At 41.6% G+C, this 137,816-nt stretch overlaps 3 protein-coding genes across 8 annotated transcripts in view; 1 reads left to right on the top strand and 2 right to left on the bottom strand.

The window, feature by feature from the left end:
- LOC137628455 (charged multivesicular body protein 4b-like) overlaps positions 1 to 3,091 on the bottom strand; it is a 14,708-nt gene extending 11,617 nt beyond the window's left edge. For all 3 annotated transcript variants that reach the window (XM_068359607.1, XM_068359605.1, XM_068359606.1), the window contains exons 1-2: positions 2,959 to 3,091; positions 633 to 794 (exon numbers count right to left, since the gene is read on the bottom strand). In XM_068359607.1, coding sequence (XP_068215708.1) covers positions 633 to 794; positions 2,959 to 2,983 — 187 coding nt within the window. In that variant the 5' untranslated portion in view covers positions 2,984 to 3,091. The remainder of the gene's footprint in view (positions 1 to 632; positions 795 to 2,958) is intronic.
- A 20,803-nt stretch (positions 3,092 to 23,894) lies between these two features.
- On the bottom strand, positions 23,895 to 96,812 carry mRNA-cap (mRNA-capping-enzyme). 3 transcript variants are annotated; one of them, XM_068360143.1, is made up of 14 exons: positions 96,631 to 96,767; positions 78,138 to 78,263; positions 75,677 to 75,874; positions 66,149 to 66,341; positions 64,595 to 64,706; positions 60,370 to 60,476; positions 59,963 to 60,170; positions 52,067 to 52,185; positions 46,927 to 47,045; positions 46,596 to 46,724; positions 39,317 to 39,508; positions 37,598 to 37,698; positions 35,399 to 35,589; positions 23,895 to 24,240 (listed from the first exon to the last, which is right to left on the bottom strand). In XM_068360143.1, exons 3-14 carry the CDS (start codon positions 75,872 to 75,874, stop codon positions 24,110 to 24,112), a joined length of 1,800 nt encoding a protein of 599 aa, XP_068216244.1. In that variant the 5' UTR covers positions 78,138 to 78,263; positions 96,631 to 96,767; the 3' UTR covers positions 23,895 to 24,109. The 3 variants fall into 3 exon arrangements, 2 of the variants coding, with proteins under 2 accessions (XP_068216244.1, XP_068216242.1); XM_068360141.1 differs by lacking the exon at positions 78,138 to 78,263 and having other exon boundaries at positions 96,631 to 96,812; XR_011041407.1 differs by lacking the exon at positions 78,138 to 78,263 and having other exon boundaries at positions 24,102 to 24,240; positions 35,291 to 35,589; positions 96,631 to 96,812.
- An 11,553-nt stretch (positions 96,813 to 108,365) lies between these two features.
- On the top strand, positions 108,366 to 136,743 carry LOC137628885 (uncharacterized). Of its 2 annotated transcripts, none has more exons than XM_068360139.1 (10): positions 108,366 to 108,549; positions 113,803 to 113,973; positions 114,506 to 114,582; positions 114,902 to 115,024; positions 119,809 to 119,962; positions 121,519 to 121,627; positions 125,539 to 125,695; positions 130,928 to 131,143; positions 132,594 to 132,679; positions 133,682 to 136,743. In XM_068360139.1, exons 1-9 carry the CDS (start codon positions 108,513 to 108,515, stop codon positions 132,651 to 132,653), a joined length of 1,104 nt encoding a protein of 367 aa, XP_068216240.1. In that variant the 5' UTR covers positions 108,366 to 108,512; the 3' UTR covers positions 132,654 to 132,679; positions 133,682 to 136,743. The 2 variants fall into 2 exon arrangements, with proteins under 2 accessions (XP_068216240.1, XP_068216241.1); XM_068360140.1 differs by having other exon boundaries at positions 133,667 to 136,743.
- The last annotated feature ends 1,073 nt before the right edge of the window (positions 136,744 to 137,816 follow it).

The raw sequence follows: 137,816 nt of genomic DNA, 5'->3' as shown, positions 1-137,816 counted from the left end.
CACACGCATATATATATTTATATATATATATATATATATATATATATATATATATATATACATACCTGTATATATATATATATATATATATATATACATATTTTTATATATATTATTATTTTGCTAAGCTACAACCCAAATTGGAAAAGCAGGATGCCATAAGCCCAGGGATCTCCAACAGGGAAAATAGCCCAGTGAGGAAAGGAAACAAGGAAAAATAAAATATTTTAAGAACAGTAACATTAAAATAAATATTTCATATATAAACTTTCGATAACTTAACAAAACAAGAGGAAGAGAAATTAGATAGAATAGTGTGCCCGAGTGTACCCTCAAGTAAGAGAACTCTAACCCAGTATATATATATATATATATATATATATATATATATATATATATATATATATATATATTTACCCATGCCCTTAAAATCATATAAATTTGTCATTAATTTTTTTTTTCCATTTCAACCAAAATCAATCTTTAAAAAAGAACAAATAATAAATGATCTCTTCATTGCTTGTTTCTCAATACGCAAATAGGACGAGAGAGAGAGAGAGAGAGAGAGAGAGAGAGAGAGAGAGAGAGAGAGAGAGAGAGAGAGATAAAATAAAATCAAGTCTAAAACTCACCTCTCTTATTTTTGGTGGCATTTTGCTTAGCTGTGGCGACCTCCTTCTCAACTTTGCTTTCCAAATATTCCTGCTTTTTGATCAACAACTCTTCTGTGTCTCTGAGTTTGTTGATGGCATCGCCTGTCGTAGGAGCTCCATGTTTGTCCTTCTTCTTGTGTCCTGTGGACAAGAGAGAGAACATTTGTCATGAAAAGCTGACACTCTTACAGGCTATTTTGTGAACAGGATTTCGGGCCGTACAAAGCCAACTTAATATAGATACAGAGACAATGAATATTTTAAGATAAAAGTATACCCTTGCATCATTCAGTGGTAATAATCTAAAGTTTTAAAGGTTGCTCATGAATATCGTTGTTGCCAGATATGGGAATTTATCCCTAGATTTGGGGATTTTGGGTGTCTGATGGGGTATTCTGCACAAATTTCTATGAAGACGAAACTAAGATGAGTAAACCTTTATATTGTTGCAATTAGTTTACTTGCACTTACTTGAATTATAGTGAGTAATTTCTATATTAGTAAAGCCTTCCTCATCAGAAAATAATATATATTTGTGGAAATGAGGATTTTTGGGTTCTTTTGGGAATTTTTTATCATGAGTTTTGGGGATTTTTAGACTAACCCATCTGGCAACATTTCTCATGATTGTCACAGGCAATGGACAATGACAATGGCCTACCAGGACATTACCCTTGAGACTGGTCATCTATACATATGATCAGAGCCTAAGCCCACTCTCCACCCTAGCTAGGACCAGGTATTGTGTGATGACTGATCAGATAGACGTATAAGCTTCCCCTAACTGAAAAGAAACTATTAACATGAACAGATTTCGATTCCCAGTCCAGCAGATTGCTAGACAGAGAGATTTCCAATAGGCTATCATAACCCTAGGTTAGATTCAGTAAGTTAGGTTAGGGGAGAAAGTCAGGTTTTGATGTTTATTAACAATTGCATAGTTAAAGATTTGTGCATTTTGAAATAATTAAGCCAGTTGATGTGTGACCATAATGATTTTGAATGATGGTTTACAATCCTAAGTTGGAAATTCTCAAATAATTAAGTTTATAAATTCACATAATGCCACTGAGCTCTTAGTGTCTATATTTTTCTATTTTCCTAAATCAGTCCATATATTAATCTATTTCATTTAGATTGTATTCCTTTCAACTTTATTTTTATCTCTTTAAATACTGTATAAGATAAATTAAGAATGATTTATAAATTGATTCTTTCAGTGTCTTAGGATGGTACCGAATGACTACCGTTCGTAGTGTATGGTCTATACTGTATAATCTAATCTATTTAACATCACTAATTCGTAGTGATTACATCGCTCCTAGAACTGTTTTTTCTTCATTTTTTTTTCACTTCAAACCTAACTTATTTTCTCACTTTTACATGAACCCAGCACAACTACCCTTCTGCCATCCTGAAAGCCATGAAAGTTACTGAAGGACCACTTCTGTATGAGCATTTCCTTAACTTCTAAAGGTCTGATGAGTTCAGACTATTAACTTTTTTCCTTGATTAGGTTGTATGTTAGCGTCAACTGAGATGTTGGCACAAAATAATTCACCTGTAAATCATTATGTGAACTGGTTTCTCCTTTGCTATTGAATAAACCTATTTAGTGTAAAAATTTTAATCTTTAGAAGGGGTAAAAAAATTGGAAAATACTGTAGCTTTTGAATATAACATAACAAATATCTACTCTCATTACATGGGGTTCACACACCTTACATGTTAAGTAATTCCTCTTCATATTTACATATATTGCATCCATTTTTCTCAATATTACAATATCAAGTCTTTCTCTAAAGATATTTATTGCCCCATTTCTAGAACTTCTTAGTTACTAATAAAAGTATGGGTATTAATATCTCGCCCTTCATTTTTGTATTTTCCTGTGTTATATCTAACAAGACATAAGGTATCTAATCTCCTGGGTTATGGTCATGGACTACACCATTATTCAGTGGAATAAAAATGTCACGTCAATCTACTTTTACAGCATTTCCTATCAAAAGTATCAAGTCAAACTTGACCACTTATTTTTATAAGGAGATATATGCCTAGTGCATCTAAACTTTTGCAATTTACAGTACAAGTTGTTCTATCATGTGCTTATTAATTACAGTAATAATTTCTAATGAGACAATAGCATGGTGCATTCTGTAAATATTTTTAGTTCATCTTATCCACTTAATTTTGGGATCAAGTTTATCTTGTGACAATAATTTCAGTCACTTTTCCAAAACACGTATGAAAGAACTCAATCAAGTAATGAAGAGTTCAACAAATAAATAGAGATATATCGTACCTAACTTTTTCCGGAAGAGACTCATAATCCAACGAGTATTTTATGTGTATAAATCTTTGTTGAAGAAACGGATGACACAGCCTGTTAGTCTAGAGACGGTAGCGCCTCGTTCAGAGCCGATTTTATCTCTTGCATCTACTTACTGATACTCTAGATAAGGCATGATAAGATAGTTATTATCACAAGACTTAATTTCTCATAATTTTCTTTTTTCATATTTCATGAACAGATTTGTTCACTTTTGTTTTGCAAGATGCGAAGCCTTTGAAGTCCCTTCACGAATTTATATTAGTTTAATCGTGACCTACCAGTCAGCAAGTTGTACATGAAAAATTTAGATTTCTTGGCATTTTGTGGTCAAAGTGTTATGGGATCCCCAAGGACTCTACTGTTAGAGCTAGAACAAGGAACTTAGTATGTCAGTGTTTTTGGTAAATTCATAAAGTCAGGTAAAGGATTCAATTATTGTGCTTTTGTTTCCCTTATCTCATTGCAATCTGCCTGTTATATTTAAACAACAATCTAAGTTGATGCTACCTTGTCCTTTAGGTACACATTAACAAACATTATCTCACATAATCCATATGGATGTAAATCTTAACATGTGTAATATATATATATATATATATATATATATATATATATATATATATATATATATATATATATATATATATAATTACATGTTTAAAACACATGACCTAAGAGGTCACTATGGAAGTAGGAGAGTGTGAGAAATGCCATAGTCATGTCATAAACAGGATGCGAATGCCAAACCTCAGCAATGTAACATTTTTCATGAAGAGTAAACACAACCAAGCCGTGAGAAAGAGTTGTCTCTCGAACTGAACCAAGTACCTTCCGGTATTAATGTTGTGTTTACAATAAATCATTAATTGCTGAAATAACTAATTAGACTTTAACATCAATATGGATATTTGTAGTAGTTCTTACTTAGATGTCATACGAAATGGTCATCCGACCAAACCATCTATACTCCTGTGATGGAGATGTTAATAACTGTTTTTAAAGAATAAACTATTTTAAAGTTAACTTACCTAGACTTACTTGAAGATGTAACATACCAAGTCTAATATACAACACATTGAAGATGACATTTGATGGGAACCCGAATGTGTGTTAATAACAGTATCACACCAATACATGTACCATAAGTAGTAGGTTAGCCAATGCACTAGCCACCCATCGAAATACTACCACTAAAGTGTTATTAGGTCCTTTGACTGTCTAGGTAGCACTACATTGGATCCTTCTCTGGTTACAGCTAATTATTCTTTTGCTTATACATACAATAAATAGTCTGGCCTATTCTGTACACAATCTCCTCTTTCCTCATACACCTGACAAGACTAAGATAATTGAAAAAATGTTCTTCACTCAAGGGGTTAACTACTGCATTGTAATTGTTCAATGGCTGCTTTCCACTTGGTAAAGGTAGATGAGACTCTTTACCAATGGTAAGCAGTTCTTCTAGGAGGACAATACAAAATCAAACTATTGTTCTCTGGTCTTGGGTAGTGCCATAGCCTCTGTACCATGGTGTCACGGACAAATATGTTATTTGAAACAAAAGCCAAACATGTAAAGTAAATGCACAGGAAGTAGGGCGGATATTGCCGAGCTATCACCGTGTCTCCCTGATCCATGGGTTTTGTGGGAAGCAGTTCGAGCCACTTTCATTATTGCTTGGTTTGTGATGACCCAAGCACACGTGTACTGAATCTGTTTCCATGTCAAAAGGTACACCGGAGAGAGGGGATGCAGTGAGAACCAGTATGGTGCGGTTATATCACCTGCCACTGCTACCCTTAGGTGAGACAAGCCTCAAAACCCCCCAGCAATATAGGGGAAATAAGAACACCCAAATCAAGTCAGTCAAAGGCCAGTTACGTTTGAGTCTTATTTGTGAGTGGGCAACCCTCACTAGGCCACCGGCTATGGTAAACCTACCTCAACCATGGCAGATGTCCATACGCCATAAGACGTCCAATAGTTTCTTTTAGTTGTAATGATTCGTAGTCATATAAATGTCTCCCCGAGTGTCTGCTCTCCCCATGAGTAATTATTGTATTAGTTAAAAGTTAGTTCCATTGTATTTGACTGATGAAATCCTTTAAGAGCCACCGAGAAACTTATAATTCTTCTGTTATGTAATATCAAGATTTAAAGTTCTATTTCACTCGCTTTGAAGAAGATTTATGCTCATTTTTTTTGTCAAAAATTAACTTAGACAATAAATCCTCTTACAACGTAACAATCGTCTAATTCACCACCTCCAATCATGTATTATTATATAGTACCCATGCTATGTGACAATGGTCTTCCACAGTGTTGTAGAATTCTCTTGCTTGAAGGTACACTCAGGCAAACTATTCTATGTTTCCTTATTTCCTATCCTCACTGGGCTATTTTCCCTGTTGGAGCCCTTGCGCTTCTAGCATCCTGCTTTTCCAACTAGGGTTGTAGTTTAGTTAGTACATACATACATATACCAAGGCACTTCCCCCAATTTTGGGGGGTAGCCGACATCAAACAAATTAAACAAAAAAGGGGACCTCTCCTCTCTACGTTCCTCCCAGCCTGACAAGGGACTCAACCGAGTTCGGCTGGTACTGCTAGGGTGCCACAGCCCACCCTCCCCCGTTATCCACCACAGATGAAGCTTCATAACGCTGAATCCCCTACTGCTGCTACCTCCACGGTCATCCAAGGCACCGGAGGAAGCAGCAGGGCCTACCGAAACTGCGTCACAATCACTCACCATTCATTCCTATTTCTAGCACGCTCTCTTGCCTCTCACATCTATCCTCCTATCATCCAGAACTTCCTTCACTCCATCTATCCACCCAAACCTTGGCCTTCCGCTTGTACTTCTCCCATCAACTCTTGCATTTATCACCTTCTTTAGCCGACAGCTATTTTCCATTCTCTCAACATGGCCAAACCACCTCAACACATTCATATCCACTCTAGCTGCTAACTCATTTCTTACACCCGTTCTCACCCTCACTACTTCGTTCCTAACCCTATCTACTCGAGATACACCAGCCATACTCCTTTATCTCAATCACATTCACTTTCTGTCTCTCCGTCACTTTCATTCCTCACAACTCGGATCCACACATCACAGTTGGTACAATCACTTTCTCATACAGAACTCTCTTTATATTCATGCCTAACCCTCTATTCTTTACCACTCCCTTCACTGCCCCCAACACTTTGCATCCTTCATTCACTCTCTGATGTACGTCTGCTTCCACTCCACCATTTGCTGCAACAACAGTCTCCAAGTACTTAAACTGATCCACCTCCTCAAGTAACTCTCCATTCAACGTGATATTCAACCTCACACCACCTTCCCTTCTCGTACATCTCATAACCTTACTCTTACCCACATTAACTCTCAACTTCCTTCTCTCACACACCCTTCCAAATTCTGTCACTACAGTGAAGCCTCGCTACTTCGCGGTTCGACCATCGCGGATTCACCACTTCGCGGGTTTTTTCCATAACCCATATATATATATACATATCGCGGATTTTCCGGAAATTTCGAAAATACCGCGAAATCTGAAGACCCCCAAATACGATATTTCGTTACCTGTAATTCCATTAATACTGTAATTAGTAATATCTGCTCTTACTGATTGTTCATTGCATTACATATGATATATAATTCAGCACAGAAAGAAATAAAACACGAAAAGAGAATGTGATCATACGATAATACAGTACTGTATACAGTACGTAGTAAAATTAAATCGAACATGAAACGCAAATCAGATGCAGTCATACCATATTAGAATGGTGTAAGGCTGCTGATGGCTACTATACTACAAATGTAATGGATGTGCATCTTTTCCATGATTCTTTTGTATGTATACGTACGTAGTACTGCATCCAATAATATTCTTTGTTGCAAAAATCACATTTCGAATAAGCGTACGAGAGAGAGAGAGAGAGAGAGAGAGAGAGAGAGAGAGAGAGAGAGAGAGAGAGAGAGAGAGACATCCTACAAAAGAATAAAATAGCATACGTAAAGTTATTACGTGTATTATTATTGTTATTATTATTATTGTTGTTGTTGTTAATAAAATTATTATTGTTATTATTATTATCATTATTATTATTATTATTACTGTATTATTATCATACGATAATTCAGTACTGTATACAGTACGTAGTAAAATTAAATCGAACATGAAACGCAAATCAGATGCAGTCATACAATATTAGAATGGTGTAAGGCTGCTGATGGCTACTACTGTACTACAAATGTAATGGATGTGCTTCTTTTCCATGAATCTTTTGTATGTATACGTACGTAGTACTGCATCCAATAATATTCTTTGTTGCAAAAATCACATTTCGAATAAGCGTACGAGAGAGAGAGAGAGAGAGAGAGAGAGAGAGAGAGAGAGAGAGAGAGAGAGAGAGACACACACATCCTACAAAAAAATAAAATAGCATACGTAAAGCTATTATTATTATTGTTATTATTATTATTATTGTTGTTGTTGTTAATAAAATTATGATTGTTATTATTATTATCATTATTATTATTATTATTATTACAGTACTGTACTGTATTATTATCATTATTTATTATTATTATTATTAATACTGTACGTACGGTATGCGCGGGGTAGCTTGTACTTTGAGTTGGTAACCTACGCATCATATACTGTAAGACGGGTTGTGATTGGTTCAAGCGCTGATAGATGACGAATCAGAACTCAAGTTTTGTTATCTAGCCTGTGATTGGTGTTTTGCCCGCATCTCCAGCTTCCAGCATCTAGGTTCTCGCGGGCCCGGGTCGTCCACATTCTCTTACCGCGTATCGCTGAGTAGACGTTCTTAAGTTTGTGAAGTTTAATCTGTGCTGTGTGCGACCTTTTTAAGTTGAACTTTTTGTCAAATCCTACTGTACAATGCCTCCCAAGCGTTCTGCTTCTACTAAGGCTGGTAGTGAGCCTAAACGCCACCGAAGGATGATGACGATTGCTGAGAAGGTTACGCTTCTCGATATGTTAAAAGACGGTAGAAGTTACGCGGCCACGGCGCGCCATTTTGGAATCAACGAATCTACTGTTCGCTATATCAAGAAGGACGAGGCGAACATTAGAAAGACGGCTGCAATCACCTTTAGCAGATCAGCGAAGCGAGTCGTTACAACGCGTAATAAAACGATCGTACGCATGGAAGGTGCTTTAGCTGTGTGGATTGCCGACTGCCGGAAGAAGAACATAGCCTTGGATACGAACACCATCCGAACAAAGGCTTTGAGCTTGTATCAGAATTTTGCTGCAAAGGAACCTCAAGACGACGACGGCAACCATGCTGAAGAAGATGATGATGCAGATGATCCTCAACCAGGGACATCCACTGATTCCCAGCCTCAGAAACAACGTTTTTCCGCCAGCAAAGGATGGTTCGCGAAGTTTCAGAAACGCTTCGCCCTGAAAAGCGTTTCCCTACATGGCGAGACTGCTTCAGGTGACACTGCCGCTGCTGAAACTTACGCGAACCAGACATTCAAGAATATTATCGCCGAAGGTGGATACAAGCCGGAACAAGTGTTTAATATGGATGAGACCGGCTTGTTTTGGAAGAGAATGCCGTCGCGAACTTTCCTGTTCAAAGAGGAAGCCAAAGCCTCTGGCTTTAAAGCATTCAAGGATTGCGTTACCCTCGTGATGTGTGGCAATGCTGCTGGATTTTTGCTAAAGCCGGGGCTTATTTATAAGTCGAAAAATCCTCGAGCTTTGAAAAATAAAAATAAGAATCTCCTTCCCGTGTACTGGATGCATAATTAAAAAGCATGGATTACGAAGATGCTGACCTCCAACTGGTTCCATCAGTGTTTTATCCCGCAAGTCAGCAAATATCTCTTAGAGAAGGGCTTGCCATTCAAGATCCTTCTCCTTATGGATAACGCTGGTGGACACGCAACTGACCTGTCGCATGAGGGCATTCAGGTTGAGTTCCTGCCACCCAACACCACGTCATTAATTCAACCGATGGACCAGGGGGTTATCAGGGCGTTCAAGGCCCTCTACACGAAGAATACCTTGGCGGACCTCGTTGCGTGTGTGGATGCTGCCCAAGATGATGAGGATGAAAATTTTAACTTGAAGGCGTACTGGCGGCAGTACACCATAGCCACGTGCCTGGATGAAACTCGCAACCGTGAATGCGAGCTGGAAGAAGTTGTGGCCCCAGATTGTTTACGACGACGAGGGATTTACACCTGCTGAAATCCAACACTCAGCAATACGCAAATCTGTGCAGTTGGCTGCCATAATTGGAGGTGACGGGTTTGGCGACATGACGACTGAAGACGTCGACGAGTTGTTGGACTGCCATTCCCAGCCCCTAACTGACGCAGACCTCGAAGACCTGACGAAATCGGCAAGCGAAGAAGAGAGTGAAACCCAGGAAGAGACCCAAGAAAATGTCGAAGAAACGGGCTTAACATTAGAACGGCTTGCCAAGGCCTGCAACCATGCGAAGGAGTTGAAAGAAATGTTGCAAGAGTGGGACGAGGATATGGTTCGGTCGATGCAATTCTGCAACAAGGTTGATGACATAATGACTCCCTATAAGATGCTCTTAGATCGAAAAAAGAAGCAGCGGCAACAACTTCCGATCACAATGTTCTTCCAGCCTCGCAAAAAAGGGCCAGTTCCTCCTGCTAGTATGCCTTCGGAAGAAATTGAAGAAGTTTCCCAGGAAGAAGTTGAAGAGGTGTCCCAGGAAAAGACACCTCCGTCTGAAGAGACGTAAAATACTACCTGGCTGCACAGTAGAACACATCATCAGCTTCATCATCATCATTTCTACTGTGCAGCAAATTCATCGCCATCATCATTCAAGTTTTTCTTGAACTTCTTTCGTGGTGAGTACAGTAACAATCTTTATTTTTTACTTTAATATTCTCACATTCTAATATTTGTGCCTGTTTTATAGTTTAGTACTGTATGCATTAAGTTAAAGGGAAGGTTTTAAAAGTCTACATGTTGTAACCTATCATATATTTTTTGTTTAAAATTTATATTTGTACTTACGTAAAACAATCTCTCTCTCTCTCTCTCTCTCTCTCTCTCTCTCTCTCTCTCTCTCTCTCTCTCTCTCTCTCGTAAATTGTTTTCCTGCTTTGCTACGTACAGTATGTACTGTATGATTTTATAAAGATACGGTAAATTATATTTGTACTAATAACATATTTTGTAAATGCTTTTACTGTAAATATCATTATTTATCACTTTCATCATGCGCGTTAAATGCCTTCTTTGTTCTGAGCGTGGTTGTTTATTGAGCGTACAGTACTTTATGACGCCGTCGTTTCAGGCGGCGTCATAAAGAAAAACATTTCATTTGGAAGTCCTAATAAAAATTAAGTACGTAAAACATTGGTAATAAAAAAATCAACATACTGTATAATCAATATAATCGATGCAAAAACTAACCTATACATATATGTGTACACTAAATGAGTTTGTTTCTTCATTATGATCAGAGATGAACGTAAACAAAACATTGGTTGCCATTTTTTATCGTGCTTTTTAGGTGTTTAGGAAACGCATGATATAAAATCGCCTTTAATATTTGTGCCTGTTTTAGTTTAGGGTGCTGTAGTACATGCATTAAGTGTTCTGTACATTAAAGGGTGGTTTGTTAACAGTACTACGTACAAGGGAAGGTTTTAAAAGTCCGAATATACATGTTAAATAAATAGGTAAATATGATGTCACTACTTCGCGGATTTTCACCTATCGCGGCCGGGTCTGGAACCTATCTACCGCGATAAACGAGGGTTCACTGTAATCGGAAAAGCTTCTCTTCCGCGTCTGCAACCAGTACAGTATCATCCGCAAACAACAACTGATTTACCTCCCATTCATGGTCATTCTCGTCTACCAGTTTCAATCCACGTCCAAGCACTCGAGCATTCACCTCTCTCACCACGCCGTACTTGCACAAGTTTGTATTGTGTAGGATTCATTTACCATGTGACGCCCTTCTTACAATCACCAATGCTGTACAGAAATCTCTTGGTTGTGGTCAGAAAATTTGTATGATTTTTAATCTTTACTTTAATGGCTGCTTTTCCAGTCCCATACAGCAGGGGAACCCCGCTCTCTACAGAACCTCCACTGTCGTTTTACCTTGTTCGTTCAGAGTATTTAAAGTTTCATATCGCGTATTGTTCATTTACTGTTAAATCGTCACTGTCAAAGAACTCATGAAATAAGAAAGTCTTTAGTTTCCTCTTGAAAGCCTTAATGTCTTCAATCATTTGAATGTTTAGTGGGAGCTTGTTATACAGTCTCGGGGCCGCATATTTAAAGGCTCTGGAGCCTAAAGTAGACATAAATCTAGGTTCCAACAGTTTGAAGCCATTGGTAACTATTCTCGTGACGACACAATTTGTTGGCTGCGCAATATGTAACAGTTCTCTTAAGTATTTTGGACGCCCGGTTCTGATTGGCCTTGATTTTATTGCTGTCTTTAACTTTGTTAATCATGTGAATTTTGCTTTCCAACTCTAGTAGTTGGGAGTAGGTGGGTCTTTACTTAGCATTATTATTAAATTTTTGAGTAATAGATTGTAAAGAATTATTGTTGATGTGGACCTCAGGGTAGTGTTCTGAGCCTATTACTTTTCATACTTTTCTGGCGAACAGGAGCACGAGCCCTAGAGGAGCACAAACCTCCACCCTCCCAGGAGAAGTAGATTCACTAATTGCAAGCGAGCACGAGACATATGGCATTGTGAGAGCAGCCACAGGTGAGTGAGCCTGGCTTGTGTGTATTACCCCCAAAGGATAGAGTAAGCTCAGTTGTGCGAGGGCGAGCACGAGCCATGGGAAGGTTGAGCTGAGACCAGAAGCTTATGATGCTGTGACCTCTACCCAGCCAGGTGAGCTGACTGACGATCGCACCTGGAGTGCCTGCACAGATATTGTGAGCACTGAGTACTCACTGTGAGTGGACACGTTGAGAGATTGCTTGCTCCAAGCAACTCTCAGGTGAAAAGAATACTTTCACCTTTAGTGGATGCTGAGACAGCTTGCCAAGATCCCAAGGGAGCTCTGAAGAGCTAGAGTGCTCTGGCGTCGGAACGCACAGGAACTTCTGAGGCACCTGGTCAGATAGACTACCATCTTAGGACAACAACTCACTCTTGCGACTGCGTCGGCTGGAAAACCCTGAAGGATCGGCGAGCTTAGAGGGAAATTCTGGCTAAAGTATATCTCTCAATTGAAAGGCTAGCTTCCACTTGAGTGTGTGCTGAGGGCACTGAGAGGCAGTTTGTTAAGTAACATTTCAATTTTAGCAATTTGATTGCCAGACCAAATCGCTTAATTATGGTAGTAGGTTGGCCAGGGCACCAGCCATGTGTTGAGATAATACTGCTAGAGAGTTATGGTGTCTTTTGACTGGCCAAACAGTACTACCTGTACATTGGATCCTTCTCTCTGGTTACGGTTCATTTTCCCTTTGCTTACACACACACCAAATAGTCTGGCCTGTTCTTTAAATATTCTCCTCTGTCCTCATACACCTGACAACACTAAGATTAACCAACAATTCTTCTTCACCCAAAGGGTTACTGCATTGTAATTATTCAGTGGCCACTTTCCTCTTGGTAAGGGTAGAAGAGACTCTTTAGCTATGGTAAGCAGCTCTTCTAGAAGGACACTCCAAAACTAAACCATTGTTCTCTAGTCTTGGGTAGGGCAATAGCCTCTGTACCATGGTCTTTCACTGTCTCGGGTTAGAGTTCTCTTGATTGAGGGTAAACTCACGCACACTTCTATCTTATTTCTCTTCCTCTTGTTTTGTCAAAGTTTTTATAGTTTATATAGATATTTATTTTAATGCTGTTACACTTCTTAAAATATTTTGTTTTTCCTTGTTTCTTTTTCTCACTGGGCTATTTACTGTTGGAGTCCCTGGGTTTATAGCATTCTGCTTTTCCAACTAGGGTTGTAGCTTAGCAAGTACTGTAATAATAATAATAATAATAATAATAATAATAATAATAATAATAATCGTCGTCGCCGCCCACTCGTGTCCGAGTATTGGGTTCTGTCGTTAGCCATCAGCCTCCTATCTATGGGGTGGGTGCTTATGTCTGATGTGGCTGTTAAGTCCTAGTCTGTGGTGGAAGAGTCGCGGACAGTGTTCACAAGGGAGGGTAGGTGGTGGGCGGGGCTGTTCTAATCGCTCTCTCCTTCTTCTCCTCCTAGCCTCCTCATTTTGTCTCCTCCTCTCCTCGAAGTCCACGGTGCCATGGTGTACTGTACTCCTCCAGGTTTTCCTGTCCCTGGCTGTTTCTTCCCATGAGGAAGGATCGATGTCAGTTAGAGCCAGGGTGCGCTTTAGTTGATCTTTATAGCGCATTTTCGGGGCTCCTCGTGGACTGGTGCCCTGGGTCAGTTCTCCGTAGAATATTTTCTTTGGGAGCCTAGATGGATCCATCCTATGCACGTGTCCTATCCAGCGGAGGCGGTGGTGGATGATGGTGGCCTCCACGCTGGTCAGCGAGGCACGTTCTAAGACTTCAATGTTGGTGGTGTGGCTCTCCCAGGGGATTTTCAAGATCTGCCTCAGTTCCATTTGTTGGAAGCGTTCTAGGTTTTTAATATCGTTTCTATATAGCGTCTATGTTTCACATGCATACAGGAGCGTGGAGAGGACTACTGCCCTGAACACCATTATTTTGGTGGTCATTGTCAGTGCGTGGTTGTTAAATACGCGGCAGTTGAGTCGGCCAAAGGCGGAATGGGCTGCCCTGATCCTGTTCTCCACGTCCTTTTTGCTTGTGGGAGCTGATGTTAGGATGCTCCCTAGGTAGGAGAACTGGTCCACCTGTTCTAACGGTTGGTCATTCACTGTGGTATTGAAGTTTGGGAGCATCAGTCCTGGTGGAAGTTGGACGAGGGTCTTGGATTTATCTGTGTTGACTTGCATCCCAAAACGTTCGTAGGCAGAGTTGTATGCATCAGCTAACGACTGCAGGTCCTCTGCCGTCTGACCTGGGGTGGCATTGTCGTTAGCATACTGCAGTTCTCGCACTGCACACAAGGTGGTCTTGGTTCTGGCGCGGAGTCTGGCGAGGTTGAAAGCGCCTCCATCCATGCGGAAACGTAGGTCGACTGAGGGTGTGTCTGGGGGAATCTCGTTGAGCATTGCTGCGGTGTATAGCGAGAAACACGTTGGGGCCAGAACACAGCCCTGCTTCAGGCCGCCGGTGATGGGGAATGGGTCTGAAAGAGAGTTCTGGTGGCAGACTCTCCCAACCATTCCGTCAAGGAGGGCACGCACCAGCTTGACAAAATCGGGTGGGCAGCCATATCTTTTGAGGACAGCCCACATGGCAGGTCAAGGTACTTTGTCGAAGGCCTTTTTCAAATCCCAGAAGATGAACATTATGGGCTGTTGTTGTTCGAGGCTCTTCTCTTGTAGTTGTCGCGCACAGAAGATCATGTCTATGGTTCCGCGGGAAGGTCGAAAGCCGCACTGGGACTCTGGCAGGACGTCTTCTGCGAGAATAAGGAGGCGGTCAAGGAGAATCCGAGCGAAAATCTTACTCGCGATGCTTAGTAGTGATATTCCCCGGTAGTTGTTACAGTTCTCCCTGTCTCCCTTCTTGAAGATGGTAACGATGTTTGCATCGCGGAAGTCACTGGGGACGGTCTTGGTCTCCCATATTTTCAGTAGAAGGAGCATCAAACGGTTCCTCAAACCGGGGCCACCGTGAGTGAGGAGCTCCAACGGGATGTTGTCTGGCCCTGGGGCTTTGCCGGGCTTCATGCGCTGTAGGGCCTTGTTGAAGTCATGGATGGAGGGTGGTAGTGCCATCCAGGGACGGACGGGATGCTGCGGAGTCATTCGCAGGAGATCGTCTGGGGTGTCTGCTTGGTCATTGAGGAGGTTCTCAAAGTGAGACCTCCACCTGGCCAGGATGCCCTTGCTGTCGGTGATGGTCGTGGCCCCATCCGCGTCCTTCAGGCTGCCCACTGATGACCGTGTGGGACCGAATATTTCCTTTGTTGCTGCATAGAAGCTGCGCAGGTCACGTTGGTTAGCGAAACTCTGTATTTCTGAAGCTTTTCTTTGCCACCAGGTATTCTGGGCTTCACGGATCCCTCTTTAGCAACCAGCTTCAGCCACCTTGTGAGCACATTAGTTAGCTGCAGTGAGTTGGTTTTCCAAAGTCAGGCGTGCTTGTTGTTTGGTTTCAATGAGAAGAGAGATGGTAACATCATTCTCATCAAACCAATCCTGCCATTTCTTGGTGGTGTAGCCTAGTGTTTCCTCCGCAGCGCGGGCCATGGCATTTCTGAGGGTGGTCCAGTGGTGCTCAACAGTGGCCTGACCCACGGGGTCTGTGAGGTGTTGTTCGCAGGCCTCCTTGTAGTTCTGTGCCACCTGTGGGTTGCGGAGCTTACTGCAATCAAAGCGTTGGTGTGGTACGCTATCAGGTGCCCTTCTGGGTGGTCGTAGGGTCGTCACGGAGAGTCGGGAGATGAGGAGTCTGTGGTCCGTCCAGCAGTCGTCCGCTCCGGGCATGGACGTCTCCTTGGTCTCTGGCTCTGGTCAGGACATAGTCCAGGGGGGGCCAGTGTTTAGACCGTGGGTGTCTCCATGTGGTCTTTTGTCGTTTTGGTAACTGGAAGATGGTGTTGGTTACCACAAGTTGGTGTTCTGCACACAGACCCAGTAGGAGTTTGCCATTGGCATTGCAATTTCCAATGCCATGGCATTGCAATAATAATAATAATAATAATAATAATAATAATAACAATAGGATCTCGAAGCAAATCGCTTCCAATAAGCGAAGCTGAAAACGTTGAATCAACAGTACTCGCTAGGACGTGTGTCTGTATCAAAACCCCAAAGGGTTGACGAAAAGACACAGACGGCAACAGACATAGAGGAATCTGATCCTGAGACTTCATGGAACTCTAACTCCACGGAGGTGAAGATGACCTTTCATCCTTGGCCAACCTGAAAGTTAAAGGGAACACGATAGCATTAATCAAGTTCTCCACTTAAAGACACTATAACGTTATACTGGGAACAGAGGGTTTATTTTCGTGTCGGAACAAATTCTCCTTATAAATAAAGCAAGTGAATAAAATGACAAATTTGGAAATAATTTGTATTTTTCCTAATAAAACTTGTCATTTATTAGGGATTATCTTTTGGCGAAGCTGGAAGGATAGCCATTAGACATTCAATATGAGGTGGCAACCCTACCTAACCACTATAGTGGGTATGTAGGGTGTGACTTAGGGGTACCCAGCTACATATATCTACTTACTCATCGGTGAACTACGTCACTTCTTGATTGCAGGCAGGACTTATCGGGGGGACATGTTGGCGGTACAGTTTGTATGAATATCTACAGGTTTGTAGTAGTTAGGAAAAATACAAATTATTTCCAAATTTGTCATTTGTTCCTTCACTAACAAACCTTACGTTATTTATTAGGGATGGCCCTCCCTTAGGAGGGTGGTAAGTCCGACTACTGGCTTGGTCATTGACCCAGGTTCTCCGTGTACAGTATTAGATTGTAACTAGAGGAAAACCTTGACACCTTGCAAATCAATACATAAAGTGAGTATGACAGCGGCCTGGGCAGACTGTGTAGTTGTGAGAGATTGAATATGAACATCTAGGTAAGCATATTCGGAGTTAAAAATAGGAATATTAATTACATATATAAACGTTTCCAAATCCTTAACTCGCGAGAAGCATTGGGGACGTGTACAAGTATAAAATAATAAACTATATTAGGTTTCACAAGGGAAATGGTTATTAGCAGAGGATAAGGCCAGCTTGCAGAGGGACCCATGGCGCTGTTCCTCAAGAGAGGGGAAGAGGAAGAAAAGAAAAAGAGCCAGTCATTCTTATTAATTCATCCCAGACTTAACACAGGTAACCAATGCCCTCAACCATCTGGTATTTGTCTAACAAGGAGCCCAAGGTATTTTTAAGCCACTTGTTGTGCAGCCACCACAGGACCGATAGAAAATGTATCGAGTGTCTTGTGGGTCACGTCTTGCAAATAATGGGCGGTGAAGGTTGTTTGACACTTCCACACGCCCACTTGTAACACTTGCAATACCAAAAAGTTGCGTTTAAAGGCCAAGGACGTACTGATTCCCCTGATATCGTGAGCTCTAGATTGTCGAACTGGAGGAGGGTCAGGATTGAGAGTAGAGTCTATGATTTTACAAATACAGGATGAAATGGTGTTCTTGGTGATCCTCCTCTTAATTTTACCCATGCTAACATACAGGGCTGACAGCTGGGGCCCAAGTTGCTGCAGTGCGTTTAAGATGATATCTCAAACTTCTCACTGGGCATAGTAACAGCTGATCAGGGTCACTGGTTACAGAACGTAGACTCTTAATCTGAAGGGGCCCTAATCTAGGGTCCAATAACTCCGGATTTTGAGTCTGCAATAAACTCAAGGACGAAGCCGAGTTTCAACCCCCCTATCCCCTTGAATGGGCGATTTCGTATGAGAGACCATGAAGTTCACTAACTCTCTTTGCAGAGACTAATGAGAGCAGGAATGCCGTCTTCAAAGTGAGATTACAGTCTGTTGCATGGCTTAATGGTTTGTAGGGAGGGCCCTTTAAGGACCTCAGGACGCGAACCACATTCCAAGGAGGAGGTCTTATCTCCGACTTGGGGCAAGTGATCGTTCTCAAAACTCCGTATAAGGAGAGAAAGCTCCAACAAAGAGGAAAGGTCTACTCCATTCAGTCTAAAAACTAGGCTTAAGGCTGAGCGATAGCCTTTCACCGCCGAGACCGACAGGAGTTTTTCCTGCCAAAGATAAATAAGAAACTCTGCTATTACTGGAATAGTTGCATCGAGGGGAGAGATACCCCTTCCACAACACCAATCACAGAAAACTGTCCACTTTGCCTGGTAAACTAAAGCTGAAGATATTCGAAAGTATTCAGACATCATTCTCACGACTTGTGGCGAAAAGCCTCACGGATAGAGGAGATGCTGGATAGTCTCAGGGGGTAAAGCCGCAGACAAGTCGGCCTTGTGAAAGATGCCCACGTGTGGTTGTTTGTGTAGATCTTGTCGTGGAGGGAGTTCTCTTGGAATATCTATCAAGAGTTGCAGAAGGTCCGGGAACCATTCTGCATGATGCCATAGTGGGGCTATTAGTGTCATTAGGTTATTCGATGCTCTGGTCTTGTTGAGCATCTTCCTCATCAGACGGGGGGAAAGTCTTATACATAGATGTTTGCCCCACTGTTGCTGGAATGCATCATGTCATAGAGCCTGAGGGTCCCTGACTGGAGAGCAGTATAGCGAGAGTCTGAAGTTCAGGGACGTCGCAAACAGATCCACTGTCAGGACTTTGTTAGCTATCAGAGGATTCAAAGACCATTCAGAGCCCACTATCTGAGTCGGACTGCTCAAGTTGTCTGCGAGCACATTCCTTTTGCCGGGAATGAAGCAAGCTGATAGGGTCATTGAATGTTCTTCTGTCCATCTTAGTATCTCTACTGCTAGATGATGTAGGAGGTGCGAAAAGGTACCGCCTTGTTTGTTTATGTAAGCCACCACCATAGTGTTGTTACTCATCAGCACTACGGAGTGACCCGCCATAAACCGATGGAACTGCTGTAGAGCTAGGAAGGCTGCTCTCATCTTCTTTTGACGCATCTGTGTAGAGCATAAAGTCCAGAGGAGGGAAAAGCAGATCTAGTCCTTTGAGAAGGTTCTCCTCTGCCACCCACCATTGAAGATCCGTTACTTGATCCTGTCCTATGGGGACTAAGATGTCCGGGGAGCCAAAGTGTTGATTCCATTCAGACTTTAGCTGCCATTCCAGGGATCTTGTCTTGAGGCGGCCATTGGGAGCAAGACGAATCAGGGAAGTTAGGTGGCCTAGGAGGCACAACCACTGCCAGGGTGGAAGATCTTCCTGTCTGAGGAATGGTCTTGTCACTTCTCTACACCTGTGTACTCTGCCATCTGATGGAAGACTTTCTGGAGGCTGGTGTCTATAATCATACCAAGATAGACCAGTCTCTGAGATTGTAGCAGTGATGAATTTTTGAGATTTATCATGATCCCCAGCTCCTGACAAAACTCGAGAAGCATGTCTCAGTGAAGAAGGGTCAATCGTCGAGGTATCTTGACGAATGCCATTCTTGTGAGCCCAAGATGACACTAGGGCAAACACCCTGGTGAAGACCTGGGGTGTTGTTGCAAGACCAAAGCAGAGAACTTTTAACTGGTAACGTCTGTTTTCGTGTATGAATCCGAGATACTTCCTTGAAGACAGATGGATTGGGATCTGGAGATCCAGTGTCCATGAAGTCCCTTGGTCTAACTGCCTGGATGACAGTGTCTACCATCTCCATCCTGAACGGAATTTGTAGGACAAACTTGTTCAGGGGCGAGAGATTAATGACTGGTCTCCAGCCTCCAAACGCCTTTTTCACAAGAAAGTCAACTGCAGAAGCCTGGAGACCCATCGAGGACCTCTTGGAAAGTGCCCTTCTGCAGCATGGTCTGGCCCGTAGCTCCTTTACGGACCCTCTCATATAGGAGCTCAATAGAACTGAATCTCGGGTCTGAGGAGGGAGATATTGTATGAACAGGATGTGATACCCTACGCCAATCACTGCGATCCTCCTGGGACCTGCCCTTTAGAACTGGCCCCCTCTGCCAGAGGCATTGCAGGCATCCTCCCAGTGGTGGACTGGTGAGAGGATTGCTCTCACTAGTGAGACCGACCATCTCAGCCGCTCCCTCTACTACCTCTCTTTCCTCTGAAAGGTTTGTTTTCCTTCTGGTCTTTAGCCTAAAAGGCACGCTTAGACACCTTGACAGGTCTGGCGGAACTAGATGTCAAGGGATTTGATGATGTATTGGGCTGATCTCTGGGAGGTTGAGGAACCCTCCCATAAGGCCGGGAGGTCATGGCCCTATGGAGGAGAGAATCGTTAGAGGATTTCTCCACCTATTAGCTGTCCTCTGTACTTCCTCTGGGTTGAAGAGAATAGATCCCTCGAGGGTCGAGGTCCTAAGGCGCGCAACTTTAACTTTCGGCACCTGCCTGTGGAATCTCCCAATCACAGTATCCCTTCTCCTTAAGATTGCATTTGCCCACAGATTAACCGTGTGGTACGAAAGAAACTCCAGAGTACAGGTACCAGACAAGAGGAATGACTCCAAGGACCACCTTGTTGATTCCTTGGGCAAATACTAGAATCTTACAATGTGGCCCAACGACCCCAGCCATAGATCAAGCCAGGAAGCCGCCTGCATGGCTTACTTCGCACCTCTCTCTATGTTGAGGAGCTCAATTGCAAAAAGTAAGGCTCTCAAGGTCAAAAGTCTCTTCACAGAAAGACCCCTGGTAAAGGATTCTAATGAAGGATCAAGAGGGTCAGGGCAGGAAGGGGCTTATTTTTTATCTCGTAATATTTCCTTTGCAAAATTAAAGGAAGGGGAAGAGCCTTGGATAAGGAGCCTGCCCTCAGATAGTTAGATGCACCTGCTATCTGAGAGATAGCTTTCCTTTTGGCCACTGTCAATTCCTTCGACTAGGGCAAGACTGCACTGGTCTTTGGGGATCTCTGGGTGCCAAATAGATGGTCCAGGACCATGTCCTTGCCCTCATGAGATGTGGTACCAGGATCTGACAGCTTGTTAATCGATCTCACAAAGGCAAGGTCTTGCCAGAAAGCATATTCCCTCTGCTCGGCTTTGGAATGGAACTTTGGACTCGCTGCTCTGGGAGATATTCATCTTTAGAGTCCAAAAACTCGTCTACCTCCAAGCGCTCGTCCATTGGAGCCTGGGGTAGGTCGAAGTCGTCAATTAGTTCTTGGAAGGTCCTGCCACAGGGGATCTCCAATCTATCTTTGGCCTCAGAGGTTCCCTCGTTTTTGCATTCTTTGGAACAGTCTTTGAATCTTTCAACCCTCTATGAGGAGGAAAGTGCTCTTCCAGGATGGAATGTCTGGGAGGAGCGTGCGGTTCTGTAGGAGAGTGAGACTCGGCAATGGAAGATTGCTCGTCTCTGGTCTAGAGACCGGGCAAAGTTCTGGAGGAACAATCTCCAGGGGTTGAGCCCTGAAAGGTCGGAGGGAGATCTCCAGGGGTGAGCCTGTATCCCTCCTCAATCAAGGTTGGAGCCGATCCACGTGAGGTGGAGTACCACGCTGCATCCTCCTATTTTGTCTTGTCGTTAGCCTATCTCCTGAACGTATATGGGGATAAGAGGAAGTTGCCCAAAGGTCTGGCCCAACCCAAGATCAACCCTGTCCTCAGTTCTAGGACTAGGCGTGGGTGACCAGTGCACTGGAGGGTTGTTAGGCGACTAACGAGTGCAGGATTCTTCCTGGGGTCAGATGGGCTAACAGAGGAGGATGAAAAAGATACCGACCTCTTAAGTTGGATATTAGGAGTGGATTGGATCTAAGGCTGTTGAGGTTTTGGAGGGGCTGGGAGGCCCAAGCTGACTAGAGACTTCTGCAGGGTAGACACCAAGGTACCTTACCAAGACAGAAGTTCACCGACTGATGTCAGGCCTGGGGTCTCTTTCGGGAGTCATGGAGAAGGAGAACGCCTTTTGGTGGAATGACGATTTGGAGCTTAGCAAGCTCTAGGAGACAATCTTTTGGGCATGAGAAAGACCTCCTTCGTTGTCCGTAGCGGACGATCGGGAGATATTGGAACGCCTGCAAACTTGTTCGGGGGTTCCTTAAACCCTTTTGGGAAGGGGATCAGCCTACAGCTAGATGTAGTAGTTGCAGAAGCTGTTGCCAGAGGCTTTGGACTTGCGACACTCGTGAAATCGGGGTTGAAGCACATAAAATGCAAGTGAAATCAGGTGACTCATGCATCGAAGGGCATGATTCACGAGCAGATATATCCGTTTCACAAGTGATTGACAGCGAGCAATGAAGAGGAAGCCTTGGGGGCCTCTGGATAGGAGCAGCGTATTGCGCTGGCAAGCGTTGCGTCGACAGGTGACACGTAGGTGAGGGTCGCGTAGACGAACGCTTAGCTAGGATAGCCCAAGCTGCAAAGGGAACAGAGGGTAAACGATAAGGACGTGTCTCTAAGAGTTGTCGTTTGGGAGATCATTGTTTGTGCGTGTGTGATTCCTCTTGGAGAACAAGCAGCAGGAGATCGTCGAGTCGGAGAGCGTCGCGCCGATCGTGAGTGCAAGCACCTACGTCATCCTCGTGAAGAGGATCTTTTTGATCGTGATCATGAACGTTTGTCTCGCGATCATGAGCGTCTTGCTCGTGATCATGATTGCCCTGCTCGTGATCACGAGTGCCTCGCTCGTGATCGTGAGCGTCTAGCTCTTGATCGTGAGCGTCTAGCTTGTGATCGTGAACGAACAGATCGTGATCGTGAGCGTCTAGCTCGTGATTATGAGCATTCAGATTGTGATCGTGGAGGGGCAAGTAGAGGGCAAATGAGAAGTGAATGAGAGTTTTCTTAGAAGGGGGTGCAGACACTCCCAGGGATGGCCACACCTGCAGCATATCTGAAAGGGAGAAAGGCCCCTCGGCAGCTGGAGGTGAAGGTGCTTCTCTAGGGGAAGCAATAATCCCCCCAATACCCTGAGATTACTATGGAGTTAAGTGGTTTGCGCTCCTACTCGATTGTCCTCCGGAGGAACGCAAGCGAGAAGGAGCTTTAGAGAGAGATCTAGTTGTGCGGGAAGAAGAAGCCCAAGGTCTTTTCAGCCCTGAAGAGGACCCTTGGGGAGAGAGATCTCTCTTCGACCTCTTCTTCCTGCGACGCCTAAATTTCTCCCACTGGGAGGCAAGCCACTTCCTACACTTTTCACAGAGCAAACCCTGCTCGCAGCGATGCCCCCTGCAGGTCGGGCATAGCAAATGAGGGCTGTTCTCAGCCGACGACATGATTGATTGATTGATTTGAAGTTTTCTGGCATCCTGACACTGTAGGTCATTGACATCGTTATCATTTATTATAGGTAAAGAATAAAAGAATATTCAATTAAAACCATAAAACCAAATATGTCATCATAAAAGTTAAATAACTTTCAGGAGACCTGCTTCTGAAATAAATCTAAAAATGCTGCTAGCATTGTACAACACATCATGTCCAATAATCTTGGCAAGGATGAACCTCCCATCCTCACCTCGAGCCTTAAACATGATATAAGTGGGGCATTCAGTCAACAAATGCCTCACTGTAAGTGGTATCAAAGTCGTCGCAATATAGTTGGCGTTGGCGGCCAGTTAGCAGAAACTGATGTATCATCCGAGTGTGACCAATGCTGAGATGACAAAGAATAGTCTTCCACTTTCAGGGCATCACGTTATTTCTCTCATCTTTGCTGTTGCCAATTATTATAAATAAAATTTTTAATTGTAGGTAAAAAATCGTTACAGGGAATGGGATAACTTCGTAGCAACTCGGTTGCAGTATTCTTTGCCAATGAATCTGCCTCTTCATTTCCAGACACTCCTACGTGTGCCGGAACCCGACGACATGAAGGTGCCGCATAGCGCCCTTTGCGACCAGGGCAGGTATGCATGGGAGTGTCAAAGAGAGAACAGTCACACCTGAGAGAAAAAAAGGAATTTGGATAAAGCAATAGTCAGTATGGCCAAGCCTTGAGGAGGAGAGAGCAGACACATTCGGTCTCTACAAGCTAAAAGAAAAGTGATGTAGCTCAATGATGAGAGAGTAGATACAGGTGGCTGGGTACCGCCAGCCACCCCCTACCTACCCACTATAGTGGTTAGGTACAGTTGCCACCTCGCATTAAAAGTCTAATGGCTAATCTTCTAACTTTGCCGAAAGATAATCCCTCATAAATAATGTAAGGTTTGTTGGTGAAGGAACAAACAAAACTCCAATTCCTTATTAGATTCTTTATTGGCTTAATACATAAAAATAATATTTCAGAATGATGAAACTTATCACAAAAATACCACTTAACCAAACTGCAAAATCAGTTGCAACTTGTAGTTACAGTATGACTTTTCTTCATAACTGTATTTTGTTACGAAGAAAAGTCATAACTACAACATCCTACATGTGATGCATGATCTCTTGGGGGTAGAAATACTATCTAAGATGATTTGGGCCTCTTGGTTGGTGGTGGTGGCATCAGATCCCTGTCAGGCTTCCTGTACCCTTGCTCATGGATGAATTTGAAGAGGTAATCTTGTGTGACGGGGTTCTTGATGCTGTTACACACAGCTGCAAAGAGACGAGACGTCAAGCTTTACGTTTTATTTTATTCTTTTACGCCATACTAAATGTGAATATACTATCTTGTTATAATAATTTGCAATAATTTAATTTTGTAATAATGAAAATTAATTTCTTAGCTCATACCTGAAATATGACTTTAGGGTCTTAAGAAATTACTGTAAATGATCTTGATATGATTACAGCTAATTATAAAGCAGCTTACTTGAGCAATAACCCAAATTATTCCCCAATAATATTGGTTCTTTATCAAAATCAATATTCACTTATACCTAAATGTAAACCATACACCTGTAATTTCTCAATCATTTAATTGTTGGAGTAGTTGCAAATGTAAAATAATCACAAATGATTGCTTTATGGGGACTTGATTTCTTGGACTTGCCAATTGTCTCTGGTATACTTACAGCAGCCACAATACTTAAATACTCTTTCAAAGCTTCATTTTTAGATGCAAGTCAAAATTATTTGTTTACTGAAATTTCAAAGTCAAAATTATTTGTTTACTGAAATTTCCAAAGATGGCAACTTGGCAATATCATGTGCACCTTGCTCCTGACAACAAAGTACATCACATAAGCATACTCTAGGCAACAAACGGTACTTCACATTAAGCTTATATTAATTATGCTCCCAGGGCAGGTTAAACTTCTTGGGGCACCCTGGGCCTCCCCAGGGCAGGTATTTCTCTAATTTATCTTGCTTCATTTTCTACTCTTATAGAATAACAAACCCTTTGGGACATACTATGATGAGTCTATCAATATCAGCTGTCTTGTTTAATTAATTTCTAAGAAAATTACATCATACTTTTAGTTCGTGGTGCCACGTTCCAGGAAAAATATCACCAATCAATTCTAGCTAAGATATGTTCTGCCAATCATCAGTTATCTTCCAATGGACTGAGAGACAAAGCCATTTGGTTTGTGGGCTAGAAACATACTAAAATGATATCATTACAATGATTGATAAGGTTACTCAAAAACTAAATCTTCACAGTAATTGATTAATAATTCGCCCAAAAACTAAATTTATAAGAGAAAATGTAAAGCCCAAAATAAAATGACAAATTTGGAAGTAATTTGTATTTTTCTTAACGATACAAACTAGCCGCTATTTATAGGGGTATTACTTTCGGTGAAGCTGAAGGACGAGCCATTAGATTTTTAACAAGGGTTAACCACCCACCCGCTAGTTAGCCGGGGGTGAAGGGTAGTAACTACCCCTCTCACTCACATGGGTTTATCACCCACTTTGCTTGGTAGTAGGACTTCAAGGGGGACTGGTGCTGATGAACCAACCTGTATAAATAGCGACAGGGTTGTATACTAAGAAAAAATACAAATTACTACCAAATTTGCCATTTGTTCCATCACTATATACAAACCAATGCTATTTATAGGGGTTGCCTTACCCTTTAGGAGTGTGGAAGTCCTTGCCAATTTGGCTTTGACAAGGGGATCCCTATTTGTGTTTAGCACATAATAGGTGGAAACCCTACACCTTGCTAAAACTGTGCTGCGCATGATCGCAGCACATGATACTAGCAGTGTGACTGACTAGGTATGAGTTCTTCCGAGTCATAGGAGTCTTCAGGTCACCAAGACATACCCAATATCCCCCCTCCCCCCATAGGGTAAAGGGACATAATAGTATTGAAACAATACCAGGTTACACAAGGGAACATTGGTGTACCTGCATTTAGTTGAGGTCAGCTTTGCAGAGGACCCTGGGTGCTGATTTCCCCAAGAGAGGGGAATATGAAAAGAAGGAGCCAGTCATTCTTAATCATTCATTCAGACTAATCCCAGGTAACCTTTGCCCTCAACCTCCTGCTACTTGTCCATTAAGGAGCTTGAGGCATTAAACCAGTGGTTGTGTAACCACCACAGGACCAATGGAAAAGGGTACCATGTTCCTGTGGGTTAAGTCTTGTAGGTAGTGGGCGGTGAAGGTCGTCTGACACTTCCACACGCCCGCTTGTAGAAACTACGCTGCAGAGTAGTTTTGTTTGAATGCCAGGGACGTAACAATGCCCTCTGACGCCATGAGCTCTAGGTCGACATGTCAGAGGAGGATCGGGCTTCAATGCCAGGTCAATGACCGTGTGAATCAAGGCTGAGATGGTCTTCTTAGTGATCCTCCTCTTGACATTCCCGGGCTGATGAAGAGTGCTGGCACTCGGGGGCAAGCTGCAGATGTTCTTTTTAAGTACAAGTAATACCTAAAACTCCTTACTGAGCATAGTAACAGTTGATCTTGGTCATCCGTTACAGAACGGAGATTAGTTATTCGGAAGGAATCGAATCTAGAATCTGCTACACCCCGGATTTTGAGTCATTGCAATAAACTCAGGGACAAAGGTGAGGCTTACCTCTCCCCATCCCCTTGAATGGGCAATGTCATACGAGAGACCATGAAGTTCACTAACTCTTTTGGCTGAAGCCAGAGCGAGTAGGAACACCGTCTTCAGATTGAGGTGGCAATCTGTTGCCTGGCGTAATGGTCCGGAGGGAGTACCCTTCACTGACGTAAGGACCCGACCCACATTCCAAGGAGGAGGTCTCGCTTCTGACTGAGGACAGGTAAGTCCATAACTTCGTATGAGGAGAGATAGTTTCCAGGGGAAAGGAAATATCTACTCCTTTCAGCTTAAAGGCAAGACTTAAGGCTGACTCATAACCTTTTACTTCCAAAACCGAGAATAGTGGCATTAAGGGGAGTGATACCTTCCATGACACCAACCGCAGACATTCCACTTTGCCTGGTAGACTGATGTTGATGATCATCGCAGCTGTCCAGCTCCCCGCTTTGCAACGTACAGCAAAAATCCTCTCTGAATGAAGAGGTGCTGGATAGTCTTCAGGCGTGAAGTGGTAGCAAAGCTATGACTTTGTTAAAGATGTTCGCATGTGGCTGTCTGAGTAGATCGTGTTGTGGAGGGAGTTCTCTTGGAAGCTCAGTCAGGAACTGCAGAAGATCTGGGAACCATTCTGCATGATGCCATAGGGGAGCTGAAAGAATCATCGAGAGATTAACCTATGTTATGGCTTTGTTGAGTAATCTTCTCATCAGACAGAACAGGGGAAAGGCGTAAAAGTCAATGTTGTCTCACCGTTGTTGGAACGCATCTTGCCAGAGAGCCTTAGGGTCCTGGACTGAGGAGCAGTAAAGCAGGAGCCTGAAATTCAGGGACGTCGCGAAGAGGTCCACAGTCAGGGAACCTCATAAAATCAGGACTTTGTTGGCTACTAGATGATTCAAAGACCACTTGGAGCCCACTATCTGAGTTGCTCTGCTCAGTTAGTCTGCGAGCATATTCCTTTTGCCTGGAATGAAGTGGGCTGATAGGGTCACCGAGTTGTCTTCTGCCCATCTCCGAATTTCTACTACCAGATGGGATAGGGGCTGCAAAAAGGTATCGGCTTGTTTGTTGATTTAAGCCACTACTGTGGTATTGTCGCTCATCAAAACCACCGAGTGCCCTGCCTGGAACTGCTGAAGGGCCAGGAAGGGTGCCTTCATCGAGATTTATGTGCTGGTACCTATCGGACTGTGACTATACGCCTAAGGCCGTGTGGTGCAGCATGTACCCCCCCCACCCTCCTTCTTTTGATGCATCTGAAAAGATTATCAAGTCTGGGAGTTAGGACAAGAAGGTCAACGTCCTTGAGTAGATTCTCATCTGCCACCCACCACTCAAGGTCCGTCCGTTCTTCCAGTCCCATAGGAACTAAATCATCCGGGGAATCATTGGACTAATTCCAGCTGGACTTTAACTACCATTGGGAACTAGACGGACCAGGGATGATAGGTGCGCCCAAAAAGACAACCACCTCTGGGCTGGGAGTTCTTCTCGTCTGAGGGATGGTCTTGCAACCTTATTTAGCATCACTACCCTAACATCTAATGGGAAGACTTTCTGGAGATTGGTGTCTAATATCATACCAAAATATACCAGTCATTGAAAGGGAAGCAGAGAGGACTTCTCGAGGTTTACCATGATCCCCAGATCTTGGCTAGAATCAGCGAATCGTCTAGATAGCGTAGGAGAAGGATGCCGATTCCGTGAGCCCAAGATGACACAAGGGCAAACACTCATCAAGATCTGAGGTGCTGTTGAAAGACTGAAGCACAACTTGAAATGGTATTTCTTATTGTATTTTATGATTTTCAGATACAGTGATACCTCGGTAGTCGAACGACTCTATACTCGAACAATTCGGAGTTCGACCAAAATTTTCGAGAAATTTTTGCTGCGGTGCTCGACCAAAAATTCGGTACTCGACCAGCCGAACACGTGACGACCGCATGGGCTTTGTGATGATCGCGCCATCTCGGCCACTCTCGCTTGTTCGGGAAGCATCAGTTCTCTCGAGAGCGTCACTCAGACAACGCGCGATCAGCATTCGTTGTGATTTAGTGATTTTCAGTGCTTTTAATTGCTTTTTTAGCTTTCATAATGAGTCCCAAGAAAGTAATGAGTGTTAAGGGGAAGGAGAAGAGGAAAACAGTGCGAACAACGATCGAGTTGAAGAAGGAAATTATAGCGAAATATGAGAATGGTGTACGAGTGTCCGATTTAGCGGTAGAATACGGAATGGCGAAGTCGACCATTTCTACGTTTTTAAAGCATAAAGAAATGATTAAGAAGGCGAATGTTGCAACGGGAGTTACGGCGGTAACTAAGCAAAGGCCACAAGTGATTGAGGAGATGGAAAAGTTGCTTTTAATATTTATTAAAGAAAAACAGTTGGCCGGGGAAAGTGTTAGTGAAGCGTTCATTTGTGAAAAAGCGTTGCATATCTATGAAGAATTAGTGAAGAAAAGTCCGAGTACCAGTGAAAGTGATTCATTTACATTTAAAGCGAGCAGGGGTTGGTTTGAAAAGTTTCGTAATAGAACAGGTATTCATCGTGTTACTAGGCATGGGGAGGCAGCTAGTTCGGATCAAATTGCAGCCGATAAATACGTGGGGGAATTCGATCGGTACATAAATGAACAAAATTTGATCGCACAACAAGTCTTTAATTGTGATGAGACTGGGTTATTTTAGAAGAAAATGCCAGCCAATACGTACATTACCAAGGACGAGACGAAGATGCCAGGTCACAAGCCAATGAAAGATAGGCTAACATTGTTGCTGTGTGCAAATGCAAGTGGCGATTGCAAGATCAAACCCTTGTTAGTGTACCACTCGGACAACCCCCGGGTGTTCAAACGAAATAATATTTGTAAAAGTGCACTACCAGTTATGTGGCGCTCGAACACTAAATCTTGGGTCACAAGACAATTCTTTACTGAGTGGATAAACGAAGTGTTTGCCCCCCAGGTTAAGGCTTACCTCATTGAAAAGAGCTTGCCAATGAAATGTCTTCTGGTTATGGACAATGCTCCTGCACATCCTCCAGGTCTCGAGGATGACTTGAAAGAAGAATACAGCTTTATCAAAATCAAATTCTTGCCCCCCAATACTACTCCCATACTCCAGCCCATGGACCAACAGGTCATTTCAAACTTCAAAAAACTCTATACCAAGGCCCTTTTCAGAAAGTGTTTTGAAGTGACCAGTGACACGAAGTTGACCCTAAAGGAATTCTGGAAGGAACACTTCAGCATCCTCAACTCTGTTAACATGATTGACCAAGCTTGGCGAGGTGTGACCTATAGGACATTGAACTCTGCCTGGCGTAAGCTGTGGCCATCATGTGTCACAGAGAGGGAGTTTGAAGGTTTCCAACCAGAGGCGGGTCCAAGCACTGCTACCCCTGTAATTTCTGATGACACTGATGTCGTTGAGGAAATTGTTGTCATGGGCAGGAGTTTGGGGCTTGAGGTCGACAAGGATGATATTGATGAGCTTGTAGAAAGCCATTCTACCGAGTTGACTGTGGAGGAATTGTTGCACCTGCAACAACAACAGCAGCAGGATCTGATTGTGGAGCAGGAATCTTCAGAAGAGGATGAGGTAAGGGAGGATGTTCCAAGTTCTCTCATCAATGAAATTTGTTCCAAGTGGGCAGATGTGCAGGCTTTTGCTGAAAAATACCACCCAGAAATTGCAGTAGCAAACCGGGCAGTGCATATGTTTAATGATAGTGTCATGTATCATTTTCGAAGAATACTGCAGAGGAGGAAGAAACAATTAACAATAGACCAGTTTTTCACAAAAGAAAAGAAAGCTGCTACATCAAAGCCTGTTTCTCCTCCAAAGAAGAGACAAAGAAGAGAAGAAACCCCTGAAATAGATCTGCCCACCCTTTCATTGGAGAGAGAAACAACTCCTGAAGGAGAACTACCCCGCCACATCATGGAAGGGGACTCTCCTTCCAAGCAGTAACCTCCCCCTTCCATCCTCTCCACATCCATCCCTGTATGCCATCGAACCGCTGCTCAAAGGTATGTTCACTACAGTACAGAAAATGGTTTAAAATTGTTTTATTTTAGTACAGTAAATGGTTTAAAATTGTTTTATAGGATTTTCTGACCAATTTCATACACATTTAGATAATTATTGTTGTTTAGGTACACGTTTTATTAATATTTTGGGCCTGTTCGAGTGCTTGGGAACGGAATAGAATATATACCATTATTTCTTATGGGGAAAAAAAATTCGGTACTCGAACAAATCGGAGGTCGAACACGGATCTCGAACGGATTATGGTCGAGTACCGAGGTATCACTGTACTTCCTTTAAGATGGATTGGGATCTGGAAATATGCATCCTTTAGGTCCAGTGTACACATGAAGTCTAGTGGGCTTGCCGCTTGTCTGACCAAGTCTGCCGTCTTCATGCTGAACAGAGTTTGTTTGAAAAACTTGTTCAGAATTGAGAGGTCGATGACAGGTGTCCAGCCTCAAGGCACCCTTTTTACAAGAAAGAGTCGACTGAAGAAGCCTGGGGAGTCGTCGAGGACCTCTTGGAGGAAGCCTTTCTCCAACATGGTCTGGACTTCGGCCCTGAGGGCCAGCTCCTTTGCGGATCCCTTCGCATAGGAGCTCGATGGAACTGGAGCCTTTGTCAGTGAAGGGAGAGATTGTATGAACGGGACGCGATACCCTGAACGAATCATAAACTGCACAGGGTTCAGCCCCGAGCTGCATCCACCTCTGCCAGTAGTGATGCAGGCATCCCCCCCTCTGGTGGATAAGTGGGAGGAGTACCCATCCTAGCAGTTGCGGCCTTGGCCACCTCTCCTAGGATTCTTCCCTCCACGAGACAACTTAGAGCTTTTCTTGTCCTTAGTAGGAAAGGACTTCTTAAGACACCTTCGATGTCGCCGGGTTAGCTGCTGTCTTATTCGTTGACGGTTTCAGCTGATGTTTCTTCTGCAGAAGTGATGGTCTATAGGGGCAAGATGTCAAAGCCTTATAAAGGGTTGGACTTCTTCCATCTCTCCACAGCCCGCTCAACGTCTTCCGGGTTAAACAAGGAAGATACCTCCAGAGAGGAGTTCCTCAGTCTTGTCACTTCGTTGTGTGGGACTTGGCAGTGGAACCTTTCTACTATCGACTCCCTTCACTGGAGGATTGTGTTTGCCCACAAGTTCACAACTTGGTGAGCAAGGACCTCAATGGTTGGAGTTCCCGATAGCAGAAAGGTTTCCATCGCATTCCTGGAGCTCTCCTAGGACCAGTTTTCGGTCCACATCAGGTGTCCCACTGACCCTAACCAGAGGTCCAGCAATGAAGTAGTCTTCATGGCTTACTTCACTACCTTCTCCTGGCTAAGGATATCTGAGGCAGAATATGAGACCTGCAAAGCAAAGAGTCTCTCAAAAAGGATCCCCTTGATCACTTCCTCTGGAGAATGATGTAGAGGAAATGCCAGAAGAAGGTAATCGAAGACCTCATAGTACCTCCTCTGCTGCATAAATGATAGCAGAAGAAGTTTTGAGGATGAGCCTGGCCAGAGGGAGTTGGAGCAGCCGGTAATTTGTGAGATCTACTTCCGACAGCCCCCATTAGACCCTTAGAACAGGGCAAGGCTGCACTGGTCTTGGAGGGATTCTGATTGCCAGACATGGTCAAGGACTGTGTTTTTGCCCTCTTGAGGGGCCACTGATTGATCAGACAACCCATTGATGGACCTTATGCAGGCTAAGACCTGCCAGAAGGTGTGTTCAAACAACTTCTGCTCAGCCTCCAATAGCCTTAAACTAGCAAACTTTGGGAACATGGTCGTCGTTAAGATCTTGCACCCACGAGGCATCATCTCCAGGTGGGTCGCTGTCATACCTTGAGTGATGGGAATCACTAGTCTATGGTCCTGCAGGAGACGGTCTCTTGGGACTTTCTGGAGGCCTTGAAGCTCTAGCTGATAATTTTGTAAGTCTTTGAGTTTTCAGACTCCTTCCTAGGAGGAAAGAAAACTTCCTGGAGAGAAGGTCTCGAAGGATTTTCCCTTCGCTTCTCACCTGCAGGAGGCGAGACAACTTCTTGTAAGGGCTTGGATATCGGGTGAAGCTTCCGAGGTACCAACTCAATGGGAGAGGGGCGGAAAGTACCCATCCGAGACTCTTCTCGGAGAGAATACTCTTGGGAAGTTGGAGATGGGTGCAAGAAAACTTGGGGAAGAGTCAGTACGACTATGCTGAGCCTCCACTTAGAAGTTCGAACTGGAGTCTGCTTGACTCTGAGTGAGACTACCCGATCAAGAACTCTTCACTTCCTCTTCAGGGGGGAAGAGGAAGAAGCCGGAGCTTCCTGTGGGAGAGGAACTGTAGACTTCCACCTTGGATCCACTGGGGGAGAGAATGAATTCTCCTGAGGTATCCTGGGTGTTCTGGATGGTAAAATTGGAGGAACAACTGCTACAAAGGCCTGATGGACAGCCCTAACTAGGGCGTTAAACCACGGTTCCTGTTCTAAGGAGGATCGACGCTGAGGGTTTCTGAAAGGAAAAATACCTGAGACAATCGACGACTGGGCGGAAGGCTGTAACTTCGTAGATTCCTCCTTACGGGGGAAAGGAACAGGTCAGGTAGCTGGTTATTTACTGGCCTTGAAGGTAGGGCGGGAAGACCGTCGGGAGTCATCCTTGTCATGCACTGTTCTCCTGAGAGAACGCAAAGGTCTGCGTTTGCGGGAGGTCTGCGTTTGCGGGCTGGAGAGAGAGAAGAACCTCTGCAAGGGGCGGGCCAACGGCTAGATGGAGAGTGCCGATGCACCAGTTAGAGCTGAGAGACTCATGAAGGAGAGTGATTGGAAACATGTTTCCTCTCTTGTAAACGGCGCCGTTCCATAGAACAAAGAAGTTCTGGTAAACAACGATGTTCTGGCGAACGAGGGGAGGTTGGTGATCGACTACGAGTGTGCTGGTGAATGACGCGTGGTTGGCAAGCGCTGAGAGGTTGGCGAACGACGAGCAGCAGGAGAATGCCGATTACCTACCCATCGTTTAAGAGATTGACGAGTCATTGGCAAACAATGAGCAACAAGAGACCGTTGGCAAACGGCAAGAAGCCAGAGAATGGCGAACAGCTGGTCATTAACGAGCAGGTGAGTGACAACGAGCTGAAGGACTACGGATAGTCGGCGATTCGCGAGTTGCAAGAACTCGACGAGAAGGCTGGGAATCAAGAGATTCAATGGATGCTGGCGAGACCCGAACAGCTGTTCGATGGCAAGAGGTTGGAGAGAGTTGTTGGACGGGCAAACGGGGAGTCCAGGGAGAGTCCCATAGGAAGAGCAAGGGTCGGGAACCAACAGGCAGATGAGACTCGTAAGGCTGACGATCCCATGGCGAGAGCTGCAACTGAGGAGACAAGAGCTAAGGTGTGGGTGAGCGGCAAGGTCCTGACGAGGGACAATCTCCTTCCAGCAGATGAATGCGGCGAGCTGAAGAGCTGTCTTTTTGCCAAAGACGAAGGAGAGTGTCTGAAGCGACGAGGAGAGCCACGAATCAGCGCTGACAATGACGAACCTCCGAAGGGGAGGACTGCTCAGCAGAATGATCGCTAGAGAGTTTCCGGATGGGTGTCTCCCTTGGGAACGAGAGAATTGACTGCCAGCAGGAGAGACTTACTTTGGACTTAGCTCCACCCTCAACAGGAGAGTCGGCTCAGAAAGGGGGGAGGTAGTCGTCGGCAACGGTGACAGCAGCAGCAGAAGAGGCAGAGCAGAAATCATCGGCAGGCGCCGTAGACTACTCCTCAGGATCACGAAGGTCAACACTCAGCAAGGCCAAGGGATCCACCTCAGAGGAAGATGAACGCTGCCTCTCAGCACCAAGTTGAAGGCCCTGCAACAGCGCCGCCTTCGAAGGGGGCCAGTCAAGTGAAGGGACTGCCACATCTGAAAAACATCAGAAAAAGTTACGGTTTCCCGGGGAGGGGAGGAGGCGGGGAGTCGCATTGTCCCTCGAGAAACAGCATTGAGCTAGAGATTATTGGCCTACGCAACTATTCAACGGTTCCCCGAAGGAAACTGACCGAACAGGAGCTTCGGGGAGAGATGGGGGGGTGAGAAGAGGCCTTGGATTTCTTCAACTTCGAGGAAGACCCTGAAGGTGACGAATCCCTTTTAGCCTTCTTCCGGTGGTGCCCAAGCCAAACATCTCCCACTGGGAGGCAGACCACTCCCGGCATTCAGGGCAGGTGTTGTCCTTATCACACCACCTTCTTCTACAAGAGGGACATAACAGATTCAGGTCTGTGTCAACAGACGACATAAAAGTCTCGCAGGAGCAGTCCTCACGTCCTGGGAAAGGTCCGCATAATGACGGCCAAGAAAAAGAGCACACACATACACTGAAAAGAGAAAAGTTAACAAAAAAATTAGTAATGGCAAGTCAATAATTGGTGAAAGGGAAGAGCGGTAACGTCGGTTCTCCACCCGAGCTAAGAGCAAAGTGGGTGATATCCCCCACCCCCTCACCCCCGTTAACTAGCGGGTAGATGGTTAACCCTTTCTAAAAATCTAATAGCTCGTCTTTCAGCTTCGCCAAAAGTAATAACCCAATAGATAGCGTTGGTTTGTATTTAGTGATATAACAAATTAATCTTATTTTAGTCAACAAAAAAATGGTTATCCTCACTTCTTGTGAATAACAGATGGAATGCCAAAATTGAAAATCATCGTCCTTCGTCTATTCCATTTTAAATAAAGGCTATCTACCCGACAAAAGTACTAAACCCGTGCATACCAATTGCCGTCGTGTAGCTGTTAGGAAATGATTTGTCCGTTCTCTCTCGCATGAAGACCCACCGGTTATTCTCAAACTTGCACTCTACGATCTTATTATCGTACTGTTTGAGAGACTTATTTACTTTCATTTCACCGAACGGTGGATCAAAACCTCCAACGTACAGCTGTCCTACAGTTTGTGGAAGAATTCTGAAAAAATAAGAAAATGGATTAAAGATGATGCAAAGACAATGTTTTTAAAAAACTGAATGAAGCTTGATTTGATCCTAAATATGTCTTTCTTTGTCCTTGAAGAGTATTTAGATACTAATGATTATAGTTAGGGTTGTGATAGCCTACTGGAAATGTCCCAGCCTAGCCTTCTGTTAGAGGGGAGCTCAAGAGCCACTCTACCTCAATAGGATCTAGTATCATCTGCAACCTCACCATCCTTGTGAGGTAAGGATGGGGGTTTGGTGGAGCATGTAGGTCTACCTGCTGAGTCATCAGCAGCCATTACCTGGCACTCCCTGGTCGTAGCTAGATTGAGAGGTGCTTATTTGTTGATCCTATGTACATATAAAGTCTCTAGGCCATTGACCTGTCTCTTGCTTTTGCCATTTAAGAGTGACCTTTAAACCATACCATTAATTATTGTGGGTAGTATAATCCCATTAATCTAAGCAGCTCTTCTAGGAATTCACTCAAAAATTAACCCATTGTTCTCTAGTCTTGGGAAGTGCCATAGCCTCTGTACCATGGTGTTCCATTGTCTTGGGTTAGAGTTATCTTGCTTGAGGGTACATTTCGGCACATTATTCTATCTTATTACTCTTCCTCTTGTTTTGTCAAGTTTTTTATAGTTTATATGGGAGACATTTATTTTAATATTGTTACTGTTCTTAAAATATTTCATTTTTCCTTATTTCCTTTCCTCACTGGGCTATTTTCCCTGTTGGAGCCCTTAAGCTTATGGCATCCTGCTTTTCCAACTAGGATTGTAGCTTAGCAAGTAATAATAATAATAATAATAATAATAATAATAATAATAATACATATACCAAGGCACTTCCCCCAATTTTGGGGGGTAGCCGACATCAACAAATGAAACAAAACCAAAAAGGGGACCTCTACCCTCTACGTTCCTCCAGCCTAACAAGGGACTCAACCGAGTTCAGCTGGTACTGCTAGGATGCCACAGCCCACCCTCCCACATTATCCACCACAGATGAAGCTTCATAATGCTGAATCCCCCACTGCTCCTACCTCTGCGGTCTTCCAAGGCACTTGAGGAAGCAGCAGAGCCTACCGGAACTGCGCCACAATTGCTCGCCATTCATTCCTATTTCTAGCACGCTCTCTTGCCTCTCTCACATCTATCCTCCTATCACCCAGAGCTTCCTTCACTCCATCCATCCACCCAAACCTTGGCCTTCCTCTTGTACTTCTCCCATCAACTCTTGCATTCATCACCTTCTTTAGCAGACAGCCATTTTTCATTCTCTCAACATGGCCAAACCACCTCAACACATTCATATCCACGCTAGCTGCTAACTCATTTCTTGAACCCGTTCTCACCCTCACTACTTCGTTCCTAACCCTATCTACTCGAGATACACCAGCCATACTCCTTAGACATTTCATCTCAAACACATTCAATTTCTGTATCTCCGTCACTTTCATTCCCCACAACTCCGATCCATATATCACAGTTGGTATGGATCGGAGTTGTGGGGAAAGAAAGTGACGGAGAGACAGAAATAGGATACTAAAAGTTAATTAATTAATTAACTAAGTAATTAGTTAATTTTAACATTCATAACTTCTCAAACAGATAAGTCTCAATACTATATACTGTAGTATTCTAGCAGTTTTTTCCATCTGTGACCAGGTTGTGGAATTATCTTCTTAATCATGCAGTTGAATCAGTAGAACTTCAAAAGTTCAAACTTGCAGTGAATGTTTTTATGTTGAACAGGTTGACATAAGTCTCCCTTCAGAGTATATATATGTTACTGATCTTAAAATATTTTATATTAATCATTCAATGCTTCTCGGGCAGTTGATATATTTCCATTAAATATTGAAATCAGTTAAAGGGATTTCTAAATCATCTTTTTATTCTCTAATCTAATTTTATGGCAAAAATTAAACAATAGTTTAAACTCACGAATGTCTACTTCTGAAATACCAAAAACATAAAACAACATGGACATACCCTTCTCCTGTCTTTCTCACTACTTTTAACTTAAAATCAACGGAATTAAGACTAGGTGGTTTCCACTTTAAGACTTCATCACAGCGACCAACAGTGTAAGGCTGAAAAGAGAGACGCACTTGTTTATATTACAGTAATCGGCTTCAATCCTTATACAATTGACAATGCCACACAGACAGTTCATCAATATGGTCATTTAACCACAAAATATCTTTACTTCTTTCGTTATCACTTGTAAGTTGAATATATTCATAAATTATAGGACATGCTAAAAAAGGTAGACATAAATAGTGAGCAGAACAATAAAACGAAACAAAACAGAAATGCACAAATAAAAATATATGTCACATATCTTAAAGAATGGTGGGCACTTTTAATTCATAACTTGCAAGATTTTTTATCCATAATATTATCCAAGGAACTGTGCTCCATGATTAAATTTTAACAATTATTCGGGCAATATAAAGCAATCAGCCACCCGTTGAGATGCTACCACTAGAGAGTTAGGGGGTCTTTTGACTGGCCAGACAGTACTACATTGGATCCTTCTCTCAGGTTACGGTTCATTTTCCCTTTGCCTATATATTCACACACAGAATAGTCTGGCCTATTCGTTACATATTCTCCTCTGTCCTCATACACCTGACAACACTGAGATTACCAAACAATTCTTCTTACTGCACTGTAATTGTTCAGAGGCCACTTTCCTCTTTGTAAGGGTAGAAGAGACTCTTTAGTGGTGGTAAGCAGCTCTTCTAGGAGAAGGACACTCCAAAATCAAACCATTGTTCTCTAATCTTGGGTAGTGCCTTAGCCTCTGTACCTTGGTCTTCCACTGTCTTGGGTTAGAGTTCTCTTGCTTGAGGGTACACTCGGGCACACTGTTTTATCTTATATTTTATTTCTCTTCCACTTGATTTGTTAAAGTTTTTATAGTTTATAAAGTGATATTCATTTTAAAATTGTTGCTCTTCTTAAAATATTTTATTTTTTGTTGTTTCCTTTCCTCACTGAGCTATTTTCCCTGTTGGAGCCCCTGGGCTTATAGCATCCTGCTTTTCCAACTAGGGTTGTAGCTTAGCAAGTAATAATAATAATAATAATAATGCCAAATTTTTCAATTTCCTCTCTCTTTAATCCTTTTAGTCTCGTAATGCAGAAGTGAAAAAACTAAGTTTTTCTTTCTTTTCACCATATGCCTTCATCCTTTTTAGATGGGTTGGCATCAGAAAGAGAGTCTTCAGCTTTACCTCACTCTAATTTCCTGCCTGACTTTACGAATGGGTCCTTCAGGCAGGCCCTGAGGTAGCCTAGAAATGTGACCTCTATCAAAATATTCTTGCTTATTTTCCAGTAACTAAAACTCATCAAAACCATAAATAAACTTTGGAAACACTCATTACACAAAATTATGGTGTACTACTTTAAGAAACAGTACTCACTTCCATATAACTAAGAAACATTACTCACTTCCAAATAACTAATAAACATTATTCACTTCCAAATAACTAAGAAACATTATTCATTTCCAAATAACTAAGAAACATCACTCACTCCCATATAACTAAGAAACATTATTCACTTCCAAATAACTAAGAAACATTGACTTCCAAATATCTAAGAAACATTACTAACTTCCAATTAACTATGAAACAGTACTCATTTCCATATAACTAAGAAACATTATTCACTTCCAAATAACTAAGAAACATGACTCACTTCCATCTCTGGTTGGAATATTAAGCCATCAGGTTCATGGCTCAGCTGTGCCTGGAACGCCGGACTCAAAAGCTTGGAAGTGTTGTGGAAGTTCGCGTCCCAAAATTCTTTTCTTCGGACACTGAAGGGCTCCTTCTGTTTGTTGAGGAAGCCTTTTTCTATAGCTGCATTTCTCGGTAAAATAATGTCGGTCTGAAAGGGCAAAATGGATTGAATTGCTATGGCATATAGTCGCATCATGTTGGAGTCCCAGAGATTTTCCAAACAAAAATTGGGAGCAGAATGTCCAACTTTTTTACTACTCGACTAAAATTAAAAGATAAGTGAATGTAGTAATGTCACAGTCAGTCAAGTGTAATTAACATAAAATGTTATTTTCATTAGTAAAATAAATTTTTGAATATACTTACCCGGTGATCATATAGCTGTCAGCTCTGCTGCCCGACAGAAAAACCTAAGGACAAAATACGCCAGCGATCGCTATACAGGTGGGGGTGTACATCAACAGCGCCATCTGTCGAGCAGGTACTCAAGTACTCCATGTCAACACAGAACCAATTTTCTCCTCGGCCCACTGGGTCTCTATTGGGGAGGAAGGGAGGGTCATTTAATCTATGATCACTGGGTAAGTATATTCAAAAATTTATTTTACTAATGAAAATAACATTTTTCAATATTAAACTTAGCCGGTGATCATATAGCTGATTCACACCCAGGGGGGTGGGTAGAGACCAGCATTATATGTTAACATTAAGAGCTAAGTATTTTGTATTTCATTTTAGCAGTTATTCAAAATAACAAACATAAAATTAATAAGTACCTGGTAAGGAAGTCGACTTGAACAATTACTCTGCCTTTTTAAGTACGTCTTCCTTACTGAGCCTCGCGATCCTCATAGGATGCTGAGCGACTCCTAGGAGCTGAAGTATGAAGGGTTGCAACCCATACTAAAGGACCTCATCAAAACCTCTAATCTAGGCGCTTCTCAAGAAAAGAATTTGACCACCCGCCAAATCAACCAGGATGCGAAAGGCTTCTTAGCCTTCCGGACAACCCAAAAAACAACAATAAAAACATTTCAAGAGAAAGATTAAAAAGGTTATGGGATTAGGGGAATGTAGTGGTTGAGCCCTCACCCACTACTGCACTCGCTGCTACGAATGGTCCCAGGGTGTAGCAGTTCTCGTAAAGAGACTGGACATCTTTAAGGTAAAATGATGCGAACACTGACTTGCTTCTCCAATAGGTTGCATCCATTACACTCTGCAGAGATCTGTTTTGTTTGAAGGCTACTGAAGTTGCGACAGCTCTAACTTCATGTGTCCTTACCTTCAGCAAAGCATGGTCCTCCTCATTCAGATGGGAATGAGCTTCTCGAATCAAAAGTCTGATATAATAAGAAACTGCATTCTTCGACATAGGTAAAGAAGGTTTCTTAATAGCGCACCATAAAGCTTCTGACTGTCCTCGTAATGGTTTAGTACGTCTCAAATAGTACTTAAGAGCTCTTACAGGGCATAGTACTCTTTCTTGTTCGTTTCCAACCAAATTAGAAAGGCTTGGAATATCGAACGATTTGGGCCAAGGACAAGAAGGAAGTTCGTTTTTGGCTAAAAAACCAAGCTGTAAGGAACATGTAGCCGTTTCAGATGTAAATCCAATGTTCCTGCTGAAGGCGTGTATCTCACTGACTCTTTTAGCTGTTGCTAAGCAGACGAGGAAAAGGGTCTTCAAAGTGAGATCTTTAAAAGAGGCTGATTGAAGTGGTTCGAACCTTTCTGACATAAGGAATCTTAGTACCACGTCTAAGTTCCAACCTGGTGTGGCCAACCGACGCTCCTTCGAGGTCTCAAAAGACTTAAGGAGGTCCTGTAGATCTTTGTTGTTGGAAAGATCTAAGCCTCTGTGACGGAAGACTGCTGCCAACATGCTTCTGTAACCCTTGATCATGGGAGCTGAAAGAGATCTTTCCTTCCTTAGGTATAAAAGGAAGTCAGCTATCTGAGTTACAGAGGTACTGGTTGAGGATACTGATACCGACTTGCACCAGCTTCGGAAGACTTCCCACTTCGACTGGTAGACTTTAAGAGTGGACGTCCTCCTTGCTCTAGCAATCGCTCTGGCTGCCTCCTTCGAAAAGCCTCTAGCTCTCGAGAGTCTTTCGATAGTCTGAAGGCAGTCAGACGAAGAGCGTGGAGGCTTGGGTGTACCTTCTTTACGTGCGGCTGACGCAGAAGGTCCACTCTTAGAGGAAGTGTTCTGGGAACGTCTACTAGCCATTGCAGTACCTCGGTGAACCATTCTCTCGCGGGCCAGAGGGGAGCAACCAACGTCAACCTTGTCCCTACGTGAGAGGCGAACTTCTGCAGTACTCTGTTGACAATCTTGAACGGGGGGAATGCATAAAGGTCTAGATGGGACCAATCCAGAAGAAAGGCATCTATATGAACTGCTGCTGGGTCCGGAATCGGTGAGCAATAAATTGGGAGCCTCTTGGTCATCGAGGTTGCAAACAGATCTATGGTAGGCTGACCCCACAAGGCCCATAGTCTCTTGCATACATTCTTGTGAAGGGTCCACTCTGTTGGGATGATTTGACCCTTCCGGCTGAGGCGGTCTGCCATGACATTCATGTTGCCTTGAATGAACCTCGTTACTAGCGATATGTTTCGATCTCTTGACCAGGTGAGGAGGTCCCTTGCGATCTCGTACAACGTCATCGAATGAGTCCCTCCTTGCTTGGAGATGTACGCCAAGGCTGTGGTGTTGTCGGAGTTCACCTCCACCACCTTGCCTAGAAGGAGGGACTTGAAGCTTCTCAAGGCCAGATGAACTGCCAGTAGCTCCTTGCAGTTGATGTGTAACGTTCTTTGATCCGCATTCCACGTGCCCGAGCATTCCCGACCGTCCAATGTCGCACCCCAGCCCGTGTCCGATGCGTCCGAGAAGAGAATGTGGTTGGGGGTCTGAACAGCCAGTGGCAGACCCTCCCTGAGGAGAATGTTGTCCTTCCACCAAGTCAGTGAAGACTTCATCTTCTCGGAAACAGGAATCGAGACCGCTTCTAGCGTCTTGTCCTTTCTCCAGTGAACAGCTAGGTGAAATTGAAGGGGTCGGAGGTGGAGTCTCCCTAACGCGATGAACTGGTCCAGTGATGAAAGCGTCCCTATCAGACTCATCCACTGTCTGACTGAACATCGGTCCTTCTTCAGCATGTTCTGGATGCATTCTTGGGCTTGACTGATTCTGGGGGCCGACGGAAAAGCCCGAAAAGCTTGACTCTGAATCTCCATTCCTAGGTACACTATAGTTTGGGATGGGACGAGTTGGGACTTTTCCATATTGACCAGGAGACCCAATTCCTTGGTCAGATCCAGAGTCCATTTTAGATTCTCCAGACAGCGACGACTTGACGAAGCTCTTAGAAGCCAGTCGTCCAAATAGAGGGAGGCTCTGATGTCTGCTAAATGCAGGAATTTGGCAATATTCCTCATCAGTTTCGTAAAAACAAGAGGTGCCGTGCTTAGGCCAAAGCACAGGGCTTGAAACTGGTATACAACCTTCCCGAAAACGAACCTTAGAAAAGGTTGGGAATCTGGGTGGATGGGGACGTGAAAGTAAGCGTCCTTTAAGTCTAACGAGACCATCCAGTCTTCCTTCCTGACCGATGCTAGAACCGACTTTGTCGTCTCCATGGTGAACGTCTGCTTTGTGACAAAGACATTCAGAGCACTGACGTCTAGCACCGGCCTCCACCCTCCTGTCTTCTTCGCCACTAAGAAGAGACGGTTGTAGAAGCCCGGGGATTGATGGTCCCGGACTATGACTACCGCTCCCTTTTGTAGTAAGAGAGAAACCTCTTGCTGCAAAGCTAGTCTCTTGTCCTCCTCTCTGTACCTGGGAGAGAGGTCGATGGGAGTTGTTGCTAGAGGGGGCTTGCGCAAGAATGGAATCTTGTACCCCTCTCTGAGTAACTTCACAGACTGTGCGTCTGCGCCCCTGTTCTCCCAGGCCTGCCAGTAGTTCTTGAGCCTGGCTCCCACTGCTGTCTGAAGAAGGTGGCAGTCAGACTCTGCCTTTAAAGGACTTGGAACCCTTCTTCTTGCTCCCACGTTGACCTTCGGCACGAGCACCTCCTCTGCTGGAGGCTCTGCCACGAAAGGGCGGAATGAACCTTGACGCTGGAGTGTCCATCCTGGGTCTAGGCACGGAGGGCAAAGGGGTGGCTTTGCGTGCGGATGACGCAACCAAGTCATGAGTGTCTTTCTGGATCAAGGAGGCGGCAATCTCCTTGATCAACTCCTCAGGAAAGAGGCACTTCGAGAGAGGAGCAAACATAAGTTCCGACTTTTGACATGGGGTGACTCCAGCTGACAAGAAGGAGCAAAGGTGATCCCGCTTCTGAGGACCCCGGACACGAAAGAAGCCGCAAGCTCACTAGAACCATCCCGTATGGCTTTGTCCATGCAGGACATAATGAGCATGGAAGTTTCCTTGTCAGAAGGGGAGGTCTTCCTGCTCAACGCTCCCAAACACCAGTCCAAGAAGTTAAAGACTTCGAATGCTCGAAATACTCCTTTCATTAGATGGTCCATATCCGAAGGAGTCCAACAAATCTTGGAGCGTCTCATGGCCAGCCTGCGGAGAGAGTCTACCAGACTTGAGAAGTCGCCCTGGGCAGAGGCAGGAACTCCCAAGCCGAGAACTTCTCCCGTGGCATACCAGACGCTAGATCTGGAAGCAAGCTTGGCCGGGGGAAACATGAAGGCTGTCTTCCCAAGTTGCTTTTTGGACTGCAACCAGTCTCCCAGTACTCTTAAAGCTCTCTTGGACGAGCGAGCGAGTACGAGCTTCGTAAAAGCAGGTGCGGATGACTGCATGCCTAAAGCGAACTCAGAGGGAGGCGAGCGTGGTGCTGCAGACACAAACTGATCAGGATATAAATCCTTGAACAGCGCAAGCACTTTCCTAAAGTCTAAGGAGGGAGGCGTGGTCTTGGGTTCGTCGATGTCCGTGTGTTGGTCGTCAAGATGTGCAGCTTCGTCATCATCAGAGAGTCCATCGTCTGAATGTTGAGGAGGAAGCGGCAAAGGAGTAGGTAAAAGCTGGTCGGCTGAGTCCGGCAGCACGGGTGCATGCGTGGCTGCACTGGACCCAACGTCATGGAACTGTTGGTCAGTCTGTGAACTGGCAACAACCATAGCTGAGTGGGGACGCAAGGCGTCTACTCCTGACTGCGGTCGAGTAGCGGAAACCACAGTGGGTTGCGGAGGTTGACGCACAGCGTCAAAACACGGCAACTTAACTCCACCCTCCTGTTGTTGTGGTAACACGCGAACGTCAACGGAGGGTTCCGTGCGTCGGTGAACGTCAACATGCGTCTGGCAGGGTCGACTGCGCATGGGTGGTGGAACTCTCACAGCTGGAGTGCGGGAGCAGGCAGCCTCAGCGTCTACTGGGCGCACAACCGTGGTTGGTTGTAGGCTAACGGGTGCAGCGTCAACCTTCTCCGCACGATACTCCTGCATGAAAGAAGCTAACTGAGTCTGCATAGACTGTAGCAAAGACCACTTAGGGTCTACAGCAGCAGGTGCGGCAACAGACGGTGTTACTGCCTGTTGCGGTACCACTTTGCCTCTCTTAGGAGGTGTGCAGTCGTCGGAAGACTGCAGCGAGTCCGAACTGACCCAGTGGCTACACCTGGGCCGTTGGACTTGCGCGGAAGGGACCTTGCGTTTAAGAGGCCGTGAGACCTTGGTCCATGGTTTCTGGCGTGAAACCTCTTCCGCAGACGAAGAATGAACGGGCTCACTCGTCTTCTTGTGGGTGGGACGATCTAGGAAAGATACGTCCGAAACCACGGAGGGAACGTCTGTCCGCTGATTAAAGCCTGTCGAACCCTTTGGTCGTACGACATTGCTTCTCCCCTGGGCTTGGGAGCTTGCAAGAGGTCCCGGACTGGGAGGACGACAGGCACGAACAGACGCACCCTCATGCGTAACACTAACACTTTTCACTGCACTAACCACTTCACTTCCCACTGCACTTTTACCCTTCAACTCCCTGACGTCAGCCATGAGTTGGTTGCGGTCACTCGCCAATGACTCGACTCTCTCACCCAGAGCCTGGATGGCACGCATCATATCTGCCATTGAAGGTTGATGAGTGCTAGAAGGAGGGTTGGGAGTAACCACTACAGGGGAAGGAATAGGTTGTGGGGCATGGGGAGAGGAAAAATCAACTGAGCGAGACAAACTCCTCCTGACTCTATCTCTCTCTAGCCTACGTGAATATTTCAGGAATTCTTGAAAATCGAATTCCGAAAGCCCAACGCATTCCTCACATCGATCTTCCAATTGACAGGTTTTACCCCGACAATTGGAACAAATGGTGTGCGGATCGATAGAGGCCTTCGGAAGACGCCTTGAACAGTCCCTAGCACTACACTTCCTGTATTTGGGGACTTGAGAAGGGTCAGACATCTTGAATTAGCCAAAGGGGGAATTCAAAATCTATCCAAGTCGTCAACAAATAATCCAAAATTCAATAAAAGAATGCAAGGAAATATTGAAGATAACCTCTGCACAGCGAAAGCTAATAACCAGAAATGAATACTTCACCAAATAACGTGAAAATCAATCCAGAAAGCAACAGCGTATTTAGTAGGTCTTGCCAGTGGCACGACAGAGAGAAAATTGGTTCTGTGTTGACATGGAGTACTTGAGTACCTGCTCGACAGATGGCGCTGTTGATGTACACCCCCACCTGTATAGCGATCGCTGGCGTATTTTGTCCTTAGGTTTTTCTGTCGGGCAGCAGAGCTGACAGCTATATGATCACCGGCTAAGTTTAATATTGAAAAATATGATGCTACATAATGCATAATATAGCAAAAAGGAACTAGAAATAAAGTACTGTACAACAAAAGTATAAAATGGGAGCAGTGCATCATTGTTTTACCATTATAATAGGCAGAATAATCCAATACTGTACACACACATTAAATACAGTAAATGGTAAGGGCCAACTGTTTGCTAAAACATAGAGTTAATACAAACATGCAACTGAGATTATGGCAATGGCATTTTCCCCTTAGTAGGGTAAGGGAGTTTGTCAAATTCTCTCCTACCTCTTCTATCAAAGTTAGTTTTTATTGGGAGTAAATATATTTACTGTATTTTAGTTTATAGATTTTATTAGGGACAAATATATTTAAAGTACTTTAGTTAATTTCTAAGGAAATAGATTAAACGTTTCAGAACACAACGACGATACTCACGTTTATTCGTTCATATCTCATGTGAAAGGTATCGTTGATGATCTCCTTTCCCTGGATTCTTATGGCATCATAAATTAAGTACCGCGGGTATTTGACCTTAGTCTTTGGGTCAACATCTATCACCATTTCCTATAAAGAACAAATCTATGAAAACCATTAACAGTAAAGAGACCAACTGGTGGAATCGTGTCTCCATTTAAATAAAATCATCTGTATTAAAACCATTAATTCAACTCTACTATTGATTCAATCTAGACGTTACAGTCACGTTTACTCAACAAGGTTCTGTACTGAACATCGTAAGGCTCAACGCACTACTTGTTTCCCTTACCCCATCAAGCAAAGTGTCTGACAGATGAACCCGCAGGTCGTGTTTTTGCCTAAACTCGACTTCAGGCACTTGGAAGATACAGTGGTCTCTGTCGGCAAAAAACACCTCGCGGCGTCCATCTGAAAGATAAAAAAAAAAAATATTATGCATAACACTTCCTCTTCAGCAACTATAGCTCATTCCTTACACTTATCACTCTTGTACTTACTAACCAGGTTCATGCATCTCATTCCATCCACTTATCAGGTTTGTACTTACTTATCAACATGTCCACTGTTTACTTTTGAGTATTATGAATCTTGTTCCATACACTTATCAGGCTTGTAATCACTTATGAGCATCACAAATCTCGTTCCATCTGCAGTGGCCGCGGGGGCATATCAACAATTAAAGCATGTGATGCCCTTCTTACAATCTCCAATGCTGTACAGAAAGCCCTTGATTGTGGGCATTAAGTTCGTATGATTGGCCTTAATTTTAGTGCTGCCTTTGACCGTGTTAATCATGATTCCCTTGTTTTGAAACTTTAACAGTTGGGAGTGGGTGGGTAATTTTTTAGTATCATTATTGAATTTCTAAGTACTGTAATAGATCGCAAAGAATTGTTGTTGATGGGCACCATAGTGAGTATAGGAATGTAATATCTGGTATTCCTCAGGTTAGTGTTCTTGGTGCATTTTTATACTACAGTAATGTATATACAGTACACATGACATGTGGTTTGGTCTAGAAAACAAACTTATTGCATATGCAGATGATGCTACTCTCTTTGCATCAATTAAATCTCCTGAATGTAGATCTGGGGTTGCCGAATCCCTTAATAGAGATATAGCTAAAATTAGTGCATGGTGCAAATCAAGGGGTATGAAGTTTAATCCTAACAAAACTCAAAGTACTGTATGATTATAAGTAGGTCCAGGACCGAGGCTCCTCAACATCTGGATTTAAGCATTGATAATGTTTAACTTTGTTTGACTCTTTTTAAAATTTTAGGTGTTATTCTCGACAGTAAATTTACTTTTGAGAAACACATTAGGTGTGTGTCTTCTTCAATTGCACAAAAGATTAGCTTATTGAGAAAGTCTTTTAAGATTTTCGGTGATCAAACTACTCTGAGGAAGTGTTTTAATTCTTTCCTTTTACCTTGTTTTGAGTACTGTTCTCCTGTCTGGTCTTCAGCTGCTGATTCTCATCTTAATTTGTTGGTCTGGAACTTACGGTCTATTAAATTTCTTATTCCTGATCTAGATATTAATCTCTGGCACCGTCGCTTACTTAGTTCATTATGCTTGTTGCATAAGATTTTTTATAATTCTGATCATCCTTTACATTCAGATCTTACTGAAAAGTTCCATCCCGTTCGTAATACTACAGTAGGTATGCAGTTAATTCTAATAGTCAGGCCTTCTCCATCATGAGGATCAATACTACACAGTACACTAGAAGTTTTATTCCAGCTGTGACCAAGTTGTGGAATGATCTTCCTAATCGGGTAGTTGAATCAGTAAAACTTCAAAATTTCAAACTGGCAGCAAATGTTTTTATGTTGAACAGGTTTACATAAGTCCTTTTAAAGTTTATGTATCAAATATCTGTTTTAATATTGTTGTTTTTTTTTTTTTATTTCAGTACTTCTTATATAGTTTATTTATTTCCCTACTTCCTTTCCTCACTGGGCTATTTTTCCCTGTTGGAGCCCTTGGGCTCATAGCATCTTACTTTTCCAACTAAGGTTGAAGCTAAGCTAGTAGTAATAATAATAATTATAATAATAATAATAATACTAGCGCCAATGTATCCCTGCCTGTCGTAGAAGGCGACTAAAGGGGACAGGATGAGGGGACTAGGAACCCCCTCACCTGTAATTTTGTTCTGGGGAAATATCAAAGAAGATGAGGTGGGGGAGAGTGACTGCTCCCCCCCCACTCTAGTTTTGTTGTGTCTGAATGTGTGTTGATGTAGTATGATAGAGAGTAAAAGATGTGAGATTGGAAGTATGTTCAGGAATAGAAGGATGGATATATTGTGTGAGACAAAGATAAAAGGGAAGGGTGAAGTAATGTTTGGTAGAGTGTCTGGGATTGAAAGGAGAAGAGCAAAAGGAGGTGTGACTTTATTGCTGAGTGAATGGATGACAGGTAAAGTAGTGGAATGAAAGAAGGTATGATCTAGGTTAATGTGGGTAAGGGTTAGGTTGGATAGGGAATGTTGGGCTTTTGTCAGTGCGTATGGGCCAGGTTGTGAGAAAAGTGAAGAAGAGCGGAATGAGTTCTGGAATGAATTAACTAGGTGTGTAGAAGGACTGGGTGGAAGATATTATGTAGTTGTGATGGGTGACAAATGCTAGAGTGGGTGCTGGAGAGGTAGGTGTCATTGGGAAGTATGGCGTACCAGGCGAAAGTGAGAGTGGTGAGATACTGGTAGATATGTGTGTTGAGCAAGAGCTGGTAATATGTTGAAGTTTTTTCAAAAAGAAAGATAATAACCAGTATACATGGGTAAGAGTGGCAAATGGAATAGCGAAAGAAAGGGCATTAATGCATTATGTGTTGATAACTAGAAGGATGATTGGAAGATTGAAAGATGTGCACGTGTTTCAGAGTATGGCTAACGGTATGTCTGATCATTATTTGGTTGAAGGAAAATTAGTTGTAGTAAAAGTGGGGGATGTAAAAGGGAGGTAGTGAAGGTTGAAGAATTAATAAAACGTAAGAGGTAAAATGTTAATATCAAGAAACGCTGGAAGTGGCACATGGCAGAGTGAAAGTGAGAGAAACTGGTAATTTAGAGGAGTGGAAGATAGTAAATGAATATTTTGTTCGGATTGCAAGTGATGTGTGTGGCAAGGGGATTGTTGAAGGCAGCATGAGGAAGGGTTGAGGAAGGTGGAATGAAGGAGTGAAGATAAAAGTGGAAGAGAAAAAGAGGGCATTTGAAGATTGGCAGCAGAATAATAGTGTAAAGAAGTATGAAAGATAAAGAGAGAGAAATGCGGAAGTAAAACGTAAGGTAGGCCTGGCTGACTGGAGGTGGGGTTAGGGATTGAGTCGTTCATATGAAGAAGTTTTGGAAAAAAGTGAAGAGAGTAAGGAAGGTTGGTTCGAGAATTGAAGACAGTGAAAGATGAAAGGCTGTTAAAAGGAGAGGAGGCAAGAAAAAGGTGGGCGGAATATTTTGAAAGATTCCTTAATGTTGAGGATAATAGGGAGGTAGATATAATAGCAGTTGCAGGTGTTGAGGTGCCAGTGATGGGAGATGAGAATGAGAGAGAGATTACAAGAGAGGAAGTGAAGAGAGCACTAGATGAAATGAGAGTAGGAAAAGCAACTGGTATGGATGGTGTGAGGACTGAGGTGTTAAAGGAAGGGGGTGTGATTTTACTTGAATGGTTGGTGAGATTGTTTAATATGTGTTTTATGTAGTCAATGGTATTAGTGGACTGTGTGTGTGTATTGTACCACTATATAAAGGTAAGGGAGATGTGCATGAGCATTGAAATTCAAGGGATATTAGTTTGTTGAGTGTGGTTGGAAAAGTGTACAGTAGAGTACTAATTAATAGGATTAAGGATAAAACAGGATGCAATCTTAGAAGTACAGGGTGGTTTTAGAAGAGGTAGGGGTTGTATGAATCAGATTTTTACAGTTGGCAGATATGCAAGAAATATTTAGCAAAAGGCAAGGAGGTGTATGTTGAGTTTATGGATCTGGAGAAAGCTTCTGATAGGGTTGATAGGGAAGCAATGTGGAATGTGATGAGGTTATATGGAATTGGTGGAAGGTTGTTGCAAGCTGTGAACAGTTTCTGCAAAGGTGGTAAGGCATGTGTTTAGGATAGGAAATGAAGTGAGCGAGTGGTTTCCAGTGCGAGTGGGGCTGAGACAGGGATGTGTGATGTCGCCATGGTTGTTCAATTTGTTTGTTGATGGAGTGGTGAGAGGGGAATGCTCGAGTGCTTGGTTGAGGGTTGAAACTGATAGATGAGTGTGATCATGAGTGGGAGGTAAATCAGTTGTTGTTCGCAAATGATACTGTACTGGTTGCAGACTTGGAGAAGCTTGATTGATTATTGACAGAGTTTAGAAGGGTATGTGGGAGAAGGAAGTTGAGAGTTAATGTGGGTAAGAGTAAGGTTATGAGATGGACGAGAAGGGATGTTGAATGGAGGGTTACTTGAAGTAGATCAGTTTAAGTACTTGGGGTCTGTTGTTGCAGCAAATGGTGGAGTGGAAGCAGATGTATGTCAGTGAGTGAATGAAGGATGTAAAGTGTTGGGGGCAGTGAAGGAAGTAGTAAAGAATAGAGGGTTAGGCATGAATATAAAGAGAGTTCTGTATGAGTAAGTGATTGTACGAACTGTGATGTATGGATCAGAGTTGTGGGGAATAAAAATGACAGAGACACAGAAATTGAATGTGCTTGAGATGAAGTGTCTGAGGAGTATAGCTGGTGTATCTCGTTTAGATAGAGTTAATAACAAAGTAGTGAGGGTGAGAACAGGTGTAAGAAATGATTTAGCAGCTAGAGTGGATATGAATGTGTTGAGGTGGTTTGGCCATGTTGAGAGAATGAAAAGTTGCTGTCTGCTAAAGAGGGTAGTGAATGCAAGAGTTGGTGGGAGATGTACAAGAGGAAGGCCAAGGTTTGGGTATATGGATGGAGTGAAGAAAGCTCAGGGGGATAGGAGGATAGATGTGAGAGAGACAAGGGAGCATGCTAGAAATAGGAATGAATGGCGATCGATTGTGACGCAGATCCATTAGGCCCTGCTGCTTCCTCTGATCACCTTGGTGACTGCTGAGGTAGCAGCAGTAGGGGGATTTACCATATGAAACTTCATTTGTGGTGGATAACGGGGGAGGGTGGACCGTGGCACTCTAGCAGTACCAACAAAACTCGGCTGAATCCCTTGTCTGGCTGAGAGGAGCAAAGAGAGGAAAAGTCCTCTTTTGTTCCTTTATTTGATGTCGGCTACCCACCAAAATTGGGGGAAGTGCCTTGGTAAATAGATAGAATTACTCAATGGTATCATGAATCTTATTCCATCTTTTCTATCCACTTATCACTCTTGTACTTATCAACATCACATAGTACATCATGTACTGTATCTCATCCCATCCACTTATCAAACTTGTACTTACTTATGAGCATCATGTATCTTGTTCCATCCGCTTTCCAAGACACTTTGTAAGGCTTCTCGCGGAGGAATCCTACATTTTCTAGGTCCATGCTAACAGGCTGGCAACCAGGAAATCCAGTACTGTAAATAAATACACAAATATTTAAAAAAAACACACCAGACACTTTTATTAGTGAATGCTTTCAAATCTAATCAATACAAAGAAGACTACAGTATTCATACAACAGGGTAAGTTGTACCATTTTATTTTGGGTAAATACTTTCATAAGCTATGTCAATTTGAAAGTATTAAATGAAGTGGAAAAAATATAAAGATAAGTTTTAAATTGGATCTCTCTCTCTCTCTCTCTCTCTCTCTCTCTCTCTCTCTCTCTCTCTCTCTCTCTTTTTTTTTTACAATCCACTTTTTTTTACAATCCACTTTTTACAATTTGAATTGCAACTTGGCTTTTAATAACAAGAGTATAATAATAATAAAAGCAATACAATAATGCTAAAGAATAAAAAGACAAAGGAGACTTATCATACCATGTTGTGAGCAGGGCACAAGTTAGGCAGGACTTACTACCTCACCAAGAAGGTTATCCGCTTTAAGTGAGGTAATGACTAGCATAGCCATTTTCTAATTATGAAACATTTTTCTAATGAATGCTTAACCCTTTTACCCCCAAAGGACGTACAGGTACGTTTCACAAAAACATCCCTTTACCCCCATGGACGTACTGATACGTCCTTGCAAAAAAATGCTATTTAAAATTTTTTTTGCATATTTTTGATAATTTTTTGAAAAAAATCAGGCATTTTCCTAGAGAATGAGACCAACCTGACCTCTCTATGACAAAAATTAAGGCTGTTAGAGCAATTTTAAAATAATATACTGCAAAATGTGCTGGAAAAAAAATAAACCCTGGGGGTTAAGGGTTGGAAATTTCTAAATAACCTGGGGGTAAAAGGGTTAATTGCAAAAGCATTGTCGACATACCAAGGTTAGATCAAGTTCTTTATATAGATTCAATTCAGTACAAGTCATTACTATTCATCAACAATAACAAATGCAACCATTTCTAGTCCACTGCACGACAAAGGTCTAAGAAATGTCCGTTTATGTCTGGGTATGGCCAGTTTTCATAATCAGGCTGGCCAGTGCTTACAGTAAAGCAACCTAGTATGGGTGGACCTGACTAGTACAGCTTTGCTGGTCATGGCAATACGCAAACCCTTTCACCACGTTAATGTATCCCCACTCATGAAGGGATTACTGTTCATACATTCCATCAAATTCCAAAATTTCAAACATGTTTTGTACAGTAGTTCTGTACCGTAAAATGTTATTTTCCTTAGTAAAATAAATTTTTGAATATACTTACCCGATGATCATATAGCTGCATCCCTGCTGCCCGACAGAAAAAACCTACGGGCGGAATACGCCAGCGATCGCTATACAGGTGGGGGTGTACATCAACAGCGCCATCTGTCAAGTAGGTACTCAAGTACTCGATGTCAACAAAGAACCAATTTTCTCCTCTGTCCCACTGGTTCTCTATTGGGGAGGAAGGGTGGGTCCTTTAATTTATGATCATCGGGTAAGTATATTCAAAAATTTATTTTACTAAGGAAAATAACATTTTTCAAAATCAAACTTACCCGATGATCATATAGCTGATTCACACCCAGGGGGGTGGGTAGAGACCAGCATTACAAGTTGACATTATGAGCTAAGTATTCCGTATTTCATTTTAGCAGTTATTCAAAATAACAAGCATAAAATAAATAAGTACCTGGTAAGGAAGACGACTTGAACAATTACTCTGCCTTTTTAAGTACGTCTTCCTTACTGAGCCTCGCGATCCTCATAGGATGCTGAGCGACTCCTAGGAGCTGAAGTATGAAGGGTTGCAACCCATACTAAAGGTCCTCATCAAAACCTCTAATCTAGGCGCTTCTCAAGAAATGATTTTGACCACCCGCCAAATCAAGTAGGATGCGAAAGACTTCTTAGCCTTCCGGACAACCCAAAAATATTTCAAGAGAAAGATTAAAAAGGTTCTGGAATTAGGGAATTGTAGTGGTGGAGCCCCCACCACTACTGCACTCGTTGCTACGAATGGTCCCAGAGTGTAGCAGTTCTCGTAAAGAGACTGGACATTCTTAAGATAAAAGACGCGAACACTGATTTGCTTTTCCAATAGGTTGCGTCGAATATATTTTGCAGAGATCTATTTTGTTTAAAGGCCACGGAAGTTGTGACAGCTCTAACTTCGTGTGTCCTTACCTTCAGCCAAGCTTGTTCTTCCTCATTCAGAATGGAATGAGCTTCTCGTATTAACAGTCTGATAAAAATAGGATAAAGAATTCTCTGACATAGGCAAAGATGGATTCTTAACTGAACACCATAAAGCTTCAGACGGGCCTCGTAAAGGTTTTAAAATAGAACTTAAGAGCTCTTACAGGACATAATACTCTTTCTAGTTCATTTCCAACCATACGATAAGTTTGGAATATCGAACGATATTGGTCAAGGCCGAGAAGGCAGCTCGTGTTTGGCTAGAAAACCAAGATGTAGAACATGTAGCCGTTACGGATGAGAATCCGATGTTCTTGCTGAAGGCATGAATCTCACTGACTCTTTTAGCTGTGGTTAAGCATATCAGGAAAAGAGTCTTAAAGGTGAGATCTTTCAGGGAGGCTGATTGAAGTGGTTCGAACCTGTCTGACATAAGGAATCTTAGAACCACGTCTAAATTCCAACCAGGTGTAACCAAACGACGCTCCTTCGTGGTCTCAAAAGACTTAAGGAGGTCCTGTAGATCTTTATTGTTGGAAAGATCTAAGCCTCTGTGACGGAAGACTGATGCCAACATGCTTCTGTAACCCTTGATAGTGGGAGCTGAAAGAGATCGCTCTTTCCTCAGAAATAAGAGGAAGTCAGCTATTTGAGTTACAGAGGTACTGGTCGAGGATACGGATACTGACTTGCACCAGTTTCGGAAGATTTCCCATTTCGATTGGTAGACTCTAAGGGTGGATGTTCTCCTTGCTCTAGCAATCGCTCTGGTTGCCTCCTTCGAAAAACCTCTAGTTCTCGAGTCTTTCGATACTCTGAAGGCAGTGAGACGAAGAGCGTGGAGGCCTTGGAGTACCTTCTTTACGCGTGGCAGACGTAGCAGGTCCACCCTTAGGGGAAGAGTTCTGGGAACGTCTACTAGCCATCGAAGTACCTCGGTAAGTTATTCTCTCGCGGGCCAGAGGGAAGCAACTAGCGTCAACTTTGTCCCTTCGTGAGAGGCGAACTTCTGCAGTACCTTGTTGACAATCTAGAACGGAGGGAATGCATATAGATCTAGATGAGACCAATCTAGTAGAAAGGCATCTATAAGAACTACTGCTGGGTCCGGGATAGGTGAGCAAAGTATTGAGAGCCTCTTGGACATCGAGGTTGCGAAGAGATCTATGGTTGGCTGGCCCCAGGTGACCCAAAGTCTCTTGCATACATCCTAGTGGAGGGTCCAATATGTTGGAATTATTGTCCCTTCCTACTGAGACAATCTGCTAAGACTTTCAAGTTGCCTTGGATGAAACTCGCTACTAGTGAAAAGTCTAGACCTGTTGAACAGGAGAGGAGGTCACTTGCGAACTCGTACCATGTCAGAGAGTAGGTCCCTCCTTGCTAGGAGATGTACATCAAAGCAGGGAGTTGACCGTGTTCACCTCCACTACCTTGCCTTGAAGGAGAGACCTGAAGCTTTTCCAGGTCAGACGTACTGCCAGAAGCTTCTTGCAGTAGAAATGCATTGTCCTTTGACTCGAGTTCCATAATCCCGAGCATTCCCTACCGCCTAAGGTCGCACCCCAGCCTACGTCCGATGCGTCTGAGAAGAGAACGTGGTTGGGAGTCTGAACAGTCAGGGGAAGACCCTTTCAAAGGTTGATAAAGTCCTTTCATCAAGTCAGACCAGACTTATCTTCCGGAAACCGGGATCGAGACCGCTTCTAGCGTCTTGTCCTTTTCCAGTGAAGAGCTAGATGATACTGAAGAGGACGGAGGTGTAGTCTTCCAAGTGAAACCAATTGAACCACGGATGACAGTGTCCTAACCAGACTCATCCACAGCCTGACAGGGCCGTGTTCCTTCTTCAGCATCTTCTGGATGGATAGCAGGGCTGGGGGTTGATCGTCTTGTTCAGCCATGTCCTCATCAGAGGGTTCCTCATCCGAAACTGATGAGGAAACGGCAACGGAGTGGGCAACGTCTGACTCGCTGAATCCGGTCGCACTGGTGGATACGTGACGGAGCCGGACACAAGATCATGGAACTGCTGCACAGTCTGTGAACTGTCAACCATGGGGACGCGAGGAAGTACAGCGACAACCCGAAACTGTCTAGACTGTCTGGGTTGTGCAGACAATCCCTTATCGGGTTGCTGAGGTTGCCGCACTGCGTCACAACAAGTCACCTCTGCTGGTTGTTGAACGTCTTCCTAGTGACACACTGAACGTCCACAACCACCTCCGAGAGTCGTTTAACGTCAACGTGCGACTGGCAACCCACACTGGGTCGCACCGGTGGAGGAACCATCTTAACTGGCGGACGTGAGTAGGATACCTCAGCGTCAACAGGGCGTACAACCAACCGGTAGGAAGGTTGTTGGCTAGAAGGTTCTTCTCCGTAAAAAATCCTCTATCAAGGACTAAGCTTGGACTGCATGTCTTGCAACAAAGCCCAAGGTCTATGGGAGCAGGTGTGGCAACAGACGGGGTTAGCGACTGAAGCGGAACCATTTACCATCCCTGGAAGCATGTTATGCTTTAATTAAAGTCCATAGGAGGCTAAGCAGCTTAAGGCTCCTCTCCAAATGACAGAGTCCTCAAGGGAATATCAGAAGGAGGGAGAACAGCACTTTCTCATCTACAGGAACCATGTCCGAGAAAAGCTAGGTTATCTCAGTGAGGGTTTCACTGGTGCATAAGCAGCAGACCAGAAGGCAACGTTATGTAACTGCTTGACAGTCTGTGAACTGTCAAAAACTGAACTGTCAACCACAACAGGTGCGTGAGGACATACAGCACTGGTGCATTAGTAGCAGACCAGAAGGCAACGTCAAATAACTGCTTGACAGTCTGAGTTGGCAACAACCAAAGCTGTGTGGGGAAGCCTCAACTCCTGACTGACTAGTCTGCTGCGGGCGAGTGGCGGTAACCACAGTGTGTTGCGGAGGCTGACACACCGTGTCAAAACACGGCAGCTTGTGGTAGCTCACGCACGGCAACGGAGCGCTCCGTGTGTCTGTGGGAGTCAGCATGCGTCTGGCAGGGTCGACTGCGCATGGGTGGAGGAGCTCTCACAACAAGAGTGTGGGAGCAGGCAGCCATGCTGGGCGCACAACCGTGGCAGGCTGTAGGCCAACGGGTGCATCGTCAACCTTCTCCGCAGTCGGAGTGTGGGAGCTGGCAACAACAAAAGCGGAGTGCTGGTGCGTGGGAGGGACTGCCGTGGGTTGCGGAGCATGCCGCATTGCGTCAAAACACGGCAGCTTGACAGCACCTTCCCACTGCTGATGCGGTAGCTCACGCATGTCAACGGAGGGTGCAGCATGAACATGCGTCTGGCAGGGTCGACTGCGCATCGGTGGTGGAGCTCTCACAGGTGGAGTGTGGGAGCAGGCAGCCGCAGTATCTGCTGAGCGCACAACCGTGGCAGGTTGTAGGTTAACCGGTGCAGTGTCAACCTTCTCAGCACGATACTCCTGCATGAAGGAAGCAAGCTGAGACTGCATAGTCTGCAGCATGGACCACTAGGGTCTACAAAAGACGGCAACAAACGGAGCTACTGTCCGTTGTGACTGAGGGTCTAAAACAGCTGGTGCGGCAACAGACGGAGTTACTGCCTGTTGCGGTACCACCTTGCCTCTCTTGGGAGGTGTGCAGTCGTCGGATGACTGCAGCGAGTCCGAACTGACCCAGTGGCTACACCTAGGCCGTTGGACTTGCGCGGAAGGGACCGACTTGCACTTAAATAGCTGCAAGATTTGGTCCATGGTTTCTATGAGAAACCTCTTCCGCAGACGAGGAATAAATGGGCTCTCTCGTCTTTGTGTGGGTGGGGCGATCACGTCGGCAACGTGTGTAGATACACCCAAAACCACGGAGGGAAACGTCTGTTCGTCGATCAAGGCCTGTGGAACCCATAAGTCCTTCGACATTACTTCTCCCCTGGGCTTGGGAGCTTGTAGGAGGTATCGGACTAGGTGAACAACTGGCACGAACAGACGGAACCCTCGAACGCAACACTGTAACACTTTGCGCATATCACTTTATCACTTTTGATTTTCTGTTTGCACTTATTTCACTGAAATCGAAACTTTAACTGATTTCTGCCTGAAACACGCAATCCTATCCTTCATTAAAAGGTAGTAATTGCGAAAACAGTTTTACAATGCAACAGAAAAACATAATTAAAGATAAAGAATTCAGTGGCTGTAAAAAAGAGACTAAACACTAGATCAAATAAACTACGTTTAAAATCTCTCACCGCATAAAGCCTGGGAACAAGAATAAAACTCTAGAAACGTTTTACCTTCTTCCCCTACAGCGACTAGGGAGAAGAGTCAGAAAACGAGAACAACGTTACCCGCTTGAACGAAACGTTTATTCTCCACTCTCTCCCTCTGTCTCTATCTCTCTCTCTCTTCTCTCTTGACTTAGAACCTGAGAGAAGAACCCAATTATATATCGTTAAAACATATTATTTGCTAAAGGAAAAAACTGAAAGGTTTCCCAAATAAAAAGTTCCTTTATTAGAATTTAAACCATTTAAGCTAAGAAAGAATGAACGAAACGCTAGAATCGGTTTACTCTTACTGCAACGTGAAACCGTGAAATACTCTCTCTCTATCGTAACGATAGAGCGCATGTTGAACGTTCTGAACGTCAACAACTGCGGAGACTAAACTAAACGTTAGTTCATCTTTGAAAACAGTACGAGACTATCAAAGAAATTCTTTCAAAAACATTAAAATTAAAAAAGTATAAATTCTTAAAAGGTAAATAAGATATGACGGGCTCAATGTTAATTAACTTCGGTTACAAGTAAGGACCGCCTACTATTAGGAAAGGTCGCATATAAACAAACATAAAAATTAATTTTTAAGTTTATAATAAATGGAAAGTTAATCGAAGAGGCCTATAAAGGCGGAGAGATATAAAATAAATAGATCTATAACTTGTTAAGCAAAATTACCAAAAACCTAAACACACTTCCGTCTAAGGGAAGGGTCGGCCATTAAAAAGTGAAAGAGAGTCCATACTCTCTTCGTCACTAACACTTCCGTCTAAGGGAAGGGTCGGCCATTTAAAAGTGAAAGAGAGTCCATACTCTCTTCGTCACCATAATTAAATCTATCCAAAACGAGTTCAAGTTTTGAAATGAAGATAAAACCCCTGCATAGCGAAAGCTCAAAACTGGAATAGTGTACTTCACCAAAGCGTTGTGAAAACAAATCCAGTTAGGGACGGCGTATTTAGTAGGTCTTGCCTGTGGCACGACAGAGGGAAAATTGGTTCTTTGTTGACATCGAGTACTTGAGTACCTACTTGACAGATGGCGCTGCTGATGTACACCCCCACCTGTATAGCGATCGCTGGCGTATTCCGCCCGTAGGTTTTTTCTGTCGGGCAGCAGGGATGCAGCTATATGATCATCGGGTAAGTTTGATATTGAAAAATGGAAGATCTATCAAAGTCTGAGGGAAAAAGTTAACATAAAAGAGGTGACTGGCTGTCCACCTCAATGTTTAAATACTTGAAAGCTACTGCACTCAAAGAGTAATAATGTTAGTGAACTCAAGAGTAATAAAGCCATTGAACTCAAAGAGTAATACAGTACAGACCAACTGCTTACCTTTTCCATCCGCACATCTCCTGGATTTGCCGCTGTATATTCTGTAATTTTGGCTGGTCGGTTAATATAAAAGTACCCGATACACCTTCCATGAAAGTTGGGTTCTTCTTGACTTTTTCACGCTTCCTTCGACCACCGCCTCCCCCACCCCCACCGCCTCCGTTTCCCATCTCATTGCCATCGTCGTCGACAGTGCTGTCATCATATTCTGATGAACGAGGAGGATAGAGATCGGTTACCAATTCTTGTTTATTATCAAATAAGGCTCATAATGAACTAGAATCTTTAGATACAACATTGTTAAGGAATAAGTAGAATATTGTTGTCATACAATAGTAATCATTAGAAGTACAGTAAATAAAAAAATTAAAAAGAAGTTTGAAAGAATAAATAAAACACTGTCTTACCATTGCACCAATCAGGGAGTTCCGGAGCTGGCGGAGCTTCATTGGGGTCGTCCCCAGACCTCTCATAGAGAGATCGAAGGTAATCACCCTTGTAAATGCCCGGTTCTCTGTCGGATATAGCAATCGTTAATGTGAAACTTTGAAACAGATATAACCAATACATCTCGATTAGTGATTTACTCCTTAACAATGAAGGGACATTCACACTCATCCAATCATGAAGTGAGTCTTACTATTATTTTATTTCATTAAAGCCGTTTCTTCAAGATTTATCACAACATTCTATCAATTGTTTCATAATGTCTAGTCAAATAGCAGTTCATCTTTAGGGGCACAGAAAGATACAGAAGTGCTCCATTACTGGCGGGTATTATGTTTAGAACCCCCCTCCCCGTTGATTAAATCTAAATAATAGTGATAATGTACTTATAGTAACTATGCAGTGTATTTGATGTTTGAAAATTATATATACTGTATACATAATATTAATAGACCACAATGTTGTAATGACATTATTACACATTCACAATACTGTACTGTAATAATAAAACAGAAATGATAATTAACAATAATAAAAACATCAATAACAATACCAAAATCCTATCTCTCTCTTTCTGTCAACCATGGATCAGTAGATAACTGATCGTGACAAACTGTGAATAACAGGGTACTACTGTAAATAATGATCATCCTGAAGTGTGCATTGCTATCATATATGGAAGGTCTTTCATAATAAAAATCTGTTTTCTCAAAATTTATTCTCCTCATTCCCCCCGAGGGGTTAAGAGATTGCATAGCAAGTACAGTACACATCTCGAGTTGATGTCAGGACGTGTAACCGATTGCATACCTCTTATGGAGGGGGGGAGGATCCTGTCCTCCAACTGCCATCAATCCAGTGGGAGTTGCCCGAGTAAGTTTGATACAGATCGGTAAACCAGGGTAGCCAGTACTACTTATGTAATTACAGTGAATCTCCTTAGTAATCACTTTCGAGCAAGAGACTGGTCGGTAATTGCCTAAAAATTCTTCTTCACCCAAGGGGTTACTGTGCTGTAATTGTTCAGTGGCCCATTTCCACTTAGTAATGGTAGAAGGGACTCTTTAGCTATGGTAGGTCTTCTGCTGTCTTAGATTAGAGTTCTCTTGCTTAAGAGTATACTCGGGCACACTATTCTATCTTAATTCTCTTCCTCTTGTTTTGGTAAAGTTTTTATAGTTTATATAGGAGATTTTTATTCTAATGTTACTCTTCTTAAAATATTTAATTTTTTCTTGTTTCCTTTCCTCACTGGGCTATTTTCCCTGTTGGAGCCCCTGGGCTTGTAGCATTCTGCTTTTCAAACCAGGGTTGTAGCTTAGCAATTAATATTAATAATAATAATAATAATAATAATAATAATAATAATAATAATAATAATAATAACTATCGAACGAACCAAACTACTTCCGAAAGGTAAGATCGAGATGTATCTTCAATCTACTGTTGGACAGGTAATGTGCAGTAACATAAGTCCATCTATGGACCAGTAACAGACCAGGGAGCTGGAAGAACATACGGGTGTAACTTGAATTATAGTTCTATCCAGAACTCGGTTAGAAAACGTTTAAAAAGTTGGTAACAAGATCTCCTCCTCCCTATGAAAGATGAAAAAACATTTGTATTTCTTCATCTCCAATCGGCAAAACTGGCAAAAGTTTTGAATGTTCCCTTCTAGGAAATAGATTGGCTTATGAGAAGTTTTCAGCCCAAGTATTTTTAATAAAAAAAAAACTAAGACCTCCAATCGGAAAGATAGGAAGGAACTTCGCCGGCAGAAGACCGCTTGCGCGCTTATGTGCATGTCTGTCTGCGGTCGCGCATGCATATTCTTTTCCTCCGGGTAAACATTTGAAAACGAGTCTGAGCCCGTTTGTGGGAATAATGTATGTGCGAAAAATTGCAACATATTGCCCAAGGAATTTGATTGTCAACTAGCTGTAGAATTTTTAAGATGTGAGTGCATGCACCCACAAAACAAAACATACAGCTAGTGTAGCGATCATATTTCTCCGTTGGTTTGCCTAGCCACCTTGTGGATGGGGCTTACCAACATTCATAATTGTAATGAACTGCTGACAAAGTTTGTCTAGACGCCTTGTGGGAGGGGCTTGCTATTGTTCATAAACGTAATGAGAAGCTGGCATTTGTCTGGCCGCCTTATGTACGGGGCTTGCTATAATTCATAAACGTAAGCTAACACTATTCCCTTAGGACTAAAGGTTTGAGATAATAACCCTGTAAGGGTAATGTCTCACAAGCCTATTGTGTGAGTGCTCCGAAGAGCTTTCCATTCCGTCAGGAACTAAACCCCGAGAAAAATAACCTAGAAGGATTATCTTTCACGAATCTCTGTGTCTAATGAGAATTCATTGTGCTCAGGGGCACAATGATTGCATGCGGTTGACTCGAGCAATAGGTAGAAACTGTGTTTATGGCAATAACCGTAAGGTTTTGTCTTGGTGAGAGCGCATGCGCCTGAGAAGGAGTTCTTATTGTCCTTTATGGAGTTTTAACAAAAGTCTGTAGTTATGAAAAACTTCTCTGGGACGAGATTTCCCATAAAGAAGCATGATCTTGCATGTAAGGGTCTGTTAACCCTGAACACAAAGAACACATACATTAGGTAGGTATGCATGGGGGTGTCAGCCAACGCTTTATCGCTAACAAGAATTACCACCTTTTAATGTAGGCCAAGACCTGCCAGAAGGATTGAATTGAATATAAAACTCTCTATGCTCCACTTCCGTCCTGGCGGTAGCAAGACTGATGCAGATCTCACAATGAGTGAGGGTTTCTCGGTGACGAGAGACAATCACTTGCCACCTGCTACCCCAACCGCTAGTTAGTGGGGGGGAGATGATGGTGGCTCGTCCAAAGACGAGGGGTACGGAGCTGGCAATATCTGCCTACCTGACACATAGTGACTAGCTAGGACTGTAATCTGACAATGCTGGTATGTCGCAGGATGCTGCCGCTGTCAGCTGACGCATAATGACCAGCTGAGGGTGTAGAGTGACATACAAAGTCACGCAATGCTGCAGCATAGAGAGCAGTTGTCCAGCTACGAAATCCTGGGGATCAATGAAGCGAGAGCCTGAAGGCTCAACGAGACGACAGTCCGAAGGCTCACGATCACGTGAATCAAAAGGTTCAACATGATGAGAGCCTGAAGGCCCGAAGTCACGAGAGCCCCAAGGCTCGGGTCATGAGAACCATAAGGTTCAGCATGACGAGGGTCCAAAGGCACAAGAGCCCGAAGGCAGAAGGGGACAAGAGCCTGAAGGCTCAAAGCCACAAGAGCTCAAAGGCTCAACACGACGACAGCTCGAAGGCATGTAGTCACGAAAACCAACAGGTTCAGCGCGACAAGAACCCGGAAGATCTGGGTTCCAAAGCTTGGAGTTGAAACATAACATGAGCCCGGAGGCTCATGGACACAACAGGTTTGTGGTGGCTGATGTGGTAACGCCCCTGACTGGTGAACGTCAGGCTGGGGTCCGAGTCTCGCTCAGACTCGTTAGTTTCTTTGGTCACTGCAACCTCAACTTGCAAACATTCAGAGATACAAACACAAATCCAATTAAAAATAACAGAGATAAGATAAAGAAGTACTGTAATAAAACAATATATTATATCATTCAATACAGTAGCAAAACAACATTTCTAATAACCTGATACTGTATCTATTTTATATGAAACCCTACTATTTATTGACTTTAGTAGCTGGAAATCATGGACTTGGTATTCAGGTTTAGCCTACCCTAGGCCAAAATTAAACAAAATTCGGCTTACAAACAGCTTCTTGGAACCAATTAAGTTTGTAAGTTGAGGACATTCTGTATCTGTGATGTACTGAGGGAGCAGTAGGTGAACCGCTATATGGCGAAGGGTTACTGTATTCAACAGTTTCAAAATGAAGGAGTAGAACATATCAACACTTTCTAGCTACCTCACAAGCTATATAGTACAAATTTTCTACAAACCAAGACCAAAACAACATATTTTCAAAGCAATTGACTGTCCTTTGTACCATACAAAGACCTAGATTTCTTCTAATGATTATGTTTCAAATATAAAAAATAGTGTTTAAAACATTAAACTGATTTCAGAACTAATAAAAATGCTTCCATTCCTCAAGAAGTCTGTACTTGGCATGAATATAGAGACACCTGAAGTACTTACCTACACCTTTTGAATTCATTAACAGCCAAGTCTACACCCCAATCTTCCTTCATGATGAAATATGAGGCGATCAAGAATCCCGTCCTGTTGAACCCATGGGTACAGTGAACGGCTGGGGAAAGACATACCGTTAAGATAATTGAAATTTCTGCATGAACAGAGTAAGTTCCCTCTGAGGAATTCATAACACATTATCAACTCTTAAAAGTGGGGCTTCAGAGACAGTATACAGGTGCTTACTTCAACATTTGTTATGATGTTTTCTATATTTGACCTCTGGTCCTTCACGTAACTCAGTACCCTATCTCAAGAGGGATTTCTATTCCTTAATTTCTGTACAAAAGAGCATTCCACGGGAAGCAGCCAGAGTATATTTCACTCCAAGTACTTTTAGCTTTGTAAATCTTTTAAACTTAGAACAGGGCACTCCATCCAAGTCCTGTTTTTAATCTTCAGGGGAGGACACATTTTCTAGGACAACCGTTAAGCTGGGGGGAAATTATAATTCCTTGAACTTGAAAAAAATTTATAGAGTATTGTTTATATCATGAGCTTTGATTACCCTTATCAATTCATTTTTTTAATCCTTTAAATCCTTTCTTATTTCACATTTGGATATTATTGTATGAAAGTTATGTGATTGATTTTATAAGTTAAAATGATACCAAATGTTGTGGGAGTACGGGTATGGTTGATTAATTTGCATTAAACAGTGCTGAATGACCTTTGATGCCCCAGTGCTTGGCTTAAGGCCTAAATTTTATATTCAATTCACCTAAGTAAGACAAGTCATGCCAACTAATTAGGCATCCTACCATTGAGTGCAATATGCCAGAGGTAGGATATAAGCTCCAGAATGTCAGTCAGAGCATCTCTGTGCAAGCTTTTAAAAAGTTTCAATAATTAAAAATAAAAGTGAATAGGATAAATGGATGAAATAATGACCCGAAAATACTCATTACATTCAGCACCGACTTAGGTCAAAGTCACGACGCTGGATAACAGCGCTAAAGTTTCTTTTAAATCAGAAGTATGATTCATTATAACTGAGCCTACAAAACTACTGGTAGGTACCCTCAAATTTTGCCACTACAATAGACAAGATTACAACATCAACAAAAATTGCAAGAAGCCTCTCAATTCATCGTCAGATAATTTGGGGACTGGTAACCATATCTGACAAGTAAATCTACTCTATATTATAGCCTACATTTTACTATGCAGTTATCCACAGTTAAACTAAATTCCATTCAGTCTACTTTTCACTTATCATCCAGCTTAAGAGATTCATTTGAAAAAGGTATCATGTCTAAAAATAGTCAAGGAAAACCATCATAATAGTTTAACTGTAAATTACATAAATTTAATCCTTTAAAGTCATTCAAGTGCAGTCTTATACGTAGATGTCTGTTAAATTAAAAAGCGAAGTCAGTATAAATTGTGATCAAATGTACAGGCAATTTCAAGGATACACAGAAGTCAAATACAAAAACAGATTACGTACGACTGACGAAACCAGATACAAGTGAAGTTCAGTATTCAGCGAGTCCTTACCTATTACTTCCAAGGGGTTCTTCCTTATAAAGGCATCACAGATGTTTACAAATGCGCTGACCTGTTCGACTGTCGGGCATTCTCCGTGACCCCTACACTGCAGCTTGACGTAGCGCGCCTCTTGGTTTTCAATGTCCGCTTTGTCGTAAAACCTTGATGTGTTTGTCAGATCTATCCAGAGACCAATCTTGACCTACAAAAAAATTATTCGTCACAGTACAGTAGTGCCTCACTGTTTCAGTTATTTAGGGCATTGTAGCTTCAGCAATTGTAAATAAATTTACTATTGTATTTATAACTTCATATACAGTATTTCCTATGGCAATTGAAGTGATTAATTCAAATTACATACAATATTTTTTAATAGAATCTTATACTAAATATAGACTTATACATATATATGAGAGAGAGAGAGAGAGAGAGAGAGAGAGAGAGAGAGAGAGAGAGAGAGAGAGAGAGAGAGAGAGAGAGAGAGAGAGAGAGAGAGAGTGCAGAATGTAAATTAAGATAGAAAAAAAAAATAAAACAGAATGAAGCACTAAAGAAACAAAATATGCCGTAAACGAGGTTCTGTAAAATGAAACAAAGGATTCAAGACTCTCAAGGCCACCACTACTGATATATTCACGGAGGGGAGATGGAATGAAATAAAAACTACCAGATAGTGTGTAGGAGGGAAACTGTAGGCGGTGCACTTTTTATAAGAGGTTGAATATAAATTGGTAGATATACCAATATACTTTATATTGTGTGGAACTGTGAATACTGTAAAAGGTATTTTAGTACAAGCCGTTGGAGTAAAACTTCCTGACAGATGAGAGGGAACCCAGTACTTAAGAAAGGAGTAGCCTTCTTTAACTTCCATATAGAGGGAAATATAATGTACCAAAATATCACAAATTTTAAGTAATTTGTATTTTTCCTAACAGTACTTACCTCGAACTACTTTCTTACGAGTATCTGGGATCTCCTCCCAACCAACCAGAATTTTGTGTAGTTTACCCTACTCCGTTTTCTATGCGGGGTAACCTCTGGCGGAGTGATACACGCCCAGAGACGACCCGGGGTCAGAGAGCATGCTTGCTCAAGTAGCTACTCAGGGACTAGGTAAAAAACTACGGTAAAAGGTGATGTCGGAAAGGTTTAGAAAAAACTTTTAGATCAACAAATATCACTTGTGTTTCATGACAAAGAATTAAACCATCAAGAAGCTCTTTATGAGAAAGCAACTAAAGAAGAGGAACCAATCTAAAGAGAACTTAAATCATATACTTGTGGACCTTCAGCAAGCATTAAGGAGGCATTTCAGTGCAAAGGATACTGAAAATACAAACTGGAAAATGTACAGTATATCCCCCAAAAAACAGTCATGATATCTGGTGGCCAAGAAACTACTGTAGGTAAAAGATCTGGTTTAACAATAGAATCACAGGAAATCTTAAGAAATATTTATAAGATGATAAAAGTACAATGGAGAGAAAAATATGACAGAAGGAGCAACCTGGACTTTACAAACAAGGTGTTAATGAAATGGATAATGGATAGTGTACATACTACGCATCGATATGAGGGATGGTTACCATTCAGGATGAAGCTTAAATGACGAACCATTAAAATTTAGCAAGGGTTAACTACCCATTCTGCTAGTTACAGGGGGTAGGGGGGTAGCTTACTACCAATCCTGCTTACACACCGGTGATTTAGCTCACTTTGCTTGAAGGTAGGATTTCAAGGGGGATAGAGCTGGCGGGTAAGTTTGTATAAATAGCTAAAGGTTTGTATCGTTAGGAAAAATACTAATTATCTACGAATTTGTCATTTGTTCCGTAACTGAAATACAAACCTATGCTATTTATTTAGGGGTGACGTCCCTGTCAATCTGGCTTTTTGGCTTTACCCGGGGGCTCCTTATATATTTGTGCCCAAAATAAGGAGTCCCCACACCTTGCTAAAACCTTACTACGCAAGGTCCGCGTCCTACGCAAGCTGTGTGTTGAGATATTTAGAAGTGTGACCGTCCAGGTAAAAGATCAGAGTCTTTTGTAGGAAAAACTGTTGTAACCAAGACTTTCACAATACCACCTCGCCCAGGTATGGGGACGCAACAGTATTAGCTTAATACTAGGTACACAAGAGAGCATTGTTTACCTGCAGTGGTTTGAGATCAGCTCATGCAAGAACCCAGGATGCTGTTTTCCTCAGAAGAGGGGAGGATGAAGAAAAGAATAAGAGCCAGTCAAACATTTTCATTCATGCAGACTAAAACCAGGTAAAAGTGCCCTCAACCTTCTGCTACTTATCCAATAGGGAGCTTGAGGTATTATATCAGCTCTTGTGCAGTCACCACAGGACCGATAGAAAACGTATCGAGCCTCCTGTGGGTCACGTCTTGCAGGTAGTGGGCTGCGAAAGTGTTCTGACGTTTCCACACCCAAGCCTGAAGACCCTGCATCACTGAGAAGTTTCTCTTGAATGCCAGGGACGTAGCTACACCCCTGACATCATGAGCTCTGGGGTGACGTGAAGGAGGAGGGTCTGGATTCAAAGCATGGTCTATGACCTTACGAATCCATACTGAGATGGTGTTCTTGGTGACCCTCCTCTTGGTCCTACCTGTGCTGACGAAGAGTGCAGGCACACAGGGACGGGCTGCAGCTGTTCTTTAAGGTATAGCCTCAAACTCCTCACTGGGCAGAGTAAGATGACTAGGGTCATCTGTTACAGAACAAAGACACAAAATCCAGGAGTCACATCGAGGATCTGCTACTCCCGAGTTCGAAGTCTTAGGAATAAACTCAGGGGCGAAGCTGAACGTTACCTCTCCCCATCTCCTTGAATGGGCGATGTCGTATGAAAGACCATGAAGTTCACTGACTCGCTTGGCCAAAGCCAAAGCTAGCAGGAACACCGTCTTCCAAGTTAGGTGGCGATCTGTTGCCTGGCGCAATGGTTCATAGGGAGGTCTTTTTAGAGACCTGAGAACTCGAACCACGTTCAATTAGGGAGGTCTCATGTCAGACTGAGAACAGGTAAGTTCATACCTCCGTATGAGTAAGGAAAGTTCTAGCTATCAAGAAATGTCCATTCCGTTCAGTCTAAAGGCGAGGCTTAAGGCTGAGCGATCTCCTTTTACTGCCGACACTGACAGGCGCATTTCTTTATGCAAATACACGAGGAACTCCGCTATTGCTGGAATAGTGGCATTGAGAGGAGAGATACCCTTTCCATGATACCAACCACAGAAGTCTTTCCACTTTGCCTGGTAGACTGCTGCTGATGACTTTCGCAAGTATCCAGACATCCTGTTTGCAACTTATTGCGAAAATCCTCTCTGAGAGAGGAGATGCTAGATAGTCTCCAGGCGTGAAATCGTAGCAAAGCTACGGCTTTGTGGATATGTTGGCATGTGGTTGTTTGAGTAGATCATGTTTTGAAGGGAGTGCTTTTGGAGACTCCGTCAGAAGGTGCAGTAGGTCCGGTTACCATTCCACCGTGATGCCATAGTGGAGCTATGAGGGTCATTGAAAGGTTGACCGATGTTCTGCCCTTGTTGAGTACCCTCCTCATCAGACAAAATGGGAGAAAGGCGTAAACACTGATGTTGTCCCACCATTGTTGGAATGCATCTTGCCAGAGAGCCTTGGGGTCTGGGACAGGGGAGCAGTACAACAGGATCCTGAAGTTTAGGGCCATTGCGAAGAGATCCACAGTTGCAGAACCCCACAAAGTCAGGACTTTGTTGGCTACTAAATGATCCAAAGACCACTCGGTACTCACTATTTGAGATGCTCTGCTCAGGTTGTCAGCAAGCACATTCCTCCTGTCCGGAATGAAGCGTGCCGATGGTGGTATCAAGTGAATCTCGGCCCATCTCAGTATCTCTACTGTTAGATGGGACAGGGGTTGGGCTGCGAGAAAGTACCTCCTTGTTTGTTGATGTAAGCCACTACTGTGGTGTTGTCGCTCATCACCACCACTGAGTGGCCGCCAGGAACTGTTGGAACTGTTGAAGGGCCACAAAGACGGCCTTCATCTCTAGGAGATTTATGTGGAGGTCTCTTCTGACTCTGACCAGACGCCTGAGGTCGTGTGGTGCAGGAAGCTCTTCTCATCTGAGAAAGGGTCTTGTGACCTTTCTCAGCCTTGATATTCTGTCATCTGATGGGAAGGCTTTGTGGAGATTGGTGTTTATTATCATGCCTAGGTATATCAGTCACTGCTTAGGAAGAAGGGAGGACTTCTCGAGGTTTACCATGATCCCCCGATCTTGGCAAAACCTCAAAAGTTTGTCTGATTGTTGAAGAAGGGTTGACACCGAGTCTGCTGCGATAAGTCAATCGTACAGATAACGAAGGAGATGGATGCCAATCCTGTGTGCCCTAGATGACACTAGGGCAAACACTCTGGTGAAGACTTGAGGTGCTGTGGAAAGACTGAAGCACAGCACCTTGAACTGGTATTTCCTGTTGTCTAGGCTGAATCTTAAGTACTTCCTTGAAGACGGATGGATTGGGATCTGGAAGTATGCGGCCTTTAGGTCCAGTAGGCACATGAAGTCCAGTGGTCTTACCGCTAGTCTGACCGTGTCTGCTGTCTCCATGCTGAACAGAGTTTGTTTGACAAACTTGTTCAGAGCTGAGAGGTTGATGACTGGTCCCCAGCCTCCAGACACCTTTTTCACAAGAGTCAACTGAAGAAGCCTGGAGTCTCGTCGAGGACCTCCTGGAGAGCGCCTTTCAACAGAGTCTGGACTTCTGCCCGGAGGGCTAGCCCCTTTGCTGATCCCATCACAAAGGAGTCTATTAACACTGGATTCCTGGTCAGGGAAGGGAGAGATGTTATGAACGGGACGCGATACCCCAAACGAATCACGGAGTTGTTTCCACCTGTCCCAACAACTTTTTAGGCATCCCCTACTGGTAGACAAGCAGGGGGAGAGCCTATCCTAGCATTAGCAGCCTCGGCCACTCCCTATAGGATATTTTCCTCCCCTGAAGGACTTTGTGCCTATCCTGTCCTTGGCAGGAAAGGGTTTCTTAGACACAGTTGTCTTTGCTGTTGTTTTGTTCGTCATGGTATTGGCTGGACGGGACTGCTGAAGAGCTGGTGGTTTATATGGCTTGGATGTCAAAGCTCTATGGAGGAGGGAGTCCTAATGGGACTTCCTCCTGGTATGTTCCTTGGAGAAATTTTCAGTTCATACAAGGATTCCCTAGGTCCCTAACCAAACATCAAACCACGAAGTAGCCTGCATGGCGTACTTTGTGACCTTCTCCTGATTAAGGATCTCGGATGCCGAGAATGAGACCTGTCGGTTGGAGAGTCTTTCTAAAGAAACTCCCTTGGTAAGCTCTTTCAAGGAGTGATGGAGAGGAAGAGCTGGACGAGGCTTGTCTAAGATCTCGAAATACCTCCTCTGCTGGAGACGAGGAGGTGGGAGAAGCTTAGTGGTAATGCCGGAACGTTGGGAGGAGGAGAGCTCAGAGAGCTGTAGGGCGGTCTTAGACCTGGCACCCTACCAAGGCAAGGCTGCACTGGTCTTTGAGGGATTCTGGGTGCCAAAGACACGGTCTAAGACCGTGCATTTGCCCTCTCATGGGGGTACCTCTGGGTTGGTAAACCCATTGAGAACCCTCATGAAAGTCAGAACCTGCTAGAAAGCATGTTCCGACTCTTTCTGCTCTCCTTCAGACGGACTTGCAGCAAAGTCTCCTTCTTCTATCCCCGAGCTCTTCTCAGGGTGGGTTGCAGACATCCTTCAAGTGACTGGCTGCATCTGTAGGCTTAGAGGCCTTGAAGAGGACTTTGAAAGAGTCTTGGAGTCCTTAGGTTCCTTCCGAGGAAGGAGGTAGGACTCAAGCATCGAAGGCCGGATTGTGATGTCCCTACTGACTTCCATCGGTGGTGGAGAACTCTCCGTGTGACTCCCTCGGCAGAGGTAAAGTAGGAGAGTGTCCAGTGGAAGATGCAGCAGGAGGAGGGCTCGATGGCCTAACAGGAGTCAGCTTTACCATCGGGGAAGTGACAGCATCTGAGACTCCTCTCTTCCCCTTCAAGAGATAAAAAGACGCCGTGGTTCCTTGCAGTAGGTCAAGTCTGCTAGAGGTGTTGGATGCTCCAAAGAGCTGGTAGACAGAGCAGGTTTGTAGGCTTACACCACTGCTCTGACCATAGCACTGAACTACGGCTACCGACTGACTGGCACACTGTCAGACAGATCCCCTGAAGGGAAAGGGACCGAAGGGTCCCTGCGAGAAGTCTCTGCTGTTGATCAGTCTGCCTTAAAGGAAGGCAGCTTTGGGATCCTGAACCTTTCTGTGGAGACCCCTTCCCTTTTCCCCAGCAGTCATGCTGTAATGCGTTTGCGGGGAGGGGAATGAGGTGATGATGACCTGTCGATTCGATGTTCCTTAAACCTAGGAGCTTGTAGAACCTGCTCATGGCCATGGCGCAAGTTCACTGGCGAGCGCTGGTGGGCCGGAGAGCGCTTGTGCGCAGAAGAATGGTGGCGCGCAGTAAGGCGCAGCGCAGGATGATTCTGGTGCGCAGTTTCTGGGCAATGCGCAGATGAGCGCTGGCGCGCAGTACAGCGCTACACAGGAAGATGTTGGTGTGCTGTTTCCAGTGAATGCGCAGGAGACCGCTGGCATGCAGGTGAGCACTGGCTAGCTGGAAAGCACTGACATTCCAGAGAGTGCTGATGAGCTGGAGAGAGCTTTGGCACATGAGAGCGCTGACGCTTGGGAGAGTGGTGACGTACAGAACAGCGCCGTTGGTTTGGAAAGCGCTTTCGTACATTAGAGCGTAGGTGAGCCGGAGACCGATGCTGCGCATGAGAGCACTGATATCCCGGGGAGTGCTGTTGCGCAGGGGTACGCTTACGAGCTTGAGCTGGAGAGCGCAGTTGCGTTGGCGAGCTGACAAACTGTGCTTTTGGAAAGGAGGGGCTGCACTAGAGAGCCCCAGCGATCGGGAGATTGCTGAGGTATTGGAGAGCACTGAGTACGAGCAGGAGAAGGCTAGCGGTCAGGCAAACATCGAAGCGTTGGAGAGCGAAAACGCTCTAGAAAACGTTGGAGAGCAGGCTGGCGCTGACGTGCTGTTGGAGAGCGCCGGTGCACTGCAGGGCGCTGGCGAGCTGGAGAGCGTTGCCACGTAGCTGAACGCTTAGGTAGAACATCCGGAGGAAGTACAGGTGACAGGAACAGTGACGGCAGGTCAGCTGGAAGGTCGAACTGGAACAGGGATGTCCCCGTTGGAAGGGTGAACATCCAATGATGGGGACCGCTAAACGATCCGCAGAAGTGTCTAGGGCCGAAGTCCAGGGAACAGCGACAGAGTCGTGAAAAGGACCAGGAACAGGTGAAGGTTGTGGGGCAGAAGACGACTAAAGCGGAGGCTCCTCTGCAGAGGAGGGCTGCAAAGACGAGGCTGAAGAGTTCAAGAGGTGCCTTTTCACCGATGGAAATAGGCAACCTCTAAGGTGAAGTGGAGGGTGAGCTCTGCGACGGAGACGCCCTTTAGGGGCCATGGGATCACAAGATGACCTTGTGCAGCAGTCCTCCAAAGAGTAGTCTCTATAAGAGAACTCCCCTGAGGGAAAGACACTTGCAGGAGAGACAGATGATGTATTTAGTTTCCCCCTCAAAGGATGAACAGGAACGGGGGAAACGTAGTCGTCAGTCTGGAGGGGCAGGGGCATCGGCAGCGTCGACGAGAGATAGAGAATCCACCTCCGAAGTCGATGACGGCTGCACACTCGCACCACGGAAGATAAGTTGCAGCAAGGAGTCCTTGGAGAGCGGACATGGAAGCCCCAAGGACAACCATACCTGTAACACAGAAGACATAGACAGGGCCTCCCCCTTGGGAGAGGTGGGGAAGCAACACCATCTATCGAGGACCGCAGTTGGCCACAAATTAAAGGGTCTACGCTGCTGCTCGACGGTTTCTTGGAAGAGGCCGAACGAGTAGGAGCCGGAGGAAGGTCGGGTGGCAGAAGAAGAGGTCTTCGAAGTAGAAATATCCCGCTTTGACTTCTTTTTCCACCGTCGCCCAAATCTTTCCCACTAGGAGGCAGACCACTCACGACACTCATTACATTTATTACCACTATCACCCAGCTGACTTCTGCAGGCGGGACAAAGGGTGTGGCGGTCGGTGTCCACAGCCGACATGAAGTTCCCGCAGGGCCAGCCTTCAAGTCTAGGGCAGGTATGCATGGTCACAGAAGTCAATGCAAACATACACTATTAAAGAAAAAACACAAATAAAAAGCATTAATGGCAGTCCAAAATATAACTTGGTGAGGATGAAGAACGGCAACGACCGTTCACCATCCAAGCCAAAGGCAAAAGAGAGCTAAATCACTGGTGTGTGAGCCTGAGCAGTAGCAAGCTAACCCCCTACCTCCGCTAACTAGTGTAATGTGTAGTTAATCCTCGCTAAATTTTAATGGCTCGTCATTTCAGCTTCGCCACAAGTAGTATCCCTAAATAAATAGCGTAGGTTTGTATTCCAGTTATGGAACAAATAAAATTTTGTATGATGATAAGGTGCAGTATTCAATAAAGAGTGAACATTTGTCCATGAATCACCCATAACACAGCAGGTAAGACATTCATTTTGGTTTTGAAATGTAAAAAGAGACAGACAGGCAACACAATCAAAATTACAACACTTAATCACGATTGAAAGATGCATATTATCTAAGAGATAGAAAATGAAGTTGCCAAGGCAAAGGATATTGTGCAAATGTAATAAAAGGATGTGCATGGTAGTCACAGATCACAAATGAGGTAAAAAAAAAAAAAAAGTGATTTACCTTAAAAATATAGTAGTGTACTGTATATAAATACCAAAGCAACATGATCAATTGATATTTACAGCATACAATTAACAGAAGACAAGAGATATCCAGTCATAACAAACAATATACTATACACTATACACATATGCAAGCGAAACCAAAAACAACAGGCACTAGCCTACGCATACAAAGACTGTCTACAACAGCATATGTCAGCATGGGGTCAGTCACGTTTGTTAACTGTGAGTACCTTTCAATTTGTGTTCGGCAGAAATTACTACACACCATCTCTTCTCTATCATTCATTCACACTGCCATATAGCACCCAATCCAGCTGGCCTTATGCAACACTGAACTATACCCACTCATGGAAGTCTCAGCCAGTTCAATATAGTAGTTTTATTAATGTAGAATGTTTAGGTTAGTATCAGGCAAGTATTGCCTTCTAATAGAATCAAATAATGCAATATTCTTTAAAGCTGTATTACTATACTGTACTATGTCACCATTCTTGAAAACATATCAAACCTACTTTAAATTTCTAAAAGAAAATACAGTAAAACTATCAATAAGATATTTCTACAAGAACATGAATAAACACATCAAGTGTTAAACTATTTTGAGAAAAAAATACATACTATCAGCCTGAACTAAGGTTTTTGTAGCTTGTACATCAACCCACTTACTAAAACTGTGGATGGACTTCGAGTAGCACTTACCTTGTAACTTTTCATGGAATCGAACAGCATCCCCGGGGAGAATCTGTGTTCTGGAGGCACCTGGTCATCAAATTTTGAGCTTAGAGGTGTCTTGAAGGCTAGAAATTTATTTCCTATGAGAGCGTTGCTTTTCCTAGGGCAGTGTAACCATCTAGGGGGGATAGGGCCAGGTCCCCCCTTACCACCTCCACCAGACATCTGATAAGATATACAGGAATCACGGTAAATGACAAATAGTTTTTGATGTGTGGTGAGAGGGGACATGGAACAGTTGGTCAGATATCAAGAAATATGGAAGTGGGAGGACAATGACCTGTTGGAAGGAATGCCCCGCGATTCAAGGGAAAAAATTATGAGATGAAGTACTGAACTACAGTAGTGTTGATGGGGTCCAGAAAGACAGGGTTCAGGATACAAGGGAAGAGAGAGAGGACTCATTTCACAACCAAATTCATCAGGGGAGAACAGACTTAAAACTATCATGACAATTACGAATAAACATTAGTAAATGCCTAAAAAAGTTATTCACGAAGAACAATAACTGACAAGTTATTTCATTACTGTAAAAAATAGGTTATTATGTAGGTTATTTTAATATTTGGTGCCTGTTAGTGTCCAACATGCAATCAAATTCTTCTCAAATACACCTAAAAATTACTATAACATTTTTAGAGGGTACCGTACGTGTTTCATACACGCTTGTACACTGTAACAATTTTGCTTTTTTTATATTATCACTCGCTCTTCTCTGCACTGTTAATAAACCAATCTGTATAAACCTGAAAGCTCATGTTTAATTTTGTTTGAATTTTTGTGACGTTCTTTCTCACAAGTCCCGATATTCAAGCTTGATATCTGTTTAATAAAGTTTAGTTGCAATTCCCATTGCCTCTCATTTACAGCCTAACGGCTCTCGCACAATTGGTTTGATGGTTGGCATCATCAAACAGTAGGGCACAGCAGTGATAGGGGTGGCAGGAGGAAGCGAGTCCTCCGGTGGTCACCAATTGGGCGAGAGAGACATTAGGTTGTAACTGAGAGGCAAGGTGAATGCAACTAAACTTTATTAAACAGACATGGAGCTTAAATACCAGGACTTGCAGGCAAGAACGTCACAAAAATTCAAACAAAATTAAACATGAGCTATCAGGTTTATACAGGTTGATTTATTAATGGTACACGGAAGAGCAAGTGATAAGATGAAAAGCAAAACTGTTACAGTGTATTAGCGTGTATGAAACACGCGCGGTACAATAGCTTGCTGGCCATATCGCCAACTCAATTATGACATTTTAGGACAACCAAGTGTCAACCTTTTGTATGAAAGCGGGGAAAAATCCCACAGTAGTTCAGTTCCATTAAACTCAGGCAGTGAAATCACAACTGGATTCATGTGAATTGACAACTACAATACTTTTATACAGAAATGAAAGCGTACAGATTTCATCTATTTCTTCCTCATATCACTTCAGGATATAACATAAAAATCAAATAAATGTAGGATACAAAGGTAAACATATCTGGTCCCTTAATTCTTTTGAGTCTTAAGAATTGTTTAACACAAATCTCGTCAGACTACCTATACCTACCCAGAGTGGTCAGCCCTCCACAGAATGAGGAATTCTTCCACCTGGCCAGTTATGCATCAGAGAACCAAAGAGTTCATTCCCCGGTGTGGATGATTGCAGAATAAACTCATACAGAGTTCCTTCCAGGAACGTTTTACCTGCCCTTCTATTTGATCACTATTTTCAAGCATTCATCATACAATTATTAAGTTTTCAGTTTCTTTTTCAGCAATGATTTTGTATTTTGAGTTTCTTTGCAAGACTTTGATATTGATAAGTTTTACCTCACTGGCTGAAATATTTTGGTTTTCCGTATATTTTGGGAAAGCCTCTGTTTCTTGTTGGGTTTTTATTAAGATAGATACATGTAGATTAATCCTGTTCTGGTAGAGGTACCAAAGAATTAAGCTTTTGTCCCTTCAAAGTCAGTTCCAAAGGAGATTCATTCATGACATGTGTACATTAGTACTGTATGTATTATGAGTTAGATAATTTGCAAACATTTCCTGTACAGTATTGTATTATACTGTATTTGATTATTTTGGTACTTAGTACCTTAACAAGTCACCTTCTGCTTTGATTTCTTGTGAGTTTCTTTTTATACAGTAAGCCACTGTGCTGAAGTACAATTGCAAAGTAAATTTTGGCTATTGAATTATGTTTATAAGCTGAGTTGGGTGTTATTTTGGTATTATGTTAACAGTATGTTAATTTTAACTGCATTAATGTACTGTACTTAGTTTATAGGTTAACTTAGGTTACAACAAAACTTGTTACTGTACTTATAACTAGAAGTATAATGTATAGTATATCAAAGTGTAAGTATATTAATGCTCCAAGTAAGCTGGGCTGGAGGTTTTTTGTGTCTAGTATAAACAAGAGTCCCTACTTACTGTATGTATACTGGAATCAACTTGTGCAGCTCGAAGGTGACTCAAGGAATCGAGAGGATTTAGCCAAGCCCCTGAGACTAGTCAGTATTTTAAGAAGGGCACCCATTCATGCTTGCACTGCCCACTCTGTTCAAAAGAAAAAATGCTGTGATAAAAAGCTTCTCTAACACACTTCAAGCTCTGTCTTTGAAAACCTGAGAACCTCTTCTAGGAGAAGAACACTCCAAAATCAAACCATTGTTCTCTAGAACAATAACTGACAAGTAATTTCTTTACTGTCTAAAATAGGTGGAGATACTACTGCTAGAAAGTTATGAAGTCCTTTGACTGGTCAGACAGTACTACATTGGATCCTTCTCTCTTGTTACACCTCATTTTTCCTTTGCCTACACACACACCCAATATTCTGGCCTATTCTTTACATATTCTCCTCTGTCCTCATACACCTGACAACATTAATATTACCAAACAATTCTTCTTCACGCAAGGGGTTACTGCACTATACTGTACAGTAATTATTCAGTGGCCACTTTCCTCTTGGTAAGGGTAGAAGAGACTCTTTAGCTATGGTAAGCAGCTCTGCTTAGGAGAAGGCACTCCAAAATTACACTATTGTTCTCTAGTCTACGAGTAGTGCCATCGCGCCTCTGTACCATGGTCTTCCACTGTCTTGGGTTAGAGATCTCTTGCTTGAGGGTACACTCTTGTTATTTTGAAGTTTTTATCCTTTTGTTATTTTCAATTTTTTATAGATTATATATGAAAGATTTATTTTAATGTTATTATTGTCCTTAGACTTCTCTTGTAGTTTTCCTTATTTCCTTTCCTCACTGGGCTATTTTCCCTGTTAGAGCCCTTGGGCTTTTAGCATCCTGCTTTTCCAACTAGGGTTCTAGCTTAATAATAATAATAATAATAATAATATGATATTTTAATTATAAAATAAATTTTTGAATATACTTACCCGGTGAATATATAATAGCTTTAACTCTGTTGCTCGACAGACACATACATAAAAACTCGCCAGCGATCGCTATACAGGTTGCGGGTGTGCCCACCAGCGCCAACTGTCGGCCAGATACCACTCTCGATGTAAACAAAGACTCAATTTCTTCTCATCCCACTGCGTCTCTATTGGGGAGGAAGGGAGGGTCGTTTAATTTATATATTCACCGGGTAAGTATATTCAAAAATTTATTTTATAATTAAAATATCATTTTTAAATATTTAACTTAGCCGGTGAATATATAATAGCTGATTCACACCCAAGGAGGTGGTAGAGACCAGAGTTAATTATGTTTACATCGTATAAGCTAAGAGTTTTTTATTTCATTTTGACAGTTATCAATATAACAAAACCAAAATAAATAGGTACCTGGTAAGGAAGTCGACTTAGACGATTACTCTGCCTTGTAAGTACGTCTTCCTTACGGAGCCCAGCGATCCTCTTAGGATGCTGACAGACCCCCAGGAGCTGAAGTATCAAGGGCTGCAACCCATACAACAGGACCTCATCAAACCCCTAATCTGGGCGCTCTCAAGAAATGACTTTGACCACCCGCCAAATCAACCAGGATGCGAAAGGCTTCTTAGCCTTCCGGACAACCCATAAAAACAACATTAAAACATTTCAAGAGACAGATTAAAAGGATATGGAATTAGGGAATTGTAGTGGTTGAGCCCTCACCCACTACTGCACTCGCTGCTACGAATGGTCCCAGTGTGTAGCAGTTCTCGTAAAGAGACTGGACATCTTTCAAGTAAAATGACGCGAACACTGACTTGCTTCTCCAATAGGTTGCGTCCATTATACTTTGCAGAGATCTATTTTGCTTAAAGGCCACGGAAGTTGCTACAGCTCTAACCTCGTGCGTCTTAACCTTAAGCAAAGATCGGTCTTCCTCACTTAAGTGTGAATGAGCTTCTCGTATTAACAATCTGATAAAATATGACAAAGCATTCTTTGACATAGGCAAGGATGGTTTCTTAACCGAACACCATAACGCTTCAGATTGGCCTCGTAAAGGTTTAGTACGAGCTAAGTAGAACTTAAGAGCTCTAACAGGGCATAAGACTCTTTCTAGTTCATTGCCTACGATCTCCGATAAGCTAGGAATATCGAAAGATTTAGGCCAAGGACGAGAAGGTAGCTCATTTTTGGCCAGGAAACCAAGCTGCAGAGAACAAGTAGCTTTTTCTGACGAAAACCCGATGTTCTTGCTGAAGGCATGAAGCTCACTGACTCTTTTAGCCGAGGCTAAGCATACCAGGAAAAGAGTCTTAAGAGTGAGATCTTTCAGGGAGGCTGACTGTAAAGGCTCAAACCTGTCTGACATGAGGAATCTTAGGACCACGTCTAAATTCCACCCAGGTGTAGCCAAACGACGCTCCTTAGAGGTCTCGAAAGACTTAAGGAGGTCTTGCAGATCTTTATTGTTGGAAAGATCTAAGCCTCTATGCCGGAAGACCGAGGCCAACATGCTTCTGTAGCCCTTGATAGTAGGAGCTGAAAGGGATCGTACTTTTCTCAGGTATAAGAGAAAATCAGCTATTTGGGCTACAGAGGTACTGGTCGAGGATACGGAAACTGACTTGCACCAGTCTCGGAAGACTTCCCACTTCGATTGGTAGACTCTAATGGTAGACGCTCTCCTTGCTCTAGCAATCGCACTGGCTGCCTCCTTCGAAAAGCCTCTAGCTCTCGAGAGTCTTTCGATAGTCTGAAGGCAGTCAGACGAAGAGCGTGGAGGCTTTGGTGTACCTTCTTTACGTGTGGCTGACGTAGAAGGTCTACTCTTAGAGGAAGACTTCTGGGAACGTCTACTAGCCATCGAAGTACCTCGGTGAACCATTCTCTCGCGGGCCAGAGGGGAGCAACTAACGTCAACCTTGTCCCTTCGTGAGAGGCGAATTTCTGCAGTACCTTGTTGACAATCTTGAATGGTGGGAATGCGTAAAGGTCTAGATGTGACCAATCTAGGAGGAAGGCATCTATATGTATTGCTGCTGGGTCCGGGACTGGAGAGCAATAGATTGGAAGCCTCTTGGTCAGCGAGGTTGCAAAGAGATCTATGGTGGGTTGACCCCAAGTCGCCCAAAGTCTCTTGCACACATCCTTGTGGAGGGTCCATTCGGTTGGAATTACTTGACCTTTCCGACTGAGACAATCTGCTAGGACGTTCAAGTCGCCCTGGATGAACCTCGTTACTAGGGAGATGCCTCGATCTTTTGACCAGATGAGCAGGTCCCTTGCGATCTCGTACAAAGTCAGTGAGTGGGTACCTCCCTGTTTGGAAATGTACGCCAAGGCCGTGGTGTTGTCCGAGTTGACCTCCACCACCTTGCCTCGAAGGAGATTCTCGAAGCTTATCAAGGCCAGATGAACCGCCAAAAGCTCCTTGCTGTTGATATGCATGCTCCTCTGACTCGAGTTCCACAGACCTGAGCATTCCCGACCGTCCAGCGCCGCGCCCCAGCCCAAGTCCAATGCGTCCGAGAAGAGAACGTGGTTGGGTATCTGAACTGCCAGGGGAAGACCCTCTCGTAGGCTGATATTGTCCTTCCACCAAGTCAGACAAGACTTTATCTTTTCGGAAATCGGGATCGAGACCGCCTCTAGCGTCTTGTCCTTTTTCCAGTGAAAAGCCAGATGGAATTGAAGAGGACGGAGGTGTAGCCTTCCTAGTGAGACAAATTGCTCCAGGGATGACAGTGTTCCTACCAGACTCATCCACAGTCTGACTGAGCAGCGTTCTTTCTTCAGCATCTTCTGGATGGAGAGCAGGGCTTGATCTATTCTGGGGGCCGACGGAAAAGCCCGAAAAACTTGACTGTGAATCTCCATCCCTAAATACAGAATAGTTTGGGATGGGACCAGCTGTGACTTTTCCAAGTTGACTAGGAGTCCCAATTCCTTGGTCAGATCTAGAGTCCAATTGAGATCCTTCAGACAGCGATGACTGGAAGAGGCTCTGAGAAGCCAGTCGTCCAAATAAAGGGAGGCTCGGATGTCCGATAAGTGGAGGAATTTTGCCACATTCCTCATAAGCCTCGTAAACACGAGAGGAGCTGTGCTTAGGCCAAAGCACAGGGCCCGAAACTGGTACACCACATCGTCGAAGACGAATCTCAGAAAAGGTTGGGAGTCTGAGTGAATGGGGATGTGGAAGTAGGCGTCCCTTAGGTCTAGAGAGACCATCCAGTCTTCCTTTCTGACCGCTGCTAGGACTGACTTTGTGGTCTCCATGGTAAACTTCGTCTTTGTGACAAAGACATTCAGAGCACTGACGTCTAGCACCGGTCTCCAACCTCCTGTCTTCTTTGATACTAGGAAGAGACGGTTGTAAAACCCCGGTGATTGAAGGTCCGAGACTTTGACCACCGCTCCCTTCTCTAGCAAAAGAGACACTTCCAGTTTCAGGGCTCGTCTCTTTTCTTCCTCTCGGTACCTGGGAGAGAGATCGATGGGGGATGTCGCTAGAGGAGGTCTGCGTACAAAAGGGATTTTGTACCCCTCTCTGAGCAACCTCACAGATTGTTGATCTGCGCCTCTCTTCTCCCAGGCTTGCCAGAAGTTCTTGAGTCTGGCACCTACTGCTGTCTGAAGTTGCGGGCAGTCAGACTCTGCCCTTAGAGGACTTGGATCCTTTCCTCTTCCCTCTCTTCCCTTCGGCACGAGCACCTCCCCTGCTGGAGGCTCTGCCACGAAAGGGCGGGATAAACCTGGACGCAGGAGTGTCCATCCTAGGTCTGGCAGACAAGGCAGGCAAAGGGGGGAGCTTTGCGAGCCGAGGACGCAACTAGATCGTGGGTGTCCTTCTGCACTAAAGACAAGGCAATTTCCTTAACCAAGACTTCAGGAAACAAGCACTTAGACAAGGGCGCAAAGAGAAGCTCGGATCTTTGGCATGGCGTCACTCCTGCTGACAGAAACGAGCACAGAGACTCTCGTTTCTTAAGGACTCCGGACGTGAATGAAGCGGCAAGCTCGTTGGACCCATCACGGACGGCCTTGTCCATGCAGGACATAATGAGTAAGGAAACATCCCTATCGGCAGAAGAGATTTTCCTACTCAGGGCTCCTAGACACCAGTCCAGGAAGTTAAAGACTTCAAACGCCCTAAAAATGCCTCTAAGGTGGTCCAGGTCTGAGGGTGACCAACAAATCTTCGAGCGTCTCATGGCAAGGCGGCGGGGAGAGTCTACAAGACTTGAGAAGTCGCCCTGGGCAGAGGCAGGAACTCCCAAGCCGAGAACTTCTCCCGTGGCATACCAGACGCTCGATCTAGATGAGAGTTTAGATGGGGGGAAGGCAAATGCTGTCTTCCCTAAACTCCTCTTGGTCTCTAACCAATCGCCTAACATCCGTAAAGCTCTCTTGGATGAGCGAGAGAGAACGAGTTTAGTAAAGGCAGGCATGGTAGCAGGAACGCCTAAGACAAACTCTGACGGCGGCGAACGAGGAGCCACAGAAATAAAGTGGTCAGGGAACAACTCTTTAAAAACAGCCATGACTTTTCTAAAGTCCAAGGTTGGTTGAACTGCTTTAGGCTCATCTAGTTCTGAAGGTTGATCCTCATGCTGTGGTTCAGCAACGTCCTCATCTGACTGTTCCTCATCCGATAACTGATGAGAAAACGGCAACGGAGTAGGCAACGTTTGACTCGCAGAGTCCGGTCGCACAGGTGCATACGTGACGGAGCCGGACGCAGCGTCCTGGAACTGCTGAACAGTCTGGGAACTGTCAACAATAACAGGTGCGCGAGGACGCACAGCGTCCACCCGAGACTGTTTAGACCGTCTGGGTTGTGCAGTCAACACCATACCGGGTTGCGGAGGTTGACGCACCGCGTCAAAACAAGTCAACTCTGATGGTTGATGAACGTCCTGAACGTCACCAAACGCATCAGTGCGTTGCCTAACGTCAACGTGCAGCTGGAAATCCACACTGGGTCGCATCGGTGGAGGTACCACCCCAACTGGTTGACGCGAGAAAGCTACATCCACGTCAACAGGACGCACAACAGAACGCTTGGATGGCTGAAGGCTCGTAGGTTCAACGGTAACCTTCTCAGCGTTGTAGTCCTCCATCAAGGACGCAAGCTTGGACTGCATGTCTTGCAGTAACACCCATTTAGGGTCTACGGAAGCAGGTGCAGTAACAGACGGAGTTAAAGAATGAGACGGCACAACTTTGCCTCTCTTAGGCGGTGAGCAGTCATCAGATGACGGCAACGGGTCCAAACTGTCCCAGTGGCTACATCCGGGACGTTGGACTTGTCCTGAAGGGACCGACTTACGCTTTAAAGGTCTGGAGACCTTGGTCCAAGGTTTCTTACGAGAAACACCTTCGGACGACGAGGTAAAAATGGGCTCTCTCGTCTTACTTAGGTAGGGGCGATCTTGGAGAGATACGCCTGATACCTTAGAGGGAACGTCTGATCGCTGATCAAGGCCTCTCGAACCCATGAGTCGTACGACATTGCTTCTCCCCTGGGCTTGGGAGCTTGCAAGAGGTCCCGGACTAGGAGGACGACAGGCACGAACAGACGAACCGCAACACTGTTCACAACACTTTGCGTAACACTAGGCACTTTGACACTATCCTTCGTGGCACTTTGGCACTTGAGTTCCTTTACGTCCGCCAAGAGTTGATTTCGGTCACTTGCTAAAGACTCAACTCTCCCCCAAGGCATGAATAGCACGCATCATGTCTGCCATCGACGGTTCCTGAGTGCTAGGAGGGGGGTTAGGAACAACCACTACAGGGGAAGGAATAGGTTTAGGGGCATGCGGAGAGGAAAAATCTACCGACCTAGAAGAACTTCTCCTTACCCTATCTCTCTCTAGTCTGCGTGTATATTTATCAAATTCGATAAAATCGAATTCCGAAAGGCCCACGCATTCCTCACACCGATCTTCCAATTGACAGGTTTTACCCCGACAATTGGAACAAACAGTGTGAGGGTCGAGAGAAGCCTTTGGAAGACGCCTATGACAGTCCCTAGCATTACATTTTCTGAACTTGGGAACTTGAGAAGGGTCAGCCATTTTGAATTAGTCAAGGGAAAATTCCAAAAAACGATCTAAGTCATCAACAATTAATCCGATTCAAAAAAGAGTTCAAGGATTTATTTGAAGAAAAACACCTGTACTGCGAAAGCTCAAACCAAATTAAAGTACTTCACCAAATATGATGGGAAAAACTCCAGGTTCAACAGCGAGTAAAGTACGTCTTGTCGACACGTCGACAGAGAAGAAATTGAGGTTTTGTTTACATCGAGAGTGGTATCTGGCCGACAGTTGGCGCTGGTGGGCACACCCGCAACCTGTATAGCGATCGCTGGCGAGTTTTTATGTATGTGTCTGTCGAGCAACAAGGTTGCAGCTATTATATATTCACCGGCTAAGTTAAATATTTAAAAAAGGAGGAATAAGAAGCCTGTTAACAGTGGAGGTATTGGCATTGACCAAGGAGGGAAATACAACTTTAATTCCAAGTTATTTCCCCAGACAGCGTATTGTGATAGAAGACTTCCTCAGAGGCTACAGGGTCCAACCAGCAAAATCATAACTCCACATGCACATCAGCGAGAGGTTATGGATAACTGTTGATGGAGCTGTTTGCATCACAACTAAAGAATTTTTCGGACTTCTTTTCTTTTCATTCGTCTATATCAAGGAGCAATGGTATGCAATGCATTTACGATACCCTGGACAAACGAGGAGTGTACTGTACAAGTGACCATCATTCCCTCTAGTAAGGCCAGTTCTTGAATACCTTTTTACAAAACCTTGTGAATACACCACAGACCCTTACGAATCAGAAATAATTTCTCCAGCAAATGCACTTATGATGATTCCATCAGATCTTAGTCTAACTCACCATTCATGCCTGGAGGCTATCTAGCAATGCCTCATCAGAGAGGCTTTCGGTCATATTTGCTAACATTATCATTAATTCAAACAATCAGTCTACTATACTTCTATACAAGGCTAAGATTAAAGTATTAAGCATTTGATACTGCAGGTAGTATCTTTACCACCTAAAAAGCTCTAATCTCTGATAAGCAAACTTTTTATTGTTTTTTAAGATGCTAAACACTGTCGCAATACAAGTACTCGATAACTTTTTATGCAATTTTGGCAAATCTGGTATTTGTTTCCAACGTAAATACTGGATTAAGCTGTTACAAAATTCCATATAAAATGTTATTTTTATTAATAAAATAAATTTTTGAATATACTTACCCGGTGATTATATAAGCTGCAGCTCTGCTGCCCGACAGAAAAACTCTACGTTCAAAATACGCCAGCGATCGCTATGCAGGTAGGGGGTGTACATCAACAGCGCCATCTGTCGAGCAGGTACTTAGTACTCCATGTAAACACAGAACCAATTTTCTCCTCGGTCCACTGGGTCTCTATTGGGGAGGAAGGGAGGGTCCTTTAATATATAATCACCGGGTAAGTATATTCAAAAATTTATTTTATTAATAAAAATAACATTTTTCAATATTAAACTTAGCCGGTGATTATATAAGCTGATTCACACCCAGGGGGGTGGGTAGAGACCAGCATTACTTGTTTACATTATTATGAGCTAAGTATTTTGTATTTCATTTTAGCAGTTATTCAAAATAACAAACATAAAATAAATAAGTACCTGGTAAGGAAGTCGACTTGAACAATTACTCTGCCTTTTTAAGTATGTCTTCCTTACTGAGCCTCGCGATCCTCTTAGGATGCTGAGCGACTCTTAGGAGCTGAAGTATCAAGGGTTGCAACCCATACTAAAGGACCTCATCAAAACCTCTAATCTAGGCGCTTCTCAAGAAAAGAATTTGACCACCCGCCAAATCAACCAGGATGCGAAAGGCTTCTTAGCCTTCCGGACAACCCAAAAAACAACAATAAAAAACATTTCAAGAGAAAGATTAAAAAGGTTATGGAATTAGGGGAATGTAGTGGTTGAGCCCTCACCCACTACTGCACTCGCTGCTACGAATGGTCCCAGGGTGTAGCAGTTCTCGTAAAGAGACTGGACATCTTTAAGATAAAAAGACGCGAACACTGACTTGCTTCTCCAATAGGTTGCGTCCATTATACTCTGCAGAGATCTATTTTGCTTAAAGGCCACTGAAGTTGCGACAGCTCTAACTTCATGTGTCCTTACCTTCAGCAAAGCATGGTCTTCCTCATTCAGATGGGAATGAGCTTCTCGTATCAACAGTCTGATATAATAAGAAACTGCATTCTTAGACATAGGTAAAGAAGGTTTCTTAATAGCACACCATAAAGCTTCTGACTGTCCTCGTAAAGGTTTAGTTCGTCTTAAATAGAACTTAAGAGCTCTAACAGGGCATAAGACTCTTTCTAGTTCATTTCCAACCAAATTAGAAAGGCTTGGAATATCGAACGATTTCGGCCAAGGACGAGAAGGTAGTTCGTTTTTGGCTAGAAAACCAAGCATTAAAAAAAGAACATGTAGCCGTTTCAGATGAAAATCCGATGTTCCTGCTGAAGGCGTGTATCTCACTGACTCTTTTGGCTGTTGCTAAGCAGACGAGGAAAAGAGTCTTTAAAGTGAGATCTTTAAAGGAGGCTGATTGTAGTGGCTCGAACCTTTCTGACATAAGGAATCTTAGTACCACGTCTAAATTCCAACCTGGTGTGGCCAAACGACGCTCCTTCGAGGTCTCAAAAGACTTAAGGAGGTCCTGTAGATCTTTGTTGTTAGAAAGATCTAAGCCTCTGTGACGGAAAACTGCTGCCAACATGCTTCTGTAACCTTTGATCGTGGGAGCTGAAAGAGATCTTTCCTTCCTCAGGTATAATAGGAAGTCAGCTATTTGGGTTACAGAGGTACTGGTTGAGGATACAGATACCGACTTGCACCAGCTTCGGAAGACTTCCCACTTCGACTGGTAGACTCTAAGAGTGGATGTCCTCCTTGCTCTAGCAATCGCCCTGGCTGCCTCCTTCGAAAAGCCTCTAGCTCTCGAGAGTCTTTCGATAGTCTGAAGGCAGTCAGACGAAGAGCGTGGAGGCTTGGGTGTACCTTCTTTACGTGTGGCTGACGTAGAAGGTCCACTCTTAGAGGAAGAGTTCTGGGAACGTCCACCAGCCATTGAAGTACCTCGGTGAATCATTCTCTCGCGGGCCAGAGGGGAGCAACTAACGTCAACCTTGTCCCTTCGTGAGAGGCGAACTTCTGCAGTACCTTGTTGACAATCTTGAACGGGGGGAATGCATAAAGGTCTAGATGGGACCAATCCAGTAGAAAAGCATCTATATGAACTGCTGCTGGGTCCGGGATTGGCGAGCAATAATTTGGGAGCCTCTTGGTCATCGAGGTTGCAAAGAGATCTATGGTAGGTTGGCCCCATGTGGCCCATAGTCTCTTGCACACATTCTTGTGTAGGGTCCATTCTGTTGGGATGATTTGACCCTTCCGACTGAGGCAGTCCGCCATGACATTCATGTTGCCTTGAATGAACCTCGTTACTAGAGAAAGGTTTAGATCTCTTGACCAGGTGAGGAGGTCCCTTGCGATCTCGTACAACGTCATAGAATGGGTCCCTCCTTGCTTGGAGATGTACGCCAAGGCCGTGGTGTTGTCTGAGTTCACCTCCACCACCTTGCCTAGACGGAGGGACTTGAAGCTTTTCAAGGCCAGATGAACTGCCAGTAGCTCCTTGCAGTTGATATGTAACGTTCTTTGATTCGAGTTCCAAGTTCCCGAGCATTCCCGACCATCTAATGTCGCACCCCAGCCCGTGTCCGATGCGTCCGAGAAGAGAACGTGGTTGGGTGTCTGAACAGCCAGGGACAGACCCTCTCTGAGGTGGATGTTGTCCTTCCACCAAGTCAGTGATGACTTCATCTTCTCGGAAATGGGGATCGAGACCGCTTCTAGCGTCTTGTCCTTTCTCCACTGAACAGCTAGGTGAAATTGAAGGGGACAGAGGTGCAGTCTCCCTAACGCAATGAACTGGTCCAGGGATGAAAGCGTCCCTATCAGACTCATCCACTGTCTAACTGAACATCGGTCCTTCTTTAGCATGTTCTGGATGCATCCTTGGGCTTGACTTGTCCTGGGGGCCGACGGAAAAGCCCGAAAAGCTTGACTGTGAATCTCCATCCCTAAGTACACTATAGTTTGGGATGGGACCAGTTGGGACTTTTCCATATTGACCAGGAGACCCAATTCCTTGGTCAGATCTAGAGTCCACTTTAGATTCTCCAGACAGCGACGACTTGAAGAAGCTCTTAGAAGCCAGTCGTCCAAATAGAGGGAGGCTCTGATGTCTGCTAAATGCAGGAATTTGGCAATATTCCTCATCAGTTTCGTAAAGACAAGAGGCGCCGTGCTTAGGCCAAAGCACAGGGCTTGAAATTGGTAGACAACCTTCCCGTAAACGAACCTTAGAAAAGGTTGGGAATCTGGGTGGATGGGGACGTGAAAGTAAGCGTCCTTTAGGTCTAAAGAGACCATCCAGTCTTCCTTCCTGACCGCTGCTAGAACAGACTTTGTCGTCTCCATGGAGAACGTCTGCTTTGTGACAAAGACATTCAGAGCACTGACGTCTAGCACCGGCCTCCACCCTCCTGTCTTCTTTACCACTAAGAAGAGACGGTTGTAGAAGCCCGGGGATTGATGGTCCCGGACTTTGACTACCGCTCCCTTTTCTAGTAAGAGAGACACCTCTTGCTTCAAAGCTAGTCTCTTGTCCTCATCTCTGTACCTGGGAGAGAGGTCGATGGGAGACGTTGCTAGAGGGGGTTTGCGTACAAACGGGATCTTGTACCCTTCTCTGAGCAACTTCACAGATTGTGCATCTGCGCCCCTGTTCTCCCAGGACTGCCAGTAGTTCTTGAGTCTGGCTCCCACTGCTGTCTGAAGAAGGTGGCAGTCAGACTCTGCCTTTAAAGGACTTGGTACCTTTCTTCTTAATTCCACGTCTCCCTTCGGCACGAGCACCTCCTCTGCTGGAGGCTCTGCCACGAAAGGGCGGAATAAATCTGGACGCTGGAGTGTCCATCCTGGGTCTAGACACGGTAGGCAAAGGGGTGGTTTTGCGGGCAGATGACGCAACCAGGTCATGCGTGTCTTTTTGAATCAAGGAGGCAGCAATCTCCTTGATCAACTCCTCTGGGAAAAGGCACTTTGAGAGAGGAGCAAACATAAGTTCCGATCTCTGACATTGTGTTACTCCAGCTGACAAGAAGGAGCAAAGGTTTTCCCGTTTCTTGAGGACCCCGGAAACGAACGAAGCCGCAAGCTCACTGGAACCGTCCCGTATGGCCTTGTCCATGCAGGACATAATGAGCATGGAAGTTTTCTTGTCAGAAGGGGAGGTCTTCCTGCTCAACGCTCCCAAACACCAATCCAAAAAGTTAAAAACCTCGAAGGCTCTGAACACTCCTTTCATCAGATGGTCTAAGTCTGAAGGAGTCCAACAAATCTTGGAGCGTCTCATGGCTAGCCTGCGGGGAGAGTCTACTAGACTTGAGAAGTCGCCCTGGGCAGAGGCAGGAACTCCCAAGCCGAGAACTTCTCCCGTGGCATACCAGACGCTCGATCTGGAAGCGAGTTTCGCAGGGGGGAAACAAGAATGCTGTCTTCCCAAGGTGCTTTTTGGACTGCATCCAATCTCCCAACACTCTTAAAGCTCTCTTAGACGAGCGGGCGAGGACGAGCTTCGTAAAGGCAGGCGCGGATGACTGCGTGCCTAAATGGAACTCAGATGGAGGAGAGCGTGGGGCTGCAGAAACAAACTGATCAGGATACATCTCCTTGAACAGTGCAAGAACTTTCCTAAAGTCCAAGGAGGGAGGCGTGGTCTTGGGTTCGTCGATGTCCGTATGCGGGTCGTCAAAGTGTGCAGCGTCATCATCATCAGAGAGTCCATCGTCTGAATACTGAGGAGGAAGCGGCAAAGGAGTAGGAATTGGCTGGTCAGCTGAGTCCGGCAGCACGGGTGCATGCGTGACTGCACTGGACGCAACGTCATGGAACTGTTGGCCAGTCTGTGAGCTGGCAACAACCATAGCAGCGCGGGGGCGCAAAGCGTCTACTCCTGACTGTCTAGTCTGCTGTGGGCGAGTAGTGGTAACCACACTGGGTTGCGGAGGTTGACGCACCGCGGCAAAACAAAACAACTTAGGTTGTTGTTGTAACTCGCGAACGTCAACGGAGGGTTCCGTGCATCGCTGAACGTCAACATGCGGCTGGCAGGGTACAGTGCGCATGGGTGGCGGGACTCTCACAGCTGGAGTGCGGGAGAAGGTAGCCTCAGCGTCCACTGGACGCACAACCGTGGTTGGTTGTAGGCTAACGGGTGGTGCAGCGTCAACCTTCTCCGCACGAAAGTCCTGCATTAATGACGTTAACTGCGTCTGCATGGTCTGCAGCAAAGACCACTTAGGGTCTACAGTAGGAGGTGCGGCAACAGACGGTGTTACTGCCTGTTGCGGTACCGCTTTGCCTCTCTTAGGAGGTGTGCAGTCATCGGAAGACTGCAGCGAGTCCGAACTGACCCAGTGGCTACAACTGGGCCGTTGGACTTGTGCGGAAGGGACCGACTTGCGTTTAAGAGGCCGTGAGACCTTGGTCCATTGTTTCTTCCGAGAAACATCTTCCGCAGACGAGGAATAAATGGGCTCTCTCGTCTTCTTGTGGGTGGGGCGATCTTGGTAAGATACGTCCGAAACCACGGAGGGAACGTCTGTCCGCTGATTAAAGCCTGTCGAACCCTTTGGTCGTACGACATTGCTTCTCCCCTGGGCTTGGGAGCTTGCAAGAGGTCCCGGACTGGGAGGACGACAGGCACGAACAGACGCACCCTCAAGCGCAACACTAACACTTTCCACAACACTACCACTCACTTTGTCACTACCCACTGCACTCTTACACTTCAACTCCTTGACGTCTGCCATGAGTTGGTTACGGTCACTCGTCAATGACTCGACTCTCTCACCCAGAGCCTGGATGGCACGCATCATATCTGCCATCGAAGGTTGTTGAGTGCTAGAAGGGGGATCAGGAGCAACCACTACAGGGGAAGGAATAGGTTGTGGGGCATGAGGAGAGGAAATATCAACGGAGCGAGATGAACTTCTCCTGACTCTATCTCTCTCTAGCCTACGTGAATATTTCAGGAATTCGAGAAAATCGAATTCCGAAAGCCCAACGCATTCCTCACATCGATCTTCCAATTGACAGGTTTTATCCCGACAATTGGAACAAACGGTGTGCGGATCGATAGAGGCCTTCGGAAGACGCCTTGAACAGTCCCTAGCACTACACTTTCTGTATTTAGGGACTTGAGAAGGGTCAGCCATCTTGAATTAGTCAAAGGGGAATTCAAAATCTATCCAAGTCGTCAACAAATAATCCAAAAATCAATAAAAGAATGCAAGGATGTATTGAAGATAACCTCTGCAAAGCGAAAGCTAATAACTAGAAATGTGTACTTCACCAAAATCTGTGAAAACCAATCCAGTAAGCAACAGCGAATTTAGTAGGTCTTGCCGGTGGCACGACAGAGAGAAAATTGGTTCTGTGTTTACATGGAGTACTAAGTACCTGCTCGACAGATGGCGCTGTTGATGTACACCCCCTACCTGCATAGCGATCGCTGGCGTATTTTGAACGTAGAGTTTTTCTGTCGGGCAGCAGAGCTGCAGCTTATATAATCACCGGCTAAATTTAATATTGAAAATTAGCAAGTTAGGGGCACAGGTGAGATACAGTACAGTGATACCTCTGGATATGAAAGTTTCTGCTTACGAAAAATTCAGGTTACGAAAAGCGATACGAAGATTTTTATGCCCCAGTATACGAAAAAATTTTCAGGATACAAAAAGCTTACCAGATCCCAACTCGTCGCCGAGAGTACAGTACCTTTTTTTTTCACGGTATCAACCCTCAATTTAGGTGTACAGGTAACTACACCTTCACTGATCCAAATGCTTTATATACAGTACCGTAACTTTTATACAGTAGTAAAGAAAACGGACTGTTTTCTTAGGGCTTGGAGGGAATAACTAGGCTATAACTACATTATTGAATAATCTCATGGTGGTTTCTGGAATGGATTAGGCTGTTTTTAACGGTTGGGTTAATTATTGAATGATAGAAATGGCTGCATTGCATGTTTATTACTACAGTTTAGCGTGTTTATGAAAGAAAAGGTGTCTTTTCATAAGGCTTGGAACGGATTAGGCTATTTACATGTAAAACGCAACTCAGGATACGAAAAAATCAGCATACGAAACCGTATCCTGAACGGATTACTTTCGTATGCTGAGGCATCACTGTATACTGTATATAATGGAGAAACGGTAAACCAAAATCTTACTTTAGAAATTCAGTATTCTTTAACTTTAGAATTCAACTTCATCAACAATCTCGTATGTCCTTGCTTTGCAATATTCCTTAACCCAAAACTTTTAAGGGCAAGATTGTAATCGTCTTTCTGTGCACTGAATGTTTAAAATGCAAATATCAGCTGACCAAGTGCTGATTGTCAATCGTATCCTCGGCATTTTGCTTGATATAATTGAATAATTTTGTGTTTGTTTTTTTATACACACTTAAATAATGAATAATACATATTTCTTTGTGTTTTATACTATTTGTTTACATGTGCTAGGCATAGATGGAACATAATTTTGGATTTAAAGTACCTGTATATGATTACATAGGCTAGATATTAATGGAATATAATTTTGGTAAACTTTAACCTAGGCGAATGTTAGGTCACTAGCCTCTATCCACACTTTAACCTTACACTGGCCACCTGCCTTGGTGCTTTTAGTGTGGATATGGAAGGGATTATTGTTCAAGATTAAAGATTGTAACATAAAAGGATCTAAAACTTGACGGACTACCGTAAAAATTTTAAGGCTCAAAGCAGATATGAACTATTCGTACAATTAAAGCTGTGGCCAGATCAAGGAGAAAGCATACCTATAAGGTCAAGAAAAGCACGGCCAAATCTTTCCCCATCTTGATAGGGACTAATATTTCAAACAGGTACATTAACTAACTGTACAGTACTCCGAAGTTTTATTTCAGTTTTGTTTCTTAATCTCACCCCACCTAAAAAAAAACATATCTTTTAATTGGGGTTCATAACCCCTCTTGGGTTTAGGGTTGAGCTGTTGTAAATTAGGCAAGCGTTTCGAGTAGAAATTATGTTATTACTATAATTTTTGATGGTACAGTATTCCCAAGTAGAAAATATGTCAATCCTAATCTTTAGATTATGAACAAATCTGATTTTTACTTCTATGGGAAATATGACCTTAGCTTTTTGGGGATCCATGGGTGCCGAAGTTGTGTATGTTTATTAATACCCTGCCCTACGTCATTACTTGGTTACAAGAGACCCAACGAAAGACGATTTTTGACACAGGTTGGCTTTTGACGTAAAAGTTACTTTTGTGCTCCCTGTACACATAATGACCACGAAAAACTACTTATTACCTGCTATCACAATACAGTATAAAAACCAGATATCTACATTGATAGGCTTTCATGTTTAGTACAATACTGTAATGCACAGTACTTAGTCATTATTCTATATGTAGAAACCAATTTTATTTTAGTACTTTATAGTTAAGGATGATTGACATACAGTTGGAACGGACTTAAAATCGGAACATGGTGTAAAGTCGGAACTGACGTACAGTTGGAACTGTCGTACAATCAGAATTGATGTACAGTTGGAACTGACGTAAAATTGGAACTGGTTTAAAGTCCGAACTGACGTACAGTTGGAACTGACGTAAAGTTGGAGCTCGCGTACAGTTGGAACTGATGTAAAGTCGGAACCAAATTAAAATTGGAACTACCATAATGTCCATTTGAAACAGATGTAAGTCCAAACTGATGTACAGTATGTCGAACCAACGTAAGGAGGGGTACTACTATATACTCGTAGACTGCTCAGGGATACTATAATCTTCAGTTAGTAAGAATACAGTGTTCAAGGTTAGTTTAAGTACTGTATGTAGGAGTGTGCAATCTGGTATTTGCATACAAGACCAAGCTCTCCATTTGCTCCCAAATTACGCAGTCCTGCAGCTCTCCTCTTCTTGTATAGTAATTAGGAGATTTTTAAATGCTGGGAAAGCAAAAAATGACAAGATATGTTGAGCAAAGGTTGAGGAGTTGTAAAAATAAAACTAACTTGGTTTCCTCACTAAACGACCTGGAACTGACATCAACATAGTCAACCTAACAGAAGTTTGTGATGTCAGCGTACATAAACAGAAGTTCGTGATACCAGCGTATATTTGATATACTGTACTGTATATTAAAGAAATATAATAAATTAAAAATGGAGTGATTACTCAAAAGTGTCACTATTTGTGAATTGTATATTTTATGGACACTTTTGAGTAATTACTCCATTTTCAATTTAGTATATATTTTGAATATATATCAAAAGTAATCTGGAATCACGATCTTCTGTTTATGTACGCTGGCATCACGAATTTTGTTAGGTTGACTATGTTAACGATGTTAGTTCATGGTTTAGTGAGGAAACCAAGATAGTTTTTTTTATAACCCCTCCCCCCTGCTCAACATATCTTGCCAGTTTTTGCTTACAAAGCATTTAAAGAACCTCCTAATTACTGTAAAAGAAGAGGAGAGCTGCAGGACCACATAATTTGGGAGAAAATGGAGAGCATGGTCTCATAAACAAATACCCAAGCACAAGTAAAGACAAGGCATTCTAGGTTGAGTAAAAGGGAGAGAACATAAGGTTTCAATGCTCACTAGCGACGTTGCACGAGTAAATATTTACCCTCGGTGGTTTGGCTAGGTAGGGTTGGATATTTCCCTTTTTTTCCGTTTTCCAAACCTAAGAATCTTGAATTACAAAGAAGTCCCTGAACAATTCTGTTCTTGACTAAAGGTTAACTGAAATAACCCAATTTCGAGAATTACATTACAAAATTAATAAAATACCTGAATTAGACTTAAAAGGAAAAATTGTAAATATTTACATCAGCATCTTGGTAATTACAGTATACATCGACTACTTAAATTGCCATAATACTTAAGACAAGATACATATAATTTACATTACATAGGACAATAGATTTCAAAAGTAATTAATAACTAGTAGTCCTTAATATCTAATAAAATAGGCTATACAGGTAGCCTACTCCATTGATATAAGCACACTTATCCCCAGTCTATGCCTAAACTTTCTCTATCAATACAGCATCCTTCCTCTGAAAATAGGCCTCTGCCTCAACCAACGCACTAAAATTCCTCATGGCCATACCCAGTAGGACCTCGTAAGCCTCCTGGAACCAGGGCACGGTCCGTTGGAGGAATATTACAGGGTAATATGACAAGACTATTCGTACTTAGGGGAAAATGCGAGTTTCGAATCTATGCCTACAAAGTTCGTGCAAACAGAAATCTAGGCCTAAAAGGCAACAGATCATTTGTTTATTAATCTCGCACCTGGTGGGAATTAACGGCAGATCCACAGGAAAAGTCGGCCGATACCTCAAAAAGAACTAAATTCGGTCCAGGTACGTGACCACAATTCCTGACAGTAGGTAACTGCTGTTTACAAAGTTTCAGGTAATGGGAGCCAGCGTACAATCGAAGCGGACAGTTGGTTGTCATACAAGTATCATTTAACCATTTTATATAATATATATCATCTTTTGATAAAAATAACGAATTAACTAATTATCACTTTAATATAAAGTTACATTTTGTGAGATTAAATGGACATTATTAAGAAAATGTATTGATTTATGGTAACATGTATATCCTTGCTAATCTAGCAGTTTTTCTTATCAGAATTTAGCCTTCATCCAATTGTAATGCAAACGAGTGAAATCGTACCAACTTGGAATTTATTCAATTTACATGTGGACTAATAAGGATGAATTTAATGTAGCCATTAGAAAAAAGAATTTCCATGGAGAAGGAAATCATTTTAACCATAGTTCTGTCCAGACGAAGTTCCAAAAATAATAATAATGCAGCTAACTTGAATTTTGTTTACTTCCTGATCCGACAAAGTTGTTACGTAAACATTAATTTCTAACAAGTTTTTCTTCTCTACGACCTGCTGACTGCTGTCTTTTTTTAGCGTCTAGAGGCACTCGCGGGAATATCCTACACCAAGGTCCTGTAGGTCGAACCAGTTCTGAAAATAAGAAAAAAAGGGCATATAAGAAAAGTACAATACGCAAATTAAATAACGTATAGTTTTGAATATATCTGAACACTGACTAAACCCTTCCTGATTGGCTACGTGCAATGTAGGGGGGTTATTGCTAAAAGAAAGGTCCCTACATTTTATAGTTGCCTCACTTGGGTCCCTGACCCTTACTGCACCATGTGATAAGTCTTTTACTCTAAACCCCCCCCCCCCCTCTACCCTTAGCTGCACTTACTTTATATCCTTCTACTCTTTCAGTTTTACTGCATGGTTCCCCATATGTACTTGGCTGATGAATAGCCTCACAAGCCCCAACACTTGGCTATATAGGGTTGAATAGTAATTATTACAATCTAATGGAGTAGTTGAAAGTCTTTATTGGATTTGATAAAAGATTAGATTATGTATCAAACCCCGTAAAAAGGGGGTTAACGACTACACTGTAATTGTTCAGTGGCTACTTTCCTCTCGGTAAGGGTAGAAGAAGAGACTCTTTAGCTATGGTCAGCAGCTCTTCTAGGACACTCCAAAATCATACCACTGTTCTCTAGTCTTGATTAGTGCCATAGCCTCTGGACCATGGTCTTCCACTGTCTTTGGGTTAGAGTTCTCTTGCTTGAGGGTACACTCGGGCACACTGTTCTATCTTAGTTCTCTTCCTCTGGTTTTACTGAAATATGTCTGAGAACTATATTTTTCACGGAGAATTTCCAATCAAAACTACGTTCTTTTTCAACAGTGTACTTTAAAGTGGTGAAAGGGTTTGCGTATCGCCACGATCAGCAAAGCTGTACAAGTCAGGGCCACCCGTACTAGGTTGGTCTGCTGTGAGCGATCAGACTAGAATCTCCTATCATCTCCAGTCCGCAGTTGCCAGTGTGGTGATGAAAATTTCCAAACCACATTGGTAAATAATGGATTATATTTGCTGTTGTTAATATATATATATATATATATATACACACACACACACACACATATATATATATATATATATGTATGTATATATATACATACATATATATATATATATATATATATATATGTGTGTGTGTGTGTGTGTGTATATATATATATATATATGTAGAGAGAGAGAGAGAGAGAGAGAGAGAGAGAGATAGATAGTTAGCAATACTATGTATATTATGTAAATTCATATTAGGTTTAGAACATCAATGCATTCTGTTTACTAGGTTTATTTTGGTGAAATGCTGTCAGATGTGGATACAATTCTGAGTCGATGTAGTGAGTACTTGAAAGTCTTGTTGAATGTAAAGGATAGAATAATAGCAAAGCTGAGTGATATGAGGCTTAAAATGGATAATGTAAGGCTGACAATGCTTGTGGACGTTATACTTGAAGAAAAGGCTCCCAAATGTGATAAGATTACAAGTGAAAAGCTGCAGTTGGCGGTGATATCGTGTCGAGTGACTGACCAGAATTTGTAAGGTGTCGTTTTATGATGGAAAGATGCCAGATAAATAGGAGAGTGGAATAATTGCTCCATTGTATATAATTAAAGAAATAAATGTATTTTTTCATTAAATAATGGCATAACACTAGTTATTTTGCCGGAATGGTATGTAGTAGGATTTAGTATAAGAAAGCGTGACAAAAGACAGAAAGACTAATAGACGAAGAACAACATTTATGGTTTAGATAAAGAAAAAAAAATCCCGGTAACACTTTTGTAAGAACTTTGTAAATGTATGAAAAATAATACACAGGAAAAATATTTTGATGGAATTGTCAAAAATGCAAGTTAGAGGGTTTTAAGAATGCATAGTAGGCTATAGAACTATGGATGACCGGCTGCTGAAAAACTATCAAAAGATCTTTACATGTAAGTGAAGCAGATGTTACAGTTTGTAGACAGGAGAGAAACTGTCTTGATATGAAAATGGGTCTAAGACAAGTTTGTGTCATGTCTCTAATGGATGTTCAACGTTTCTGTGAACTGAGTGATGTGGTAGAGCAGAAAAAGAACAATAAATATTTCAACGTATCTGTGAACTGAGTGATGTGGTAGAGCATAAAAAGAACAATGAATATTTCTAGGATATCAGAATTTCAGGCTATTAAAAGTACTTGCAAATGGGTGTACAGTGGCTAGTGTTTGGCAATAATACTTTGCTGATGGGACACAGTGAAGAGAAATTGCAGAAGCTGGCAAAAGAGGTTAAAATGGATTGGTAGAGTGTAAATTGAGTCGGAAAGGCCATGAGGGCAAGTGGGGAGAAGGGTGATGGATTATTATTATTATTATTATTATTATTATTATTATTATTGTTGTTGTTGTTGTTACTTGTTAAGCTACAACCCTAGTTGGAAAAGCAGAATGCTATAAGCCCGGAGGCCCCAAGAGGGAAAATAGCCCAGTGAGGAAAGGAAACAAGGAAAATAAAATATATTAAGACGAGTAACAACATTAAAATAAATATTTCCTATATAAACTATAAAAACTTTAACAAAACAAGAGGAAAAGAAATCAGATAGTATAGTGTGCCTGAGTGTACCCTCAAGCAAGAGAACTCTAACCCAAGACAGTGGAAGACCATGGTACAGAGGCTATAGCACTACCCAAGACTAGAGAATAAAGGTTTGATTTTGGAGTCTCCTTCTCCTAGAAGAGCTGCTTACCACCGCTAAAGAGAAAAGTAGCCACTGTAACAAATACAGTGCAGTAGTTAACCCCTGGAGTGAAAATTTTTTTTTTAGTAATCTCAGCGTTGTCAAGTATATGAGGACAGAGGAGCATATGTAAAGAATATGTCAGACTATTCGGTGTATGTGTAGGCAAAGAGGAAGAACCGTAACCAGAGAGAAGGAGCCAATGTAGTACTGTCTGGCCAGTCAAAGGACCTCGTAACTCTCTGGCGGTAGTATTTCAACGGGCGGCTGGTGCCCTGGCCAATCCACTACCTGCAATGTTAGGCCTAGTGTGGATAGTGAAACAATAAAAAGAAAGGAACGGATAATGATAAGATGAGAGAAGCAAGGCAGGCAACTTTGGATGAAGATTAGACTGAAGTGTACAGTTTTCCTTAGAACCAATCCACTTCCAAATTAATTTTGACTGAAATTATTAATAATTTGAAAATTATCTGAGAGAGAGAGAGAGAGAGAGAGAGAGAGAGAGAGAGAGATCACTCATCCATGATTAAGTGTGGAAAGATTTGGTCAGTTATGATTCTTAAGTTTTCATCAATCTATATTATTGCTATACGAGAAGGAAAATAATCAGAAGAAAAGTTGATAATGTTAAATATACAACGAAGTTTGAGGCTGGATGAGGAATTGTTTCCAGGTACCAGGTACCAGGTACTACCAGTAGCCAATTGCCAGCCATGTCAACTGTCAGCGAGCAAACACTAGCTTGAAAACTCTGTTAATTAGAGAATTTAATTGAAATTCCGATTTTTGCCGACAGGAAGAATAATTTGATCGACAAGAAAGATGCCTGAAGACGCTGTGGTTTTTAAACTGATGAAGTAAAATCGGTCTAAGGAAAACGTTTATTTTGTGTACCAAAACGTCAGAGAGAGAGAGAGAGAGAGAGAGAGAGAGAGAGAGAGGTGGGGGTGGGAATTCAATATAAAAACCGTTACGCTTTTTATTATATCGGACCCAAGCGGGAGGTCTTGCTTATGCACTACTTCTAATAACGGTTTATGCGAAGATTTCTTTCAACCGTAATAGATAAAAGACAATATTATCCAAATTCTCAATAAAGTATTATTCTCTCTCTCTCTCTCTCTCTCTCTCTCTCTCTCTCTCTCTCTTCATTAACTTACTCGTGCGTATATTCTCGCTTATGAAATGTAATATATATATATATATATATATATAAAATGTGTGTGTGTGTGGGGGGGGAGAGAACTCGTAATATTTAGATTTTAAAAACTTCAAAAAAAAAATAAACTAAAAAAACACACATTTGAATGAACATAATAACCATTGCTAATAACAACAATTATCATTATAATCATTATCATAATACAAAATCCGGCCACCCACCTATTTGTTTGTTTGTACAAATGTGAGCCAAGTGCTGTACCACTCACCCGACGGGCTCACCCAGGCTTTGGGAAAACTTGGCTCTTGTGTTTATGTGTTTTAGGTTGATTAACGTTATCAAGCTGAAATCGTAGTTATTGTTATCAAGAGAAAATGTATTTACTTTTATCAGTAATGAATCAGACGAGAAGTATTTGCAGATAACACTATAAAAAACTAAAAATAGATCAAGTGTAGTATCAGTATATATATATATATATATATAGATAGATAGATAGATAGATAGATAGATATATGTATGTTATATATATATATATATATATTTATATATATAGATAGATAGATAGATAGATAGATATATGTATATATATATATATATGTGTGTGTGTGTGTATATATATATATATATATATGTGTGTGTGTGTGTATATATATATATATATATAGAGAGAGAGAGAGAGAGAGAGAGAGAGAGAGAGCGAGAGAGAGAGAGAGAGAGAGAGAGATTGTATTTCCAGGCATAACTAAATAAAAGAGGAATTATAGGGTAATTATTTTTTAGCAAGGATGCACCTGTAAAGTATGCAGCTCTCTCTCTCTCTCTCTCTCTCTCTCTCTCTCTCTCTCTCTGGACCTTTTAGGGGGGACTTACCTGAATTACCACAAGACAATCTTATACTTCTCGAATCTGTTAATTATTATTCTAAATGCCTTCCAAGACATTCTTACTGGAGCCAAGCTTAATACTATCTCCTAGAGGAACAAAGTTTGGTCCCACCTCTTAGAGAGAGCCAAACTTAGTCCTACCACCCAGAGGACCCAAGCTTAATCCTACCTCTTAAAGGAGCCAAGCTTAGTCTAACTTCTTTGAGAAGCTAAGTTTAGTCCTACCTCCTAGAGAAGCCAAACTTAGCCCTAGCACCTAGAGGACCCAAAACTTTGTAACTCCTAGAAGAGCCAAACTTAGTCGTAGCTCCTAGAGGAACCAAGATTATTCTTATTAGAGGAATCAAGATTAGTCCTACCTCCTACCAGAGCCAAGCTTAGTTCTGTCTCCTATAGGAGCCAAGCTTAGTCCTACTTCCTGTAGGAGCCAAGCTTAGTCCTACTTCATAGAGGAGCTAAGCTTAGTCATACATCCTAGGGGAGACAACCTTAGTCCTATTAGAGGAGCCTAACTTAGTACTACCACCCAGAGGAGCCAAGTTTAGTCCTACCTCTTAGTGGAGCCAAGCTTAGTCCTACCTCCTACAGGAGACAAGCTTAGTCCTACCTTCTAGTGGAACCAAGCTTAGGCCTATCTCTTAGAGGAAGCCAAACTTAAGCCTAGCTTCTAGGGGAGTTTAATCTTAGTCCTACCTACTAGAGGAGCCAAGCTTAGTCATACTTCCTAGAGGATCCAAGCTTAGGCCTACCTCGTAGAGGTTTCAAGCCTAGTCCTACCTCCTAGAGGAACTAAGCTTGGTCCTATCTTCTCATATAAGGCTCTGCCAGGACTCTGCTCCTTGGTCCATGGACCATGGGTCCTTAAATTGGATATGGAGTTACCAAGTAACCGGTTCTTTTAGCAAGTTCCCAAGAGCTTTATCAAAACCAGCTCACGACCGGAAATGAGACCGACTTGCGACTATTGGATCCCACCAGGTTTGTGACTTCTCGAAGGGGATAATAATTATGTGGAATTAATAGAGATTTGGCATTCAAACCTTTCGGCTAATGTTGGTTCTGGTTTTTATACATTAGGAAATCAGGTAAATTCTCATCTTGTTAGTTATGGTGGATAGCTCGAAGACTGACATGAGTCTAATGAAATAAGGTTTCTTTCGAGATAGGTGGGGCTACTGCTCTCTCTCTCTCTCTCTCTCTCTCTCTCCTCTCTCTGTTACAATCTTGAGTTTTTACTTAAAGCAGATAATCAACTTAATATTTCTCAAAACTTATAATCAACATATTTTTATAGCTTTATTTTTAATTATACCTTTAACCACTACCCTTATTGATATATTCTTTTTGTAATTTTAAATATATTCAATTATCAAGATATTTGACCACTCCTGATTTCAAAATTTAGGAATGCAATTTAGGAAATGAAAAAAAAAAAAAAAAAATATATATATATATATATATATATATATACTAAAATAAGTCAGATGCAACTGATAAAACGTAATACATTTTAAGAAGCTTACTATCATTTACCGTCTTATTTCAGAATCAAAATACAAAGGTAACTTTTAAAAGAGTCAATAAATATTTCTCAAACGACGAAATATTCACCAAATGCTTCGTGGGCGTCCGTCTGACACGTGCTTCTTTAAGAGATGGCCACTCCTCGCCTATTTCGGTTTGGGTCTACTGTACATCTGCGTTTAGGGTATTGTGAAAGTAATTACTGTGTTACATGTCACAGTTGTCACATTCCTTTCTTGAGAGAGAGAGAGAGAGAGAGAGAGAGAGAGAGAGAGAGAGAGGGGGGGGGGGGGCAGGCTCTATAAAAGGATACTCCCATACACACATGAGCCTACACTTCATACTTACACTATAAACGAATGCTTCTCTGTAGGCATATATTCTATAAAATAGAGTAAATTTATCAATTCAAATGAAGAAATATGTAGTCTATTTTTATATATGATTGGCGGTAGTAATTTTATATCCAAACCTTAGACATATTCAATGGGTCTATGGTCTGAAAATAATTATTAGGCATAGGCCTACGTGCAATTAGCGTCAGCGTTGCCCTCATATAAGCATCACCAAGAGGTCTTTAAAGAGTTTCTTTGGCTCATCGTTGTAGGCCTACCTTAATTGTTAGCCTTCAGCTTTCCATTTCCTTTGATTCTTTTTTTAACTTGCTCTCTAATCTGTTTTAACATTATTCTTTTTGTAGGTCTTAGCTGAACCAAATACTTATTTCCTGTTCTGTTCTTTCAAACATTAATTTCCAAACGTTTCGACACGTAGGCCTAAACTTTTCTTTTTATTTATCTATGCTTTTCTCTATTATGGGCCTATCATATCATGCCTCGATAATGAAAACTCCCCTATCTAACATTAATAGTCAATATAGCTACACATAGGCGTACACATATAAATATTACAGACATGCGTACGTGATATTAGTTAAATATACCTATTATATTCATACATACACGAGTATGAACGTTAATTTCATACGTATATTACATGTGAATGTTTTTTTTCTTTTTTGCTTATTTTCCCAATTAAAGCTTTTCCCCCCATAACCTTTGGCTTCGAATGATTAAAGTTCATAGTCTCTTTTGAATTGAGGAACAAACAAATAAACGTTATTTTTTTATAGTGATTTGTTAATTAGCGCTCAGAAGTTTCGTGAAAATATTCCCAGGATTCGATAAAAAAAAAAGATAAATGCATATGTGAACATTAATTGTGTGTGTGTGTGTGTGCGCGCGCGCGCGCGCCAAAAGATGAATATTGATATGAAAACGAGGAAGTAAAAGCTAAGCTACAGTAGATGTGAGTTCCAGGAATAGAGAATGAAGTTTTATTCCAGCTGTTACCAAGTTGTGGAATGATCTTCCTAATCTGTAGTTGAATCTGTAGAACTTCAAAAGTTCAAAGTTGGAGAAAATTATTTTATGTTGACCAGGCTGATATGAGTCTTTTAGTATATGACATATTTGTTTTTGACGTTGTTAATAGTTTATATAGGACATATGTTTTGACGTTGTTACCGTTTTTAGAATGATATATTGTTAATTTATTCTCATCATTTATTTATTTCCTTATTTCCTTTCCTCATTAGGCTATTTTTCCCTATTGGAGCCCTTGGGCTTATAGCATCTTGCTTTTCCAACTAGGGTGGTAGCTTTGCTAATAATAATAATAATAATAATAATAATAATAATGATAATAATAATATGTTAGAGATCTCTTGGAATAAAAAAAAAAACTTGATATATGGAAAGCAAAAGATTGTGATGAATGGCGCCATTTGTGTAAGTGTGTTCGACGTGATACCAGTGGGCTTTCTGTACAGGCGTATGAAGGGACTCGGGACTCGCACACCGTTACGGGAAGCAAGGAAGGCAGCAGGTTCCTTGCTAAAGTTTTGGAAAAGAAGAGAAGGATCTCAAGAAGGTATGAATGGTTTATTGATCAAAACACACCTTTATAGAAGTGGAGTTTGCTTGTTAAATCTAACTATGAGGAAAGCAATGCAGGCTGATAGAAAGAATGATTCTATAAGGACTTTATAAAAAGTAAAAAAATATTTGTATAGATGACCGTCTATGAATATAAGAGTATAATTTTCTAAAACAATTGCAGACTCTTGCAACAGATCTTAGGAGTAGATATGTGTAACTGTGTGCTTAATCTTTAATAGTATTTAAAAGTATCTATTTCAACAACATTTTCTAAATCTATTGATAATCTTTATACCGTTTCATTTATGCAATTTCATTTTCAGTCTACTTTTTCTTTAACTTCTATTTTATGCCATTATTTGTAATATCTATCTCACGGTTTACCTCTTAATATCTTTTTCATTGGAATTAATGTTTACCTCTCTCTCTCTCTCTCTCTCTCTCTCTCTCTCTCTCTCTCTCTCTCTCTCTCTCTCTCCATCAAAGCTGTGCTAGTCAGGGCCACCCATATTATCTTGGTTTGTTGTGAGCATCAGGCAAAACTCCCACCATCACCAATCCACAGTAGCCTGCGTAGCGTTGTAAATAGCCAAACCACAGATAAAGGACATATCCGAGGCCTTTGTCCTGCAATGGATTAGGAACGGCTCCATTTGTTGCTGATGTTTGTATATATATATATATATATATATATATATATATATATATATATATATATATATATATATATATATATATATAGAGAGAGAGAGAGAGAGAGAGAGAGAGAGAGAGATATATATATATATATATATATATATATATATATATATATATATATATATATGTGTGTGTGTGTGTGTGTGTGTGTGTGTGTGTGTAACTCTTCCATACACAAACATACTGTATGTGATTATGTGGACAAGTATGAAGTTATTCAAAATTCAGTATCTGGCAAAACCTTCAGAGATTGTGTCACTCAGAACCCGTCTGGTTATGTCTTTTTATCAACCACGTTTCCTTTCTGTCTCTCTTTGCTACATCCGGTGACAGGAGATCTGGTGTTGTGGTACTAATATACTGTTCTGTACTTTTTAGATTTCAACTTTCATGCATTTGTTTTTGCGTGAGTGTGCATGCTTCGAATTTAATGTATTGTAATCGTAAACTTTACATTTTACTACCATTTGTATGAAAGGACTCTGACCTGAAATTTTGCGATGTTATTTAAATATGGCGCAAGTATATATTTTTGTTTTTCGTATGAACAAGATTCGAAAGGTGCATATTTCGGTTATATGCTACAGTAGTGTTGTAGTAGTCTTTTTGTGTATTTCAGTATGTTCTTACAAAGGATAACACAATTAAGCCATATTTATGCATGACATTGTCGGAGAAATATTTTAATACACACGAGAGAGAGAGAGAGAGAGAGAGAGAGAGAGAGAGAGAGAGAGAGTATTCAATTATGTAATTCCACAAACTTCATTATAACTCACACACATTATTTAGTTACCAGTGTACGTATCTGTCAAAAATAACAGCTAAGTATTTAGAAAGGCATGCACACACACGCACCACTATATCACCATGGTATGATTATTCCCTGTCCCTCCTATCCAATGGATGGGGGAAAGCTCAGCGTAACAGGAATATATATATATATATATATATATAGTTTTGTGTGTATGTGAGAGAGAGAGAGAGAGAGAGAGAGAGAGAGAGAGAGCCTCCTGCTGAACTTCCTCTTCTTCTCTGCGTGCTGCACCAAGACTTGGTGCGTTATTATTCCGTCATGTTCAGGTTGAGTGTTCAGTTCCCGTGGCGTAGGTTCGTCACCTTTAAAATCCGTTTCCCCGCTCCACAGATGAACAGTTATCAAACGAATCATTGTAGTTCAGTTGCCTCTTCAGCTATATCGACTTCCCTGGCCATTAAAACTGTAATTTCAAGTTTCAACGATTTAGATCTTCGTTTGTTGTATATAATTATTTCATGTTCATGGCCAGGAATTTGAGACTGATTCGTAAGATTCTGTAGCTTAATTAACTCTTTTTTTCTCTCTTTAGCTACTTTTTTATTCTCATTTAAACGTTTACATTATGTACATTATGTTTTATTGACTGTGCGTGCTTGCTTGCATAAATACAGGCTCTAGCATACATAACATATCATGGGTTTAGGCCTAAGAACACAATTCCACATACACAAGTATATATATATATATATATATATATATATATATATATATATGAGCTTAATTATATCTACATTACGCGACCATCGTATTTGAGATACATAGGCACTTTGACAAAATCAGCCTACGCCCTTCAGTCAATAATAGTGTATTTAAAATAAAATTGATATCAAAGATGATAAAGACATCAATTACAACAATGAATGGATGCTTATTTCACCTAAATATTAAGGCGATGAGGGGACAAGTGTAAATGACTTAAAGTTGATAGCCAATGAAATGTAGATAACTTGGAGAGGTCTGATACCAACGCATGGTTTCCGTAAATTCGGTTTATTGGGGAGAAAATCAATAAACCACCTATTTCTTTATGACTTTATTCACTCAAAATTATTTTAATAAGTATTTAAAACGTATCAATTTAATAAATTTGTTAATACAATCCTTTGAATAATTTCAAATCTGGCACCAAAATCTGACGTCGAATAAATATGACATGGCAACTGCATTGATGATCCCAAACCCATGAAATTTGTCTTTAACGACGAATTTAAGTAATATTATATAATTGTAGTTCTCTATTGTAACATAATTGATGAATATGGATACTTATTAACATGAAAACTGTGGAAAATGACTCAATTCCATGACGAAACAGCGCATCTTAAATGCTCCCCGCAGGCAACTCCCCACCCAGACCTGCTTACCACTTTCGTCACTTACTGTACACCGTCGAACACTAAAGCTCCACAGTGCCGATTTTTCGCTTAAAGGACAAAAGGATCCACTTTCCTCGTCACGTCGGCTTCCCTCCCTCCTTCAGGATTAATTTAGGACCCCACTCATGGCGGAGGAAAAACCCAAAGTTCTCGTGCTTGGAGGTAAAAGGAAGGAGAATCCTTCGAAGTTTTGCTTGCTCTATCCTTCTCTCTCTCTCTCCAGTTGACTTCGTGGGTGATTGGTGTTGATATATATGTATTTATTGTAATTATTTCATCTTCTAATTGCTGTTGATTACTATTTATTTCCAATAAATGCGTAATATATGATACATCGTGTTTAGTCAAAGTGTTTAATGTAGCGAGGTGTCTTGAACTGTCATAGCCCTATAGCCATGTTGATCGTTATTTACAAGTAATTAATTTCCTAATTACCTCTGTGCAAATAGGAAATACAAATTATATTGAATACATTATTGATTATTTACGGTTAAGTGAAATTTTCTATCATTGAATTTGGCTGGAGACCGCCATAGCAGGTCAATAGGCCTAGCTTAGGTTGGTGTAGGCCTATGTTACGTAATGCACCATTGGTTAAATTAAAAACCAGTTTTATGACGTCTTTAGTTTCATAAGATATGCATTTTAATAATTACTATAAGCCATGTGAGAAGCTGTGTTATAGATTTAGTGTATAGGCCTACTCTGGGCCTTTTTTTTTTGGGGGCCTTTTTTTTTTTTTTTTTTGCCAGTTTGTTGGTTTAAATCTTGAAGTAGTCCTATTACTTTCTAAATGTGCACATTCATCAGCAGCGAGATCATGCTCTAGTTGTGTGTGTGCTGATTTCCTATAGAATAATATAAGCCTACTAGGCCTAGTCTCTCCAGCATATGAGAAGCCTACAAGCTAGATTAGATTCCTTTGTTACTCAAAATAAAGCTAACTTTATCTAGGCCCAAGGAGGGCCAGGCAATGGCGTCCGATGACTCAGAAGATAGACCTATAGGCTCTCCCAATCCCCCCATCCTTAGTTCACAAGGATGGTGAGGTTGCAGCGACCAAAGAAACTAACGAGTCTGAGTGGGACTCGAACCTCAATCTGGCGTTCAACAGTCAGGGATGTTACCACATTGGCCACCACCTTGCTCTATATAATCAATGCTTGCTGGGTCGTCGTTTCAGCAATTACACCACCATTGCTGACGCTGTGTATATGGGCAGTTAGGTGTAGTCTAGATGTTAGCTTTGATAGTTTTAATCATATTTTTATTTAAATTTATGTAGTGTTATTGTCTTGAAGTTACCTCGGCTGGCTTAATTACTTTAGTAATATCATCTTCTATTATTATTATTATTATTATTATTATTGATAATAATAGCTGAGCTACAACCCTAAGTGCAAAATCAGGATCCTATAAGCCCAAGTCCCCTATAGGGAAAAATAGCCCAGGGAGGTAAGGAAATAAGGAAATAAATGAGTGATATGAGAAGCAATGAACAATTGAAATATAAATATTTTAAAAACAATGATAACATTATCACAGATATTCAGTATATAAACTATAAAAAGACTGATAAGATTGTTCAACATAAAACCATTTGTTGCAAAGTCAGGTAAAGATGTCTGTGTAACGTCCTGCGATAGTGACATAATTGTTTTATTACATTTCCTTGGCTAAATGTGCCTAATTGGAAGATATGCTAGCTTAGGGGTGCATAGGTTTAAACTTAGATCACTGTTTTAAGATTTAAAGGCTGCTCATGAATGGCAGAGGCAAGGGACAGCGACATTGCCCTATCAAGCAGGACAATGTCCTAGAGACTGACTATATATACATATGATCAGTGCCCAAGCCCCCTCTCCACCCAAGCTAGAACCCAGGAGGGCCAGGCAATGGCTGCTGATGACTCAGCTGATAGGTATATAGGCTTTCCCAAACCCGTGGTGATCATATTTATCGAATTGGATGAATAATGAATTATGTATTTTTTTTTTCAGTAACAAAGATGTTTAGAAAATATTTATTATTATTGCGAGTGAATAGTTTTTTTTTTTTTTAACATTATACCACTATGTTAAAATCATAGAATAGGTTAGGTTGTACTGTGATGCCAAGGACGAGTTAGACTACATCTTATAAGGCCATATAGCAGAAAGGACTATTAGAAACATTAAATTTAGAACGTCTACTGTTGGAAAGCCAAACTTTTCAAAGTACAAGGTCATATCCTTCTGAAATTATTGATATTGCAGAATATTTAAGATGTTTTCAAGTTTTTGGAACCAAGATATATGTCTACAGTAGGTTCAACAGCTTTCAAATATGCGGCCCCAAGACTTATGTAATAAGCTCCCACTAGACATCCAAAAGACCGAAGATATTAAGACTCAAGAGAAAACTGAAGGCTTTCTTGTTCCAAATTTGATAATGTGGATTTGACAGTAAACAAGCAATATGCGGTGTGAAATGCCGAGTGCCTTGGAATATATACGATAAAATGACTGTGAAGGTGTTGTGGAGATTAGTGTTCCCTTGCAGTGCTGTACTAGAAAGGCAGCCCTTAAATTACAGTAGTAGTGAGTGAAATAATCGCAGTTAACTTATGAGACATAAGCACTGTTAATAACAAACCAAACAGAGGACAACCACACGATACACACAAGAACAGAGCACTTGACGCTTGATGGCGTCCCTCTTACGTGCTGCCATTTACCGGCGTAAACAAGATCTACATTGGATGTTGGAGCATGACTTCGGGTGCCGAGACTAAAATTTGATGGAATTTTACTTCAGATGTTGGAACAATCGTATGTAAAGACAATCATATGTAGAGGTTCCACTGTACCTTAATGTATTATGTAGGCCTAGGTTATATAATTCACGATTGGTAAGATTAGAAATGAGTTTTATGACTTGTTTAGTGTCTGGTGTTCTAAACATCTTTTGGAAAACTGTGCGCTTTTCTTAATCAGCGTAGGCACGTTAGGCATAGGTCTAGGCCTCGGGAACCTTTTTCTGTTGGGATTCACGAGACCTGTTATAGGTTAGGTTGTATTTGGATATACGTGACAAGTCATACTACATCTTAAATGATGTTTAGCTGAAAGGACAGTTAGATGCAATGAATTTTGATACATTTCTGCCAGATCATTCAAGTACATTGTAGATTAGGTTTTTGCAATGATGCATATTTTATTATCATTATTATTATTTGCTAACCTGCAACCTTGGTTGGAAAAGGATGATTCTATAAGCCGAATGGCTCCAACAGGGAAAGTAGCCCAGTGAGGAAAGGAAATAATGAAACTACAAGAGAAGAAATTAACGATTAAGATTAAATATTTCAAGAACAGTAACAATATTAGAATAAATCTTGTATATAAACTATGAAAACGTTAAAGAAACAAAAGGAAGGGAAATAACATTGAATAGTGTGCCCGATTGTACCCTCAAGCAAGAAACTCTACTGTAAGACAGTGAAATAACATGGTACAGAAGCTATGGAACTATCCACAACAAGAGAACAATGGTTTTATTTTGGAGTGACGAGTTTCTAGAAGAGCTGCTTACCATACCTAAAGAGTAATTGTGTTTGTTGTGATAGAAATGGGTTGGTGATAGAAAGTAACCTTCCATTGTATTTCAATGTGTTGCAAAGGGAAAAGACATTGATTTCAATATCAAATTATAACAATGCAAGCCTTATTGTTGTTGAAGATTGTTCATAGGTTAGAAATTTTGTTACTTAATACTGTACCTCTATACATGTACTTGTTTGTAGAACACTGTATTTTGTAGATATCGACTAAAAGTATGTGAATTGTCATAATTTTATTAGTAAATCACGGTATTGTAGTGTGGTTTGACAGTGGCATTTCAAATTTTAAGCATCTACCATGAAATATTGACAGGTAAAGTAAATATTCAAAAGTATATGAAAAAGGTTGTAGAAAAGTGGAAAGGCCAAGACTTGCATGTGATGTGCAAGGAAGGAGTTAACTAGTTTTATTAGAAACTGGGAAATCATCAGCTAATTGATTAGATGATTACGGTACGCCCCAGTTTGGTTTTAAAGCCTTGAGGTGTGTTGAGATGAAAAGTTGCATCTCTGATGACTTGGGTACTTTAGTTAACGATACCCCTATCCTTTGGTATCGTTACCTATTTATGTACAGTAACTTCTCTTAAAAAAATGTTCTATTGATTGTCAAAGTGATGTGATTTCTTTGTTAGTACCTTTAAAGGTTTTGATAAGATATGCATTTTGAAGGGAGGCCAAAGTTATTTTTTATTTCTTTACATAGATTTTCCCATTAAAAAAGATTCCCCAGCTGTTGACATTATCCTGACTAAGGTTACCCACAAAAGCCTGCATGTAATTTCAGCTATATTCAATTTTGTCACATTTGCTCCTGGTTTTGTTAACATTTTATGCAGAGGGGGAAATTTGAGTCAGAATCTTTATTTTTTGAGAGAGAGAGAGAGATTGTCATGAATTAGCGTGACGATGTTTGAGTTTATTATTTTAATTTTGAACATTTTCAAATTGGTATTGAGAACTGTTTAATGGTGCTCAAACTCTATATAGGGCACTAGCTTTGTCAAAAAGGCAAGTTACTACTTATAAACACCTTAGTAATACCTCAATACTAATAATCAGTGTACAGTGCAATGTTATTTTCATCATTATTAGTCATAATCTTGAATATCCATGTAATGATTTCTTTAGAAGGAAATATTGACAAAATATCCTGTTCACCGTAACATATTGTATGCCATTACAAAATCAATTGTGTGAATCATCGACCTTGGATGTATCACCTGATGGTAGAGGTGGGGGAGTGTGGGATGAAGGTGACCCCACTACCTGCATATTACATGAGATGCATCTTACACATTACCATATTTAGCAGCAGATGATGCAGTATCTAGTTCAGTAGAACGGTCATCTCTATGGTCACCCAGGATAATGGCATAACTTGATGTATTTCATGTTGTATTCGGGTACCATGGGAGTATGGTGCAACGTTTTTCAATTCTTTGATATTTTTCTTTCACGTTTACAAAGTTGTATTCTGTGTGGTATCTTGTTCTCTCATTATTCCGTATTGGTTCACGTTCTTGGTCCACTGATTATTTTGAGATAGCACTGTACACATGATTACATATACCGTAAGCATTTTCCTTTAAAACGGTAATTAAGGACTACTTTTTATTAGGGAAGATTGTATTAAATTGAATAATTTTAGGATGAAATATTAATACAGTACAATATACATTAAAAGTATACAATAATGTGGCTCCATGCTGTTGTGTAATACTTGATACTCTTCAGTAATGTACTCTTAATATACACAAACCTTCAATTATCAATCACCTCCGGCATGAAATTTTTCTTTCCAATTCTTCCAGGATGCGGATTCATAGGTCGACACATCGTCGGGGAATTGATCGCGAAGGACCTAGCGTCGACGATTTGTGTTGTGGATAAAGTGCCTCCTCAAATTGCCTGGCTTAATGAGAACCATCGGAAAATATTCGACGAGAAAGTTGTGTTCCGGAGTGCAAATCTTATTAATCCTGGTAATCTTTGTTTCCTTTCCTGAAAGTCTTTTTTAAGAATGGTCAGTAGTCTTGGGATGTGTTTGTTGATTCCTTAAGGCAATCTGCAAGTTGAATAGATTGGATGATTGGTTTGCGGGAACATTGAAATGTGGGTGTGCATACAGAGATTTGAGATTTTAAGATCACGCTAAAAATGGGTGTAATTTTGATTACTGTCTTCTTTTGTAAGTTGAGTACAGTATTTGTTAGTTGTCACTTACCGAAGGAAGTATGTAAATGTATTGTTTTTTGTTTAATAATTGTTGATTAATAAGATGTTACGGATTTTAAGAGGATTTGTAGTCCTCAAAATACAACCGTTGGTATATAAATATCCTTTTGCATAAAATTAGTTGCACTGTATTGGAAGAGCAATACTTTTTTTTTTTTTTTTTAAATATGAATAATATACTAATATAGATGTAAGCTAACATAACTTTATAATTTGGCCAATGTTTTTCTTGAGGACTCGATACTTGCTCTAATTGTTCTTATTGTTTTTCCACCATAGCATCATGTAAGACCGCATTTGGCGAGGAAGCGTGGGATTGGGTGATTAATGCAGCTGGGGAGACCAAGACGGGCCAGGTATGTGTGTGGTCGCTGTTGCTGAGGCGGAGCCAACTTTTTATTTTTTAAGAACTGCTTTCTATATTGTCTTGTGAAATCCTGTTTACAATTTCTATATGACCTACCTTCCTCTAAATCCCAATTCTGTATATATAGGTTTTGTTTTTCCCCCCTGTATAGGGAGGTAATATTCCCTCTGGTATTCATAGTGATACAGAAAGAATTAACACTCGTTTTTATAGATGAAATCTGTAATGAATGACCCCATATCTAAATTATCATGATTTTATAGGGTTTATCTGTATACAAATTTTGCCTCAACCAAATGCATTTCCAGGTAGAAGCAGTTTATCAAGAAGGAATCGTCAGACTTTCCACAAATTGTGCGACGGAAGCCGCCGAAAGAAAAGTAAAGATTTATGTAGAAATATCGGCTGGCAACATGGGTTCCGAAGAGAAGGTGAGGGAGTTGGTGTAGTCATTTTCTTTTAGATGCTGTAATATGTTAAATGGCTTTTAATAGCTTACTTTTCAGCCATGTTGTTATAAGATATTACAGTACTTTGGTGAGTTAGATATTTTCTTTTGATGCAGATAACATTTTAGCCATGTATTTTAGAGAGATTATTCTTTAGCCATATTGTTTTTAAGATTACTTTCTAGCAATGATTTTTTAGAGATTACATGGTAGCCATGTCATTTTCAAGAAATTACTTTTGAGCCTTATTGTTTTTAGGAGATTACTATTTAACTGTGATGTTTTGAAGAGATTACTCCAAAGCCATTTTTTCAAGAGAGTACTTTGTAGCCATGTCGCATGTTCATGTACTAAAGTTTAGTCTGTCAGTAGATGTAAAATAACTACAATGACATTCCCACTCTAAAGTGAAAATTTTTATTCTGTAACGACGAATAAGATCTGAGCCATTATCCTTTGAGAATACTGCATGGGAGATTGGCAGGATGTGTGTGCGATAAGAGCATATCCTTTTCTCGTGCGACGGTTATTTCTGTCTGCTACTCTTACTTTTTTCAGGTTTTAATAATTCTTTATTTAAATTGATAATTAAGAAGTTTTTCTAAACCATTTCAATACACTGCTGTGTACTGTATAATTATGAATAGTATTTACCTGGGAGCTATGGCTGGTTATTCATCATATATAATTTGAAAAGACAGGTCATCAATATTGTACAGTATTTTTTTTTTTTTTCAAGTTCAAACTTTTTGTGAATGCTTTTCGGTAGAGCAGGTTGACATGTCTCGTTTTATAGTTATTATATCAATGGTGTATGTTAATCTTGTTACTGATCTTGAAATATTTTTTATCCATTACCTAAAGGACATCGTACTTGATGATCAAATGATCGCCACAGAGTTCGAAGGTTATCACGATCTCAACGCTCTTCTTCTAGAAGACATTCACAATCATGAGATTGAAGGATATCATGCTCTTGATGCTCTTCTAGAAGACGGTCAGAGTCACGAGCTAAGCGCTCACAATCACAAGGTCAAAGGTCATCACAATCTCAATGCTCTTGAAGACGTTCACGAACTAGATGCTTATGGTCACGAACTGGACGTTAACAATAATGAGCTAGACGCTCACGATGACTAGCAAGATAATCAATCCCATAGGGTTACTGCCCCACCCCCATTCTCCTTCTTAGACAATTGAATTCAGTGTTGTCTAATGCGACAGCTGTAGCAACATAATTGCTATAATTCAGGTCAGGCCAGGGATAGGTAACCTACAAGAACACCAGAGGTTGTCGGTGACTTGTGCACTCCCGGTCTGCGTCGAACATTACACCGTCAGATCTTCGTGTGGGCACCTTTAACCTCCATCCATAACTACAGCCTCCATCCGTGAAATCCTTTCCTGGGGAAACATATTTGCCCAACCTTCATGAGAATTTCTTATTCGTGAACTCTAACAATGACTCTCTTCCGTAACAGGAGCTCTCCCTTCTGCCGGAGTTGTTTGAAAGGAATATCTTCTTTCTCATCCAAGAGTGAGGTTTTTCAAGTTATGGAAAACCCTTCCCATGAGCTTGAAATACTTGGCTCATGTTCTTTGCCAAGGACAGAGAGTCCACATCCAAGCTACAAGAGATACTTTATAGTCTCTCCCATCTTCTTTTAGGAAATGGGAAGCGGTCTTTTTTTTTTTTTTTTTTTTTTTTTTTTCTTCTCCTCGTGATCGGAACATCCGGTCTCATGGGAAGATGCGGTTTGCCAAGATAACGCCAAGCTTCTTCGGCCAGAAGTCCCCAGATTTAGACTCTCCACGTGAAACGAGTTTGACCTTCAAACCCTGTTATGCGAGGGAAAGGTATTGCGATCAAACAGTTACTACATGGCTTCCCATACAGGCCACCCCATCTCCGAAGACTTCGGATGACTGACTGATCGCAACAGTCTCCAGCTCCTCCGAGACATCTCCTTGAGTTTACCACGATTTGAGAATAGGAGTAATCTAAGGAAAGACCCGACTGTCATATCCAATATGGGTATCTATAGTCATGGTCATCAGCTTGCAGAAACTTCCGCGGGTTCCACAAGACCGTATCAGTCCCTGTCAAATTCAATCTCTTCAGGACTAGCCAGGTCCCAGGTCCTTTGGCACGAGGAATCATCCTTCCTTCTTGTTCTCTATGAGATCCAAGCAAGAGACTCCTGGTAAAGAGGCTGCCAGACGAGAATCTCTTCCAGGGAGGTGATCTCCTCATTTTTCCTGGATTTTAAGTTTCCTATGGAAGTACCAAAGAAAATGGGTTTGCCACATACAGTACCACACATCCTCAGGACTATGGTTAGAGCTTGAATGATAACATCTCTTAATCTCCTAGAAGATATCTTCTTCCCTCGGGAAGATTTGCCCTTTGGGATGGCAATGATTCGTCTGTTTTCCTGTATGAGGGAAACGCTTCCTGCACCTACATGGTATCCCCTTTGGGGTATCCTGTCTACGGGTTTGGATTTTATCCAATCCACCCCTAATGTGGGAGACATCCTCCAACAGCCTCTGTTTAGAGGCCTTCCTTTGGGAATCTGAGTGGATATCAATGACAAGCATTGACCTTCCTGCAGGAGAAATACTGCTTCCACCTATTGATCTCCCTCCAAGCAATTCCTCCGAGGAAAAAAAAATGGCTTCTCCCCACCACTGAGTAGATCTCGTTGGCAGTTTTGTCTCATTAAGAGACTCTGCTAGCCCATCAGACTTTTCGCCGGCAAGACGTCACGTCACATCTAGCGACACCTCCCCAACATTGGAGAACCCATTAAGGACTTCCTTTACGACTAGATGCTCTGTTGTGAGGATCGGGTAAAGTTTCTCTCTCTTCTTGAGGGTGTTATTCCAGTAATAGACCCTCAAAATTGCCATCGAGGGGAATCCCGCTCTTAGATTTAGGCAGTGGAAAACTTTAGCTTGTTCCTTGAGCATCTCCTACAGACTGGAAGGATTTACCTTCTCCCTTGTCTCCAATCATCGCTCTTCACAGAGTTTGAGCCTATTTACCTCTAATCGGATAATAAAGCCCTTCTACGGGACATGGGTTGCTTCCTTCTGTCCCGGAGTTCCTCCCCCCCACAAAGACCCCTAGAAAGCAGATCCTCTCCTGATCCCGAGGACAGGTCTCTCACAGTGTTGCCCTCAACCAGGAGAGTACGCGTACCCTATGGGTCTCCTTCAACGTTTCACTTAGGGTGAGGAACCAAGTAACATCAACTTTTTTCTAGACTGCTTGAACCTCAGGTTCAGGCCATCCGGACTGGAAATCCTCTGCATCGTGATCAATGGCTTATGAACGTGTGATTGGCTCGAGGCCATACTTTGAGGAAGATGCAATAGCTCACCCCAATGGTTCAGCACATTTTGCCAATGCTATGAGGCTCAAAGGAGGCAATCAGGATCTCGTTCGTGACTGAGACCCACAGGGTCATATACCAGTCATTGATTCCTACTTCCCACACTAGTGATTAAATGGAGGCCATACCACGAGGAAGATACAATAACTTGCTCCTAAGGTTCAGCACGCTTAGCCAACCCTAGGAGGGTCAAAGGAGGCTCATAAGGATCTCATTTGTGACTGGGACACACATTGTCATATACTAGTCATTGAAACCTCTCCTTCTCGTAGAGGTGACCCAGAGCCCATAATGTTTAGAAGCAGCTACTTTGAGAGGCAGGCCATGCTATTGGTAAGGTGAAAGCGTTTCTGACCTTCACCGCAACCTTCTTGCAAGACGTGACCCACAGGCGCATGCAGATATTCTCCATTACCCCTGTGGTGGGTACACAATAAATGGTTTTTAACACCTTGAGCTCCTTGAGTAAGTAGCAGATGGTGAGGTCAGAATTAACCAAGGATAAGTCTGGGATGATTGGCAAAGAATGACTGGCTCTTTCTTTTCTTCATCTTCTCCCCCTCTTTTGGGGCAACAGCTCTTAGGGTACTCTGCAAAGCTGATCTCCACTGTCTGCAGGTATAACCATTTCCCTTGTGTAACCTAGTAATCAATATGCTTGTCAAGTCCCCTTACCCCTGTCGAGGTGGGATTGGGTAACGTCTTTGGTTACTTTTTAGATTCTTACATCTCTAAAAATATGTTCCATAGTCTAGTCACACTGCTATCATCAGACATTCACCAGAATTGCTCAGGCCACTAACAGTGCTTTGCACTCTTGGTCAATAACCAGCCAGTTGGTCAGGACTTGGTGAGTCATCCCTATAAATAATGTAAGGTTTGTTAGTGAAGGAACAAATGTTAAATTAGGAAATAATTTGTATCTTTCCTAATACAATCCTGTTGACACCTGTTCCCCAATAAGTCCTGCTTGCAATCAAGAAGTGATCTGAATACACAGGTGTGTGAGAGGGGTGGTTGGGTACCCCGGCTTCCCTCCTACCCCTTACTGCTAGGGTAGTTCCACCTTGCTAAAAAGTCTTATGGCTAGTTTCAGCTTTGCTGAAAGAATGTCCCTATAAATAACTACAGGTTCGTATTACTTAGGAAAAATACAAATTATTTCAAATTTGTCATATTCAGAAGTGTGTTTTAATGTTTTAAAGCAATATAGTTACTCTAGAGGAAATTGAATTTCAGTATTTCCATGAATAAAATCAAATGCCTCACTAGCTGATCTTAGTTTTGAAACAACTGACAAAATCGTGCCCCAAATTTACTGATATAGTTGAAAAAGAAATTGATACCCAATTTTCTATCGTTCCCCAGACCGCTCACAAAGAATCCGACGATTGCCGTCCGTGGTCCGTGACGGCCACTTGTAAACGAGAGGTCGAGAAAAAAATCATGGATCTGCCTGGGCTGAACTGGATTATCGTGAGACCTGCCATAGTTTATGGTCCATCAGATCGACTTGGAATCAGTAAGTATAAACTGAGCATTATAAATAGTAAGCATTTTTTCTCTCAAGACATTAAGAGCTGAAAGGAGAAATTATCTTTAGTTTATTCAAGCAAGATGTTAGCTTTATTGATGAAAGGGTTCTTTTGTACTGCATGTTTATTAGTTAGTTTTCCTTTACGTGAGCTTCTTAGGTACAAATAACTTGAGTTGATTAATGGCTATAACATTACTGTGACTTGGTTGATGATGTCCTAACAAAATATAGTTTCATGAATTATGTTATGTTTTATGATGATCAAAGGCAAAGCACAAAGATTATTTCTGTCGTTAATGTTAGGTATTCAACGGAGGTGGTTGTCGACCTGAGACCTCGTAAAATTCGTAGATAAGTGGGTCCATGTGTGTGCATTTTTTATTATGCGAATGAAGTCTGAGACTGTTTTTTGTCAATTAATTTTTTGCATTTTTCACTAACAATAATTCACTTCATAAAGATGAAAGAGGTTTAAACCCAACTTTCTGTTCAAGACTTGCATGCACACAAGACGAAAGACACCAGCAAAGTCGTATTACACATGTAACCCGTGACCTTGTAGGGCGGTAGTGTCGTCAGTGCACCTCACGCTGTGCACCTTGGGCATTACTAAAACGTCTTATTAGCATCCCTTTGGCACCTTAGGACCAACCACTTTTTAGACTCCTAGTACTCTACCTTTGTTATTGTATCATCCTGTCCAACCTCTTCTACTTTACCTCCGTTATTGTCTCTTCCTGTATAACTTTGCAGTGCAAGGGTAGGCCTTTTCCCTCAATTACACTGTGGCACTGGAGTACGTCTATGGTCCAAGTGCTAGGTCATATGGCCTTAAAATTCCATAAATCTATTTGCAACTCAACAAGGGGAAATCTGAAATGAAAGCAAGGGTGATGTTGCATGCTTTTTGCACGAGTGTGTGATGATCCTATGTTTTTTACATATTAATGTTTACTTGACTTTATTCTCCCTTGGCTGGCTGGTTTGTGGGAGTAAGAGATCAGGTTTGTCTTGCGTTTTTCTTGGCTTGACTGATTTTGGGGGTGAATAGCACAGTGAAGATTAAATTGAGCTTTACCTTGTTTTTCTTCCTGGTATGCAGGGTTTGGACAAGCATTTTGCTCTGATGTTTTGTGTTCGATTTATGCAATATTTTACGTTTGAAGTATTGGCATCCTTCAGTTAAAGTGATTGTTCAAATGCAGAGGTTTTCACATTATTGGGAAATCATTGTCACTGGGTATCCATCTGTAAAAGAAACTTAGGATTATTAAAAACATTTGGAATTCAAATAATGACTGTAATCTATTTTAAAAAGAGATACTAATTTTTCATGTAAGGGTGAACAGTACTCTTGTTTTTATTTTGATAAAAAGGGCTTGATTTAGCTCGTCTTTTTGCTCCTAATAATATTTAAAGTATTGGATTACTGAAAGAATTATCAGCAGTAACAGTCAATCTATCAATAAATATAAATTTGGAGAGAACAAAAGTTGTTTATATTAGTTATTAACACCTAATTTGTCATGCTTTCTTTTCAGCGCCCCGTTTAGTGTTTGGAGCTATATACCAGCACCTGGGAGAAACCATGAAGATGATGTGGGATAAAAACCTCCTCATAAACACTGTGCATGTTACTGATGTTGCAAGGTAAGGAATTAACCAGTTTAATTTTGATCCAAGTTTTGCTCATTTTGATCATCTTAGATAAACTAGAATGGTTAGTTTTTTAATATACGTACTGTAATGACAATACACAAGTGTGTTTGGTTTTTAATATACTGTAATCTCTCTCTCTCTCTCTCTCTCTCTCTCCTCTCTCTCTCTCTCTCTCTCTCTCTCTCTCTCTCTCTCTCTCTCTCTCTCAGATTTTAATGTTTAACAAACAAATTATAACCCCTACCCTTGGAAATGGATAGTTTACAAATTAATATTTCACAATGAAAAATAAAAATGTATTGACAATTAACTTGCATAATACCTTTGAGGAGAGTCGTAGCTGGTGTGAGGGAAATTGTTGTTGTTTTAGATTGCCTGGCTCTTGCGGCCAGGCACGGGCTTACACACTTGCAGCCCGTAGGTGTTGGTTGGTGTTTTAGGATTTATATGTGATTTAATCTGCAACTTTTATTTGTTGGTGGTTTGGGATAGGATGTTGGTTAAGGATGATCAGCAACTTCTATATGTAGGTGGTTTTAGATAGGATGTGGGTCAAGGATAACCAGCAGCTTACTTTTCTTATTTTAGAGGGAGGTGAGAGACTGGGAGGGTATCAATATTTTGAAGGAGAATCTCCCTCTGAGATTTTTATGGGAGTTCTCTCTTGAATGGCATTCTCTATCATTAACTGCATCACTTAATTTATGCTTTCTAGAAATTTTTTTCTTTTTCTGTTTTCTTTTACACCATACGTTTAGTTTTGGCAAGGAGCCTACTTAGAATTGACTGCCTTGCCCTTATTTATTGAATGTCATGGACATACAACCTTGCAATGTTGATATAAAATGTTCACTACTCGTCCTGATGAAGCTCTATATTATATGAAATTCTACAGGCTTTGCAACATTCTTAACATCTCAAAAGCCTAGTCCTGTCCGTAGTCTTCTGGTTTACCTGTCGACATACTTGGAGCTTATTTTTGGATATTGCTCACAGACCCATAGACTCATTTTCCTTAGGTCCTGAGTTGTAGCACTCCCATCTCCCTTATTTTGTTCGTCATAAGTTGTCAGGAGTGGTAGAATGACTGTCTGTTGGCGAGTTACATGATGGAGCACTTTTCCTTCTTCCTGGCAAAGGGGAGGATGGGTCTGTCTTATCAAACATTTTTCTTCATGTACCATGTTTGGCATTGCTGATGCCATTTTTCCGTTAGGGAAATACGTTATTGAGTTTTAATGCTAGCTTCTGTTTAAGCCAATACTGACAAAGGCCCTAAAATCTAATACTGTACATCCTTAAAAAGCTGTTGGGAGGTCCTTGGAGTGAGTGACTTTGCTCTTGTGTAGGGCGAGTTTTGTTCTGTGGGACTTCCTCCCATCAACAGGTGTCTCCGTACTTTCAAGGACAAAAGGTTTGTATACATTTAAGAACAAATAAATTTAAAAGTTATTAGATTAAATTTCACACCTTAATCACCCTTCTTAGTCGTAGACCTCGGGACAAAAGTTGCTATTCTGTGACAGACTTGTAGCCTGTACTTCCCTATTGTGCCACTTGTCATCAGCCAACAACCTTGTCTTCAGACCTTATTTTGACCTATTTCTACCCTCACCAGACTCTTAAAAGGTCTGTTGTAAGTTTCAGTGACTTTTCATTACATTTCTACATAAGCTCTCCCCCTATAAGGCGTTAGACGTGAAATGAGTTCTCTCCGCTCTCTTCCATCCCCTTTATCCTGACCCCCAAAAGGGAATTGGTCTGGATTATATCACCTTCTTTCATTATTTCATGGTCCTTCTTACCTTCCTTCCTAGAGGTCTTTGTCCTGACACCTCTTTACTCTGTCAGTGTATAGTACCTCAAACTGTGCACTATAGGCATTACTTAAATGTCTTTGCAGTGTTCTTTCGGACCCTAACTGTTCTTTACCTCTGTTTCTTCTCTCTTTTCTTCAATCCTGCAGTCCAGACACACATTATCTGTTCCACATAAGTAAAATGTTCTTCCTACCTGCCTCCTGCCTTGAATCTTTTGACATAGAATATGCCTCACTGTCTGTCAGTGCTTCCACTGTTTCTGACGTAAAACAATAGTACAGGCCTTGTGTACCCGGAAAAGGTCTTTAATCTCTTTATTAAGGAAACATTTTTATTTACTAGTAGCCTGTCAATATCGCTCTTTCATTTAACTTGCTACCACTCTCTTAATGCTCTCTCTATTCTTGCTTCACGGTGCAACAGGATGTCTCATAGGTAACAGAAATGTCTACCTCTTTTAAAAATTACTCATCAATCACAAGAGGTGTCTCAATTTTCTATTTGCTCTTGATATAGATTTAGTCCATCTAAAATTTATTACTCCATGCAGCAGTTTTCAATGTTACATTCTATACACAGCACAGAGTTCACCTCTACATCTTTCCCATAAAAACCACAGGTATGCTTTCTGTATTGTAATTTTTCCATTGCCTCCTTTCATTCACCATTAGTTTTGTTTTTCTCAAGTTGATGATATAAAGTCCTCTCTTCTCCATTCTACTCTTCCATCTTTTGTAACATTTCTACCCATTCTTTTTTTGGATCATGTTCGAAACAAATTCAATAGATCTACAAACAGTAGCTCCCATTGGCAGCATTTCATGCCCTCCTTTGTAGCTTCTTTGATTAGTATGATGAAAAGCAAAAGATTTTACACTTATCCTTGATGGACCAATGTTTATCCCAGACTCCTCTGATACTCCTACTGCTGCTGGCATTTTGGAAATGCTTATATAAATGTCTCCATACTTTGTTGAATACTTTTTCAAAATCTACAATTGTATGGCATAATTTCTTCCTCATTGTAGTAGTTTCTTGTAACTGCTTTATAAATTCTACTTCTTTTTGCCACCAAGCCACTTGCCAGTTATCAATTTTTTAGAATTTTTGTTAGCCTTTACTTTATTACTGATTTGAACTTTTTCATGTTATGTTCAAGAAGTATTATTCCTCAATATTTCTACTTGGCAGTGCATCCCCTTTACCACCTTTGTTTAACCTTTTTCTATTCTTCTGGTCTTGGTCTGTGGCCAAAATTATGTAATTAATTTAATCTTTTATCTAGTAAGCATTTGTTGTTTCTGGAGCTTTTTCATTTTAATTTTCATAAGGGCCCTTTTATTCTCTTAACTAGTATGGTTTCTACTGACACCTCTGTTTTGCCAACATCCTACAGTTCATCTTTTTGTTCTGCAGCTTCTCAAAATTCATTGAAGGTTATCCATCCAAATAATTACAAAACCCAGGGTAAGTCAGTAGTGTAAAGAACTAAATGGGTGACAAAAATGTTTACCAACTAAACTAGTTACTTTACTCAGTCTTTGGACCTAGTTCAGCTGAAATTCAGTTTTGATTATTTTATCCAAGTTTTGGAATGCGCGAGCTTGAAACTTGAAGCTGTTTTGCTATGGTGTAGTTCATTGGCATATCCTGGGGTTAAACAGAGACTTGTTTCTGGAAATGTTGTTTTTAATAATGTCAAGATTACCCAAAATTTTCAATTTTGCTTCTGTACATGACTCTTCCACTAAAGCTTTTCCCGCTATGCAGGATCGCTTTTACTTCTCTACATGACTGACTATGTTAATGTCAATGAAAATTATGTAACTAAAATATAGATTAGTTTAATTTTACCACATCATCAAAATTCTGCATTAAAGGCTGTGCAAGATGAAAAATTTAAATATTACGATTATATTTTTGGACTGAAATTTTTGTTTTGAAACTGGTTATTTAAAATCTTACTGTGTACACTAATTTATTTCTAATACGTGTTCTGACAAATAGCTGTATAAGGTTTATTTAAAGACGATTGGCTGAAATAATGGCATATAATAGTTTTATTTTTTCTCTCTCTTTCAGGAGTGTGATTTGGTTGTGCCAAAGAGGGAAAACTAGAGAAATCTATAACCTTGTTGATGAAGGCAATACCAGACAGGGAGACATTACTAGCATAGTCTCAAAGATCTTCAACATCAATCATGACTACTGGGGCAACACTTTGTCTTCTGTAGCATCGGTAAGTAACGCATAGAGACTATGAGCTTCGTCACTTTTCACAAGTAACTTTACTGTAGGTGGGAAAGATTCCTTATAATGTAGTGGCCTAGAAAGTCATATTTAGGGAGTATAGATTGACCTATACTGGATGGGACTTAATCAGAACTCATGTCTCATCGTAATCCATAAAGGAAAGATCTGAAGGGAAATTGTGACTTGTGAAATAATGATATCCACAGTTACATCAAAGCATCTTGATTTTAACTATTATATACTGCAATATTTCAATACAGTATTGTGCAAGATTACAACAGTGTGTCAACTAACCATGCTTGGTCTTACATGTGGGTAACCAGAGAATATTAAGTCCAAGCAATTATCTGATTAATATGTAGCTATTTATTTGTTCAGACCCTGAATCAGAAGCATAGTTAAAATCTCTTAATCATCAATGAAAACAAAATTCATTTCTATCATCATTTTGTATCTGAGCCGCAATGGTCAGAAAAGTAGTACCATCTAGGACTGGAATGCAATTTGTCGCCCATTTTAATCCTTTTATTCAGACAATCATGTGGAAGGTTAAGGAAGAGAGGATTTGCTGTTGTTTTTTGATAACCGAGGTTCTTTTAGCCCTTGTTGATAATTGGTAATGTTACTCCATTATGGAAGTATGTTTGTGGTAGCTCGAGTCCAGCTGGTTACCACCCAATTTTTATAATCCATATTACCTAAAGTTTGTGGATGTCTTGGCAAAACGTCTAAATGGGTATACTGAAGGTAATCATCAGTTTCCTAGTTTTGCAGATTGGCTTTCGTAAAGGCTGTGCATCATGTGATGCCCTTCTTACAACCTCCAATGCTCTTGATTCTGGTCAGGAAGTTCATAGGATTGGCCTCAATTTTAGTGCTGTCTTTGACCGTGTTAATCATGATGCCCTTGTTTTTAAACTCAAACAATTGGGTGTGGATGGGTCTATTCTTAGCATCATTATTGATTTTTCAAGTAATAGATTAGTAAGAGTTGTTGATTGGCACCATAGTGAGTAAAGGCATGTGATATCTGGTGTTCATCAGGGTAGTGTTCTTGGCCGATTACTTTTCATACTATATACACACAACGTTTGGGTTGGCCTAGAAAACAAGCTCATTGCATCTGAAGATGATGCTACTCTTTTTGTATCAATTCCATCTCCTGAATGTAGATCTTGCATTTCTGAATCCTATAATAAAGGTCTAGTTAAATTTAGTGGATAGGGGCATACATCAGTGAATAAAGAGGTATTGCATCACAGCACCTCAACGAGTTGGTGAAGGAGTTGCACTCGTAAGCACTAGACAGCGCAGTGGACTGGACATCAGACAGTGCAGTGGGCTGGACACCAAGGTCCATTACAGACAAAAATAATGTAATCACCGACAAGTTAGCAGTGAAGAAACTTATGACTTGTGGGGTTTCCCGTCAATCAACATATTTGCGACTCTCCTCAACAAGAACTTAAGGTGTTCTGTCCTTCAGTATTGGACCCTACAGCAGCTCTAGAGGATGACTTTCAACACCCATGGGACAATGTCAACATCTACGCTTGCTGTTCCACCTGAATCAAAGGGTAATCAAGAGGGTACTGGCTCCCCTAACTCTTAACTTCTCTTCGGCACTGCTACGTATACATGTTTTACCATGTAAGAAAGAGAAGCAACGTACATGTTTACATAATTTTTTTTTTTTTATCCCTAATCAAGCAAAGTAGTTTGTTTTTCATTGGGATTTAAGGCAATATAATGTTTACCAGAGTTATTGAAGCTCCACCCACTATTTGTGTCTGTCAATAAATATCTGATGGACGTCGTAACATCATCTTCATGTGAGGTTTGGGTAGGGTTTTCTTGAGTACTTAGTCAGTGTTCCTCAAGAAGTCATTAGTGAATGATTATCTTTTTTTGTGAGTAAACATAGGGAATTAAAATTCTAACAATTTCCTAATTCTTTTACCCTATTTCACAAATTTTTTTGTGCAAGGGTGATGATAGTGCTTCTGAATTAGTGTTTGAATACCTGCCAGATAGATCAGATGAGGATTGCAGCGATAGTGATGATAGTTACATTATTATTTTTGCTATTAGTATCATATTACAGTATTATTATTATTATTGGTTACAAGTGATTATTGATATACTTGCAACCGAAGGAGTTTTTCAAGCGGTATCCTGGGGTAGGTTGCAGCGCAACAGAGCAGTAATGAAGGGTGTTAAGAGTAACCCTGATTACCTTTTGGCCCAGACCTGCTGATGCTCTTAAGTCGAGGTATTGAGAGAACTATCCCTGTAGGCTGACATACTTTGCCAGCCCCACTTGCAGTGTGCCACAATATGATGAAATCCCTGTCACTTCACAGTTGGAGACAGTCCTGCGTCTCCTCCTAGCAAAAGACTTTTTGCAATGCACGTCATAGGAGATGTCTGAATATCTGAGTAGACCCTCTTTGGATGTGTACTTGGCAAAGTAGGCCATCTTCTGCGATTAGTGTTGTAGAAGGGGTACTTCTCTGGTCAGAGCTTCTACAGCGAACAGCAGATTCTCTTTCATACCTTTGCAGGGAAAAGCTCCTCTCAGTCTCGACATTAAAAGACTATTGCTAAGTCTTTAGACTGAAGGGATTAGATCTTTTTTCCTTATGGGAGTTATTTATGCCCATGAAGAGTTTTGAGTAGTCTTGTCCTCCAAGAGAAATTGAACCACCTTTGTGGGATGTCACCCTCAGCCCACTATCTGGAGGAGTATAAGAAGTCCTTGAATATATTCTCTCTGGGACCTGTGGTTACTACATAGGACAAGCAGCATCTTGTCTAAGATAGCGTTGGCGACGTAAGTTTCGGATGAGAGGTAAGAAGGTCTCGCCGTTTTTCCTGTTTTCTTTTTCCCCTCCCTTTTGGGTGCATTAATCGTACCGTTATTTGCTGGATTGGATTTTGGTGCGGATAAGATTCGGTACCGCCAAGTTTTTCTATACAAGTAGAAAGGAAGTATTTCTGTATCCTCTTTACAAGGTGGGGGATTGACATGAATGGGGGCAACACCATTACTTTTAATTGACCACACTTTTCAGACATCATATCCTTTTAGGATAAAGTTTCTTCATTGACCATCTCAAGCTGGACAGAAACCTAGCCTATAATGATGGGAGGGATATAGTAGTTCTTTTGTATCTCCCCAGGTCAAAGTGTGACATCCCAGGATTATAGCGACTTCTCCCTCCTTAGGATAAGTCTCCTATTGAGGGATGAGCATGTGTATTTGTGTTGGGGCAAATCATAAATATTTAAAGAAATTTTTATTTTCCTAATTATACAAATGAGTTTTACTTCTGCCTCGACCACCCCATCAAGTCCTAAGTGAAGGTCAAAGTGGCTGGTGAGGGGGTGGTACTTCCCCACCAACCCCCAATTACTACCGACACCCCTTTATAGTTTTAACAGCTGAGTTCCAGCTACCGTGAAAACATACTTCGGTTAAAGGAATGAGATTTGTCTAGTTAGGAGAAATTTGTGATTTTGTGAATATAATTGATAGGTATATTCCCTCGCAGAGGTTGAACTATCATATCAAAGACAAAGCTAAGGTCAATAATTGTAACTTATTTGTTTGGAGGAACTGGAGCCTTAAAGGCCTTGGAAAACAAGTAGATCAGATTTGAACTGGTACTTAGAGTGTGTGTGGTTCATCTAGAATTGAATACTTCATTATAAACAACCATTGTGGTACAACTTTAACTGTTGGTTTTGAACCCAAGCAGAGCAATGAGGAATTTGTATACCGGACTAGATTAAATTGTTTCCTCTGTTGTATACACTATACAGTATGTGGTTAAGCCTTTAAAACAAGCTTGTCTAATGTAAATAGTACCATTCTTATACGTCAATCTAATTTTGTGTGTGTGTGTAGACCTTTGATTGCTGAATAACTAACTTAGATTTAGCTAAGATTAGTGATGATGATAAATTCGAACAACACTCGGAAGTAAGCCTGATATTAGAAATAGGACAATTGGATTCCCCCTCCCAAATCTTAATATTAACCAGGTTTCTTCAACTATATATTACTCATTTAGAATTTTAGGTATCATTCTTGATACCAAGTAAAATAGTTTGACTTGCAGGGTTTCCTATACTCACCAAGTCTATGTTCTGCATTGATACAATGGCTCTGAAACAGGAAACAATGTTTCTTTGGTATTTATGTCGTATTGGATTCCCTGTTCTAGCCTTAAACAGGAAAGCCCTGGGTAACCACACAGCATCTAACTAAAATTAGGTTTTTCTTCGTCAAAGCTCCCCGTTTCTATCGTTTTGAAAATTCTTCTCTTGTTTGGTCATCTTAAATTGTTGGACAAACACTTAAGGACTTGTGGATTCCTTGTCCCTCATTCGTTTGAATACTATAGTAATCTATGACACCATCATTAAAATAGCTATTTGTACATGCTATATAATTTTTTTTTCATATTGCTGACCATTCTTTGCATTCTGGTCTTACACACTATACACTAGTTAGGCTATGCAAGTTAATTCTGACAGTTTTGCCTTTTATATTTTTTTAGGCTTGGAATCACATATCTTGGAATTTATATTTTGGCGAAGGCCAAGCTGTGAAATGATCTAAGTAAAGAACTGAATCAGAATTGAAGCAGTTTAAATGTTATTTTGTTGAATAGATTTGACATAGATGTCTCATAGTTTTATTTTTTTTATTTCTTCTATATTACTTTACCATATTAGGCTGGTCTTCCAACTGGGATTACATCTTGTAATTTTGATAATGACAACAGCAGTGAATTATGAAAAAGAGTCAAGTCAGTTGTCTCAGAAAGAATTCTAGAAATACGGTAAAATAGTTTACCAAAAGAGCCAAGTATATTTGGCCTGGTGTTAGAACCTGGGAGACTGTTCAGAGATTAAGAGCAACTGGAGAGAAAGTTACAAGATAGAATAAGGGATGGAGGAATGAAGATAAAGTTTCTCTTGGTTGGATTATATATGAATTTTCCTAGAGTATGGTTGTGAGCTAAGGGTCAACTCAAGTCTAGTCACTTTGATTAAGTTGTGTGTCATCTTATGAGGTCGAACTTTGTGATGTGTAACACTTGTGAAGCACCTTTATTATTACTTCCGAGATATCTTTTTTATATACAGTATTGATTTATAGATATAATTTCCGTAGATGTAATAGAGGTATTATTATTTCTTTTTTCAGAATGATTCTCTCGATTTGGTTAGTGAGATCAACGAAAAACATTTAGCTCCTTGGGCTGCTGTTTGCTCAGCTGGTGGGTTGGATAACACTCCATTAACTCCTTATATAGATCAGGACTCTGTACATCATAAACACCTTCATCTTGACGGGAGTAAGATACGAAAGGAAGGATTTACTTACGCTGTGCCAAAGCCTACTTTAGAGAATCTGTTGGAGGTAAGAAAGAGCAAGCGCCTCTTATTTTGTCCTGTAATATCATCTTCTTAGCATTAAATTGATGTGGTAATTGAGTGTGGATTTATTTTCATCGATTAAACCAAAATACATTAGAGTTTAATAGCCATGTAGCTCTAAAATTTAAGCCATTAAGGATTTGGAATTACAGTAGATACAGTAGTAGTAGTGTTATTTATTCAGAATAAAATTTCTCATGTGAAATTAATCTGGTTAGATAGAATTGCTCGTTTCTCTCGAGTGAAAGAGAAATAATTACATAGAAGATAAAATTGTTGTAATTGGTTGTTAAGACAAAGTCTTTATTCAAAGTTTTGATAATGTTTATTCCTTTCATCTAAGCCTTCAAGAAAGATCTATAATTTTTTTTTTTTGATGCTTGTATAATAAAACTTGGTCTGGTCAAAATATTTATTTTTCATGATACTTTATCGTTCTACATTTTCCAGCAAAGTTATCATGTGTACATACATTATTTCCTAATGGACTGCAGTCATTTAACAAACCTGTGAACTTTTCCAAATAGATAATATTTTAGGTGGGATATGGAAATAAGACCAAGAACAGACTGAAGTCAGACAACCAAAGAAAATAACTAAATAAAAAAAACATTACTTAAGACTAAACATTGATTGGTTTGATGATGACAGCATTTTCTTAAAGCTTCTTGGGTTATCATGGTACAGAAACAATTTTCCGATTCTCCTTTCTAATCATCACTTTAAAAAACTAATTCATTATTTTGAGAATTAGGACTTAGTTTATTTTTAAAGTAATTTCTGCATTGAATAGCCCAATGTTTAGTATTAGCCTACCTCATCTCGTACAAATCATTCAAGGATTGTCAGAGTGTATGGAAGTGTATTCCATTACGACTGTGCCATAAGATTTAGACTCGAATAAGGTGATGGCATTGTTTTCACAATTGTAATTCATGATCTTTAGTAGTAATTCAGATGATTATCGATGCCAGTGTACCAATTGTTTTCCCTGTTGGTATTAAGGGGGGAAGGAAAGTTCAAGTTTTAACACTGAAGGGGAAAATGTAGTTGGATTACTGTAGTTGTTTAAAACAAATGCTCAATATACTATACTTTTCAGTTCAAGTTGCATTGGTCCAGTAACATTGTAATGTCAGCTGTAATTTGCTTATTTTCCATTTTCTACAGCTTTTTTTTTTTTACTTTTCTACAATACTTCATCTGTAAAAGCTAAAAATTGTACTTGAAATTATAAAAGCTAAACCATTCTTATAGAGGTTCTGTCTGTCAGTGTAAGTGACATGCAATGCAGCAACAGTACTCTAAATTTTCAAACTTATCAAAACCTACTATTGTTAGTTTTTGTGTGGGTGGACAAAAACAATCTTCCAAGAAAAGAATTCAATTTCTTTTTGGTGGTAGCCTATAAAATATTACAATTACCTTTCCAGGTCCTGAAGGAGTTCGCATCAATGAAGATCTTTCCTGCGAATGCTCTTCCAGCCCATTAGTCAAGGAAGTCCATTGTTCTTTTTAGGTATGTATCAAGTGTGCATTTTTTTTTTTTTCTGCATTATATCAGTATAACATGTTCTACTTTTAAGCATTGATAGAAAAGATAACGTTATCAGCGAACCTATTTCATTGTAAAATTTTATCATCATTGTATTTGATTGTGTTGAATAATCTCAAAATTTTGAGTGAAGATTAAATTTAGTCAATTGAATTTTCACATATTTAAACTACAGTACAGTATTACAAATTTAAAAGAACTCTATGGATTGAAGGTGAAATTAGTTTGTTATATATATATGTCTAATTTAAAGTGAAATTCGAATGAACAATCTGTGATGATCTTGTGTACTCAACATAGTAAATGCTTAGATTAGTAGTGCTCGACTGTTTTGATTCCTCAAGGTTGGGTGTGAAAGTGGGGAGGCCTGTTGTCGATCTTTGGACTCATTTCATCTTGATTGCAACATAAGACGAATGACATCTTACCTTTTTAACTTCCAATTTAGAATAAAAATGGTATTATATAGATGGGTTGTAATTTTTGTATAATTTGTCATACTAAATTACCCATTTGTATAATCCAATCAAGTTGATTAATAAAAATATAATTACTATCAATAGATAAAACTTGAACCTGCATGTGTTTCCTAATTCTGATTTTTTCTTTAGGATTTAGATAGTACAGACCCTTGTAAAGACTGCCAGAATTTTAAGTCTCCTACATAAGGTTCTAAGGCAGACATCCAGAATAAGCTAAATAAGACTCCTGTACATTGGAGAAAACTCGAGTCTTGAAAATTATTTTTTTTTTTTCCAGGGAAAAGTACAGTACAGTGACCACTTAACAGGTGTTTAATTATGGGTACTCACAGCATCTTGTTAGCCACTATTACATTTGATCTTTTATTTGGCAACCATCTTATTGTAGAGAATTTGTATGATGACCAGAACCATACTCACAGAATAGTTATAAGGGCCTCGTACGATTTTTGTATTTATCCAATTACAGATTTGTTTTTTCCAGATGACTGACAGGGAGAGAAACACTTGATATGCTGCTCAGCCTTTCGTGAAATATTGTCGAGATATTCTCGTTCGATAGTAATCATATTACGTAGTCGATACAAACCATGGTGTGATGGAAAGCCGAGCAGTTGAAAAAAGGTGCATTGTCAGTGCCTAATGATACTAGGCTGACTGTTTTGCCTTTGGCTTCAGTCTTCTTCATTTTTAAAGTGCTGCCTTCTATTGCCTTGTACTATCAAAAAATTTCTGTGGTCACGAACGCTAGTGTGAGCAACCGTACATCGTACATTAGAAAGAAGTTGCTTTGGTGTCTTGAGTTATTCATATAGAAGAAAAGATTTCCTTCTGATAACTTTGATAAAACCTTTTCTTTCAGGGGAGATATTTAATCTCATCAGTGGGATTTGTGAACATTCTTTTCTTTTGATTTTTTCTTCCTTTATAAATCTGCAGTAAATTGACATTGTAGATATGTCATGTAGGGTTACTTGTTTCTCAAGATTAAATGTTGCCAACATATTAGTTGTATTTTTTTGGTGAAGAGAAGTATTTATGTACTTTGGCTCGGTTTCACTTTGTAATTTTTTTGCTGGATATATGTTTTTCTAATGCACTGTATATTTTGCTTGTAGTCCATTTCCCCATATTATAGTGTTAAACTTTGCCTTTCAAATAAAAGTTGGCATTATGGTGCATTCATCAGTGCAGATAGAGGAATAACCTGAAGAAAATAGTTTACTAGTATTCAGCCTAAAATTTTTGAAATGCTTACGGGTGGGGAATGGGGGGTGGAAGAGGAAAAACTGGCTTATTTAATGTTTTATTATTGGAATTAGGTCTGTGAAGGCAAACAGATGTTTGTAATTCTGTTGATTGTGGTGGAGAGCTACTTTACAAGGTGGAAATTTTGAAGATTATATAGTTGTGGATTTATTGATGTGTTTCATAACTTCTGTGTATCGAGTCCTAATTTAAAACCCAGATTTGAATGGTTAATGTTTTTGTGTAAAAATTGGTCTTTTCCAAATGATGGTGGAATAGCTTGGGTTTGTTTAATATACACAGCGGTTCCCAGACATAGTCTGTAATGCATGAGTGATTTTGAAAATTTCTTAGTGTTGAGAATCATTTTAAAATGTTACTAACTAAAGAATGTATTCATTCTTATTTGAATTTTGGTTTTATGATTGTAAACTTATGATTGTGATTCAAGATCTCAATTTTGAAGGAAGATCTATAATGATGTTCTATTGTGTTTAGTGTTTTGTTGGTTTGCTGTGCTGTACATCACCTACATATGGCTAGTAATAACTTTTTATAGGTTAAGGAAATTTAGAAAGATTTTGACAATCGAACTAAGACAAAGCTTCTAGCAAATATTTCCAACTAAATCAATGACTTGTAGAGACGAGACGAAGTGGTGATTTTGCAGTGCGTCAAAAGCTCATAAGATATGAATATTGTCGTTATTTTTTATTCATATTTTTTAAGAACAGCCTGTGTGAATTCATACTATACATATTTTGTAGTAAGATTGAAATTAACCTTCTCAGAACTAGAAAGTAAAATTTTGCTATATTTCTGCGTCGGGAAGTTGCAACCGGGGAATAAAAACTTCCTATTTACAAATTTTATCAAGTACTATATAAATTCCAGACTTTTCAGGAAAGGCTAATGTCTCCAGCAGTTCATTGCCTTTTGAGCCAATTCATCTTTTTAAAGTATCCGAGGTGTTTATCTAAATTGACATACGGTTAAGGTTCCGGCCAATAGAAAGACGAAGGTCCAAAAGTTTTCAATCTTTGTACAAACAATTATGGAATTGTTAGAAGTAGACTATGTTTAAATTCATGGACAACTGGGACCAGTCTCAAAATCAAAACCGCAGAAAATGTGATGTTAGCATTTTCTTTAATAAGCACACAATACTTTCATGCAAATGTAATGTAAATATTATAACTTTTACAAATAAGAACTCAACAAATATGTATACCAACAACAGAGCTTTGATAGATTATGGTCTTTGATAGGGAGGGGTTATATTACCTCATTATTTCCCTGTAAAATTATTGCTACTATACCAGATTAAGGCTGTGTATTCCTCCACTTCTGATGCACATCTTACCACTGAAAAATTGTTAGGAAATTCATCCTGGTATTGTTGCTGTATATAATTAAATGTTTAGCAACAAAGAACCATGATCGTATATTTATATATACTCTAGCAATTTTTGTCCAATAACTTAAAATTATAGGTTGCTGTTTATTGTTATCATTTCATGTTGTTAGATGGCTATGAATTATTTATACTATCTTAATTAGTGACATCATAAACAGAATTTTCCAAGCAGCCATCGAAGAGGGACTGGAATTTGCATCTGTATTTTTTTCTGTCTCATTGCTTCTTAAATGTTGATTGGCTTCCATACCACAGGTTTTCTTTCAGTGGAGTATTAACTGTTAACGACACGACATATCTATGTAATACTGTACTTGTTACAAAGTGTAGTGATGAAGTACCGTAACCTGAAGGCTGTGTAACGTTAGTGCCCTTAGAAGTATCATTCTAAGTGTGGCACTAATGATATTTTAGTAGTTATCTATTGAAATTAAAAATTTATATAGTTTACAGTTTGGTTTGGCTTAACAGTTTTAACAGCAGAAAGGTTAGGTATTTTATGACAATTTTCAGATGTTTTTGACTGAAATTCTCTTGATTAATGTTTTCATTTATTGACTTATTTCATTCCAGCATTAAAAGTTGTTGCTAGCAATATTGTTTGGAGACATTGTGATAACTTGTGCCATAGGTGATATCAACATTCCTGTATCGTGATAATATATATGTGCCTTTGTGCTGTAGTAACGTTGATTCCAACTGTTGGCTTACCCTTTAAAAAGACATGGGAGGTATATAAGAAAGAAGAAGGGCTTATGTGTTTTCATGTACTTAAATTATACACTTTTTTTTTTTTCATACCTCACTCAAAAACTAAAGTTTGTTTTCCCACACATGAAGTTGTATACATGTATAACTACAATTAAAGTGGTTTATTCAAGGATTTGTATGTTCTTTTCATCTGTTATTGAATATTGATAGAAATAAATATTACTTATAGGGCTTAGAGATTAAGGTCAAAGTCCTTTAATAGGAATATGATATCAGAGAAGCTGGGATGTCTGTTCATCTTTTATCAAGGTAGTGAGTAGTAACTGACAATCGGAGGCAGAGCCCTGCCGGTTCACCAGGTATGGTAACCTTCACTTTGACTTTGGCTGCAGTTGAGTACACATACTGTACTGTGCTGAACCTTTAAATCTGGCTACTTTAATCTTTTGCTATTTCTTTCAGATTGAATAAATGTTATTTGTTCCAACACAGAGTACTTACCTCGAACTACTTTCTTAGGAGTATCTGGGATCTCCTCCCAACCGACCAGAATTTTATGTAGTTTACCCTACTCCCGTTTTCTATGTGGGGTAACCTCTGGCGGAGTGATACGCGCCATGAGGTGACCCGGGGTCAGAGAGCATGCTTCCTCAGGTCTCGAGCTCCAGTAAGTTTTCTGGTCGCGTCGCGATAACATCTCGACGCTCTCTCCTTACCCAGTGCGACCCTTTGTGTCTCACGCGGTCCCCACGTGGTCCCATTGTGTTCACTCCATACTCTTTCCTACCCTTTCCCTCTGTGTTCGTCGTGTAGGGCAGCTTAGGTTCCCCTACTGCCACGTGCCCGGAGTGCGAGTCCTGGAACGAGGTGCAGTGGGTGCGCTACGGCACCAAGAAGAAGAAGGCGTCCAAGAGGTCACCTAGGAAGCCGAGCCTCTCCTCGCCGCTTGCTTCTCCCGATGCCTCGTCGGATAGAGCTTCTCAGCCACCTTCCCCTACCCAGAGTAGGGGACGAGGTAAGTCAGTTGCGGGGAAGAGGCCCAATGCTCTTCCCCAGGAGCCTGAGATTTCTGCTAGTGGGGATGTTTGTCGGTTCAGGCAAGTGGGGGGCCTGAGGGAGGGACGGGAGTGTGTTCGTAGGACGGAGTCCTGGTGCCAGCGGGGCCCGTCTCTTCCGATGATCCTATGTGGGGAAAGGCTGCTGCAGCCTTCTCCCCCGCTTCATGGGCCTGTATTTCAGGTAC

The sequence above is a fragment of the Palaemon carinicauda genome, chromosome 36 (genome assembly GCF_036898095.1).
Source record: "Palaemon carinicauda isolate YSFRI2023 chromosome 36, ASM3689809v2, whole genome shotgun sequence".
NCBI lineage: Eukaryota > Metazoa > Arthropoda > Malacostraca > Decapoda > Palaemonidae > Palaemon > Palaemon carinicauda.
Note: the sequence above shows the minus strand (reverse complement) of the source record. Positions and strands in the feature narration are given on the sequence as shown.

What these genes read in the sequence shown, in the direction of transcription:
- mRNA-cap (XM_068360141.1), bottom strand. Translation starts at nt 96,798, where the DNA reads ATGACAACCAACTGTCCGCTTCGATTGTACGCTGGCTCCCATTACCTG. An exon ending in ATTCCATGAAAAGTTACAAG is followed by an intron (nt 66,342 to 75,676) that starts GTAAGTGCTACT and finishes ATTTTTTTGTAG; the next exon opens with GTCAAGATTGGTCTCTGGAT. An exon ending in GAACCCCTTGGAAGTAATAG is followed by an intron (nt 64,707 to 66,148) that starts GTAAGGACTCGC and finishes GTCTTTCCCCAG; the next exon opens with CCGTTCACTGTACCCATGGG.
- LOC137628885 (XM_068360139.1), top strand. Translation starts at nt 108,513, where the DNA reads ATGGCGGAGGAAAAACCCAAAGTTCTCGTGCTTGGAG. An exon ending in CATGTTACTGATGTTGCAAG is followed by an intron (nt 121,628 to 125,538) that starts GTAAGGAATTAA and finishes TCTCTCTTTCAG; the next exon opens with GAGTGTGATTTGGTTGTGCC. An exon ending in CTTTAGAGAATCTGTTGGAG is followed by an intron (nt 131,144 to 132,593) that starts GTAAGAAAGAGC and finishes TTACCTTTCCAG; the next exon opens with GTCCTGAAGGAGTTCGCATC.